The following is a 121,896-nucleotide window of genomic DNA, read 5'->3' on the forward strand; positions in this document are numbered from 1 at the left end:
CTTTTCTCTGTCGAGCACCAGGGTCTTGTAGTGAGATTGAGGATCTGCCTTCAACCTACTGCTGCTGCTCTTAAATAGCAGTCAGAGCAGGAGCAGACCCAGAGGAGCAATTATCTTCTTCAAAGAAGTCTATTGATCCCTAGATAACAGCCAATCAAAGCAAACCACATTTAAAAGGTTATTCATTAGTTTAATTAAAGATGTTTGCTGCCATTACAAAGAAATGTGGATAACTTTTTCTTATTTTTTATTTTGCCTTCATTCCATCAGGATTGTCCGGTTCAGATTAAAGATCTCTTTGACAAGGGAGACCTGACCAGGAATAGCAGCAACCCGTTGGTTTTATTTGAGTATCATAAAAAATGTTTGCACTCCCATAAATTTGGGGGAACTCACAAGAGACAGATTAAAACAAGAATGAAGCTGCAGAGATCTCATGACTTGAACCCCAAAAGTGTCTCCTGTCTATGAGAAGATTACTCTACTTCTGACTTGATTTATTACCTCAGTAAACATTGTAATTAGGAGTTTATGGTCTCCATCTCTAGTTTAAAGTCTTCTTCAATACAGTATAATGTTCATTTAGTAAATTGTGGTTCATTTAAAGTAAAATAGACCATAAAGCAGAGTATGCTTTGGGGCGGTGCTGCTTTGAGATCGATGCGTTGCGACCACGGTGTTGGGAGTTGTCCGTGTTTTCAAAACCGTAATCCACAAGCCGTCACATAGACTAAGACCACCTCTTATATACATCCTATGGTAGAGCCTTGAAGCTCAGTAGAGGCCCACATTTTAAACTCCAAGCCACCATATTGTAACGGTTAAACATTTGAAGTCTGCCAGCTTCAGCCCAGATAACGCCGATGACATCATCTGTGTTTTGTTTTATTTGTCAGACTCTGTCAGAGCAATAGAAGCTGTTATACAACTGTTTGTTCGGGCTGAGTATTACTCAGCGTGTTGAGTAAACTGAGTGACCCTTTTAAAAATAAAGCAATTTAATTGGGAAGCCATTTTTTTGCAGAGAGAAAAGTAGAACCACTGTGATTTTGGAAGCCGTGCCTGAGGAAAGTCAAAACCAAATTCAGTTTTCGTTGTAATTACGATAATTACATGTGGAATTGCCGCAAAGGTTTCCATGTCTGTCTGGTCTTATCTCAGTGTTCCCCTTTTGAAATACACGGTTAGTTAGTGCTCCTACAAACCAGACCCTCCCGATCCAGATAATAAGGAGCGCCTGCAGACATCTGTGCCAGCGTCATAAATAACTCACTCCCGTTCTTCACTGACTTCAAGTTAAAAGAAAGCAATCAAGTAAATAACCTCAAAACGTTACAACAGAAAGTTTATGAAATTACTTAAAGATATAACCTCAGCCACAAGTGACAGATAATTCAATCTAATTAAATAATTATAATGGCACTACTTACCGTTATCGTAATTTTATTAGATTAGATGATCTGTTTTAAAATGGTGATATGCTGGCTGTGCGGTCATCATCTCATTAGTCTAAAAAAGGGCGGGAAAGGTCTTTAGGAATTTATTCCAATTGGGCAAGTTGTATTTGTCCTTTCATGCCAGCTCCTATCGGCCGTGTCTCATGCTGTCCTGGGACGTGGTCGATGTTAATAAATGGCCATTTCTTTTCTATCTCGAGAGTCTACCGCTCAACACTCTCTTTAGCAGGTTGAGGCCGTATAGTGCAGCGGTTGTGTGACTACAGTCTGCACTGTATAACTCTGGATTACAGCTGCATTCATTATTTTCAGTGTGATGCCAAGTTTGATCAGTGGAAGTTAAGACTGACCCCATGAAAAAAAATAAAAAAATGTAAAGGCAAGTCAGCATGCAGCCAAAAGCAGCTTCTGTTTGCTCTCGGGGAATGATGGTATCGACACACCGCTGACATCCTAGTACCAACACTAAATCTGCCACCTACTCTTCATGTACACCACCTTCAGGAAGTATGCAGCGCTCGTGGCTTGTTCGGCACTTTGCAACCTGAAGTCATGCAAGACGTTGACGTCCGGAAAGCGCCTCTCGAACACAGAAAAAAATAAATAAATACAGGCAGCGGGCCGGGCCTCTGCAGATACGGACCCCGTCATACACTTCTAGTCGGTCACAGGTAGTGATAAAGAAGTTATTCCAGGTTTTACCATTTTTCAGCAGACATTATTAGCCACAGTGGTGGCAGCTCCACTGCTTTGATCCAGACAGACTTGATTGGGTTATATTTGAGAAATTGGGACCACACACACGCCCATCATAGGTATGGGGGTCAATTTCCTCAGCGCTTAGTATATTATTACATGTAAAAACGCTCATTGTGGAATGTTCTCATAAGACCAGCTGTGGGGTCCGTGGATCGAAGGCTCCCATCCGTGTTGGACGGCCGCCTCTAGCGTTTTTCCCCGTGGAAAGGATTGTAGCCACAGCTTATGTTTGACAGCTACACATTGATTGATTGGCACACGTGCAGATAAAATCAGTGTTGAATTCAGGGGAGTGGTGCGTTTATGTTTTCATATTGGGTCAGGTAACGGGTAAGAAAATAGAAAATAGCAATAATATTATTATTACGTATGCATTGAAAGATGGTTTACATCGCCGTTTACGTTTTCACAGTAAGCACATCTGCATGCTGATATTCACATGTAGCACAAAACGCTGCTGTACCTTAACACGGCCTCACAGATCCGCCAGCATGCCTGTGGCCTCTTTTCATTCCAGTATTCAACTTCAGTGAGTTTGGAAACAAGCTGAAACATGATAAAACACGAGTTGTATTATACTCTATCACTGTCGCGTAGTGATACAGTAACAATGCAGTAATTTAAATGCACAACAGTAACACGAGAAGGAACGGCGCTTGTATTCTCAGTTGGACCTTTCAGGACTTTTTTCTCCGGAGCAAGCATAAAACTTGTGGCCATCAAGTGGAAAATCCTCAGTCACTATTCATGAGCTGCGTGAGCTCAGAAGGACATTTTCACAGGGTAATTGTGAGGTTTTGGAAGTGTTCCCGTCTGACACGCCGTGTAGAGCGGGGGTTGGACTGAAGCGGACCCGTCTCGGCTGTTCTGCCGAGTTGCGGTGATGGCTGCTGGAGTACAGCTCGGATATCTTTTGTATGTGACTTCTCAAAATTAAGCAAATACTCAAAATGCTCAAAAAGTCACTTCAATTACGCCTCGCGTGTTTTTCGGATTCATTAGGATGATGATTTGTCATTATTTATTTGAACTTCGCTTCATTTAGCTAGTGCCCTGGCTAAGTGAAATGATGGTTTCAGAGTTTGTGCAGCTCTTTCTTTTGTCAATGGAATTTTAGATTAAAACCGTATCAATCATCAAACCTTCAATCTGTTGCTTTTTCTTCCGTTTCCTACAACGTTAGCTAATATCTCTGGCAGAGATATAGCGTTACTGAAATGCAAGATGCTGCTTATTAGTGAAAGTCATGCACCCCTGCCTTGTTAATCATCACAACCCCTGAAATGTACCTTGTGGAGACCAGACCGAACAGCACAGTTCACTCGCTGCCTCTGCTACTCTGTCTCCTCGTGGGCTGCTGCTGGTGAGTGCGGCGAGGTCGAGCCGTGGAGGTCTGGTGCCGGCGGCCGCGAGGCCGAGCGGTCACGCGGCTGCCGGCGGTTTGTGGTGTCTGACTCCCTGTCCTCTCTCCGCAGTGAACGACGTGGAGGAGAGCGAGGGGATGCCGTCGCTGGACAAACCCGGCTGGTACTCCCAGGGCAACTGGCCGCACCTCCACGAGCTGGTCAAGACCATGACGGGCAAGCCGGAGCCCAAGGTAGGCCCGCCACCCTGTCCTGCACATAAACAAGAGCGAGCCGTCTGACTTTTTTTGGCTGAGTAAACATCTCCGACTCGCTTTGAGGTTGACTCCAACTTGGTTTTTTTTTTTGGCAGAGGTTGAATAAGATGAGGGCCTTGCGATAAATCAGCTCAGGGAGATTCACACTAGTGTGATGGAGAGGAGGAACGTGGCCCTTGGCACAGCTGTCGACGGGGCTGCGGTGTGCCAGCACGCTGAGAGCCCACTGATGAAACGTCCACACAGTGCAGCCAAGTCCCCTCATGCCTCTCAGACACAATGCAGTCCATTCTGCTTAGGGACGGTTTCCACATAGATCAAAGAGCACTTTTTCCTTTACCTCTCAGGTAAGGTAGAGAACTCGGCTTGATAAAAGCTAAATTACTTTTTAGAGTCATTATGTTGACATAACGCGAGGTAAGCATTATTCTTCTCATCATTCCTATCAGTTGTGACTGATCTGGGGACCTGGCGGCTTCACAATGAGGTGCAATAGGGAGAAAATATTGAGTACAATGATGTGTATTTTTTCTAAATAGTTTACACACAAAGATCCGTAGACGCCATGCTGTTGGATGTTACAGGGACTGTGTTTTTTTAACACAGATTTTAAGCATTATTGTGTGTTCTATGTACGACACCAAAATCCTAAAATTGGATTTGTAAATATCGCAATACATCGCCTCCCTTGCAGTATATCATATTATATCGCGAAAAATTTTGAATCGTAATCCTGTTTGATGATATGTGTGGCGTCACCAGATCCTTGACCCTAGAGGCAACACAGGTTTTACACAAATTTAGAGGTTCATGAAATTCCCCAAAAGTGGGTGCCAATTTACGCTGGGATGGCAGAGGGACGGGCCAAGGGCGCGTCCAGATTTGTTCAGCTCTACGTTCTGGCTCTGTTCACATGTAATAAAAAGCAATACACATTTTTATTTCACGTTTTCGAGGCGGGCCAAAACAGAAGGTCAAAGAAACACACCCATCAAAACTGTTCAAAATTAAAAACACTCACTTAAAATGGGCCACAGCAGCTTTTGTGAGATAATAGTTTCCATGTGCTTGTTGGGTTAGTAATGCGGCATATGTGTTCAGGCAAACCAGTGTCAGGAAAAGCAAGGGAGGAACAAATAACCTGATGAATCCCACAGCAATGTCACTTTGTCATGCTCATGGACACATTCAATAACCTAATCAGGCGAAGACAGGGTACGACGCCAGAGAGCACAAATACAAGCACAAATAATGTTGTAGTGATCACACACACACACACACACACACAGAAAAAAAAGCTGAATCATCTGTGCCCCTCGGCGGTCTGAATTTGAGCCAGCCACAAAAGCTCGCGTTAGACAGTGTAGTGAAAGCTACTTGGCTGGTGGCTTCATGCGGGGAGGGGAAGCTGGCTGTCCCACACTGGAATGCCTCGTCCGCCGGGATAATCTTTCAAATGGTGCAGTGGTCGGTCTGGAGGGAGCTGAAGAGGTTGTACTGTACCAAGTGCTTTTATGCGTGTAGAAGAAAACATAAATCCACTATGAAGTGGTGTCACAGTTTCCAAAAGTGAAACGATCTAAGCTACTGACTTTGAATTGAAACCGAACAATGAAACCGAACAAGCACGTCTGCAAAGACGACACGCACAATAATAATTACTCCCGTCTGACAGCCCAAGGAAGAAAAACGAAAAAAACAGAAAAGTGACATATGGTAAACGCTAACTATCCAGAAGAAGGTTTAGTGCAAACTATGTACTTTTGCATTATGCGACTTTATGTTGGTAAACTGAAACATAATTATAATTTTTTTTATATCTATTCGCGCCATTAATGTGATCACAAGCATGTCGTCCTTTTGGCTCATTGCAGTGGTGTCAGCAATAGTGTGGCTGTCCATGTCATGGGAGAATGCATTGTGCGCATGGAGGGCTGTCATTTTTTGATACAGGCAGATGATGTGTGCATGTGATGGATGAGTGCAGTGCACGGCCATTAAAAGGTATGATTTTTAGATTGAAGTTCATCATCATACTTGAGAGATGCTCAGTTTCTTTATTTGTTTCTTCCCGATAGGACTTCAAGTATTTAGTCTGGTTTGAAATGTATTGAATTTGCTGAGGGGCGAGTGGAAGTAGTCAATTTATCTTTTTTTGTCTTGAGGTCTGCCACTTCTTTTGCAGGGAATAGAGGACTTTGAAATGCCGTTGCTGAAGTATTTTCACTTTGTCTCGGCACTGACCTGCTGTATATTTATCTGAAGGACTTTATTTTTTTGAAGCACATTGTGTATGTTCCATACATCCCAGATGTCAAGCAAACGTTGGCTCATTGCGGTAGTCCAAGTCGGTCCTCTCTCACTCACGTCAACGTGCGGTTTACCTGTTCCCATCTCAACGGACTCTGTTCTCACTGCAGTTGACCCGGACTCTGGCTCGCTTGGAAGTGCAAGCGGTTGTGGGGCCGCTCCTTTTGTTCTGCAGCATGGTGCGATTACACTTTAAGTAAAACAAACCAAATGTTGGCTTGTGGAAGCGCCCTACGTCTGGATTACATTGCTAAGACGGGTGTGCGTTTCTCCACAGTCCCACCCAGATTTAGTAGTTTCTGAATATTTCATTTTCTGATGAAATAAGGCATGAGAGATACCTTCATCCATTTCCAACCGTCTGAATGCACATTTGCATCCATGCCAGGGGGTTTGCCGCAGGTAACATTTCTGGTGACGGTGACGTTTGAAAACAGTATAAAGCTTGTGGTCGTATCCCGCCGGACGAAATAATAAAGGCGGAGCTGCTTCTGCCCGAGCCGAAGTTCAGCCAGCAGTGCTCGTCATCGTCCACGTCCCTGGCTGCTCTCCCCCTCCTCCCGGCCCTCTGCTCAATGCCCCCTCTGTTCCCCAGCCACGTGGAGAAAGCGCCTGTGGAATTCAGTGTCAACCTGCACTTATAGCTGCTTTAAACACTCCTCTGGGGTGACCTGAGGCGCTCTGTGTTTTCAGTTGGCTCCACTTTCACCTGACAGGACTTCATGCAGGTGGGCTGAAAAGAGCCATTCAATCCTCTCTCGGCACGGTGCTCAAAAACTGATGGGGGTCACGGTGGAAGCTGACGGAGATGCGGACCCGATACGCGGAGCTGTTATCGTTCTGAGGTGTCTCTGCTTTTTTTTCAGTGGGGACAGAGGAGTTTGGATTCAGGGCTATCGCACTTGAACGTGAAATTCCTTTAGCATGCCAATGAAAAAGGGGTTGATGTTTTGTTTAACGGGTTGAAGATTTTTTTTTTTTATAGTTAAGTGCAAGATACTGCACTCTCCCAGTGAGTTATATCTGTGTACATTTGGACAGAGATTGACAGTTAAGATAAATGAGTTATCCTCTTCGTGGCACTGGATCTGTCTAGCCAAGAAAACGCCTCATCTCATTTGTGATGGCTCTGCTAGACCAAGTCAAAGGATCTTAAAGTTAGGACGAAATGCTAATTTTCTTAAAACGTAGTAGGTAGAGAGCCATTATTCTGTCTGATCTGCATTGAACACATGTATCTGTTGGCAGAATCTTTCACAACTTAAGAAGAATACAACCTTTCGGGCCTCAAAATGAGGCTAAATGACCCCCCCCGCTCCTCTCCTTGTACCTCCAGGCCCCATACAGTGTGCAGCACAATGGGCTCATTAAGGCCTCTCTGCATGCCTGCAGCTCTGTGTACCTGGGCCCGGCTCTGGCTTTAACTGCTACTCTGAGTGATGAGCTGATAAGGGAAGGCCCGCACTGCACATCAACTTAAAGCTGCAGTAGGTCGTTTCTGAAAGCAAGAGCCCTGATGAGCTATACCGCCACCACTGAGACGTCCTGCAGAGTCCTTATCTTTGACCCGTTTCCAGTGTGATAAACCAGATGTTGGTCCATCTTCACCAGACGCTCGTTTACATCGGCTCTCCCTGATCATCATCTCGTTGGCGTTCAGACCGACATCAGCGCGGAGCGACAAAATGCAAGCCCATCCTTTAATCCACAAGACTGGTCCACAATGTGATGTCATCTCGTGAAGCACTGAGTCGGCAAAGCAAATATGTGAAAGCGAATATTTCTGGTCGATTAGTGTGTAACGCCATATTACTGCTGTTTACTCTGTGATTGTGATGGGATTTTTATCTTACACCCGGCGCAAAGCTAGTTTCAAACCCCAGTTTTCATTTTTACAGCCCAGTGCCCAAGTTGCTCATATGTAGCCTAATGGAGTTGTGACGGGACAGGGGTCCACCGGCCAAGGACCACATATCTGCCCCTTTCCTCCCGTCACAATATGCCATAGCAACATTAATTCAGCACCCCAGTCACTGGACAGCGACAACTCGTAAACGCCCTCCAATTCATTGGCGGTGGTGGTAGTATCGGTACGTGGCGGCCGCGGGAGGAGCGACTTGCCCTTTAGTCACAAGGTTAGGTTCAAACCCCAGCTCCTATTGTGTGTAAGTGTCTTTGAGCAAGAAGCTTAGAGGCACTTTACAGCAGCCCACTGCATCCAAATGCTTAAGATGGGTCAAATACGGAGGTCAAATTCCATGTGTGTGTGTGTGTGTGTGTGTATTTGTGTGTGTATTGTATATGTGTGTGTGTGTACTGTGTATGAGTGTGTGTGTACTGTGTATGTGTGTGTGAGGGTGTGTGTGTATATATATATAAATATATATAAATCCCGATTAACATAATATAGTTCCATAACTTGGCCTGCTTCAAATAAAAGCTTGTTATCTTCTGCAGGTAAATAAAGTCCACGTTGTTTATTTCAGGAAAAACATTGGAGTTGATTTGAATCCATTCAGTAATTGTCAACGCCTCACGAGCACGGGACTGTGTGGCTGCTCATGGAAGTTTCTTACCGACGACACTAAGGCCGTATTGTTCATTGCCAATGCAACCTTTGTCACCCAATCACGGCAGGACGCATTACCTGTCAAGTCTGTGAGCTCCATGATCAGAGCCGGCTCGCATTGGGATAATGCCAGATCACAAGCCGAAGGGGCCTGGCTCACGATGTGTTCGGATGTCTGTGAGGTATGGACATCATCACTCCATTACCCCCTCCGCCTACGGGAGTTCCTCTCCCAAGGAGAGAAAAAGCTAATAGAGGAAGAAAACCGGGGCTGGAGCCCAGCTGGGACCCGTTGTCTGAGTCCTGTTGAGTTACTGATGATGAAAACCCAACAATTCCAGATTTTAATGCTTAAAATATGAGAAATTAAAATGAAGAAGGACTTTCATTTTGAAGACTGTACAGAAAAAAAATAGTTGGCCACAGACTTAGAGGAGCTAAAATAACTTTTAGTGTGGAGAATTTCTAGGAAATTAGAAGCCGCTTTGCAGCCGCTCCACAAAATACATCCACTGTCGGATCAGCCAGGTTACACACATTACACAAGTGTAATACACACACACATACACACACCTGGCGCATCCCGAAACAAAAGTTGCATCGAAAAGACAGGTGTAACCACGGCTGCATTGTGGCATAGCAAGTCATGCTCGGGGTTAGGGATTGAAGGCAGCAGCCAAAACAACCAGCGAACGGTGTCGTATTGTGCAGAAGTGTTTGGAGGAGAAGCGTCTGCCCGTCCTGCAGTCTGATTCCCTTCATGGCGCATTTCCCTCACGCCGAGCGCCGTGTGGTTCAGTCTAATGTTACTGTACCCATACACAATGAGCCTCTTCTGTAACATGTTGCCTCCACGCTGGAATCCTTGGCCCCTGTAAATATTTATCAAAGCGAACCCATGACTCTGGCGGCAGCACTGCTGAGCAACGAGAAGTGCAGGGACCTTTTTTTTTTTTGTGGGATTGGGGGGTTACGAAGGCCAGCTGTGGGTCGTTCTGGGAAAGTCTGGTGGAAACGTGATTCCTGCGACCCCCTCCTGAAATGTACTCCCGAGACGGACCCGATTAGCCCGTCTGTTTGTTTACATGGGGAAGGGCCGGCCTCAGACGCAGGGCAGCTCCGCGAGGGGGAGGGACGGGACGGGACGCAGCTACTGGAATGCCTCATGTGCATCCTCTTGATGGCCGTCTGACTCCTGCAGAGAGGTTTGATTGTGATGGCTGCAAAAGGGTTTGCAGGGTGCCGCTTGTGGAAGACTTTGAGTTCTTCCGTATTATCACGTTCCTCAAAGAGGTTTCAGGTGGTGGTGAGGAACCTTATTTTTGTTTGAATGTAATCCCACACTGCTAGTTTTTGCGCACATTAGTGAGCCTAAATGCGAGGTTCAGGCCTTCAGATTTCATTACATGGGATATTGGTTGGGGGAGATGGAAATATTACAACTTTTAGACTCGAGCTACAACTAGAATATGAAACCAGAATATTACCAGAATCCAGGCATGAAGGCCTCATTTTAAAATGAGTTTTTCTTTCTAATATGCAATATTTGATGTATTTGAACTAAAATAATATATATATATATATATATATATATATATATATATATATATATATATATATATATATATATATATATATATATATGTGTGTGTGTGTGTGTATATGTGTGTATATATGTGTGTGTGTGTGTATATATATATATATATATATATATATATATATATATATATATATATATATATATCACTATGGTTGCATCACTATGAGCAACAACTCTCAGGTTACACGTTTGATCCATTGTTAATACAAATATATTGATTTGTGCTCAGAATGATCCTTTAATAGAACTGCAGGTAAAGTACTTAATTAATTTTGAAGCATTCTCTATTGACTAAATTCTAAACTGCGTCCTAATTGTTCAGTATTCCTGCTGGTCTTTCACTTACTATAATGCCCTTTCATCCTGTGTTCAGAACGTCAGCAGACTTCTGTCTTGTTATTTCAGTGTCCTTGACTCCTCATTCCATTTTCCAAAAAAAAAGGGAATAGGAACAAATGGTTGTTGAAATGGGATTTAAAGCTTTGAGCGGTGTATGCGTTCCTGCTCTTTATGTCTTAGAAAAGCCTGCCGTAGCTTGCTTTTATTTCCAGACGCGCAAGACAAAAGGGGATGTGATGGTCAAAGAGGTTGTGATGAGTTTTGCAGACTCATCGTGTCTGGTCTAGTTCACTCTGGGGGGCGTGGGGGACATAAGACATATGCCAGCTTGACTTTGACTGCTGCTCAGATAAGACTTCTTCACCACCGCACTTAAAGCTGTGTAGAATAAACAAGCTGTCCTCTCTTCTCCACCCCCCCTCTCTATCTCGCCCCTCACCTTGCAGGTGGCGTATTTTGGAGATAGCATGAGGTCGGACATGTTCCCAGCTAGCAGCTTTGGGAAGTGGGAGACGGTGATGATCGTGGAGGAAATGGAGGGGGAGGGCGTCCCGAAGAGTGACGCGGCGATGTCCAACGAGGCCCAAGTGGAGCCGCTGGAAAAAAAGGGCAAGTTTGAGGTAAGTTCACTGAAGCAGCTGTTTCCGTTCAGCGGTGAGGCCTCTGCGGCTCGCTCCTCGTCTCTGCTGGAGGCTCCAGGCTACTCCAGCAACCAACGTGGCCCGATAAACGGTGAACTGTCCCCACTCGAAATGATAAAAAATGTTGTTGTTGTAGTGAGTGCAATGCAAAATAGGTGGAGCTCTGTCACTGAATGAAGACGTAAGAGCCGCCAGCGCTGCCCTCTGTCTCACAGAGCAGATGCAGACTTTAACCAGGTGTTGTGACCGTGTCGGTCAAGCAGTGAAGAGAGGCGGCACATCCTCAGGAGCACACACTCTTCTTTCTCTGCTAAAATACAGAAAGCTGTCCAAAGAAGAGCAAAAACCGGATCACCCTGGATTGTAGTCAACTGCTCGCACACACCCACAATGTCAGTACCAACTGGATGTTCTAAGGAGTCAACATTATTATTACAACAGATGGTGATGAGCTCGATGAAACGTCTTTCCTCGTCCTGTAGTCGCCTTTTTCATTCGTCAGCATGAGCTCTGATGGTGAGCGGCCATAGCGCCGTTTGCTGCGATTCCTGTTATTCATTGCATACTCTGCACTTTGGAGTGGGCGGCGCAGCCGCATGAAGCGGTGCATTTTGTGACAACTTTGATCCCTCTCATCTGGGTCGGATTACATGTAGGTCAGGAGGTTTCTGCCTCAGCATGCTAAAAGAAATTCCCCCATCCTCAGAAATATCTCAACCCCCGACTTTGTTCAGTTTTCTGTGCCTTTCCTCAAACATCCCGTTCAGAAACGTATTCGTTACGAACATCCCTGACAACGTGATGCGTAATCTTTCGTGTGTTTCTAATGAACGATGAATAATCCTCTAAAATATGATGCAACGGTTCCTGTTGACACTCGTTAATATTGTGCAAAGCAGGGATGTGTCGGTGTGGTTTGTGAGGTTTGTGTCTCGTCACATCCTTCTTTAAACACCACATCCTGTTGCAATGACAGTCGCCGCTCATCAACTCTTTTTCTGTGTGTTAAACAGATTCATGTTGGATTAGGGACTGCAAGTGACTCGATTTCTCATCAAATCATAATGATGATGCATGCAGTAGCCAGAGTAACCCTTGAAGCTGCTTGGGTTAAAACTTTGAAGTCTCTTCGTATCCCCCCGAGCTCAGACGGGGCTGAATTCTCACCTCCTTTTTTCATGTCTCCACATGTCTGCAAATGTATCGCAGCACAGTTACATAGTTGAGTCTGTGCGTGGACTGTCTCAACAGGAGCAGGGCATGAAGTCGCCCTCCGATGCGTCCAAGCAGTGGGGCTCCTACTTTGTCGACGTGCACAGTAGCGGAGGAGGGGACGAGGAGAGCCAGAAACTGACCTGGTGCTGCCACAGCATCCACAAATACAGCACCATGGCCATCCCCAGCGTCGAGCACATAGCAGGTATGTGGCAGCGGAAATTACAGAGAGTGTTGCAGATCTGAAGTGGTTTGATGGAGAGAATAAACACATTGTACAAATAATAATAACAGTCATAAGCACTTAACTCTACACATGATACAAAGAGAAATAAAACATTTAAAATAAATGATCAAATAGGAAATAGTAGAACGTCAAGTATCTAATGTGGACAGTGACTTCGCTCAGTATATCTTCTCAGATAGATTCTTCCTGAGTTTTAGTGCCCTGAGAGAAAAAGGTTTCGGCCTCCTGGTCCCTAGCTTGACTTCCTGGGTGGCCAAGGGGCCACTGCTGTAGGCTCTCCATCGCGTGAAGGCTCAGGTGGAGGTAACAGTTCAGCGGTGGAGCCGCGTCTGCTCATGAAATGCCTCGAAAGTGAAGAAAAGTTTCACTTCAATGTTTTAATGTTGCAAAATAAACATTCTGGTCAGATACATGCTCAGGGTCAATAATATCATTGTCTGTATTGTCTGAGTTTAAAATGAAGAAAATAATTTGCCATGGCATCAACCGGCCCCTTATTGTTATAAAACCTTGAAAATCAGCAAAGCCTGTGGTCTTCCATGCGGTGCAGCGAGTAAAGGAGGATTTACTGTACACTGATGCTCCTCTAAACATTGGGACACAAATCCAAACTCATGTTTGATTTCCTTTACCCAAGCAATGTGAATGTATTCGTCAGTGTGTTCCTGTAAACGGACCCATATGCTGCACAGAAACATGACTAAGAATAAAACTCGTGGTGTAAAACGGGAGAAAAAAAAATCCAAACAATCCACTGTTAGACTTTCTGCAGTTAAATATCTCTGTTCCCACTTCAAACGTTCTCCCCATCATTTCAACGCAGACACATTCACCATTATCGAAACGGGCACTTAACAGACGCAGATGTGGAGCCAAAATTAGAATTAACCACCTCATCTGCAGAGCAGTTCTGGGAAAATGGTACCAGTCTCCCATATAACGGTGACCTTTGGGGCAGTTTTTCACACTAGACTTAGACTTATTTGTGTGACTCTGAACATGGAAAGTGAAAACAAACTTAACCCTGTTTTTCTGCTCCAGTTCACCTTTGTGTGCTGTTGTTGCAATCGGTTGGCAGAGTTTCGGTGTGTACAGCGGTCGGCAGCTTGCCGCTGTTTCTTTGCGATGGGACACAAACAGCTGCATTCGATGCACTTCGAAGCACTTGCACCTCTTATTCAAAATGCATGCATCGGTATGTTGTTGGTGTTCGTGTGTGAAAACCACACGGCAACTCATTTGTCACTTAACCCCCATGCTTAATGACACTTCTGTAGTGATTTTAACCCAGACCACAATCTTTAAAAAAACAAAAAAAAACAGCGTAAGATGTGATGCACCCGTGGTACGAGGATATGTTGACTCGTTTCGACATTTCAAAAAAAAAAAAAAGTGAAAGAAGTAGATGTGTAGATAAAAATAAGAGGTTTTCTAAAGAGAATCTGGTGCTCTGAAACAGGGACTGCCAAAGTCAACACTCAATGAACATTCGTTGTAATAACTTATATATAAGTTATATAACATATCCTGACCAGAATGCTTTATTTACATGTTAAAATGTGAAATATGAATATAATTAATATCAGGGGTTCTGTTTTTACCATGACTTTATCATCTCTCTCTCTCTGGTTCGCAGGCCTGTTATTTATGATTGTTTTATGCCAGAGTTGTCTCTTCGGAGACCAAAAGATCAAACACGAATGAGTCCAACATTCTCTGGCCTGAGTGATTACTACCTTCTGTCTAGAACAAAGTGTGCCTTTCCACTGAACCATTATTCTTGAGCATTTGCTTTTGCTTTGTCAGCAGCAGTGGTGCATTAAAAGTTCAGGCGGGCTGCAGTTGACGTTCCATATTTGACTTTGCTCTTTGTAGATCTCCCTCTGGATTACAAGTTCCCCAGATTTTCTCCCGACAAGCCCTGCACCACCGGCTACTACCCCAGGCCCCCGGATTCTTTGCTGAAGAGGTGTGAGAGTCTGTCGTAAAAAAAAAAAGAAAGAAGAAAAAAAAAAGAAAGAAGAAAAAAAAAAGGAAAAGTTAAAAAAGAAAAAAAAAAAAAAGAAGAAAGTCCTCCCTTGCCCCTCTGCCTCAGGAGAGGAATGTGCCTCCATTTTTTTTGCCTGTAGTTTCCCACCTGACCCCGCCGCCATCTGTGGAGCACAGGATGCATACGCTCCTCACCCATTCAGAGAAACCATGTGAATGTAAGCCACAGTATCTCTGTAATAACGCCTACATTTGAACGTTGTTTCGTGGTTTCGTGTACCGTACACGTGGAAATATGACAAAAATAATGGTGTATGTGCGTGTGTGTGGTGCTGCATAACTTAACAACAGGAGATGTAGTGTTTTTATCGTTTCATGTGTGAGGCCCTTATTCTTTTCTATGGTAGATTGTTTAAAAAATAATCTGATTCCTTCGAACTTTTCCAAAATAAAATGAACATTTTACTGTCTCTTTATCCCTGAAGTGATTACCTCAAGAGAGTTCTCTACTGTAAGCAGTACCCAGATGGTCACAGTGTGTTTGTCCCCCAAAAATCCTGTTGGAGTCATTGTGTCAGTATTTCTGTGTATCACAGTTATTGTGAGGTCCTCTTTTTTTAAAATATGGTTTTACTGTATGCATTTGAGTAACCTTAACTTTAGGTCTGAGGTGTACTGTTTCCCCTGTGTCAGTTTCGTGGAAGGTGTTAATCTTAATCAGGTCATTGTTGCCAAAGAACTGGCACAGTGCTGTCCTTTTGTGTTGGCTGTCTCAAAAAAAAACACAACTTTGGGAAACAATTAATAATAATAACAATAATAGTGGATGATGAAGACTATGCTAGATGTTCTCTGTATTATTTTGTTTTTGGTGCAACGGTGACATGTGCTCTTTGAGTGATTGTGTAAACACGTGGACTACTTGTGCTTCATTCATATGCAGTACCAGATTGAGATATGCTTTGCTGACCTCTGAATGGATATTTTGTCGGTTTGCATAGACAAGTTGTGCCATACTATTTAGGAAACACTCTATGGATGTTTGCTTGTTTCTCTTCTGTCACCCAAGATTGATTTCATACTCATCTCCTCACACCCGGGAAGTGTTTAGCCTAGCTTAGCATTAAGACCAGACCACTTTTAGATTCTGGGAAAAGTTCAATGTACAACAACTTCAAAACTTGTTGTTGCATCATTGGCTCTATTCTGATCAAGTCTGAATGTACGTCTCTTATTGTGAAAGCAAATTCATACAAATCAAGTTTGGATAGGTTTTCCATATCGGGCCCAAAATATCCATTACAATTTTGGTTTGAGCCTGGCGAAAGAGGACATTCCAGGTGCTACATGTTGGCGCTGTAACGTTTTCTGACCAACAAGTCGTTATTTTTGAATAATCTACAACAAAGTTGTCAAACTACTTTAACTTTGTCCGTGAATTCCTCCATGTTGCATCTCGTACGTTCTGGTTTCAAACAAATGCATTTCAGTTACCTGCTTTTGTTCCTTTGTCTGAACTGTGTATTTAATATTGACTAAAAAGCCTCAGGCCTTCTTCCTACAAACACTGTACCTAGCTGCTGCTGGTCTCATATGAGGTCATTTTGAATTCATTCAAGTATTTTCTCTTCTTTTTTCTTTTTCTTTTTACATTGTTTTAACAGCCTGGTCTCACTCCCAGGGCGTCAATTACCGACACTAGAACAGCGATCCGAGGCGTCTTAATAGCGTCTTGAACAAAGCGCCCTTTAGAGTCTGCATTATACTCTGTAGGCTTTGAACTAACAAAATACAAACTCATTCAGATCAGCTGACATAGTATTGAGGTGGGATGGGTAAAAATAAACATGCTGAATTCTTACTCAGGGGGCTGGCATTTGTAAAAACATAAGATGTGTTATTTTTCAGACATTGCCGCTAAGCCACTGAGTCACGTCACACCTGCAGCCTAAGTTACGTAACAAGCAAAGTTATTTTAAGCCGAACCATGAGTTGTTTTTTCCGAACCTTCACCAAGTAGTTTTGGAGCGTAAACAACTAAATGCCACCGCGTCACAATGTCAACCGCATGCTAACCCCCTGCTTCAAGATAATACGCAAAAGGCCTGGCCAAGTGGCAAAACATGACGAGCAAAGACGCGATCAAGTTGCAGGAACAAGATACAAAATGTATCCATGTAACCAGTTGAGTGTTTCTTAGAAGTACTTTTCATGGAGTCTGGGTAGCATCTTGCTAACTGCTAGCTAGTGTCCTTTGTGCTAAGCTGGGCTGAACATCCCGGACCAATCTCAATGGTAACCACATGGAGACGAAACTGTTTTCCATCTTCTCATCTGATCAAACAAAAGCATTTAAAAAAAACATCCATTTTAGATGACCGTCATCTCTCAGGGGAGGAGAGAATATTTTGACAATAAGCAGCATAGAGCTGTCAAGTATGTGAGAGATTGGTCATCTAAAGGGAATTTTTACTTTTGCCGTCTGTGCAGGTTGTTTTATGGATACACCTGTGGTGATTGTACTCTTCTTTTCTCATCTGACTTGGAAAATTTGACATGCACATTTGCCTTATGTTGAATTCATTTGTGGTCTTAAGTTTTCGAAAAAAACAGGGAAAGTTCAATTCTATGTTGAAGTGTATTGTCGATGAAATAAAATGTTCTACAATTTTCTTACACAGAGGTTTTTTCTCTTTTCGCTCTGCACATGCATAGAAATGTTTAAATGGGAACAAATCACATGTAGCCGAGTTTGAGTTAACTCTCATTTAGGACAATGACAAATTTGTTTAAATGGGAAGCAAAATATCAATGTTTTCTACATATTTTAAATTTCAAGCCACTCAGCAACATTGAACTCCTTTGCACTACTTCTTCCATTAAAAGCAAAAACCTGCAGAGTCAAAGCCCTGTTGCCCTTCTTCACCTACCAGCAGTCGGTTCAGCTGTAGTTACCAGCTATTGTGAAAACATGGCAACACATATTCACCCTCTGAATATGAATATGCATGCGTGTTTTCCCATTGACATTTCTCACCTGTCAGACAACATTAGTAACTTTTTGTTGTTTGATGTAATTTGCTGAAAGGAAAACAGCAAAACAAACCACTGATTTTCCCCGAGGATGTCTGACTGAAACATCAGTGCATTATTTAATCATAACATTGGATTGAAGTTCCATTTACGAGATTTGTATGCTACAAAGTGGAGTACATCCCATCTTTATTTCATTAGCTACACCCAGCTCAAATAATGCAGCCTAATACAAACCACGGAATGGCAATGAAGTTGAATCAACACAAGTCTGAAACAAACACAATATTCATGAATGGAGGATTTACTGCAAGACTGTTGTATAAGACTGTGTTGACTTTAGCGAGGTGTACCTAATAAACTGGCAGCGGACATCATATCCAACGTGACCCTGAACAGAATGAGGGGTTAGTAAGCATCTCATTTTGTATTCATGTTGCATTTGTTTGTTTTGTTTTTTGGTATAAGATGTGCATGAACATGTTTTAGTTTGAGAAAGTGTCATTTCTATTTATTTATTTTTGGAATACTAGTTGCTAAATATTTTAAATACTTATTGTAAGTCGCTTTGGATGAAAGCGTCAGCTAAATAAAAGTAATATAATGCAAATATGAAATATAATGAAATGCAAAGATTTGATAGTCATGCTACCTGTACATAGCTAAATCTATAATATAGTAATGCAGGGAGCGGGGACTTAAAGGCTATCCAACTTAAGTCAGGGGTCATGTAACAACCAGCACTTTTTAAACTAATTTAGTTTTAAAACTCCAATATCACTGTATGCCTGGTCAACGATAGATAGATAGATAGGTAGGTAGGTAGGTAGGTAGGTAGGTAGGTAGATAGATAGATAGATAGATAGGTAGGTAGGTAGGTAGATAGATAGATAGGTAGGTAGGTAGGTAGATAGATAGATAGATAGATAGATAGATAGATAGATAGATAGATAGATAGATAGATAGATAGATAGATAGACTTTATTGATCTCCAGGGGGAAATTTGTTTGTAGCAGCATCAAGCTAGCTACACGGTAAATGTAAAAAGTATGAACATACTCAATATATACAATACAACAAAAGAGCAGAGCAGAACATATTCAATTTAAGAAAATTAAATAATGAAAAAAATGCAAAAGGCAGTATTCCCTCCCTGTTAACCCAGTTAAGTGGGAGGAAGGCAGCGGCCACTTATTTCATTAGGTCCCCTTTAAGTCTCTCTCTCCCCGGCCGCCCCTCCTCACTCACTCGCTCGCTCGCATGACGCTCCCTCGCACACTCGTTCCCTCTCCTCCTCCCCTCTCTCGTCCCCTCCCTCCTCCCCTCTCCAAGTCTTTCTCGTCCCTGAAGCAAACTTTTTAACCGTATCGATAATCTCTCCCGAACCACCGCTGTGACGAGAAGAAATGCCCGTCGTGACGAGGCGGAGACGGATTAGCGAGCACCGCTTCTGACAGGTAACGTCCAAGGTTTTCTTTCTTTTCTTTTCTTTTTTTATACTTCACTGCTACCAAGTCTGTTCGTGGTCGAGGCGAACAAGGCTACCTTTGTGCGTGAATTTAGGATTATCGATACCATCGATAACTGATATTGGGCTACTGTAGACTATTCACGTCACGGTTTGGTAGAGGAGCTTTTTTTTTAAAAAAAAGAAGTGAAGTACTGACCAACATCACCCGCAGCTACATGATAGACTTTTTTAATAAAACGGAAAGACTTAATAAAGGAAAAGTTCGCGTAAACTTAATGCGAGGTCTGCAAAGGGAGGAATGATTTTTATGAGTGCAGCCTATGACCGACTCGTTCTGGTTGACAATGAGACTCCTGCTGCTTCTTCTTCTTTGTTTTTTATTACCTTACAACTGTGGAACAATGGGCAACAGATATTAATGAGTCATAACTATTTCCTACGTTTGAACAGCACTTAATTGTTTGAAGTCCGAGGGAGCCTCAAGTACTCTGGAGGCCTGAGGCGCGGTGCTAATCTAGATTTAAATTTGCATTGTTTTGGCCTATTCATTTTACAGTGACACAACACAATTTTAATGTCTTTTTAGCTGTTGTCTAATACTCCCCTCGTTGATTAAAGGATGATGTACTATAAGCTTATCACAGCAACAGTATAACTCAGTGTCAGTGCTGCCATTCATGAAATGACTCGCAATGAGATGAGTAATGACCTTGAGGTAATTGTACTGTGTGGTGGTTTTCTAGGTATTGAGAGGTTTTTTTTTGTTTTTACAATTAAAACGTACATGTCATGCATTTTGCTGACTGGTTCTGGTTAGGTAAGATGTTTTTGATATACTTCTAATTTGATTATGTTCAGGCAAAGAAGGAATAGATTAATCATGAACTAAGGGATGGGTATTAATGTCCGTCTTCATCCTCTGCTTTGATGCTTTTACACGTTTCGATACTCTGCTGCAGACACATGGCAGTCGGTGCTGAGAAAGTACAGAGGTTTGGTACTCAGCCCTCATTAAGGCCTTACTGTACTTCCCCATTACAGTTTTATTCCTGGCATTGTGCAGGCGGCTTTGAAACAACACTTTCACCTACATTTTGACACAAACAGTTTTTTTTTTAATTGTAGCGCTGCAATAATAAAAAAAATTTCACTATCCACTTATTGAAAAATATGAAGGAAAAAAACAAACACAAGAACCATTCTCAGAGTTTGTCTTTAAATGTCTCTTTTTGATGGATTCAAAACAGTTTGAAACCCAAATATATAACAATTTACAGTGATAGGAAACAGGGTAAAAGGCAGCAAATGTTGACTTGAGAAGCTGGATCGTGCATATAAATGTTTTTTTGTTAAGGCATTGTATAAATTACGGAAATTATAATTAAGAGTGTTGGCGAATGAGTGAAATATGAAAATAAGGGTCTCAGTGTAAAGACCTACGAATGATAAACTAGTTTTGAATAGCACTTATCTTAACCACGTATCTACCACAAATGTATCCTTTGAGTTTAGTAAAGTAGCCCAAAGCAAGTAAGTCTGACATCAGTCTAATTCAGTCCTCAGTAAAAATAGATCCTTGGCTGACACAGTTGCAGCTCCAGTGTGATGAATTAGTCCGGACTTGTCTTCATAGCTCTGTTTCAGCTGCAGGTCCACCATCCTCGTTGTTCACCACAGAGGAATGTGAAATGTGTCAGATGTCAAAAAATGAACTTTAGGAGGGGCAGCTTTTTCATATATGTATGAACATTGAGCTTTCCTTGATTAACAAAAGGCAACATAAAACACATGAACACCCCGGACGTCTCGCTGCATTCGAATGGACACCAGTCTAGACGTTGTTGAAATCACTACCAAAGGGTTTTCCAGCCGGCCTTTGCCAAGAGCTCCACTAAGGTCATGGAATTTACTCTCATGTTCAGAGCAGAGATGACGGGCCAACTCTTGTCTTTCTGAAGAGCACAGCGGTTCAGTTAAGGGGTTGTAGAGTAATGTTACTGCGGTAATGGGCCATTTATGACCTTCAGGCCTGCTCGTCTCGCCATCTGGGTGTGCATGGCTAGACTTGTCTGACCAGCTCAGAAATCAATCCCGGCAAGTGAATTTGAGTTAACACAGCGAGCAGAGGTGTCATACGATATCCGGGTTTGCCTGTTAAGTAGAGGAGAAGATTTTATGGCAGAAGGTTACCATTTTTATTTTTCGGAACTATAGAGAATAAAGAATATGAAAACTGTTGGTCTAAATTTTAACGGCAACCCTACGTCATCGGACAGTAGTGTTTTGAATTCTAGTCTCCATTACTATGGAAAGCCTACATCATCAGGAATACAGCTGTATCTAATTATTCAAGGAATGCAGAGCTTTTGTAAGAAAAGACCGTGCAGAATATGGGCTGGCTTTCTCTAATCCTTCTCTTCCCCCCACTGTTCCCTCTCAGCTGAGCTCCTTCGGCGATGCCACAGTCCCCTGTCTGATGAGACGATGAGAACCCACACCCGCGGGGCCCCCACAGTCTTCTTTCTAAGTCTGCTGTGGCCCCTGCTCGCCCCGGTGGCGGCGGCGGCAGCGGAAGCAGCAACGGAAGTGGACCCCGGCGTAGGAATCCCCTTCATGGGGGGGAACTACAATGGTCACCCCATGCTGTACTTCAACCGGGGGGATGTGGAGGAGCTGCAGTACGCAGCGACAGGGACTCATCGGGACATGGCGAGGAGGATCCGCGAGGCCGGGGAAACCATGCTGGAGCATCCGGAGATGTACCTGCCCCCCTGGAGCCCCGCGGAGTTCAGCGCCCGCTGGAACGAGGTGTACGGAAACAACCTGGGTGTGCTGTCCATGTTCTGCGTGCTGTACCCACACAGGGCGGGGGCCCTCGACCTGGCCAAGGACTACATGGAGAGGATGGCGGCTCAGCCTAGTTGGTAGATTTTCTGTCTTTTAATTATTTTATTTCCTGTCGTCACGAGAGCCTGTTAATTGTTGAGTAATGCGCATGACAAATGTGAGCCGACTTTGGCTTTTTACAGAGACAAATAGATGTCTGTTGAGAGCTTACAGATGGTACCTGATATCTGTTTCCACCCCTATGTGTGTATCAACCGGGTATTAATGCTGAGTCCTCCCGCTCAGAGGATTTCTGGACGGCTCAGGAGTGTTCTCCTTTTCCTCTAAGGGCAGAGCTCTGGTGAAGATAAGTTTGTGCTCCGGGAAATATGTTGAGCAGCTGTTTGTCGAACATGAAAGGAAGTTAACTGTTCAGATGTGAACTGAATAGCCCACTGCAGGGACCTGGGCTGAGATTGAAGCTCGGGCTCCAGGTGACCGGACAAGAGTTGACACTGCTCACATTGTTAAAGTTACGTAAACCCTGCGTTCAAACGGATACATAAAAAAATGTCCAAAAATATTGATATTTAGCTCAGTCGTCATGAAAAAAAGTTGGTATTTCTACAAACGAAGGATATGTTGATGTTTTTGCATTTGGTAAGAGCAATAAATGTAGTGTATATAGAGACCGTTACGGAAAGCTGACCAAGAGCAGGTGGGTGGTGTGGATGGGTGGAAACAAACACAATGCGAACACAAGACTTTCACCCAGGAGACCACTGCTGAGTGACACCAAAAGGAAACATTAACTTCACACTTTCATACACAACATTGTATCAAGCGTAAACATTGTGACAAGCGTTACGATTGCTGAGTGCGATCATGACCATAAATTACAATTGTAACGTGACAACCTTAAATTACGCACTTAGTTTATGCTGAGTGCGTAATTTATGGTTGTCATGTTACGTTTTTACGCTGTAACATTGTTACCTTTATTCTTTTAACACAAACCATCATGGTTTTTCTTCCTGATCATTTTTGTTTGAAAGCATCAGCATTCAACGTGTCCTGTGTGGTTTGCAAAAACGTACAATACCCCAAAAAAAATTCTGGCTACTGCGTTGTTGGATTTCTTGGAAGGGAGCATCTGCCATGCTGGGATCAAATGCCCTGAAATCACTCGGTGATATCACTTTTTCTTTTTTTTTTAAAGAAGCAAATTGTAGAGCAAAGAAATGAGCAACTTTGAGTGTTGAACAATCAATTTGAGGTAATCATTAAACCAGTGTTGACAATTTCACCATGAACCAATTGCCACACATAAACTCTGAGCTTTAACTCATGCAAATAAAACCTGCACACCGTGAGAAGCACAACCAACAAGTCAGCTGAATCCATCCATTCAGCCAAATTTGAACAATCCTCAGGCTTTTCAGAGTCAGCCGTCGACGGTGCTTCCTCATTTCCCTAACAATCTGATTAAGTTCAATGACCATTAGTTCTGCCTTCAAGTGCAAAGTGGCCCGAGAAGTGGATTACACCCATTCACTGCTCTCCAGCTCTCCACGGCTTTTATTTCAAAGACTATAGGAATGAAGGTCTCAGAAAAGGTTGCATCCAGTGTTGGGGTCCATGGTAACCGTCTACTGTTCATTCACATAAGCTCACATAATTAGTGCTAACCAGCTAGCGACGAGGATTTCTTAACATAAACCATGTCTTCAAACTTCAGTTTGATTTTGTGTACTAAGTTACAAATATGTGCAAAAGTCATGTGTAGTTGTCCACAAATTTCTCTCCCTGAGATGAACGTTGACTCGTCAATTGTCTCAGGAGTCCTCACATCGCTGGGCAAATCTTTAAAACTGGAATTATATGAGTGACTCGACGACATCTTCAACGTTATTTCCTTCATTTAGTGACCCAATACCAGTGGTTGGAGAAGAAATTATACTGTAATTGTTTTAGTAACAGTGACAATCTGAGTCTTCATAGGTCAATATACCTGTAGTAACAGATGTTAGACGTGTCGTACTACATTTCGGGTTAAATACAGGTATTTACTGTCATGTCATGCATCGTTTGTAGTGTGATTACTCTATTCCAACAGTTCGTCTGCCTCAAGGCAAACATTGTTACCCTCCTAAATCCTGATTGCAATGGTTTTTTGTTTGTAATTAAAGTTTCTATAGGCTGAGGGGTATTTGCTCCGTGGCTCATTTCTAAGAGGGGGTGTTAGGTGGTGTGGTGTTATTGTAATTTGCAGGACATTTTTGACAATATTAGTTTGTGTGCAGCAGTGCAGAAAGGAGAAGCCACTGAGCATGTGTTTTCACAACTTCAGAACACACTGTGAGTTTTCTCCTTGGCCGCACTTTCAGAATGGTCAGTGAACCTCTGAAGGCTCGCGCAGAGCGACTCCAGGAATCAGTCAGCTGTGGTATTCATGACCTTCAATTATGTCTCCGAACGACTCCATGAACCATGTTGGGCTGGGGATATTCTACTTTGTGGTATACTGATGTGTCTGCTTCCTCTTTTCTTTTTTTTTTATACACAGTCTGTGCAAACATACAGAAGTGTGATTCTGTGTGCTTTGGCGTGATTCAATATACAGTCCACCTGCGACTTGGCATTCATTTTTATTATCACATTCCTTCTTGCTATAATGGCAAATTGCAGCGTAAAGAAGCAACCCATTTGGGGTTAATTTGCATGAGCAGACAGGAAGTGGTTTTCAAATAAACCTAGTGGCACTTAACATGTGGAAGCAATGTATTACCAACGTCAAGTTGATGATCCTGTTTATAATTTAGTTGCCAATTTATGCTTTAAACCTTTGGGGTTTTAAAACTTCAACAACAACTGAAAAGAGTGAATCTAAAGTTATAATTCATGCATCCCAATTATTAACTTGTGCTCTTGAAGTAAAGGAACATGACATTAAAGGGGCTTAACGTTTTGACACGTGTAGGTTTAAGTTTTATAGATTTTCTGAGGTCTGACGAGTGTCACTGTTTATTTTACACTGCGTTAGTGTTAACAAGTAGGAAAGAACGGGTTAACAGCTGTGATTTAGTATTGAGATGCCAGCCAGAACCCATGTGAATGTGGTCAGAGCGAGCAGATCTTAATGTGTTCACAGCTGTACTTATATGTGTCCATATGTATTCATAAGCTGTACTTATATGTGATCGGATCACCCGGGCCACATGTCAGCACCACTTCTGAACACAACCTTAGATTTGATTCACTGAGTCCACTCGTGGCCGTTTTAAAAATACAGCGCCAGGTTTCATGCCCACATCTGAGGATCCTTTCTTTTGAACTAAAGTGTGCAGACTGATTACACAACACCTTTCACTCTTTTACAACACCAACACTTAAAACCCACAGGAGTCAGCATTCTCAGATTCCAGCGCCCCGTTAACCAGGAGAGAATTTGCGCACACTACACTTTTAATGTCTTTTTATTGGTGAGCAATGGTGCAGCACTTGTGGTGCACGCTGCTACTTAGCATCTTTATTTTTGCTTTCAAAGGGAATAGATGTTTTACGGCTGTGGTAAAGATAATTAAAAAGGATTTGCAAAGAAAAAGGCCTTCTTGTTCATGACGAACATTTTCCAGGACTTAACTTTTAAAGAGTGAAAATTTGACACCTGATTACAGTTGAATGTTTATTTTCCATGTGCTCCACATATGTTTAAGGCCCTGCCTTGAGCCTTACGTTGGGTGTTTGTGTTGCAGGTTGGTCAAAGACGCCCCCTGGGATGAAGTTCCTTTGGCGCACTCTTTGGTCGGGTTCGCCACCGCTTACGACTTCCTGTACGAGTACTTGAACAAGGGCCAACAGGAGCGGTTCCTCCAGGTGATCGGCAACGCGTCACGTCTGATGTACGAGAAGTCGTACGTCCGAGGCTGGGGGTTCCAGTACCTGCACAACCACCAGCCCACCAACTGTGTGGCGCTGCTCACAGGAAGCCTAGTTTACATGACCCAAGGTTAGTGTATATTATCATTATTATTCATGACTTTGAAGTTTGATTGTATAGAGGTCTATTAGAAAATGACTCTACTTCTCAATTGATTTATTACCTTAAACGTTGTAAACATAAGTTTATGGTCTCAATCTCTAGTTTCAAGTCTTTTTCGATACAGCATCATATATTATGATTCCATTGAGAGTAAATTAGATGATAAAGCAGGGTATGATTTAGGGCCGGGCTACCTTATGATTGACAGTTGTCGGGTGTTTTTGTCTTCTGTGTGTTTTTAAGCTTACGAAAGTCAAATGTAACTTTTTTTGTTTGCCTTAAAATTAGTTTATTCAGCATTAGGTTGTATTTAGCACCCTGGTTCCAAGTGTTGTGTGTAAAGAGCAAGAAACCTTTACAACTAGTGGTTAAGATTGTCATGAATTCAATAGAGATGTTCATATTCCCTTTAGGAAGATTCATAGCTGTTTACGAATGTTTTCGTTCCCTTTATATATTTGATCAATTAATGAATGAGCTCCCTTGCTGCTTCACTCAGCAAGGGAGCTCGTTGCAGCTCTGTGTGGGAGCTGTACGCATTAGAAACCTGCCTTTCTCAGCATTAAGAAGCTTCAGCTCAACTAAAGGAATTCCATGAGTTTTTTACTGTGGAGGTTTAGTCTCAAGGTCTTAAGGCTGATTCAGAGGATTTTGACCCAACTCAGGATGCAGTCGTGGTCTCAGCGACGGCCATAGCCGGGAGCATTGTGTTTCTTTAGTTGTTCTGTCGAACAGACCGACCGACGTACGGACGTCTCAGAAGCACCTGGTGGGAATCCCTTCATCTAAGTTCCTGTGACCTCACGAAACACTTTTGACAGATCTTAAGAATTCATAAGGCAGTTATAATAATTTAATTGACATTAAAGTGAATACATCAAAAAATGCAACTTGACTGGTTGGCGCAGGCATACAGCTAAATATTGGTTTAGAATATTAGCTCACGAAGGGTAAATATTTTGTATAGTTTATTCACATCTGCTGTACCTTCAACATGGTTTCTCTGCCAATACTTCTTAGTAAAAGTGCAGTCATATTTGCTCACTGTGGCTTGTTTATAGAGTCAGTTAAGGTTGATAGGGCTGTAACTGATATTTATTTTCATCATTGACTAACGCGCCCAAATGTTGTTTGAGAAGCTGGAACTATATATATATATATACACACACTGTACATGTGTACACATGTAATTGTATGCCAAGAAAGGTTTTATTAAATTAGTCCAAAGGCGTTTCAGAGGTAAATTTTGTTTGATGGATTATTCCTTTGTTTTCTGTCGGCAATTAAAGCAATGATGGTAACGACTGATTCAGAAGCAATGCACAGGCAGTTTCATGATATCCTCGCAGTGATGGTCTTGGCCGGTCTCGAATTGAATCCAGAGTCCTCTTTGTCTGAGACGGAGACAAGAACGAGTACTGCAACACTGCGTGTAGCCGACATGTAGAGCGTGACTGTTGGTCTTTGTGATATTCATCCCGCCCCGCTCTCATACTCAGTGACAGCCAATCACCTGGTCTTCAGACTGCATATACATATATATGCTACAAGCCATATCTTGTAATTTTCATGGGGAGACTTTCTGTTCGCTTGTGAGAGAAACTTTGACTGGAATTTCAGTGTTGTCAGCCTGAGGTCAGCTGTCATAGCTGCACTTAATCCTTTTGTAATTGTTCTCCAGATGAGGTTCTCCACATGACTCTGCAGCGCTCCCTTTGTGAGACCTGACACAATTATTCAGCGCTGAACTTGTCTCTTCGCCACAATATCCTGCACTAAATATTTTGAGTAGCAGACGGCAGAGAAAGGCCATCAGGAGGTGAAACGCCTGCAGTGCTTTGCCCCCGGGGATTATGATTCCTGGCACAAAAGATCCCAGTCCTGACGTGAACTAAATGGCAGCTGGTTTACAGTGAACCGCTGAGGTCACAGTGGTTTTATTTGAGACTTTTCTTTTTTGTCGAGGGCAACAACAGGCGCAAACCTCAGTGAACACGGACCTCTACTCGCTTCATTTACGTTTTGTGTCGAGCCGAGGAAAAAGTGAGTTTGCTTGCCCGTCTTTTTTACTCAAGGGAAGGGCTTGTGCTCAGCCACTGCTCAGTTTATGACTTTTTTTTATTTTGCTTGAAGTGGGGCTTTACAGCAGACCTCATGTAGAGATGATGATATTGTCATACCGAGCAAGGGTGAGAAAATTGCTTCTTAAAAGTTTGCTGGCACATGCTGCACTTGCCACAAATTCTCTTTTTAGCCGCTTCATACGACACAGTCTCACTCAAGTGTCTCGCCGGACACTGTGCAGAGGCCCGACGGCGTTCCATTAGCGTATATGTATCATTAATTTCCTGTGCAAAGGGATGACATTACGTCCAAATATTATTGTGCTAAAATTCCTGAGAATAAATGGAAAGTTTCCAATACGCACTACCAGGAGAGAAGAACAAATTCTTCATTGGTTATCTGACACAATCTTTCAGCCAATTGTTGACTTTTTAGAATGTTTTCTTTACTAACTATCTCTTCCTGTGAAGAGCCACTCACTGACATTATAAATATGCATTCATGTGTTTGGCTCTTGGGCAATGCGAACCGACTTGGATAAACACAGAAGACACAGATGCAGATCATTGTCTGTTGCTGCCACCTTGAAGCTGATCTGTGCTCGGTGCAGGCACAGTTCACCTGTGACGACCCAAAACTCCCTCCCTGTCACCCAGCCTCCCCTCTGGCGGTCCACGCAGATGTCTGCCAGAGTGATATTCACTGGAGCTGCCGTGAGCTTCGGAGCTTATCACGAAACCGCCTGGCATCCTGTTAAGACTTTTGCAAAGTCGGGTAAATACACTGTAATATCAAGCCCGCTTGTTCCACATCCTGATTAAATTGTTACCCAAACTACCCTTTTTTCTATCTGCATCCAATGGGGAGCAACATTTTGCTTCAATAGCAGCACTTTCATCTGCTGCTTCCCCCCCCCCCCCCCCCCCCCCCAAAAAACTCCTTTTTCTCTCCTTTTCCTCTGTTACTGCTTTTAATAGAACGCAAGACTACGCGCCTATACACCACATGAATGCACCTCCCCCGCAATTGAGCCATCAGTTCTCTGGAAAACATTGTCCTTCATTACTGACTGTCCCGCCCCTAATGTGAAATGGATAGGAAAACAAAAATAACACACTCCCCGGTCGGTGGGAATACAAGATCCTTGCAATTGCACACCAACCCTCGTGTGACAAGGAGCAGAGGGCAATGTCCAAGTGCGTTGTTGGAAAATAACAAATCCCTTGACCTTTCACATTCCCCTGGACATAATGTGTACTAATGTGTTTCCCCTTTTAATGTGGTTGAGCTTAATGACCCTCTTTTTTGTTTTTGTTTCTCCTTTTTGTTGACGTCCAGTGTTGTAATTGTTTGTTCAACATTGTGTCCTCGTTAGGATTTTCTTCTCGATGACATTGGAGTTTCCGGACACTTTTTTCGGTCTTGTTTTTTACTGACATGCTGCTCATGCAACAGCTGGAAATCTAAAATGCGGAACTGTCTGTGTGGCAGACGGTTTTAATCTCAGGAAATGTCTACTTTACTTGCAGGTTTTGTAGTTCCCGTCCGCTCTTTGTGGCTTTTTAGCCTCTTCGGTGGAAGTAAAGGGCTAATTCTAAGGAAAGGAAAACAGTGATTCTAACGACACAGTTTCAAAGAAGTTAAAAAAAAACTGAAACCGTCTGACAAACATCTCATATTTTCAAATTGTTCCTGTGCCTTCAAGAGGCCACGGGGGGGGGAAAAAATGATGATTTAGTTTTTTTGATCCAGATTGTTTCGCAGACACCGACAAATTGTGTTCACTACTCCTTTTAAGTCATAAGGATTTCATTTAAAATCATGTTTTTGCTTTTGAGGAAAGTACTGAAGGGTCTCAAGCTGCTGAGCTGCTTATGGAGGGTGGAACTGGACTGTGTGAGCGCTGGTGACGCTCTGTTTGTGTCAATATGTTATTTGAGTTCCTGTTTGATGGTAAATACCTGCTCTGTGTAGACCGGCCGTCCCCAAACCAAACAACCGTTAGGGACGGCTCCAGTGGGCGGACTCTGCCCGCTGGGTGGGTGCTGGCCAGTTACCGCCGATGGCCCCGGGATTCCTCCATGAACTGAGGCCGGAGTGTTCATGTGGTCGCCTGTTCTCATAGTAAAGTCTATGTGTGTGATCCAGCGGTGTGCGAGAGAGTATACATGGTGTAGTGTGCCATGGTGGTGTCATGCTTTCCATAGCCACAGGTAAATGTTGTGTGTGGGAGGTTTCTTTAGGTAACAGACTTAAGAAACTGTTTTTGAATTCATTCCATCAGTGACATAACACACACACACACACACACACACACACACACACACACACACACACACACACACACAATGCAGGTTCTCTCATTTTGAGTTCTGGCGTGGATCTGTTCTCAAAGCACTTTCATGGCCCCTTCTTGCAAAGAGGATTACTGCGCTCCCATTTTGGAGAAAACCGTGAAAATCTATGATTATGTATGTTGTATAATACTTGTCTGCCGCTTGTCTGATTGTAGGCCAGGGCGAGTCTGGTTAGGTTTTTCGATGTGGAAATATTTACGATGTAAAAACTGCTTTCTCTATCAGCTTCAATAAATCTATGTAGAGACAATGTTGTCCCCCTTTGTGTCAAAGGGACATTTTTTTCTGCCTTGAACAGAGAAGCGATAAACAGAAACAACAAATGAGAGAGGCTTCTGTCTAAAGCTGCACTTAAAATGTGCAGAGTGTAATTGCACATACTTCAAATAAGTATGGATGTGGATCTTTACGTCGCTGCCATCAGAGGACGCTGAAAATGTCAAGCATTTTCCTTTTGAACCCAATAGCATGTCAAGAAGATAGGACATTCATGCGGTTAGTTCACTGACGTAATGATATGAATCCATTGACTAAAGACTACCAGAAAGGTGGGAAAAACACATCACACAGCCAACACACTATGCCGGGTTTTCGGGAAAATGTTTGTCAGCCGTACGATGCATTTACTCTGACAGTAGATGGGCAGAAACGGACCAAAAGCATAATCCAGGGCGTTCTGTATTTAACCCGTGGAACCATCTCAACTTCCTGTGTTCCAGGTTACCTGCAGGAGGCCTACCTGTGGACCAAGCAGGCCCTGTCCATCATGGAGAAGTCCATGGTCCTTCTACAGGATGTGACTGATGGCTCCCTGTATGAAGGAGTGGCCTATGGGACTTACACCACCCGCTCTCTGTTCCAGTACATGTTCCTGGTGCAGCGCCACTTCGCCATCAGCCACTTCGACCACCCCTGGCTCCTCAAACACTTCGCCTTCCTGTACAGGACTATACTGCCGGGTAACTGTCACTTCGCCTGCTGTGGCCAGCACAGTTGTTTTTGCAAATTAGATGCAGAAGAATGCTCTATCCCAGAAGTTTGATATATTGAGTTTGACGTAAAGGAATCACCATAGGCCGGCTGCCACTTGGAGAGTAGCTCCTCTGAACCGATATGGGGGTATGCATGCGTGTAGTTATTAACTTCCTGGATGCATTTGCGAAGCTGAGCCGAGACCTGCAGGGATTACACAGTGTCTTGGGAGTTTTGTCTGTCTGAAGGTCAGGCGGAGGGCAGCAATGGGGGAGTGGCCCCCTAGATCAGGCTCAGACATTTGGCAGCCCCCTGCCAACTGTTTCTGTATTGTGTCCGAGGAGCACCGCTGCACCTCTAATTACATCAGCCAGGAGGGCCTTGGATCCGGAGCCACAATAGCAGCAGGAATGTGCTGAGAGAGGCTTAAGACTCAAGTCCAAGCTTCACTGAAAGGGGTTAAAATATCAGTCCGAGGGAGAGCCTCGGTGGCTAAATGCTTCGAGCCGATGCCCTCTCTCCTACCGTCTCTTACCTGCCTCTACACTATCAGCTGTCCAATATTAAAAAGCCCCAAAAATAGATCAGTGTCAGTTGAAGTGTCAGCTGCTTACAGTTCTGAAGTGAACAAACGAGTCAGATTAAAGTTTAAGCACTGAATAACAACCGTTGACAGCAGTTGTAAGAGTTAAAGAAGAGATAAGTGGAAGTGCAGAAGTACAACGCTGTCGGGTCAAGTGTCAGTGGAAGTGGAGTGCAATGTCTCTTTAGCTTTTAAGCACCAACAGGAGCTGAAGTGTCAGTTTAAGTCTCAGCACTGAACGGATCTGAGGAGTTACTTAATACTTTGATCATGATTTCTGGAAAGAGACACTGCTGTTGAGTTTGGCGCTTTTGGGCACCACAAGCAGAGGACCATGTAGTTCTGCTGGAGAGGCCGATGTCTCCAACACTCGGAAACTCAATCTAGACTGAGAAAAGAAAAAAGATGTTTTTGTTTTATAGGGGAAAAAGTCCCTGTTTGAATCTGTTTAAATGTACTGTTGATGTGTGCGCTAAAACTATGAATTCAGTAGCGTTACCTCAGTTCCTGTCATAAATATCTGAGAGAATGTCCTCTTTGTTCAGCTACGCTCACAGAGATAGCACAAAGAGAATTTACTTTCTGTTGTGATCTTTGTTCTTGATTGTTTCTGGTTGATAAATGATCGGCTGTAATTACAAGCTGTAGTTACTGTAGCTGGTTTTGTAAGAGCCCCCTCACTGCTGGAGAGTAAGGTCTTCTCTGGGTAATTACAGACAACAAAACCGTGTGAACAATTATGGCTTGTTTGGGACTAAGCTGGGTCACATCAAGGTTCATGTGGTGTGTGTGTGTCTGTGTGGGAGTGGGGGGGCACCTTTGTTACATATCCGTGACCCCAGGCCAACCATTTTCCACTGAGCTCTGTCTGACAATATGAATCTGCATATTGTTTGGAAGGGATATTTTCATACACTGCAAACTTCAACAACATGTGTCAGAACATCCGCATTTTATTGTCACCGTTACGATGTTGAATATTTCTGTGTGACACTTCTGGGAAAGGCCGCCTCTGACGCTGCGTCCCTGTGTTTTCACGGCCTCCGCAGGATTTCAGAGGACCGTGGCCATCGCAGACTCCAACTACAACTGGTTCTACGGACCGGAGAGCCAGCTGGTCTTCTTGGATCGCTACGTGTTGCGCAACGGCAGTGGAAACTGGCTGGCAGATCTGATTCATCAAAACAGGGTGACGGAGGGGCCAGGGCAGGCTGGGAAGGGCCAGCGATGGTGTACTCTTCACACAGAGTTCATCTGGTGAGCTGCTGAATTTGGTTTCATAATAGGAAACGTGACCAGAGTTTTCTTTTTTTTTTGTTGCTGTTTAGAGCTTTTATTAAACTACTCTTTTTGAAAAGTGCCTCGCATTTCGGCCTTCATTTCTTATATCTGCTGAATGGCCATGCTTGAGATATTTAAATCTAGGGCTGCACCTGATGATTCATTTATGATTCATTAATTGAATGATGCGTTATTTTTTTTTTACGATTAGTTATTTAATCCATAAAATAATGACAAATACAGAGCATAAAAAGGGGATATCTTGTATTTTCATCTGTTCAACTGTCCATATGGTGTTCAATTTACATTTTAAAATGGAGAAAATGCAGCAAATCCCCCCGGGACAGCCATTGCTTAGCTTTTTTTGTTGAAATGGCATCATCGATTCTCTACAAATTGATTACTTGACTGATTCTTTCAGTTGTATTTCAATCCCAGCTTGATCCTCTGAAGAATGGAAGCAAAAGGAGGCAGCCAAAGCTCACTAATTAACACATTATATCTTATTTGTTTACGCCGTACAAAAAAAAGGTTGATAATTGCATAATGTCATCTTAAAGTCACTGCTAAAAAAAATCTTTAAACTGATGAGACTTTCCATCAGTGGTTGCTTTCGATCGATGTCCGTTGTGGTAATGTCTCCACCTGATATCCGTCCTCTCTTGGTGTCCCACAGGTATGACCCTGGACTGATTGCCAAGCCTCCGTCAGACTTTGGAACATCCCAGCTCCACTACTTTGAGGACTGGGGCGTGGTGACGTACGGCAGTGCCCTACCTGTAGACACCAACCGCACCTTTCTCTCCTTCAAGTCTGGGAAGCTGGGGGGACGCGCCATCTTCGACATCGTCCACAGGAACAAGTACAAAGAGTGGATCAAAGGGTGGAGGAACTTCAACGCCGGCCACGAGCACCCCGACCAGAACACTTTTACCTTTGCGCCCAACGGTGTCCCATTCATCACCGAGGCGCTGTACGGACCCAAGTACACTTTGTTGAACAACGCCGTGTTGTTCAGCTCTGCGGTCTCAGGGAGCTGCTTTAAGCCGTGGGCCGGACAGGTCACGGAAGCCTGCGATTCCAAGTGGTTGAAGTACAAGGTGGGGCTGGCGGCCGACGCCCAGGGCAAAGTCGAAGCCGCGATGGAGAGACAGGGAATGGTCTTCATCCGGGGCGAGGGGCATTCCGCTTATAACCCGGAGCTGAAGATCCGGAGCTTCCAGAGGAACGTCCTCCTTCTTCACCCACAGCTCCTGCTCCTCGTGGACCACATCCACCTGCATCCAGACAGCCCCACCCTTGCCACCAGTGCCTTCTTCCACAACATGGAACTCCCGTTCCAGAGCACAAAGGTAGATGGTGTCCACGGAGCGTTTGTATCACACGGGGAGGATAGGTATAAGATGTTTTGGATGGATGACACAGGCTACAGTAGCAAAGGAGTGGTAGGTTATTGGAATTACCCTCGAGGGTACCCGTACAATGGCTCCAACTATGTGAACGTCACAATGCCATTGAGGTACCCGCACACCAGGGTGGCCTACATTTTCTTCGGACCAGGCGTGGACGTACAGAGCTTCAGCCTGCGTGGCGACGACCAGAGAGTGGATATTTACCTGGCCACCAAGGATCACACGTACACCATCTACCTGCTGACCGGCGAGCTCACCACCAAGCCTCTGTTCGCCATGGTGCTGGTGGACCACAAGAAGATTGTGTTCGAGAAGGCGGCGACCGTGGAGGACGGCACTCCAGAGGAGGTGGAGGAGTACGTCAACGTGATGGAGGACAACCTGCAGCACGTCAAGCCCGTCTTCCAGCAGATGGAGAGGCACATCCTTGGACGGGTTCTCAACACCGCCAGCTTCCGAAAGACCGCAGAGCGTCTCCTCCAGTTCTCCGACAAGAAGAAGACGGAGGAGGTGATCGAGAAGATGTTCGCCATGTCGAAGAAGCAGGGCAAGGGCAAAGGGGGGAAGAAGGTGAACCTCGGGGAGAAGCTTTCTGAGAGTCTGCCGGACATTTTTGCGCAGATTGAGGTGAACGAGAAAAAGGTGCGGCAAAGGACTTCAAAGCGTACGTACGAGGACAGTCCGGAAGAGGGGGAGGGGGCCTTTATGGATTATGCGGACGGCCGCAAAAACAGAAAGGGGGCCTTCGTCAAGGGCCGTAAATACAAGGAGGTTCACATGGTGGCCACGGCCGGGAGCGAGGGTCTCTCCAACACCGCCTCCTACATAAGACTGTTTCTCCTCCTGAACACCGCCACCTTCTTTCTGCTGCTGGCTGTGTTACTGACTCGCTTCCAGAGAGGGCGGAGTTTGCACACGCAGAGATGCTTCTACACCATCCTTCTGATCGACTGCTTCATCTTACTGTACCTCTACTCCTCCTGCTCTCACAAGCAGTGTTAACGTCACGAGCGCCCTAAAGAGGGCGTAGGTTCGTCCAACCGGAGATGGAATGGCGCGTTGCTCGCGGTGAAGTAAATGCTGCACCCCACACCTCAGTCTGAGCCGGATCTTATGACACAATATTAAAGGGGACAGTTTCAGAGACTACAAAAGAAAAGAAAATCTGAGATTTCAAGAATAAATGTTTAAATATTTTGAGAATAAAAGCTAATGTTGTGAGAATAAAGAAAAGAAAAGAGAGAAAAAAGTCACAAAGATCCATCAATATAGCCTTTCATGTGATGAGATTCTCATTTGCTCTCTTATCTCAGTGATACGGAGGCCGCCAGCTTTAACTGGTCAAGTTAGTGGTGCGACTGGGCTGAAAATCTAGGTTTCATCTATTGATAGGTTTAGACCTCAGGACGTTTTATTGTAAATTGACAATCATATTTGACCTTTTCTAGAAATTACAACACAATTCATATAATACTATGCATTTATTCTCATAATAGTATGACAAATATGACTTTGTACTATTGCAATTTTTATCTTCTTAATATTTTTTTGTAGTGACTTTCTGAAAGTTTCTTTTTGCTCTTATAATATTTTTTCTAGAAATCATTTCTCATTATATTACATATTTTATTTTATTTATATAACCTTAAATTACAAATTTGCCTTAAAGGCCTTAAGGATAGTAATATATACATTACAACCTCTTTCTCTTAATATTGTGACTTTTTCTAGAAATGGCAACTGTATTCTCATAACATTCTGACTTTTCCCCCCAGAATATTGTAAGTGAATTCTTGAAATCTCTACTTTTTTTTTTTTTTTTACTGCAGCCCAAATACTCGTACAGTCTACCTGATGGGTAACAGGGAAAACAACTGATTCCAAATAGGAATTGATGAATAGCCGAGATGAAACCAGACCACCTCTGGTGTAATAAGCTTCTGTGGAGCTTTAGAACCGAGTCTGTGTGAAGTTTGTCCTTTGTTGCGTTCAGAGGTCCTGCCTTGTGTCAAAGATCTCAAGGTTAGCCACTATGATGCAGTCGCCACATCTGTGCTGGAGATTTGTCCTGTCTACATGGAAATACATTTAAATGTATATATGTGAAAGCGAGATATATTTTTATGGTTGTTTTATGGTTGTTTTTTACCATTTGTAAATAAAATTACCACATGCAAAGATATGCATTCCTTGTGTGTTGTTCATGCTGGCTCTCACATACACAGACACATGACATGACATGACATGACATGACATGCAGACGGAGACTCTGATATGACTCATTCATTGTTACCGAAAATGCATGTCTTTAATCTTAAGTGTTTTTATTGTCGTGATGACCGAAGCCGACTTATAACACTGGCTCCAATATGAAAGGATGTTTGTTTTGGTGATGAGAGGAAATGGAAATAAGGAGTCCGTCTGGTAACCTTAAGGCATTTATTTGGTCTCACTCGTAAAAGAGTTAACAACGCATGCATACAACATTGTTGTGTATCTTTTCAAAATGGCTGGTGTACCTCCTTCAAGAGGTCAATGTGGATATGGCAGTGAAGATATTCAGGAATGTTCATTAATTTTAATTCAATAAAGTAATTCCGCTATAAGGTTGACACACAGAAAATACGTAGTAGAGTTAGTAGATGCATTTGTTGTTGGTTTGGGTCTGAACTTGGGAAAATGTATACTATAAGATCGTGTCGTGGTCATTCAATAGCTGAGGTAAGAATGTACACAACCTGTTGTCAGACAAACACGAATTCACTGAGTCTGTCTGAGCAGCGATGGAGTTCTGAACAGTGGAAGGCTTTCATTTATTTAATGTGGATGCTGACACACATCTGTTTTAACTCAAGTCAACAGTCTAGACACTCGACTCCTCCTCGACCCTCAGGCCTCACATGCGACGATGTGCCTCGGAGACATCTTTTTTTTTTTAAGTGTTGCCAAATCCACTGTAATTAAAAACGTGCAAACCACCACACAAACATCAGGGTTCAGTATCTTATGTCTGTGTACCTCTGATTTTGTCTTATTGGTCTGTTTCTTTTGTCTTTTTTGGTGAGTTGTGTGTGCACAGCTCTGGTGTCACCGAAAAGCCTCATTGGCTGAGAAACTCTGGCCTTTTGGTGACTTTTATCAGCTCCTAACTGAGGAGTCGTACACCAGTTGGTGAGTGAGTGAAATGAAAAGAATTCCTTTCCATTCCTCTTCTTACGGGAAAAAAAATGCAGTGAGTTGTTTTGTTATGATTGAGCAGATAACCACTTCCAGATGTGCTCCATATGGCCCTCCCTTATATAAAAGTGACCTGTGCTGTCTGGCCTGGTCGGAGCACCTGGGGGATGGAAGTACTAACGGATTTATTCACTTTTTCTCTCTAACAAATAAATCCTTGTCGTGTCAAAAGTACAGCGCTTCGGCTTGTATTTCAAATCGGCACTGATAAATAAACCGTGGACCTCGGAACAAAGACAACCTTTTTTTTTTTTAACGAGGGTAATTTTGAACGTGTTGCAATATCAAATTCTGCCATCTGCTGGTCGTGTAACTGTTCATTTTGTTTTAAAGAGTGGACTGAAGGAATGTGTAATGAAGGATCATAGTATTACATAGATCAAGGACTTTTATTTGTATTTCCAATAATCATGAGGTTTATACTTACAACATTATAAAAGCTGAGCTTTCCTCTTGCTATTTCTTCATTTTAATTTGATAAATGAGGTTAAGTGTTGACTAAGGCCTATACTTTCTCAGAACACTGTCTTTTCATGTTCATGTAACATAATTATATTTCAGGAGTATCTTATTGGCTGATTTTATCATCATTCTTAACATTTACTCAGTTTTTTTCTTTTTCCCTTTTTTAAAATGTTTCCACATTAGATTAAAAAAGAAAGAAATGTCAATAAAGCCAATTGTTTGAATAATATAAGGAATTCTAAAATAATGCACGCTTCCCAGCAATAGGCGTCGCTGCCTGTTTCTGCGTTCGCCTTTCCACCGCGAGCTGAACCTTCTCGCTCACCGTCGACAGTTTGACTAAACTTTATTGACATCGGCGAACTTTGATAACATGTCAAGCATGGGGGCACGGGTCGTACGTATGTTCCGAAATTTCAACCTGGAGAACCGCGTTCACCGGGAAATCTCCAAGGAGAAGCCGCGAGCGGCCCCTCGACACGAGACCAACCGCCCGCCGTCGGCTGAGCGCTCTGAAGGTGAGCGTCGGAAACTTCCGCTAACTTGTGCAGCTTAACCGTCTCCTCCGGGTACACACCGGGTTGATAATGAACAATTAGGCTTTAGGAATGAAGGCTCGGGAGAAGCCCTCTCGTTGACGATGCCGTGCCGTTTGTTTCAGCTTTGGAGACGGCAATCAAGCAGAAGAACGACCCTCTGCTGTCCCTCCTGAAGTCCGTGTATGTGGAGTCGAAGGATCCGACAGCGGCAGAGGTCAGACCGAGACTCCGACTGTGTCTCGTGTGTAAATGGCTCTGATGATGGAGGCTGCGTTAGATAATTGACTTGATTCATTCGAGGCTCATATTATTAGCCTATGGACCATTTCACAATATCCCCTGTTACAGTGTACGTGAATGACATTTGCGGTTAGGAAGTAAACACGAACCTCAGCTTTTGCCTGGAAATGCAGTTCCTTTTTAAATTTCTATGGTGGCCCGTAAGGAACATTGTTGTTGGCCCCCCTCCGCTCACCACACAGAGGATGTTTGAAGTCACTGCTGCTACTCTGCATATAGCCGGCTACTTCAAGTGAAGTACAAAAGACACCCGTGTCCCCTTATCCTTAAAAACGTAGTGTCTTTGTGTAGCCCAGGTACTAAGTTTGATAGAGTATGAAGTGTGGTTTGTGATGAGGGATGTAGTTAAGAAGCATAAGGGAACCCATTTTTGGCAATAAGTAACTTAATATAAATTTGGCAGCCGCTCTAACAGCTTTGGCCACCTGAGGGCAGTGCTGCGCAACAAGTTTGACATCGCATTATCTCGACATATTATGGTCATCATAAAGTGGACTTCGCTAGCCTAGCGCAGGCCTAATGCTGCGTTCACACCAAACGCAATGCACATTTCATTGTATTCATAGATTACATACAAAGTCCATGCATCAACCCAAGCAACGCAAATTTGTGCTGGGCGACATGAAAGATTTGCCTCATTCGACTTGTGGCAAATATTTGCGTGCCGTGTCTGAAAGCCTCCGCTTGTCATCACTGATGTGCTCAGCTGATAGTCGCTGTTTGTGAGCACCCCAAGCTCTACAATATGCCGTCCTGTGAATATAGAAATGGGCTCAAGAAGAGGCAAGAGGAAGCACAATTCAACTAAACTGCTGAAACTCTGAGAGAAGGTCACATTTGTAACATGGCTATCATGATCTTAACTCAGTAGCGTTTTGCACTTCAGTTGGCGGCTGCGGCAGCTCTAATACATCTCATGTTCAGCCGAGGGGCGGACTAGCTTCAGTGACTTGCCGTTGCCTCTAGAAGTTGCTCGTAGTATTACAAGATAGAACAGGCAGGGGCTAGCTGGTTAGCATGCTCATCTGAGTAGATAACCTTCAGTACCTCTTCTCATGCAGTTCATGATGTTGGTTCTTTTTTTAGGATGAAATACATAGCACATAATGAAAGATGTTTTTCTCAAAGCTTGGCACACATTATTTAAACTTTGCCTTATAGTGTTGGTAGACAAAGAACACATGCCACTAAGGATTATAACCAAAGCCAATTTTATCAATTTCCAGCCATTCTTTTTTGGGATAACTTTGGCACAAAACAAGGTGTCGGTCACAGGGAAACCTGTTTTACGGTTTCCAAAGAAAAGGTATGGGGTTTTGAGTCCTTTAGACTTCTTTCCTTCTGCTCACAGGACTCAAAGGACGTGGCAGCAGATGAGGAGGCGGAGCGGCGGCCACTGAAGTTCAGTTTACCGGGAGTAACTTACAGCCAAGTGGAGCTCACAGATGTCCCGAAAGGCAAGCTGACAATCACAGAGGCCCTAAAGGCCCTGGGCAGCCACCAGCGTGAGCCTCAGACTTGGACGCCGGGAAAGATCGCTCAGGAATATACCCTGGACTTGAACGACACAAAAGCTCTTCTGAAGTTCTTCATCCCCTTCCAGGTTCACATCATACCGCCCAAGACTCCAAAAGCCAAGCAGATAAAAGATTCGTAGGACTGGATAGTAGGTGAACGGTGGACACTAGACAAAATATATGCCGACTTATTTATGTGCATCAATGCACTGCGTTGTGAGAGCGACCTGACTGTAACTGATTGAGTTTCTCAAGCCTCAAGTTTGTACCCAATGAGTTACCTGATATGTATGTGGGATCACGGAATACTGTACGTCAAGCAAAGAAAAATAAAATCAATAAATATGTACCAGTATTTTATTTAAAACTTGCTGTCTTTATAGTCCCTTTGATGATTCATCTATGTTAAAATACAATAGTATTCCTACTCAAGTTCCCACATTTTGAAAGAGCTGGATAGTCCATATTATATAGCCATTCATTTTAAGATAAGTGAAAGATTATTTGAAGCGGTTAGCATCAGCATACATGTTATCAGTTATTTACTTAACTGAGCAGTCTTTTGTTTGTCTAATTTCTGATTCAGCCCATTTTAAGGTGTAACTAAACCCCTGGGTTTTTGGCTGCAGTGGCCTCTATTGTGAAGTACAAACACCTGACCCTAAAGTCTCTTGTAGGCTAACAGACGTTATTGTTCCTCTACTGTGGGTTCCAGTGACAGTTTCCTAATTGATGTCCCCCAGACGGGGTTTACTGGAATAAAGAAAATAATGTTGGTACCTCACAAAGTCTAATTACTTTTCTATTGTGGATTCAATTCAGAGGTAGGCAAACAGTGGCCTATGGGCCAAATCCGTCCTGTCAGCAAACATACTGGCCCCTTCAATAAAAGATCACATTTAGAGAGTTGGTAGCTTTTTGCTGTACATACACACTTTTTACTGATTTTTTTTTGTTAAAGATTATTTTGTTATTTGTGGTATTGCACTTTAAAATAAGTCCTTATATAAACTGGTTGCCATGGGTTCTGTGAATCAGCGTTATGTTTCCCCTACAGCTCATTGGAGTCAACCAAGTCCTTCTGCTGCACTGTAACCAGAAACCACCAATGTTGTGCTTTGATCATATTAATATGATGTTCATAGACGGACAGTAATTGACATTCTTTTAACGCTGAGCTCACTTTTGTCATAACAGGCTCCATTTGTCATCTTTGCCACCCACCACGCACGTGCCCAAAAGAAAGCGCTTCCTCCAGCCGGGGCCACGCCCGTTTGGATACTTTTGACGTTTCTATTGGACGACGCTCAAAACGGGGCGTGTGCCACAAAAAGTCCTTTTCTGCCCATGCGACTGGGTCCTGTGGGTGTCAATTATCGCTGCATACAGAGCTGCGTCAAGCTAACTACAGAGAGCACGAATACTGCACAACGCGCCGGTATGTCCCTTCAAAATAAGAGCAGGTAACTACATATCAATGCGCTAAGTGGAATCATAGCAGTGAATGCAAAAATTAAACGGCAGCTATGCTATATATATATATTGAATAAAAGATGGTGGTGTGTGTCTCCAGAACAATGTTTGAAGATAACCTTATAACTGTTATAAAATGATTGTATTATATTATTAAATACAATACATTCTTTCTACACTAACCCTTTCATGCTCACTATATGCAACTGTTACTCAGAGGAGGTATTTGTGTGCTTTTACTTAAGTAGCCTACTTTAGCTGCCTAGTGATGTGCAGCCATATTTTTTTTGGTTGATGTCCACTAAATACATTTTCAACTAGCCACTAACCAATCTCTGTAGATTTTAGATATAATTTCACAGCTGTATTGCATTTTCTACAGCTAAGAAATATGTCCCGACATCCCATTGTTTAAAGTGTTCTCAAGACTGTCTGGCATTTAGTCTTGTGGAGAATATTACACGTTAAATTCAATACAATTGTTTTATTTATTTTTTGAGGGGGGTGGTTGTTTCCCTCAAAACAGTATTTGTAAAGCAAGGTATCTATCATCTGGCAAAAGTCCATATACTGTATGTGCACAACTGTGAAATGTGTAGCTGCGTCATTAAAAACTCAAATAAAAAGTAAAGATCTTCATTATTATTTTTATTTTTTTTACAAGAAATGTCCCCTTAATCCGAAGCAGTGGCAGGCATTGCCGTTTCCGAAACAGCGTTGCTGTTCTTTGGATTTGAGGAGCCTTATTTTGAAAAGTCCAGACCAGAAGTTGCGTTTGTGTACGCTCGTGCGCCTTGCCGCGTATCGAGCCAGCCGAAAGTGAGCGTAGTTTATAACAGTGTGGCGACCGTTTGGACTGCATATACATACAGTAGATAAAGCCCCGGTACGCGGTGCTGGAGGAGCGGCCGCTCACATCTGTATGAAGGGAATTGTTACCCACTCCGGAACTAAACAAAAACCCGGCTCATGGTCTCTCGCGCCGGACACAAAGCGAGACGAATGCGGATTCTACTTTCTCTACGACTCCAGTTGTGAACGCAGCGGCACCGCCGGAGGTCTCGCTGGTGATCAAAAATCACACAGCAACAGGGCCTAACGTTGCATATTTCTTTTTTTGGGGGGGTGGGGGGGTGGGTGGGAAAGGCATCACCGGCCTTATTGTTTGGTAGAAGAACTGCTCTCTGGGTCTCGACCGCAACAGGAGGAGAACACAAACACCTTCTGGGCGGCGAGATGCACCATTTGGTGGACTGAGCCGGAGCCTGCGAGCCGCTCCTGAGCTTCAACATGGGGCAATGAAGCAGGTAATATGGGGATGGAGGGGTCAGCAGCACACGCTATGATGTATTATTATTGAAACGAAGATCATCCTCTCCGTGTCGTTTATAGATATTTGTCGCGGACTCTCCGTGAATCGATGTTTTTTTTCTTTTTTTTTTCTCTCGTCTCGACCATTTTGAAGCGGTTCGAATCCCGGAACGAACCGGTAACACCGTCAAAACAAACACACAGAGAGAGAGAGAGAGAGAGAGAGAGAGAGAGAGAGAGAGAGAGAGAGAGAGAGACTCCAACATTCATGTTCATGTTGCTGATGTCTTCACCCATCAGGTGTTGCGGTCCTCGGATGGGATTTGTTTGGGTTCAGTCTGAATCTCTCCCCCAGGCACAGCTCACTCATGTGTCTCCCAGATGGCCCACTTGCTGTTAGAATATCGGATATCCCAATACAGCCCTGGGTTTATATGTGCTGTTATATTCAATAACAACACTTGCCAAACTTCACGTCAAAAAAAGTGAACAAAAGCTGTGCTTGAGGCCAACACAAATGAAAACACAACATGGAGAATGGAATCACTGTCATGCAACCCCTTGAACCCTTGAGAGTCTAGACGACTGCATACCGAATTGTGTGGTTTGATCACGTGCTAAATACTAAATGATGAAGTTATCTTTAATGTAATGGAAAGGTTTATGCTTAGAAAAACGAATGTTTGAATGATTCCACCTGTTGCAGAGTTTTGTCCTGAAGGCACGTTGTTGCTGATTCTAAAAGAAGATTTTCAAGTATTTTTGAAGGGACGCTAACGTGTATTCAGTGATTTCTGAATCTCAAAAGTTCCATTAAGTAAATACATCGAGTGGTGCTTCTTCTTTTTTAAACGTTGACGGCAAAGTTGAAGATCAACAATTTAAATATTTCAGCGCTTTAAATTTGCTCGTTGATAAACTCGACAAACACAATGTCATTAACATTATTATTAGAATATTGTTATTTTTTTCCACTTTTCGAGCATTACTTCGAATTGTGAGTAAAATAAGGGGGCATTCCTACGTCCACATAAGGTATTTGGTTGTTTTGAAAATAATCTTTACTGTGTTGTTTCTTTGCTTGTAAACGTGTAATGACAGATTTAATCTTCAGTGTATTCAGTTTGACCGATGCATTCCCTCCTCAGACCCCCTTACAATACAATCTGCTGTCACAGAGCCGCTCCATTCACTCTTAGATTGGTAAATATGCAGAAACTGTTCGCCAGGCAGCCTCACAGAATGCTACCTGGAATAAACCAGGAATAAACCAGGAATAAACCAGGAATAAACCAGGAATAAACCAGGTCGCTGTCTGATGGGTTGTTATTGTCATAAACGAATAAATCTAACATGCAGGTTTTCCAGCACACAGTTTGTCTCCTCATTAAACCTCCTAGCGATTAAAGGTGACAAGACGTGGCTGAGCAGCTCTCTGCATCATCCTCCCTGCGACACCTCCGTTGCATAATTGCGTTACCACGTTCAGTATTTGAACAATTCCCTGTGTGTTTTGAACGCCAAGTACCGGAACATCCTTTTTTTTCTTTTTTTTTTTTTGCTACTGCGCAATAACCTGATTGCTTGAGGGATGAATGGCTATTTTAACATTTGAGGGTCAGCCTCCCCCCCCAGCCCCCACCCGCAGAGGTAGACTGCGGCACAGTAGTCCAGTCTCCTGACCCGCGAGGCCCGTGTCCTTTAGAAAAAGAGATGCCGTGTGTGTCGACGCGAGGTGAATGGAGCAGGAAGGAGGCCGAGGATAAACCGGTTGCCCTCATTCAGCGGGTCTTCATTGTAACGCGCTTGTCGTCATCATGTGATGTGAATGAAGCGAAGTCTCGCAGCGCCGCTGCTGCCCGCCTGCTTATCTCCTCGCTCCGGCCTTTTGCCTCCCGACTGTCGTGGTGACGAGGAGATAACACTATTTGTGGAATGACATATCCAGGTACCAGCCGGTGTTCCGACACGGCTACCGGTAAAGACACGAGAGGCACTGTTCTCATAATAATTGGCTATAATTGCAGTTGCTTGTTTTTTTTACACCCACACAGATTCATCAAATCCAAAACAAAAAAGTAATTTATGTGCAAATAAATCATTTAGTACTTACAAATGAACTCTTATTCTACACAGCACATTTATGATTTGGCCTTTGCTGCTCATTGTAAACGATGCCAGGCGGTCTGGAATAACAGAGTCCACTGTTTATACAAGGATAAGGGCTTTTATTGCAGTAATTGACTCGTCCCCAGTGCAACATTGGCTGTTGGTTACTGGTCGCAGTTAAGAAAAGCACTTAAAGAAGGTTTATCACCACATGTCAGGCAAACAAAAGCATTAGAGTGTGTTTTATAAAAAAAAAAGGCTCAAAGATTTAGGTTAATATTACAAAATAAAAGCACATTGCGTTTGGCAGGATTCTGAGATTTTGTGGTTCTTACCCTTTATTGTTGCATATTAAACAAACGACCTTGAAAGCTCTGCTTAATGCACTGACATACGATTTGATATTGTTTTTTTTTATCTCTCTCACTCACTTTCAGAGTGAATACATGTTTTCCCCAAAATGTTGAACTATTTTTGTATTTACTGTGTAACAATACAATGTCAAATTGTGTATGAACGTGTTTGAAAAGGGATTCTTCATCTCCAAAGTGACCGTTAGTAAGTTTACATGCAACTTTGAATCCTTGTAGAAGACTTTCTCTCGCCTCCACAGTGAACGGGGAATCTCAAAAAGATGAGAAAAGTCCTGAAGAACTAAATGCAAAGGAGGGGGGTGTCTGCGTTTAACAACAGTAAAATTAGACCAAAACATCCGGTCACACACTCTCACACAACTCTTGCAGTATAACCCAAGTCTCGGTCATCCTGTTTGTTTAAATGCGGCTGGGTTTTGTAATCGTCCATTCATGTGGAAGCACCCGAGAAAAAAACAACGAGGTTTTCCTTGAGACTTTCAGGTAACATGGGGGTTGAGTGATTGAAATACAAACAGTCATTTCAGGCCAGAGTATTCGTCCTCCACACATGTTCTGATGTGCTTTCGATGTAGAGAAGTCTCTGAAGACAAATTGAAGCCTTAAGTGTGCGAGTCACACGGTTCATTTCATCTTTAATCATGACGTTGTAATTGAATCCCTCATGCTTTGATACCTACCACATTGGAAGCTGTGGAAAGGAAGGGAAATAGTTTGCATGTAAAAAAAAAAAAAAAATCAATTAGAAATGGCTGCAAAGCCAATTCAAGCACTTTGAGGTCTATGTTTAGCATCTGAACTCTGCCTTTAAGTGCTGCATGGATCACAGGCTCACTGTCATTACAACTTTAACGACTGTTTTTGATTGAAACAATGCTGCTGAGATTTCTTTCTTCAGTTTACTTGGCACTCACGACATTCTTGTGCACGTCTCAGGGTCTCGCAGCCATGAAGACGGCGCCCTGTCGCGCGAGGCCGGGAACATCTGCGCCGATGGCGTCGCGTTCGCCGTGAGCTCGCCAGCGACGATGCCCGTTGGCCCTGGGGAAGAATGGTCCACTCCACTACCGTTCCGCTCCCGGAGGCCGGGGACATCAACGCCAGCCTCTGCTGCCTCGTCGCGGGGCTTCTGAACCTCTCCGAGCGGCCGCCGACGGAGAACGTCTCCATGGGCTCCCAGTCGCCCCCGGTCACGCCGACGGCGGAGCCCCCGCCGGCGAGCCCGCCCGGCATGGGCCTGCCGCTGCAGGTCTTCTTCTGCTTCGCCATGGTGGCCATCCTGCTGCTGGCCCTGCTGGGCAACATGGTGGTGTGCTTGATGGTGTACCAGAGGTCCGCCATGCGCTCGGCCATCAACATCCTCTTGGCGAGCCTGGCGTTCGCCGACATGATGCTGGCCATCCTGAACATGCCCTTCGCTCTGGTCACCGTCATGACCACCCAGTGGATTTTCGGGGACGTCTTCTGTCGCGTGTCGGCCATGCTCTTTTGGTTCTTCGTGATGGAGGGCGTGGCCGTACTGCTTATAATAAGCATCGACCGTTTTCTTATTATTGTCCAGAAGCAAGATAAGCTGAGCCCACAGAGAGCCAAAGTGCTCATCGTGGTCACATGGGGACTCTCTTTCATTTTCTCGTTCCCCCTGGCGGTCGGTTCCCCTCCCTTACAGATCCCCCCCAGGGCCCCTCAGTGTGTCTTTGGATACAGCGTGGAGCCTGGTTACCACACCTACGTGCTGGTGATAATGCTCGCCTTCTTTTTCCTGCCTTTCATGGTCATGCTGTACACGTTCATGGGGATCCTGAACACCATCCGCCACAACGCCATCCGCATCCACAGCCACCCGGACAGCATCTGTCTGAGCCAGGCCAGCAAACTGGGCCTGCTGAGCCTCCAGAGGCCCTTCCAAATGAACATCGACATGAGCTTTAAGACCCGTGCCTTCACCACCATCCTCGTCCTCTTCTCCGTGTTTACAGTGTGCTGGGCGCCCTTCACCGCCTACAGTTTGGTAGCGACCTTCAGCGACGGCTTCTACCACAAAGACAGCTTTTTTCAAATCAGCACGTGGGTCCTGTGGCTGTGCTACCTCAAGTCGGCCCTCAACCCTCTCATCTACTACTGGCGGATCAAGAAGTTCCGCGACGCCTGCCTCGACCTGATGCCCAAGTACTTCAAGTTTCTTCCTCAGCTGCCGGGCAACACCAAGAGGCGCATCCAGCCGAGCGCGGTGTACGTGTGCGGGGAGCATCGCTCGGTGGTGTAAAGGAAACGTCCGCCCCTCAAGCACTGTCGAAGACACGTTTTACATCCTGTACCTTGCAGTTCTGGACCCGTTTTGATGTTTGGTGGTATACTTCTGTTGGTTATGTGTTCAGAGCGAAATCAGCACTGCATTGGAAAAAAAATAATCATTCGAAAGGGGCTGAGTTGGTGGGGGCCCTGTTGCTGCGGGGACCAGTGAGGAAATGAACTACAATCCGGGAGGTTTGACTTCAAACATCGGGGGGGGTACCGAAAGATTTGTTCACCGTGGTTTTTATGATATTATTGGATTAAAAAAAAAAAAAACTGTACATACTTGAAACCTTACTTGAAGACTATTAACATGATTTTTGACTAAAAAAAGCCAAACGTGTTAAATGTTGAACACAGACAGCCAAACAAGCACTTTGATTCAATAACATACAGCATCTAATTGATAAAAATATGAATGTAAAAAAACCAAACACACAATATAGCCATTGAGCTCAACACCCAGCTCTACCTGAACGTGTCTTGACGACTGCGAGGTAACTGGTAGAGTTGCTGGTAGAGCCAGATGACATTGCAAGAGTTGAGTCAGGGTCAACTTTATTTTTGCATTTCCTTGCTCCATTCCTGTGCATTGAACCCCCTGCAGCGGTGTGACGCAGTGCTAATGTCGGTCTGACTTCCTGTTGTCATCCTGGGTTCATCAACAACCCGTGTGTGTGTGTGTGTGTGTGTATAAAGATTCTCAGTAGGTCGTCAGTTCGGTCAAAGGCAGCTGGACTTAACGTGTGGAAGGATTTCTTTTTGTGCATCCAATCAAAGAGGCTTCATCACTGGTGGAACCTTTAATATTCATACCCGTCATCGTGGTCAGGTTGCATTAGCGTTTTGCTTGAAAATTGTAGTGGCCGCTGGTGCAGATGCAGTACCATGCTGGATTTTTCAAAATAATATTCAGGACTTACAGTTTCCAGCAGGTCATTTCCAATTGACGTTGATTTTTCTGTTGAATCCTGACTCTCTCTGGCCTCGTACCTCTGGAAGTCCAGTTGCCTTTTGAGTGCTCGTGGAGACCTTTTCATTCATTTCATTGTATATCAAGAAGTACCGGCTGAAGAGCAGCTGCGCCGGCTGTTTGATCTCAAAAGGCGGACCAAGCAACCGGTACGTTTGCCTTCGATTGAGTAATTGTAGATACGACCATATATCTCTTTTATACAAGTGGCAGAGACGCGTATCTCCACCGGTAGTGGAGATATATTCAGTAGTAGGAAGTGATACCAGAAGTTAGTTTTTTTTCCCCAATACCAACATTCTCTTCTTATTTATTGTGGAAACACAAGCAAACGTGCGAGATCTTTGCCCAAAGTCAAAGGTTTGGGTAAAGAAATCGGCGACTATCTAATCAAGATTGCAAAATTGTCCAAATATTTGATGCCAGATTGTCAGTTTTTATTTCTCGGCTCGACCGACACATTGCCCTCGGAACAAAAAGGTATTGAAATTGGAGCCGGCTCTTTATCCGGGAGACCAAAAGGCCGAGGCGAGACGTTTTCCGGCCGAGGAATACTACCGGGGGTGAACTTGCTGCGTTGCTCTTCTCGTGCTACACAACACAAAGTACAAACGTCTTCTCCGAGGAGGGTGGGATGTCATTCTGGGTCGTAAAAAAAAAAAAAAAAAAAGGAAACGTTTTTAAGTGAAGTAGTCTTCTGGAGGAAACTAAAAGGAAAGGAAAACTCTTTTATAACTCCTGGAATGCACTGAATGGCACATATTGTGTGAGAGTATGAAAACGGGTGAATTTCATTTTTTTTTTGATGTCGTACTAAGAAGACAGACAGGCGCTGCTGGGCTTGACTTGTCTTTTCTCGCCACTGGAATCATGAGTCTTGGGAGGGTGTGTGTGGGGGACGAGGGGGGGGGGGGGCTGTGTGTTTTAGCTGCGTAGAACTTGTTTTATGAGGCATGTAAATTAATAGCTTAAATGGAATTTGAATATGGTCAGAAAGTGGCCCCGACACGTTTGGACGTGTGTATTTCTATTTAAATGTTTTGGATGTGCCTATTACTTAGTCCATTTGCCAGTCAGAATGCTGCTATATCTGGTGAACATGTGCAATTTTAGTGTACTGTACTGTTGAATGTAATAAAGGAATAGAGATTTCTTACCTTGGTAAACTGTCTGACGTGGGGTTTTTTACTTGTGTATCTGTTGTGCGTCAGCGGGTCGTTGGCAGGGTTGTGTGTACACTCGGGGACGATGTGAGTCCTCACGGGCGAGCTGCTGTTCCCCCAGCTTTTCTCTCATTGTTTATTTCTTTGACACGTCTCCTTTGTTTTACTCTTTAGATTCTCAGATAAATGAATATATACAACGGCACAGAATTTCAAAATGTAATTTCAACAAAAACAAACTACTAATAATTCATAAGCATACAGATATCCAAAGCCCCCGTAGTTGTTTGACATAATACGTTATGGTCATTTTTTGTTTTTTCCCTTTCGTACATGATATCCACTCTCTGCTGTATGAAACAAACTGTTCATATGAAAGGTTTATGGGAAATGGTGTTCTTTTAGGGACAGTGTTCTTTAAAGGGACAGTGTTCTTTTAAAAGGACAGTGTTCTTTTAAAGGGACAGTGTTTTTTGAAAAGGACAGTGTTCTTTTAAAGAGACAGTGTTCATTTAAATGGACAGTGTTCTTTTAAAGAGACAGTGTTCATTTAAATGGACAGTGTTCTTTTAAAGAGACTGTGTTCTTTTAAAGGGACTGTGTTCTTTTGAAGAGACAGTGTTCTTTTAAAGAGACAGTGTTCTTTTAAAGGGACAGTGTTCTTTTAAAGGGACTGTGTTCTTTAAAGGGACAGTGTTCTTTTAAAGGGACAGTGTTCTTTTAAAGGGACAGTGTTCTTTTAAAGGGACAGTGTTCTTTTAAAGAGACAGTGTTCTTTTAAAGGGACAGTGTTCTTTTAAAGGGACAGTGTTCTTTAAAGGGACAGTATTCTTTAAAGGGACAGTGTGTAGGATGTAGTGACTCCTGGTGGTGCGGTTGCAGATTGCAACCAAAGAATGTCTACTTGCCACTAGTGTGAACCCTGTAGGCCCATGTTATAGGCAAATGTTATTATCTTGCATAAATGTGTATCTTCCATACAACGCTGGATGTGTTTACTGTTCACATCACATTCTGGAAATGTAGATATCTGGGTAAAATCATGCATCTCCTGTGAAGTAACTTCTATCCATCCTAATATGATTCATACTCGTATGATTCATACTCAAGCTTCAACTTTGACCTGAGGGTCACATGTGTGACGACTGTTGGATCCACGCACCCTTTAAATCTCTACTTCTAATCAGTTCCCAGAGTAATCTTTCCAAATTTCACGCAAACGTATCCATCCATATCAAACGTGTAAATACATCATTTGACATGTGAGGGAGCCCAGTGTGCCGAGTGTGTTTATGCGACGCCTCCGTGCTAATTATCTTCCTTCCAGCGCGTCACCTGGGTCTGTTGTTTCCACTCAGGGACACAACTTCCTGTCATAGTCTCAGCTGAGTGCGCTCGCGAGGGCCACGTCGGGTGGAGGTGTGTGTGTGTGTGTGTGTGGGGAGGGAGGAGGAGGGGGGGTGGGGGGGGTGTACTAGGTGCCCGACACCCCCCCACCCCCCACCCGAGTCTGTTTGTAGTGTCACAGGTCTGTTTGTTGTAGAAGAAAGCGTTCGCTCGGCTTTCTGTTTGCAGTCTCGCGCCGCAGAGTTCGAACGGAATCAAAGGGATCGTGTGTTTCCGCCCCAAAGTTCACACTGTGTGACAATTAGTGTGCGGCTGTTGGGCCGGCATGGTGCATATTAATGCAATATTAACGCTAATTTGTGTTCAATCAGAGTACTCGGCCGACAAACCTGCAGTCATGTAACGTAAGAATAATCATAAGTAAATAATGGTAAACAATCACATTTCAAAGACGGGCGGTCATTGCGTGTATTCACTATTTCTCAATAAAAAGCATGATCTGAGTAAAGTAATGTGTATTTAATCATTATAAAGTAAGGCACTCAATGTAATGACGACTAGATGCATATGTACATGTCCCGCTGGCACAACTACCGGCCCGTGTTACGCTGCTTGTGTGCCGAATATGATTGTAAGTTAACATTTAATGTGAAAGAGAATTCCTTTTAAATAAAAGCGGACACCCTTTCCGTGTCAGCCCGAGAAGACACATCAAAGAGAAGCTAATCTGTGCGGACTGTGAGACATGAAAGCGGAGGAAATGAGGCCGCCGGGCTCGTGGAATCGTGTAGAAAAACACCCCCCCCCCCCCTGGTCCAGGGAAGGTCAAGGTCAGCAGGTTGTTTTTTCTAAAGCGGATGTGACCTTTAAGTGACCTCCGTGGCCGTGGGGTTCTCGGCGCTGAGGCCTCCGACGAGCACGGAGACGAGTTGAGTTCGATTTGCTCCAGACGTGCGATTTCTAAAAGGACGCCGGGCTTAATCAGCTTCCTCCGCGGGATTCATTATGCAGCCGGCAGCGAGTGATGAGTGTGCCCAGAGCTTTGAAGCTCACTTTAATCACGGCACTGAAGACTATTACTAAGCAACAGGAACTTGCGGATGTCTCAATAGGATGCGTGGCGACGGCAGACCGGGTGATGTTCACCTAAGGAGATGAGATGGAGTGAAAAGAGCCACTTGTGCTCGTCCAACTGTGGGCACCACTCGGGCATCGCTTCTCATTTGGGTTCCTCTTCAGGAGCTCATATTACATTGCTGTTGTGTGTTAGATGATTGCAAGCCTTTTTCTTGTTATTATTATCTTGGTTGTTAGATGGAGTCATACCCGTGTGTGTGTGTGTGTGTGTGTGTGTGTGTGTGTGTGTGTGGGTGTGTAGAACTGAACAAGGCAGTGTTTTTTCATTTTTATTTAATCCAACTTTGCTTTGAAGTTCCAGGCTAAAAAAAGAAAGAGCATAAATGATTTGCATAATTCTGCTTCTGCCATCGTTCACATTTACATTTTGGAGCGTTTCCTCAAACATGAGCGCTTTAAGAACAGGATATGATGCTGCCAATAGTGTTTGCGTTATGCAATTCTATTTTAACTACACTTATGCATGTATTTTTTTGCTTTATTTTTCTTGCAAAAGTGACAGCGAGGCATTCAAAGTGACTCTGCGACGCCGACATTAGCGGCGCTGTGATGAGCCGCCATGTTTCATCATTTATCCACTTCAACGTGAGGGATGACTGCAGTCTGAGGTTGTTTCCTAAAGAGCAGCTGATCGCTGCGTTCACACCTGATGTGTTGTGAAGCTGCAGTTCTATGAATCCTAACGGGAACAACAAGCACCGGGGAGTGTCAGTTACCTTGACTTCATCTTATGGGAATCCTCTTCTTGTCACGAAACGTAGATTCCTTGGAATATATATTTTCAGTTTGGAGTTTCCGACAGTCACGCAAAAACACTCAAATGATCCTGTGAGGGCGGAGCTGGAAAGGTCTGGAAAATGTAAAATGGCACCGATTTAACAATCGGTTCATGAGCTCCTGAATCAATATCAGGACTGTGTTCACTCAGGCAGACAGAAATGCGTGTATACATAATGTTGTTGTTGCTATGTAGTGCCAATGGAGCCAGTGTCTCTGTAATTATAAGTACATGGTGCACAGAGGTGAATTTAGAAGGGGCTTTTATGGATAAACATTCATTATTTTCACTGGATAAACCTGGATTATATTTAATGGATGAGCCACTTACACGGTCCTGTAATATTAAATAGACACTTTTATTGTTAATGGCTGATTCCTAGCGGTTCTCTAACCACTTTCACTAAAACATCCACTTTACAAGCTAATGAATAACTTAATATGTATTTCCATTCCGGGTGACAATGTTGCTTTTGTTGTTTCATATTTTTTCCATGTTGTCTTCACATCTTATGAGAGAATCTTAAAAACAACAATGTGTTATTCTCTCAATACTTTCTGACTGACATTCAGTGAAGTGATTGCATGATGATCAGTGGAATGATAAGACGATATTTTTGGGTCAAAAAAAAAAAGAAAGGAGGAAGAGACTCACAACAGTTCATCAAAATACCGCCGTGGCAGATTGATTTTCTGTTGTTGGACCAATGGATTCGTGATCGTTGAAGGTCAAGAAGTCTACGTGCTGCGCATGAATATTTGACAAGTAATTGAACAATATGTTCGATAAGCTGCCTGATGAATTGGACCAGACAACTGAAATAAGCACATATTGGCAGAAGCATTGATGCAAACTAGTTCATGGCTGTAGCATCACCGGGCTTATACAACACAAGCAATCAGCTGGTAATTACGAGCTGCCGGATCATCACACACAGCAGAGTTGGTCCTCTCGAGTGTTCACTTAACCGGTAATGGAGCGCTGTTCCATTTCACCCATTTAATCAGCGCCACAGCCTGGACATGTGAAGTCCTCTTCACCGGATCCCAAAGATTACAGAAAAGAGCGCGATATGTTCATCCCACCTCCACCCTGATTGCCTTCGATTTTTTATGCCATTAGGATTTCTGAAACCTCATAATATAGTATGTCATTATAATGTCATGAAGTAATTAGTTACCATGTCAAAGTCTAAATGTCATTGGAAGGTCAAAAAGAGTTAATCAATAAAATGTCAAAAGGTCAATACAATCTTTGAAATAATGGTATAGTATGTCAGACAAATTTCATAAAAAGTACTTTCAGAAAACATCTTGATCCTTATAAAATCCTGTTCTCATGAGAAACCTCAGTCATAAAAGTACTACAAATGTAATCCTAAATGAAATTATTTGTATAGTGTAATATGGCAATATAGGATGGATGATGGACACGTTTGACTATGCTGTATAATGTAATTATTGGAGTCAGATCTTCTGGAGTCTAAAGGGATCAGTGTGGTTTAACTTTCAAATCAATGTTTTTTATTTATTATTGGTATGAATCACGCCGAGTGTAGGTGGCTCTGTTTTTGAATATCTCATTTTAGAAAGAAATTCCTCAGTTGACACTTTCTCACTTGCCAAACCCGGAGGCCTCGGTGGAAAACAGAGCGCAAGAAAAGAAAGGAAACCGATCCGGACTGTGAGGAGATGCTTGTTTCCATGGCGACGGGGCGCATGTGCTCGTGTGTTTGATGACCTCACATAGTCTTCCCAGGACGCCGCAGTCACATGCACGGCCGTTCATCCATGGGGTCACAGGGGACATTTTGTATTGTCGATATACTCTACTACGATTTAACTCTTTTTTTTCACCACACTATACTACGACATTTTAAACATTTGTTCTACTTTTCTTTTTTTTAAGATTTATTTCCGTCATGACTTTTTCCAACATAATATATACATTCTATCCTAGAATATTTTACTTTTTTCCTACACACATGAGCTTTTTTTAAAAGACTACAATGACCTTTTCCCCTTTCATCAGTTTCTATTCTCGCTCCGGTATAAAGCGTCAGCACAAAGGGGTTCGCCATGAAAAGCCTTGTAAACCGTTTATTGTCGGGATCCTTCATGTCGTGGTGAAACGGATGGACGCAGGATGAAGACGCAGCCTCTTAAATATGACCAACATGTCGAGGTCCACGCTACAAAACACAGAGATGATAATAAAACATTTCGATGTCATCGCCACCTAACCCCTCCCCCTCCACCCCAACCCCGCCCCCCTCGTGTCCCTCAGGAGCCGAACGGTACGGATGGAAGACCAGCAGACGTGCGTCTCTGTTCAACGGAACGGCGCTGGGACCGCACCTCGGCTCCATCGCCGCCGCCGCCGCCCCCTCAAACCCCCCCCGACAGCTGGTTCAGGGTGTGAGACGCCAGCGACACCGTCCTCCTCTCCCAAGGCACATTTTTGAGTTCCTTTCGAATGTCAGTCCATGAGCACGGCGACACGCTGCCGCTCGGTCACGCCGCTCTCCCCCGTCAGCGCTGCACACCTGCGCTCGGATTGAAGATGAATGAGTTTTTTTTTTTTTTTTAAAACACCTACTACAACATCCACACAAACATGATTTCAGGTCTATAAACGAGAGGGGGAGGCGGGGCAGAGGTATTTTCTGACTTCACCGAGGCGTTTCACACGAAAGGGAATCACATTTTTGTTTATCATTTCATGTCAGACGTGCAAGTTAAAGCAATCCTCAATACATTACAAAAGAAAACGGAGGATTCCCTGATAAAGACAAAACGGCAAAGGTTGCTATCAAACTCTCCTAAATTCTACAGTAAAAATAAGAAAATAAAGGCACATGTACAGCGGCAAATCCGTCTTTTTTTCTTTCGAGTCCTTTTTTTTCTCTTTTGTTGTTGTTGTTGTTGTTGTTGTTGTCGTCGTTGTGGCTGAGCGGCTGGCAGCAGCGTGGCATTGTGCAGTTGGTTCGCCGGCCACTTGTCCCTCCTCCTGTGAAAGATGGCTCCTCCATTGGTCTCACTGGTCGGCTGCGGTGACCAGTTCAAACCACTGTCTGAGGGCGTCGCTCAGCGTCTCCGGCAGCGCGTTGACGTCGCGCAGGATGACGTAGAAGGGGAAGGGAAACTCCTCCATGTAGGAGCGGATCTCCGGCAGCTCTCCCGGCCCTTTGAATATGGGCACCTTGATGTCCAGGATGGAGTCCTGCAGCACAGCGCCACGCTCGAGTTACACTCTGTGTCTGGACATTAAACACAACAATAACATTTAAAAAAAAAAAAAGGTCAAATTCTTCTTCACTTACCCGAGAGTTGGGGTTGTCGAGCACCACGAAGATGATGAAGACATTTGCGCTGCGCGCGGCCCGCACGGCCGCCGTCACCCGCTCCTTCCCTTCCAGGAACAAGCCCCTGCCGTCGGACACGATGACCAGCAGCTGGGCCGTGTCTGTGGAGCGAGGCCAGAGGGGAACAGAGGAATGTGACAGGATGCAGCTGGTCGGGCGGTTACAGCACAACACTTTCACTTTACTGAGTCGCAGTCCAAGAAGTCGGGCTGGTGTTGCTCATCTGCCTTCAACTGCTAAATGTTCCACCTTCTGCTCCGGCTGGTTGCTACCGTCGCTGGCTGTACAGTGCCGGACAGGTAGCACAGTTTAGTGGTTATTTATGTATCTTTTGTTTGTTAGTTACTGGCGAGAAGGTTGCAGAGAGATGAACTTGCGGGCATGAAAACCAAAACAATCCGCTTTAAAAAGGAGGCTTTAAAAAAGGCAGACAAGATCTGGACGATCGGCCTATACTTCTCCGTTGCTTACTCACCATATGCAACACCTCTCGCATTAAACATCACCAGCAACTTTAAAGCTGAACAACATAGATCTCCTCTCTCCAGCTCCACTACGAGTACGAAAACCTTTAACAGTCCATCAGATATTTGAAGCAGATCTTTTTTTCTCCTGATGAAGAGGCTTATTGATCATACCGGTGAATACTTGTCTCAATGCTTTGGTGTTTGAACTAAACCAACAATATGACACCTGACGCGTGTCTGCTGATGCTTTTAAAGTCCTTTGGTTGCAGTTGCAGAAAACTGTGAGCAAGATTTGAGATGCTGCTAAAACTTCTCTATTGCATTTGTGCACACAAATGTATGTAACTGTCCATGATGGTTCCTATATAAGCTGAACAGCTCAGGTCCAAACAATCAGCAGAGTGAGAGGCAACAAATTGGTCTTGGATTACTCAGAAATTCACGGGCAACAGCAGACTGATTATTGAGCCGGCAGTTACATATTCGTTAAATATTTAAACATGCAGCTCGAGTCCTCACCGGAGTTCAGCGATCCGGGAATCTGCTGTCGGGCCGCGAGAAACATGTTGGTCGAGGTGTCCAAAAACTACAGAGGAGATGAGCAGAGGAGGTGTTCAGTGACAAGCCACGTGGGAAATAAGAGCATCAGAGCATCCGATCCAAGAGGAAGAAATAACTGTTTGGATGAGCACATTCAAGAGACACACTTCACGCTGCATGCAGAACCGTGGTTGACGTCGTGGATCGCCTTCCAGTCACTTTCATCTCGACTGTGTAGGATTCATTGTATTCATGTGATCTGTTTGTATCCGTCTCAGGTTAAAGCACGTTGCACTGTTGCATTTATAAATAAACTGCAGTGGTACTGACAGACAGAAACAGTGCCAATACAGTATGCCAGCTCAAGGTTGTGTTCCTTAGTACAGACATATCTAAATAGCTTGTATCGACGTATTCTGACTAAGAAGCCCGAAGAGGCAAGTGAGCAAAACAAATATCGGATGATTCAGTTTCTGAGTGCACCACCATCCCGTGTTCATACAGTAGAATAATAAGACTAAAAGCATTTCATGTTTCCTTGCAGGCGAGTCTGTGTCGTAGCAAGTTTAAGGCATTACTGTCGTGTCTTTCTTTCGGATAGAATGGTATTCAAATTAGCACTAATCCACCTTCAGGGAAGACCTGAAGGCTTTTAGTCCCATTTAGACCCCAGCTAGTGGAGCACTTCACCCTCTCGTGGAAGCAAACCTAGTGATCTGGAAAAAAACTTTTTTATCATTACCACAGGAGGGGAAACAATCCAGATCAGAATAAGAATGTATTTGTCTCACTTGCCTCGCGGTTCTTCCTCACCGTTTTATTTCAAACATTATATTTAATACTTCCCGCGTAGCGGTAACAGTGAAGCAGCAGCAGTACAAAAGAGGAACCCCCACCTGTGCTATTCGAGTCTTCTTCTGCTGGAACTGACAGAGCCGGAGAATCCGAGCCCCCGATTCGTCGTTGAACTGCTGCTGGAAGGGGTGGAGCAGCTGCACCTGCTCGCCGAAACTGAACGCACGAGCAGGCGTCACAGGTTAGCTTCACGTTAAACACACACACACACACACACACACGCATCGACGGAGTGATGTTGGTCACCTGGCTCCATAGTTTCATCTGCATAATATATGTCTTTTTTTTTTAATCTATGAATGCAAAAGCTCACCTGCACACAGACACCTGTCCCACCTCCAGCAGAGTGAGGGCGTTGACGATCACTGAGAGGGATTCAAACGCCAGCTGCAACACACACACACACACACACACACATAGTTTATTTGTTCACATCATTGAACTCCACCTTCTACCTCATGCAATCCCGGCAAAGCGATCACCACTCAGACGAGTGCCAGCAGGGCTCCCTCACCTGTTTGGAGTGGTTGTCCACCATGCTGGACGAGTCGTCCACGGCCAGACAGATCTGGTACTCTCTCTTGCTGGGCTTGGTCCTCCTCAGCCAGATCTTGTCCTTGCGGAACTGGCTGGCGATGTAAGGGATGACCTTCCTCATGTTCAGACGCTTCCCCGTGCGGTAATCACCTCTGTGAGTGGGAGACATGCCGTTATAATGTGTCTCTTGTCCACGCGGCATCGGGGCTGGGTCAACAATGAGCCTCGACGCGTGATCGTTGAAGACGACAGAATGAAGAGATTTATTTCAAAAGGCAGAGAGAGCGCTGCTCCTCACTTGAGCTTGGCGGCCTGCGTGGGCTCCAGGATGAGGCGGAGCTGCTCACACAGCTGCTGGGACAGAGCGGAGGTCAAGGTCTGGTACCGGTGCCACATGGACGATGCTGCACTCTCCTGGGAACACAGGCAGAGGAACACGTTACAACCTGGGCCTCAAACACTCCCAATGACATTATAGTTCATGGATATGGCTCATGATGGTGTCGTTTATTTGACATATCATATGTAGACCGTGCATTTCATTCTATGTGGACTTGAAGGTAAAGGAAAGATAACTGCCAGCTGGGTGGAGTTTGTTGTGTTAGAGCCATAGACTGTATGAAATATGGACGCGGAGGAGGAGGAGATTTCCTCGGTTTAAATTGTTCTTTCCTGTTGGCTTATGCTGGTTTCATGTATTCATACGTTAAGAGACTAGCCGAGAAGACGCCGACAGCGTGAACAGCTGATCGATCATGTGATTTCAATATTCGCCAAATCAGGATTCATTCGGCGACGGCGGTTCCAGAAACCACATGAAGCCAGTACGATCATTTTTCACAATTAAAAGAAGTTTCATCAACAGTTTCCCCACCAGTCTTTTCCAATGGTATTCTTCAAAGTGTGCAAAAATACATGTGAATGTAAGACGCCCCTTGATCAATGTTTGATATGTATAATGTATGATGTAATGCTAAACGTTCATTTGGAACAAAAGTCCTGGGTCGGCCTCACCTCCTCCTGAGTTCCTGGAGCCAGTTTGTGCCAGGCCTCCAGCTGCAGCTCCATCTGCCTCCTGATCTCCTCTGGGTCGCTCTCTACTTTCTGCAAACACACACACACAGACAGACGCACACAACTCAATGCTTTGTCAGCAGTATTTTATGTGAACTCAGGCCAAATGTGGCTCTTCCTTCTTTTATTTGTACTGTTCTGCTTCACACAGAGTACTTCTCTACCTGCATGGTGTCCATCAGCAGATCAGGAACTGTGTGAATTGTGGATTCATTCCATCTGGCCGCTCGCTCTTCTTCTCTGGGATTCTGTCGGTCCTTCCACCTCTCCTCTTCCTCTTCCTCGCCCTGCCTTTGCACCTCCATCTCCCCACTGTCTATACCTGCACGAGAAGGGGGGGGAGGAAAGGGGTGAAGTCAGTGGATGTGCACGTTTCACAAGTCTATGAGGGTTGCTGTTGCCTTTGATTAAACATGTTTTTGCTTTTTGACATTTTCTTTGTGTTTTAATGAAAGTTCTTAATTGTTTTTTAAATCTTGTTTTCTTCTGCATTATGTTTTGATGCTTTCAATGGTTTTATACAAAGCACTTTGAATCTCCTTGCTATATAAATAAACTTGCCTTGCCTAAGTGTAATAAATGTCTTTTTTTAAAGTTTCTAAAATTCAAAGTGAAGAAAGCTGTCACCCTTCTGGGAGGCTTTGGTAGAGTCCAGCTGCTCAGGCTTCAGCTCCTGGACCTCGGCAGCCTGGAGCTCCTCTTCCTGCTTATCTGTTTCCATGGCTACATCCTCATCGTTCTGATCGTCCTGGTCCTGGTGAGGTCCGGCTGCTTTCTGCTGGTCTGCGCTGGCAACATCTGGAAACGGCGAGACGGTCAAAGGGCAGCTAAACGTGTCATCCAATGGGTCCAGCTAAAAACTTGATCTGACGGCTAATAAAGTCGGAAATGTCCACTGACCATATGTCTGAGCGTCGTAGGCCGCCTCTCCCTGCTTGATGTGTTCGTACAGGTCCGACTCCTGCTGGGCGTCGCTCTGCCGGTTGTCCTCGGAGCGATCCGTGCTTCTCTCCACGGTACGCAGGCGCTTGTTGACGCGTTCATTGTAGTCGCCCGTCGACCGCTCGTTGTCTGCTTGGCCGGGTTTTCTCTTGAAGCTCTGGAACGGCACAGTCCATTTAGAAACACTACGATGAGATGGATTTAAAAAAAACAACGGGATAAAGAAGTGGAGATTCCTCTCCAGCCGTACCTGAGTCTTGCTCTGCGTCTGGGTTTGGGAAGACATCCGAGCCGTCAGCTTTGACTGGTGGCCCTCCGATTGGCTGGCGTCCGCGGCCCCGGTCCCGTGCTCCTGAGGAACCAGAAAAATGGAAATGCTTGATGACCTTCGCAGTGAGCGTTTGGATTTTAGAATATATTTTACAATAATAAAATTCGTTGGTTCGTTGGCCGCAGCTCAAAAATATTTGAAAGATAAATTTATCCACAGCCATAAAATTATATTTTAAATTTTCTGCTCCAAATACTTATATCTAGATAGACGCAGTATATCTCTATAATATGTTATTTCTTTAGTCATCTCTAGCAGATCAAATGAAAGTCAATTCTTTTACTCTTTTTTATTTTTACACACCTTCAGTATTGGCGCTGTCACCAAGACAGAATATATATTCATTTTAATTTAAGAGTCACAAATTGTCAGAATATTTTCTTCCAGAACTACTGCCAGGAACTTGAAATAGCAACTTTACCCTTTTGCAACTCCGTCGCTACATAACTGCAATATTAGATGTTTGTATCTTTGAAGATGTTGGTAAATGATCTGTCCTCCTTGTTTAATGTGCTTCACTACAGTAGTCTGTATTCTATATATTCACAAGATTATATGAATTTGTGAAGTTGTAGTGGAGGAGGCTTTCACACAAACCCACGCGTCAGACCCGAGGGCTCAGACCTGCCGCCCATGTGGACTCGTCTGAGCAGATTCTCAAGGTGAAACCTCCGTGGGTCTGAATCCATGTCCCATTACATTACATTACATTCAGCTGACGCTTTTATCCAAAGCGACTTACAATAAGTGCATTCACCCGTGAGTACGAACTCAGAACAACAAGAATCAAGAGAGTACAATTTCTTCAATAAGGTCAAACTACAAAGTGCTGTCAGTAAGAGCTATCTAAGTGCTGCTAAAATGCTGCTACTGCTGTCTTCATTCAAGGTGTAGTCGAAAGAGATGAGTTTTCAGTTTGAGGCGGGAGATGTCGTCCCGAGGTGAAGCGTACCTCTTTCGCTTGGTCTCTCTCCGATGCCTCTCCCGCCAGCTCCACAGCCGTGTCGCTCTGGACGTTCTGCTCTCCGGTCTGACCGTCCGTGTTGTGCTCTTTCCTCTCAGCTGACTCGGGCTGCTCCTCATCCTCGCCTGCACCTTCCTCCTCCTCCTCCTCCTCCTCCTCCTGTAAGCATTAGAAGTCCCAACAGTGACACACACACTTAGAACAAAACAATGTGTGTGAACAGCTTCTGTGCTCATCACAAAGGGTGAGCCGGTTCTTTGACGTACACACCTTTGGTTTGGGTCCTTTGTCATTTGGAATAGTCAGCTCTTTGTCTTTTCCTGCCTCCTGTCCTCTCTCCTCCTCCTCCTTTTCTTCGTCTTTGTCAGGACACTCCTCGTCTCCCTCTGCTTTCTCTCCCCCTCCCTCCTCCTCGTCCTTCTCTCCTTCAGTCTTGGGCTCCTGGTCGTTCTCCTCTCCTGGCTGGTCCGGCTGCTCCTCGTCCATCTTCTCGCCTCCTTCCTCCACCTCGTCGTCTCCATCTTTCTGCCCGTCCTCCTTCTCCTCTTGGCCCATGGCTTTCTCATCAATGTCGAATGGGTTTTCTTCTGAAGAGAGGGAAAAAGCCGGTGTAGAAAACTTAATGAAACGATCCATTTAGCAGTTATTGTGTTTCAAGACTAAGGCACTCTATAGCTGTGTATTTCAAAAAGGCAAAATAAGGCAGAAGAGGAAGTGGCTGGTGGGGAGGGAGACGTGACAAGAGGTTCGGACTCACCAGCACTCATTGATTTACATCGGCGGTGAAAGAAGTTTAAAAACACTCTGTTACAATTAAACGTCTTGCATTCAAAATCTTACTTCAGTAAAAGTATGTTCAGTCAGTATAGAATCAAGAAAATGGATGTGAAGGCCGGCTCAGAATGAACTTTCCCTCATGTTCAAATACAAATGCTCATTTGACCGTCCACTTCATTCCCTTTAAATTTAAATTCTTTGTAGTCCCAGATCAATCACATACTTCCACAAGCACTTTACGCATTGCTTTGCATGCGGGCCTCACCTTCACCCTCGCCCTCTCCATCGTCTCCAGCCTCCTCCTCCTCCTGGTCCAGGTTGAGATCTTCGGGCAGATCCATGGCGTCGGGCTCCGGCCTCTTGTCCTGCTGCCCGTGGTAGGGGTCCACTTCATTCTCGTCAAACTCCCGCTGGGAAACAGCAACAGCACGGATCAGAAAACAGCAAAGCCACGAAGTAAGAGATGTGCGTCGTGATGGAAATATCGGTTACTAATTCTGGATTCAGGGGGGAGGGCGCCTCTGTGAATTTCTTCACTTCTTAATAAAACCATTACCTCATCGCCTTGTTCATTGATTTTCTCTTTCTCCTCCATATCCATCTGTTCATCTTTGTCCTGGTTTTTCTTGTCTTTGTTGGGGTCTGCAGCATCCAAGTTGTCGTCTTTAGCAACCATCTCCGATTCACCCTAAGAATACCGCGTTGACATGAAGTTAGGGTACGTTGACAAACAAAAAAAGAAAAGACATTTGGTTTTAATACAGATTTAATTGAAAAGAAATATTTGCAAATATCACGCTGCTCTATAAAGTAAAATGATTCCTTCTTAAGCCTTGTGGGAACTCTGCTCTATACCTCATCCATGCCCTGGCCGGACTCTTCCTCCTTGTCGCTTCCTTCCTGCTCCTCGTCATCCTCGTCATCCCCCCACATTCTCTCATCCAGAGTTTCCGTCTGTCCTTCACCCAAGTCACCCATCTTTTTATCCAGCTCCTCCTCCTCCTCCTCTTTATCTGAATCATCATCTTCACCTGCACACGAGACAAAGAAGAAAAAAACACTCGGCAAGGATCCTGGGAGACGTTTCTATGTTCATTTATATATTATTTTAAGTTTTCACTGTCTTAACCACAGCCAGCAGTAGCAACCGGCAGTCAAGAGACAAAACTGGAAGTGGATCAAACCCCAAAAGGCTCCAATAAGGTCAGTGGGCTACAGACAGTTCCAAGTTACCTGCTTCATTCTCATCCCCATCATGCATTTTGCCATCAAAGTCGTCCGACATCTCGATAGCGTTGTCCTCCGCCTCGATTTTCCCTTTATCCTGCTCTTCCTCCTTTTCCTGGCCCTCCTGGAAAGTGTCCTCCACCTGGAAGAAGAAGAAGACGAAGAAGAAGAGTGCGTGGGTTGCTTCAGGAGAAATGTGTTGATCCACATCAGACATTTGATAGGCTTCTCGTACTTTCGGCACTGTCAGATAAAGTTCTCAATAATAACTTTATTTCTTTTGGCGTAGTCTCTACGCGTCTTAGCTAGACATGCCATATATATGTCGAGTTATTTTAAAATAGCAATGGCACGTCAGTTAAACTATTATTGTGACGGTTTGTATGCAGCTGATGGAGCTCGCTCTTTGTTCATTACAAACTCAGCTCATGCAGTTGAAAGATTACCAAAAAAAGTGAAGATTATCAGCTTTGTAAAGTAAAATTACCTGATCTTCATTCTCAATCTTGTCACTGACGTCTTTGTTGCCCTCGCCCTCTCCTATGCCTCCGCCTTCATAGTCGTGGAACTCGGTGGCACCTTCTCCGTCTCCTCCGGGCAGCAGGTCCTGAGGCAGGCAGAAGCCCTGGGGAGGAGGCCACAACAAATCACTACAACTCCATAACCTTCATATAACGATGTCCGTACGACGGCCTGAGAGGCAATTGCGGGGGAAAAGGGATGGAGATGCATTTTGTCAGATTTTAGTAGCTTTTGAATTGAATTTGTGAATTGTGAACTAAGACAAGGTGAAGAAAAAAAGGTTTTGGAAGGATAATCTTTCAAAGTTTCTTGAAAATAGAAAGAAAAGTATTTTATTTTTCACAACAACGTGACACAAGAAATATACGGTAATGAGCCGATAATCTAAAACTCCTTAAAAAGTTTGATTTCGGGTGATATAGCCACTAAAACCTCCACAATATATCGAGACACCTCTAAGCTAAGACTGAGGTCTGGAGGCCCCGGCATCATCTTTTTGGAGATTTCTACATTTAATAGACATTTCAGCTTCTAAGTTAAATATGTAAATTACATTTTCTACAATTCATGTAGAAAAGGCCAGTGTGACAGTAAACCACAGACTCAAGGTGCTGCAGTATTCACTGAAGGAAATATTCACTGCGGTTCATATATTGCACTTCTCTCCCGCTGGATTACATCACTTCTGTGTGAAATGTTCAAAAGGAACCCCGTCTTGCCGCTTGACAGATTGCAGACTTCTTGGGGTAATTTGTTGGACTTCCTTGCCAAGTCTTCGAATAAGAAGTTTCCTTCCAGGAAGTTACTTCCTGTGCATTTGTCATTTGTGTGTTTGTTTGGCTGTATTTCAACACCGCTTCTCAAAAAAAATCACGTAAAATGAAGTAACACAAATTTTATGCCGGCAAAACCTTTTTCCAGCCGTTCCACATGAGATCTCACTTGCCCCTCAAGGTATATACCTATTTATATACCTGCAATACTTTTTTTTTCTTTTTGTCCAGATGAGAATGAATAACATTTGTGGTGTCCGTACCTTCTGGGCGAGCTCAGTGAAGATGCTGGCCAGCACAGACAGCAGTTTGCCGGTGCTCCGGTGTGCTGCCAGTGACGCGGCCATGTAGTAACGCACCGTGTCGGTGTAAATCCCCAACATAGGCTCCAGATGCACCAGCATCTTGCACGCTCTGTCCACCTCCTGAACACACACACACACACACACACACACACACACACACACACACACACACACACACACACACACACACACACACCATGTACAGACGTTAATGGCACTGTATGATGGTGCAATGCAACTCAGGTAGGATGCCCCGTTCTGAATAAAAAAATATCTAAATGAGTTTAATGCCTACGCATGATTAAAATCATTTGGCTGTTATCAATGGGACAACTGGTCAGTTAATATTTTGATGTCAAATGTAAAAAAAACAACACTTTTATTCAAGATGTTCTTAAGGAAATAAATTCAGTTGGTGTGTTTGGAGAAGCAACTTAGAATTAACTGGATCTCTTTACCTGGCTAACATCATGTGAATATTAGTGTGTATTAGTTAGGATAAGAATGAACATAAAGAATGGGCTCACTGAATCAAGCCACAGTCAATGCAGCTGGACGGTAAAGCAGTCTAAAGGTCAGGTGAGCAGCTGTTCTTGGTACCTGGAGCTGTTGTGGCTGACAGGAGTCTCGGTGTGTCCTCAGGCGGCTCAGCAGCCTTTCCAGCCCGCCGCTAACATCTCCCACACACAGAGCCTCCACCTCAGCTGCCAGCCCCTCCTCCAGGAGCCGAGTCAGGTGGCCGGGCTTCAGCACGTCCTCCACGGGCTCCTCCTCCGCCTCCTCCGCCTCCTCAGCACCCTCAGCACCTTCTGAAACATCACATGACATCAAAAACATGATGTTGTAATGCATCGGCTTTTGAGGACATTTTAAGAACACTTTGTCATTCATGAGTTGGCAACAACATTGGGGAAGCTACCAGTTACGAGACATTAAATGAAGCTTTACATCGAAACAACTTCATTCCAAGTCAGCGCTTTTAAAATAAAATGGGGGAACGTGACTTGTTTGGATCCCACCTCACTACTTGAACAATGAGAGCTCAGCTACTGAAAAGCCATTTGAATCAGCAAACGACATCACCACCACCATGTCAACGAGAAATGCTGCAACGCCACTACTTGCTGCGTCGCCACTGGCCAACTGTCCACTGTATCACCAATTTTAACGTTTCAGAGCTCCAGTAGTGCGATTGAGATGTTTTTACATTACTGGGTCTTCTTTGTCTCCTTTAAAAGTAATCACAGTGACTTTGGAAGATGCTAATAGCAGCACATGGAGTGCCAATTGTCAAGCCATGTTCACACGGCCTTAGTCTTACATTGAAGCATTTATCGGCACTTTATGCTATTTACGTTCCAGATACAGATGTGAAGCCTCAGAATTTCCTGCTAGAAAAGTTCATGTCACTGTCCTGTTTGGCGACAGGTCAAAGCTGGCAGTGAGACTACGCAGGGAACGTTTGGGTTGGCAGATGAACGTCTGCACAGCTTGTGAAAACTGTTGCTCCACGACCGCATCACTCACCTCTCTCTCCACGCTGCTGCTCCTTTTGCCTCTGTTGCTCCGTCTCCCTCCTCTTCACGAGCGTCTGGACCGCACACAGCACCGTGTTGATGCTCGTCTCCAGCTCAGCGGAGAACTCGGCACAGAAGGCAGGCTGCTGATCTGTGAGGAGGGGGAGATGAGCAGGGGAACTGTGAACTCGTGGTACTAAAAATGGTATTTATTCTCACTGCACAGTCCAGTTTGTCCCGTCTGTGAGCAAGATGTTGGTTATTAATACTTGAAAGGAACTGTATCTATCGGCTCGTGGCATTCACCTGAGTGCTGGTGTCCGAGGGAGAGCAGCTGGGTCTTCCAGGTGGTGAACTCGGTGATGCTAGCCTCCACCTGTCCTCTGACATACTGCAGGCTCCGGGTGATGGCCGGCTGGCTGTCCGCGCCGCCGATGCACACGTCCGGGGTGAAGAGCTGCTCCATGCTGGGCATCTGAGCCGCGACAGCTCCCAGCTGGTCGAAGGCCGAGCAGCACGTGACAAAATGGTTCCTGTGGAAAATATAAGTGTTGCTTTGGGCCGCTTTTGTCACTGCTACGCCAGACTTCAGATAAAACCTTTTCAGGTGTTTATGTTTTACCAAGTGTGGAGCGTCCTCTCGGAGTTCTGCTGCACCACATTATCCAGCTCCGCCTTCAGGCTCCGGGTCTGGTTCAACAGTGTGTTCATGCTCTGGTTGAGCTGACACCAGGCGGCGTCTCCCCTCCGGATCAGGCAGCCGGGGGGTTGGCGCTGCGCTGCCAGCGGGGACGGACACCTCAAGGTGTGCTGCCTGCAGCTGCTGGTCTCCTGCTTCTGCTGGGGGTCCTCCGGGCAGCACTGCAGCAGCCAGGCCAGCTGCTGCAGGAGGGTGGTGCACTGGGCAGCCAGCGCCTGGCCCTTGCTGACCCAATCCTGGAGTGAGGCCTGGGGCGGGAGGGCGCAGCCTGCATCCTCACTGTGGCTCTGGAGGTGGGCCTTGATGGCCTGGACGCTGTCGGTTAGCCACCTGAGTGTGGTGAGACAATAGGTCAGGCGACAGTATTTAACAGCACAGCAACACATTGCAGATCGTCTAAACATTGTGGATCGTCTAAACCTATCTATCTATCTATCTATCTATCTATCTATATATAAATATATATATTATTATTATTGTCCATCAATGGCGAGAACAATTTAATAATACCACAGACCTGTATACCAATGTTTAACAGCCACGCCCAAGCACTAAACTCGCAGGTAGAAAGTCCACAGCCCGCCACTGTGTTCCATAACGGGTGTAATTTCCTCCAGGGTATAATATGTACGTGTGTATTATTATAATATATATATATGTCAGTTTATTATCCAGGGCAAGACCGTAAAGGAAACTCCTTGTTGCAAAAATAGAAACACAATCACACAACCACTTCTGAAGTCAAACCCTCGCTCCACACGGCGTCTCGTAAACATAGTCGTTTGGCGGCCGACTGACCTGAGATGGACCCACTGCTCCGTGAGCTTGGCCAGTCGTTGCCGCTGTTTGAGGAGCAGCTTGAAGAGGTGAGATGAGAAACCTCGACAGCGGTCTATGTTGCCCACACCGAGCTCCTACAACCAAACACACACACACACATGCGCCTATGCGTCAAACCAAAGAGCCAACTTTCAGACAAGAGAAGTAAATGCAACAAGTTGTTATGTTCAGTAAGTTGCTATCAGTGTCCGACCTTTGCAGCTTGCTGAAGAGCAGTCAGCAGGGTTGTTCTCCTGGCCCATGAACGGTAGAAGTACTTCTGACATCCATCCCATGCGGTCAGCAACTCGGTAAACAACCTGCAACACCGAGAACACAGAGGAAGTGTCTTTCAGAGAGCACAGCATACACAATCTAGAGTTGACCTGGCAGTAGTTAACCAAAGTAATACAACGTCACTCAGCTGTTGGTGCATCTATGAACAACTTGTATTTACATGGTCTCGGCCGGCTCCTGGTTCCTGACCGCAGAGAGAGCGGTGATCATCTCCAGCGGCTGCATACAGAGCGTTTGCTCCGGATCAACGGTTCTGTTCCAGTTCAGGCCTTTACGGTACGACAGACCTAAATGGGAGAGAGATACATAGAGAGGTTTAAAGACAGTTTCTCCTCTTCCCCCATTCAGAGTCTTAATTTACTAGCGACGCCTTTAGATTGGAGGAGAAAACACACCTATTTCTGTGAGCATCTTGAACAGATCTGACAGAGCTCTTTGCTTCTGCTGCAGGATGTGCTTGACCTCAGATTTCTGCTTATCTTTCTCTGCTGACGTGTCAATGGTGAGGTTCTGCAGGTCCCGCAGGTTGCTGATGACCTCGCCTGAAAAGAAGAGGGGTGGGGGGTGAGACCACTGCATTTACACTGAGGGCATTGCAGCAACGCAATAATAGAATAAAGCAAATTGTGGTGTAATGAAAAACAGCTAATGTGCTTGGCGAGGTATAATTGCCTCCTCTGGTTGCAGAAAGAAGTCCGACTGTATAGAAGTCGAAGAGAAAATGACTCTACCTCTCACTTGATTTATTATCCAAGTAAACATTGTGAACATGAGATTATGGACTCAAATCATTAGTTTCCAATCTTCTTGATTAAAGCTTGATTTTCTACTTGAAGCAACCAGAAACATTCATGGTAAAAGAAAGGTACGTTTTAGTGCGGGGCTACGCTGTGATTAAAAGATTGCTACCAGAGCTACTGCCACAACGTCATTCCTCCGTAGTATAAGTACAAATATAGTCACTTCTTTTGACTGGTTGCAAAAAAATAACCAAGATGACAACAGCCAAAATGACAAAACTAGAAACTTCAAAAACGCAGTCAACAAACCAATGGGTGGCATCACAAAGTCTATGTCCACTTCTTAGAGAGAGGAGCAGAAGGTATCTAAAGCTGTGGCATCTCCAGAGACCTTCTGCTCCTCTCTCTGTCTCCTTCAAGCTCAGGTTTCTTGTTTACAAATGGAGATCTTACCAGTGAAGTAGTCCAGGTCTTCAGCCAGCTCAGGCACTGGGTGTTTCTTCAACAGCTGGACGCACAGTTTCTTCATCTTCCTGGACAGAACAGGCAGACGTCCCTGTAGCGATGACGCATCAACTGCTTCTTCTGGGCCCTCCTGCTGTAATGCCAAGTTCAGTCTCGGTCATTTACTCATTATTCACTCACCACAAACAATAGTTTGATTAAAGGAAAAGCTATTCCACAATAATGGATAACAATGAAAACACTTGTACCTGCAGATCTCTGCCCTTCCCAGGCAGGCTGCTCTTCAGTGCCCTGTGAACCCGATGGATGGGCGTTTCCTCCGGGTTGGAGTCCACGACGTCCAAGCCGGCGCTGCTTCCCTGCTCCACCAGAGAGGGAACACTCGAAGCATTCAGAGCCTCCTGGAACTTCTTGACAAACTTGAAGAGAGTCCTGAGGGAAAAGAATACAAGCAGAGCAATGTTGACGGTAGGGCGGCCATCTGTCCTGCCGAAGCAAGTCCTAAAGAAACAATAATGAATAGGCGACATGGCACAATGCATTCACAGTGTGAATTTACCGATGTGTCTTCTCCACCGACTGTTTAATGGACCAGAAGCTGACATCGTTCCACTTGGAGATCTTGACAAAGTCCTGGGGACAGAAAATGTGCACGTACTGTGTTACTCTGACAAATGTGGACGAGGTTTCAGTGTATTGGTACGCGACGGAGGAAGGACGCCGATATATACCTTGAGCTCCTTCTCAATGGGCTGTCTGAGCTGCCCGATCCTGGTCTGGACGGCGTCAGAGAACTGACTGTAGTATCTGTGCAGGTTCCACAACAGGCTGGACAATGAGTCTGTATAACAAGAGAAGAGTTAACCCTTTAGGCACCGAGCCATCGGTGCCGACAGAAAGTAACACGGAAACTGGAAGCAAAACTAATTTTACCGTAACTCCACGAATATTTGCTCAATCAACGTAATTCCAACGGATTCTGAAAGGTAAGAAGCGTAGCTTTCCAATGCCGTGCGACTAATGGACCACTTCGCGGTCCATTACGGTAAAGGTAAAAAAAACGGCTCTGAGTTTGTCTGTCGGGGAGGGGTGGAAGAGAGGAGAGCAGAGAGCAGCTGCAGCAGTCAGGGGAGAGACTTCACTGGCTCTGCACTGCCTTTCAGTGGCGTTTAGAGCAGTGTTTTCTTTGAAAATAATGTGTTGGGGTTGTAAATAATAGTAATAGTATAGTTTCTGAGAGTGCAGGTGCTAGCCCACCTAAACCCCCCACTAAGGGCCACTTTCCTGTCCCCACAAACACAAAGAAGGACAGTGGGAAAAGAACAGACGGGAGGCCATTCTGAGGAGGAAACAGTGCAGTAGCTTCATGTAAAAAGCTTTTCTGCAAGTCTGAGTACTGTGTAATAATGTGTTCTGCCTTCAGCTGGACAGTAACTGGTTCAGAGAGATGAACAAATCTCTAAAACGCCTGAACATGGACACATATAAAAGCCTATAATATGGACACTGAATGCTTTAGGCAAACAAAACAGAGAGGATGCAAAACAGTTTAAATTTCATTTCTGTGATCTCAAAAGCTTTGCTCAGGTTCATTTTCGATTGTTTAGAAGATAAATATGATGAAAATTCAAATATGTTTCTTGACTTTTTAGTTTTTACACACTGTTTTAAGCCTTTATAACATAATAATGACAAAGACTTTGAATTTGTCCTGAAAAAAAGAGCAAAATAATTTTATTTTATTATTTTATTTTTTTATTTATTGATAAATAAGATAAAAAGTACCAGGAGGGCTGTTACTATTACAGTACTAAAAGGGTTAAGAGGTCATGCACTCGACTAGAGTGCAGCCTCTCTCACAGGCAAACAAAAAAAAACTGTATTGAGCTGTAATTATAGGATACGTTTGGCTATGCAGAGGTCAAACGTATTTTTTTAAATGACTGAAGTGATGAGATGGTATTTTCAATCACACTGTTGACTTTAGATGAACTCTAAATCAGTGATGTCTGGTTCACTCTGTCGGGTCAACGGATCGATAAAATTGTCAATATCCACGCCACCAATCAGGATTTGAATTGTTGACAAATGCTGTTCTTGTATAGGAACACATGTCTGACACCGTGGAGGACTGATGGCATAAGATGCTTCTATTATGAGGCGCTTGATTGACTAGAATAGCTTGGGGATGGCTGACCTTGTCCCGGCTGGTGGGGGATCAGCAGGAGGTGGCAGTGGAAGGTCAGCAGCATGCCGAGGCGGGTGTGGTACTCTCCCAGGTTGGAGCCCTCCATGAAGGCCTGGAGGGTGGAGGACACTGAGGACAGGGAGAGGCGCTCCACCTCCTCGCCTGGAGAGGGCGGCAATGGCGAGACAACAGAGAGTCTTAGCGGTCACCGCATTTCAATGGTGTAATCTGTTGTTTTGCTCTAGAATTAGCTGATTGATGAATTGTCAGAAACAACTGTCATCTAAAACGATTGTATCATCAGTCGGTCATTGAAGTGAAAACATCGTTGTACATGTACGTACCAATGTTAGCATCCGTCCTAAGTTCCTCCAGATATCTCTCTACCAGCTGGTAGATAGAGAACCAGTGTTTGGTTGATTTCTCAGTGTGCCTCTTCACCGCGTTGTCCAGACTGCTCGACCAGCAACTAGCACACGAGAGAAGACAGAGAGAGGACACACTCACACACATGTAATGGCCTTGAATCGCAGCTGAGAGCAACACAGGACCAGCTGAGGACTTTCATCTGGTGACTAAAAGCATCAAAACACAACAGAATACGCTGGCTGGATTTAAGCCCCCTTTGTGTCTTACTTGAGCTCCAGTTTGCGCCACTGGATAATTTGCTGGGTGACCGGTTCCAGTTCCTTCCGCAAAGAGACTGACCGGCTGGCGTTATTCTCCCATTCCTGATATGAACGGCAGAGAACAGACGGGCAAAAAATAGTCACCGATATATTTACGTTAATTAAATGGGTCAACACTAGGGGACGCTCACTCATGCGATCACGCGTGCCACACAAGGTATCTTCGAACAAAGCTCACCTGTGCTTTAGTGAGCAGGATCTCCAGCCCATTGAGGAACTTGGCCAGTGGACTGGCCAGACTGAAAGCCATGATCCTTTCCACGACCACAGTCAGCTGAAAAACAACACACAGAGACAGAATACACATTATAACAGATAGTCTCACAAGAGTCGCCTTACACAGCAGGAGATTACCTACGCTGTCGACAGGCCACAGGACCAGACCGGACACATGCAATGTTATGCGCTGATTTTTCTAATCCGTGCAGAGATCCTGTAGTTTTGCACTTCTAGATGGACATCGTGGATTGTGGTTAGTCATTTGAGCTCGTCATCCATACTTTCTAACACAACAGATGTTGCACGATGCAAGATTTGGTTTTAATCAACTTCATGTGGCTCAGCTAAAATGTCCTGTCCTGTTCAAATAAAGTAAACTTGCTCAATCACTTCTACAGCCGAACATCCTTTATGTTTTTGTTTTGTCTTTTAGTGATGAACCCAAATATAATCTTATTATTCCTGCAGCAGCAGGAGACCGTTTCCAGTGATAAGCTCTGAACACTACCAGACAGCAAACAGCTGATTAGCCTGTGAACACAAGGGAAGTTAAAGAGGCAAAAGAGCCAGATATCTCCCAGAGGAGTGGGTGGAAAACAAATCAAAGCTAGGAGATTAATAATGGACATGCATTCAATGTAATTGTGCTTCATGTCTGCTCAATGTTTAGTTAGACAATTTTAGAACACTTTTGCCATTTCAACTTCATCACCTTACTCAGTCAAAATTGGAGAGGATGTCAAATTAAACAAATAGCTTGTTGAAAATCTTGTTGTGTTTGATTCTGCCTTTCAGTTTGACAGAAGAAAAATGTCATAGGTTTGATCCTAAGAATAACCGAAACATGTCTATCAAGACACTTTGCATCCTGTAACATTTATTGCATTAAGACACTCAATTTGTGTGTGTGTCAACCAACTATCTGCAAGTCATTGATGTACAATAAAACTAAATAGGTAACTGACCTGTATGAGCGCTGGGTGCTCTGGCCATTCCACCAGTCTCTGCTTCGCTGCCACATTCAGCTGCTCCAGGACAGGAAGACAGAGGCGGGCCTCGCTCATGTTGGGCTGCTGGTAGAAGTCATAAGGTCCTTCTGGGGCGACAGACAGACCATCAGGGCCCCCAGAGGCCTGCACTGTGTTCTGGAGGAGGGCGGAGAGCAGCAGTTCACTGCCCGTGAGCTGCTGATCCAGTTCAGCGTCTGAAGTGCAAACACAGGGGTCATAATCCAGATTTAGTCCATTTACAATAACTTATTTCTGCTTTGCAGCCGGAAAATGATGAAAAAATGCGTCCCTGACCGCAAACACTAACCGATGAGATGATAGAAGCGTGACATCACGGGGGAAGCAATCTGATACGAGGAGACCAGGGCTTTGACGTGTTCTCTGCTGTGATCGGCTGGTGTCGTGCTCTGGTACCACAGCGATTGGGCGTATCCCAGACAGAGGCGCTGATGAACCTGGACCACTGTGTTCATGACAGCCGGAGACAGGAAGCTGCTCTCGCTGGACTCCTCCTGGAGGTTCTCTTCCTCCTCCTTCTGTCCTGAGTCTGCTGGGCCCTCTAGACTTGGCTGGGTCATGATGTCTGCAAAGTCCTAAAGAAGAATGAACGGTGACCCTTCAATGTCCATGGAACACACACTATATTACACCACACACAAACACACACACTTCTGGCTTTGTGCCAGTCTTATGAAATTTGTTTTGGATGTGAATGCTAATTAGTGGGTGAATCTTAAATGGTAGTGATGACCTTTGACCACAATTGATATAATAGCAGCGTTTTCACAGGCAAAGTTAATATCAGCCTATTCATACAACTGCTAACAAAACAGCACGGCGTGAATTGCTACATTTTGGGAAGTAGAGTTAGCATTGATAGCTCCATCTGTCCATCGATCTCAAACTCTCTATTTCAGTCCCACGGACAGAGCCGCACCTACTTTACCCTTTTAAAATGGAGTTTACTATGTTTTTTTTAATAGGTGGTGTGGTGGCTAGCACTGTTCCCTGTGGGTTCTCCAGCTTCCTCCCACAACTTAGGGTTAATTGGGGACTCAAAATTGCCCGTAGGTGTGAATCTAAGCGTGAATGGTTGTCCGACTCTATATGTGCGATAAACCGGTGAGCTGAACAGGATAAGCAGTTCAGATAATGGAACGGTTCATGGCTTTTGAATACAACTCTGTTCACCCTTCATTCACCATCAGAATCAAAACAGGTTGGTTCTGAGATAAAGCATTTCAGAGAAATGCTGCGGTTGATTTAGGCACAGCAACTAGGCCAGTCTGTTGAAGCTTCACCAGGATCTGACAACAGTCTCTGTAAATACCTTGCTAAACTGGGGGAACTGGCGTCTGAAGTCCCTCTCCTCCTGCTCGTCCTCAGTCAGTCCTGAGCCGTGCAGTCGGCTGCGATTGCGATACAAGCTAGCCTCTGTCTGCTCTTGCTCTCTCTTTTGTCTTTCCTGGTCGTCCCACTCGTTCACCAGGGCCTGAGGAGTCAGCAACAACACAAATAAAACTTTGGAAAGTTGGACAAAAATTGGAATTCTTCAAACGTTAACTCAGAAATTCAATCTATCTTTGTGTGAACAGGAAGCGCTGACCTGACAGATGTGTCGGAAGAGGCTGCGTGACTCAGGGCTGAACTCTCCTGTGGACAGGGTGTGACACTGCACATACAGCAGGGAGTTCAGGAGCAGCGTGGAGGACCGGGGGATGACGTGCTCGGGGTCCTGCTGCTGGGGCAGGAGCTTCGCCAGGCAGCGTAGGCTGTCCGTGCAAGCCCTGGAGCAGAGGAAGTCCGCTCGGGCCAGGTAGGATGGCAAGCTGGGGGACAGGGAGGGGAAGGCCAGCAGGCAGGACACCAACTTGGGCAGACCGGGCACAGGCGTGAGCGAGGCGGCCACCTGGGAGGCCACCAGCCGCATCCCGTGCCGGAGCTGGAGGATGCCGGTCCGCACGGGCCCAACCATGTCGGGGTACAGGGGGTAATCCTCCAGCAGCCTCTGGCAAAAGCGTTGCTGGGAGTTCTGCCACACGGCTTCCTCCTTTAGCAGGACCTGGATGGCAGACCTGGACTTGGAGGAGGAGGAGCCGCCCTGCAGGGCCTTGAGCAGGTGGGACAACAGGGTTTCCACAGCCAACGCCTGGCCGATGCTGCACAGGTAGTGCTGCAGGTCCTGGAAGAGGCGACCGTACTGCGGTTCATGGGGGCGACATGCCTGCTTCCTGGAGAGCTCAGCTATCTGATCCTTCACCTGCTGCATACGGATCCACAGGTACCTGCGACAACAAGTCAGACACACAAGGTTAAAGGATATTTCAGTCTGTCTTCATACATTACTCCCATGACAAATGTACAGTAAAAGGAGCATGGTTCACTGTAGTTGTATAATTTGGAATCGATTGTTAATTTCCAATCACCAGACGTGAATGTGCATGAGCAAATCTGACTCTTCCCCGATGCCATTGAGACTTGGATTGAGCTCATTTTTCATTCATTCACGTGTTGAGAACCTGTTGCTGGTTCTAACCTGATTCGAGGATGCTGGAAGCCATCCGTGGTGCTGCTCTCTTCCAGCTCTGCCCCGGTCACTAGCTGAGACGACAGGCTGCGTGCTCGCCACTCCTCCTGCAGCAGAGCCAGCTGAAACAGACACAGAAGGACACATGCCCACCCCATCATCAGGCCAAAGTACTTTCTGGGCTTTAACTACCATCTAGCGACCACCGTCCCAAAGAAGTATTTAACTAAAAAGTTGTGCAAAATATATGCCTTGGATTAAATAATAGCGGTGGGTTGAAGATGATTACATTGAATACATACATTTTTATGTGACAAAATAAAAAAGTAAAATAAACAGTAGCCGACCTCCTGCTGTAAGTAGTTGAGTTTGTAGGCTCTCTTCACAGCTGGATCAAAGATAGTCTGTGGTGTCCACACTTTGATCTGCAGCAGGCCCATGTTGACCCAGAACACTCCAGATCGGGCCAGTGGGTTGGAGCCTTGGACCTTGCTTTGGACGTACTGCTGCAGGCAGGTGATGCAGGCCTCAACAAGGCCGTTAGGGAGCAGATTGGGTGGCATGAAGTCTCTGAAGACGGTCTGGATCTCCTGGGCAGCTATCAGAGGGTCGGGGTCCTCCACCAGGCTCTCGCAGCTCTCCATGTAGCCCTCCTGCAGACTGGGCGGCAGGAGGTCAGCCATGCTCTGAAGCTGGCGACGCAGGACCGCGCCCTGGAGCCTAAAGTCTGTGCCCCTGAAAAGTAATCGAAGTGATTACTAAACCGCAAAAGAATTATAAATGGTTGTAAAGACAATTATTTTTTTAAATGTTTTAATTTACTTGAACTCTGCCAGTGCAGGTAGGGCCATATTATCCCACAACACAGCAGACACGTCCTGCAGCTGCTGGATCCTCTCCTTCCACTCCCCCAGGGTGACATGGGAGAGGGTGAGGAGGGCTTCCCCTGATGGCTCCCACCGACCTCCGGTCTCACTGCTGCAGAGCACTCCCAGCATGCAACTTGACCACACTGCTTTACTCAGCAAGGCTGGACCCTAAAGACAACACGGACCAGTATTAAACCAGTTGGAGATCCCAGAGATAAATACAGTGACATCTACAAGAGATGTTTAAGATGAGTACCACGTTGTCTGCTCCGTGGTGCGGCTTTATAGATGGCTTGGTCTTGGGACTCAGTGGGTCCCATTTAAGCCAGAGGTTTGGGTCTGAGGTCACACTGCTGGTCCACAGGGCTCCCAGAGCCTCTGATAGCAGCTCACACCACACAAACTGCAGCTCCTCAGCCGGCTAAAAAAAGACAAAAAGAATCATGAGCAACATTCTTCATGTTTAAAGTATTTTATCTGACAGTAAACGGTGGAGAGCTGAAAGAAAACAAAGACGATTACATGATTGGGTCCACCTGGTTCTGATGCATACTTTAGTTTGGATCACATATTTTCTAGAGTGACAAATAGGGCTGTACCCAAATCTGACTTTCTTAATTAAAGTGGCAATTTTGGGCTGATAAATATACATCTATAGGTTAAACTCAACTGCAAAACTGCGTCTTTTTTTTCTTTTTTCTTGCGGTGTAAATTTTGGTTTCTGTTTCGTATTCCTTGGTCTACTGACCCTGTCACTGCTGAGCAGGAACCACAGCGGTTGGAGCTGACTGACGTTCATCGGTGTGGACTGCAGGCAGTAGCGCAGGTGTCTGGAGAGTTCTCGGCGTAAGCTGTCCTCTGCCTCCTGGTCGCTGCAAATCAACGGGGAAGAATGTTTTCAACATCAGTCCGCATTATCTTTTGTGCTTTCTTGAGAAAGAAGTGTTTTTACCCAGGGGAGAGAGCCAGGTGCAGCAGGTCAGTGCTGAGTCGCAGCTGGTTGAGTACAGCCAGTTCCTCCATGAGGGGCCAGAGCTGAGCCCTGCGGCTGAGCTGCTGCAGCTCCTCTCTGGCCAGCTGTACTCCTTCTCCAGGCTCCTCGCCCTCGGGCATTGAGCACATCTCCAGCAGCCCTCTGGAGGTCATCTGACGCTGCTGCTGCTCCACGCTCGACACCAACCTCTCCAACACCCCTGGTGGTATAGCATTCACACGGAGACCCTTTAATAATCACACTGGCGTTTTCTATTTAGAGGTGACAAAACGTTTAACGACGCATGAACATGTCCCGTGCACGCTGCAATGTTTATGACAGCCCACATAATAAACGTGCTGGACAGGGACAAACAATATTGTGATGTTTTGGTGTTCTCCGATCCAGAACAGCATTGGGGCTAAAGATGTAAAGATATGTAACGTGGGGTTATCCTGATGGAAGCATGAAATGCAAATTAGGTGCTAATTAAATGACAGCATCTCCAAAAATGCAGTGGGCCTCATTCAGGAGCCACTTGTGAAAACAAATTTTCTTTAAAAAAGGGCCAGTGTACAGGATCTGGTGGCTTCTTCACCTACTCCTCCCTTTCCAACCATCTCATGTGGAACCAGAAAATCTGAATAGTTGTGTAGCGCAACAGTGTGCGGCAAAATCCCACCAACTATTGAGATATCTTGAGTTGGATTCGAGAATGAGACGGAGCTGCCAACCAACCCACTGACCAACGTCGCCATTCTCAGGCCCTTAAGCCACCACAGCGATGTGAGAACGCCTCACCAGACTTCTGTGGATCCAGCTGGTTGTTTGCCAGCAGAACGAGGCCCCAAGCCTCAAGGAGACTCTCTTTGATGTCGAGCCCGAGCCCGGCGCCCTGCAGTCGCACCAGCTCCTGCCTCCATGGACCCGTGGTGCCGTCTAGCCTGAGATCGCTGACATCCAGGGCTTTACTCAGGAGCCGGAGCCGAGACGCACACTCAGCCACTGACTGCAACTGGAGGAGAAAGCACATGTGGTTTAGTTTGTGAAGTAATTCAGATGCAGAGATTACTGGATGACCATATTACACGAGGCAGAAGGACCATAGGAAAGGTGTAAAAACAACTACTGATGATGAGTAAATATCTGCAAGTGATCTGACAGTAAAGCAGAGCTGATGAAGGATCTCCAGACCTTGAATGGCAGAGGTTTCCCGAGGGTTTTCTGGATGCCCTTCAGTGCTGAGGCCACAGACACCGGGGTGGACAGAACAGTCTGGATGGCTGCTGAGACCGCCTGCAGCTCCTGGTGACCTCTGGAGCACAGCACAGTCACAGGTGTTAGTCAAATATATTAACTGTAACTGTAGACATTGAATAAATAGCATATAATAGCATAATATCAAATACAAATCTGCAACGCAAGAAAGTCTTATTGCAATCTTAACCTCATACCATCTCCGAAATGTGAACGCGCATGTAACTAAACAAAGCAAGTAAAAAGTGCTTACTCAAATGCGCCGTAGGTGTCTCCCAGCAGCAGCTGGGGCAGTCGCAGGATGAGGTGTTTCTGCACCCACTGCCAGTGCAGCGACAGCACGGCGATGCCCTGCGAGTCAGCCGACAGGGTGCTGCACATGTCCCAGAAACGATCGAGCCACTGCAGCAGCTGCAGGATCTAAACACAGGCGACAGGTCGAGTGTCACGAGCGAAGGTCGACCGAGGGCATTTCAATTTTGGGAGGATTGTGATGTATTTTATGTTTTAAAAAATAGAAAAGGTCTGCGTGTAATGTATGTAAAGTCACACGGTAATACAGCTCGCAAGTTCTAACCTCAAACATGATGTGATCTGAGATGTAGGGCTGCCCGCTCTGCACCGCCTGCAGGGTGAACAAGTCCCACAGGTCAAAGAAGGTCCGCAGGTGCATCAGCACTGGGTGGGGAAGGTGGCCAATGTCCACAGACCCTGTGTGGGGAGAAAAACCGATGTTGCACAAAACTGAGTTGCATACTACGCCGCATGCGGTGTTCCTTAGGAGTTAAGACATTTTGAAACTTTTCTTTGTTTTTTACAGGCGGGTGTTGAAGCCCGTACCTTTGCTGAAGGCCGTGGCTATTCTCAGGGCGCAGTTCTGAGCCGACAGGTTGATAGCACAGGTGCAGATGACAGATCTCTCCTCCCTGTCCATCATCAGAACGATCCTAACGAAACACACAAACAAAAATCAAGATAAAAAAAATTCTGCATCACGCTTTAAATTATTAGCACCGTTTGGAGTTGTGTTTCCTTCCACTTGCAAATGTATATTTGCTGACTTTTCTACTGGAGCAATCTTTTAAAGACTTGACGGGCAACCTCCCGGCGTACCTGTTTGCAACGGCGTTCAGGGCCTCCAGAAACTCCATGTATCTTTCCTCGTCCTCAAAGTTGCACTTATTAGCCAAAATATCCAGGTACTGCTTGTTCCATCGCATGTCCACCAGAATCCTGTATTCATCTGGCAAAGTGACAGAGAGAGTGGTTAATACTCTGTGAAGATTGGCGGCAGTATGTGGAGTCACACATTTACCAAGAAGAGACTCAACATAACTACAACGAAACACAGTGACTACAAAGAGACACAGAGGGCGTACAAAAGGGACCAAAACACTAAAAAAAGAGATGCAAAACAGCAGCAAAGACACTAAATATAGACCAAAAAGACAACCACTGAGGGAAAAACAACCACTGAGACAACAATTAGACACAAAGCAACACAACAAGAACACTCAGAAGGACCACAAGAAGACACAAAATAACTACAAAGAGACACAAAAAGAATGACAAAAAGAGACGTAGCAGCTATAAAGCCTTAGAAACACTTATGTAAGTGAGGCCTTTGCGATGCCTGTGCCCAGAAACCCATAAGTTCTCATGGCCTGACTATGAGACTAAGTCAAATGCCTGAAGAAAGGCTTATCATGTACAGCAGTGAACTCAAAAATAATTCTGGACAGAAAATACAGGGTATTCTCAACTATTTTGCAATGGCCTAAATTGCATGTGATATATGTTTCTTCTATTACGACTAAGCCATTAACGCAACAGCCACAATGTATTCAAGAGTTTACCTGTGCTGTGAGGCTGGAGCAGCTCTGCTAGTGACTTGCCCTTGGCAGCCAGTTTGCTACCAAACACAGCCTTCAGAGCCCGGTTTCCCGCCTCCACCTGGACCAGAGCCGGATCTGGAAGAGTCAAGATGCACATTGTTTCAGAATCCAAGGTACTGGATCGTTTTGGACAATTGCGAATAAATAAAACTATTTTAATTTCGGCACGTTGGTGCAATTCACACTCTTTGCCCTCCAGGAAGAACTCTTATTTCTGAGGTTCTCACCCGGAGCAATTTGCTTTTGAAGAAATTTAAAAAAAGTTATTTTATGTTCATAAACTACTGCTACTACTAGTAGTTTAAAAACTTTTACATTGCACCAGAAATTGCATGCAATCTCAGTAATCTGATTTTTCAAGGATTCTTTGTATGAAAAGGGTTCCATTTACAACCCTTTTCATACAAGGAACTCTTTTTGGGGGAAAAAAGTTTGAGGATTGTTGACAGCATAGGTGTGAAGAGATCCTCCCAGCCCACAGGTACATCCCCAGAATCTGAGACTGCGTGCCATGACTGTGGGTTGCATTGCGCTACATCTTCACCATAAAAGGGGTTCTTGGTAGAACCTTCTGGGTGGGTTCTTGTTAGCGGCAGAATCCTATTAAAAAGGTTCCACTAAGAGCCCAAAAAGGTTCTCCTATAGGGGCAACCTAAAGAAACCTTTATGGTTCTAGTTAGCACCTATATTTCTAAGAGTGTAGAGCACATGGACAGATAACTTGTGGATGGAGGAATTACTGGTCAGGGATGTCAATGTCTCCTATAGTTATAGTTTGACAAAATCCCGTACTTTGAAATCTATGGTCGCACATGAAAAGCTTGTTTTTAGAGAATGAAACTGCTGCACTTCTGAATCTAAAATCTTGGAGAAGCTGGTCGTGTGTGAGTGTGCAGGGTTACGAACCGGGGGCATATTTGTAGCTCTTCCCGAGGTGTGAGAGCCAGCTGCTGCGGAGGATCCAGTCTCCATGAGAGGATCTCTCTGTGAGCAGTCGGACTGCTGTGGGGATCAGCTTCAGAGTGTCTCCGTCTGCCAGATCCACCACTCCTCCAGAGAACATCAGGCCTTCGTGGACGCCACTGCTCTGCAACGCCCTCTGCAGGTCACTCAGACTCAGTGGACGGTTCCTGCGGACGACACAATTTTGAGTATTTGACTTCACAACTGGCATACACGGACGCCAAAAACTACTACTTCACGCTAACATTAACACATCAACTCATTTGAATGTTCAGTTACACTTCAGCGTTCACGTTCAAGTAAAGTTATCCCCCGCACTTCAACTTATTTCAGTGTCTGCATTTCAACTCATTTTAGTGCTTGGACTGAACAATGAAAATTTCCCTGAGAATTTTTATTTTGACAGATTTCAACGGCCACTTCAGGCGCTTTCAGTATCGGTAGCTTTGTGTAGCATTTCTCTGTTGCAGACTCGCGTGATTGTGTCATCGCTATTCTTACCGTTTGCCCTGCATGCTGAGGGTGTTCAAGCAGAATGAGAGGACCTGTCCGTCTCGGAGGACAGCGGAGAAGCAGGAATCCTCCGTGGAGAGGAGGGCGGACGGGAAGCCGTCAGGCCAAACTCCAGCACACAGCAGCCCGCTGCCCCAGTCCTCCGTGTCCAGGATGGCCAAGTGCTGCTCGATCACCTGTTGGGTCAGCTGGAAGAGGATAACAGGACACTAATGTTTATTCATCTCCTGGAGAGCATGATTGTACTCACTTGATGTCTTAAAGCAGGAGGAACCATAAAAAGCATTTGGATTTAGGACAGGATGTGAGCTATAGATCCAGGATTTATAAGCAGTGTACCCTTCAGAGTGCTTGTATAACGCAGTGAGATAAAAGAGGAACATTCTGAATTTCTACAGTGAATAAAACTGCAATTTTACGTAATTATCGACCACTATTTTACTGTAGAAAACTCAAAGACAAAACTTGCTTTCGACATTTTTCTGGAAAGGTTTTCCCTGTAAATTCATATTCAATGGAAACGTTACAGTTGGGGGAAGCATTGCTGAGGGGGTGTTGATACCTTTTGGCTGGCGGCGGTGCGTTGGCAGAGCGAGTAGGCCTCCCCACAGGCATGCTGCAGGGCGCTGGGCAAATCGACACCTCGCTGCAGCTGGCAGGACAGCAGGGTCGCGGCATGGAGCAGAGAGGCCACCGACGAGGCCGGGGAATCTAAAAAAGGTAGAGGCCAGTTGTTGAGATATTCTGTAGCTTTTCTGGTAGCACAGGTATTTGCGGTCACGCTTGAGCGCTTACCCCAAATGGCAGATTTGATGCTTTTATGTATTTCAATCAGCAGATCACACACGCAGTCCCCGGTCACCCCGGCGGTGTGAAGCAGGGTCTTCAGATCCAGCGTGTCCCAGCAGGACCCCTCGTGCTCTCCCGGGATGTACACCTCCACCCCTCTGTTCCTCATGGCTCTGGAGAGCTCCCCATGCGCCGGGTCCATGGTCATAAACAACCTGCAACAGCCCCCACGTGCGCACACAACCACAGCTGAGCACACACGTATTTCTAAAGGCTTTTAAAAAGAAGTGAGCAGGCTCTGATATCGCATACTACCTGAAGTTGGGATGCGGCGTGATTTTGGGGGTCTTCCCGTCTATGACGCCACGTTCGTTGATGGTGAGTGATCCGCCGGGCTCCAGCAGAGCATTGAGGCGATCCAGCACGGAGGCACTAAGCAAATAATACTTGATCAGTGGAATTTCTTGAAATATTTTGACCTCCAAAAGTTTATTAGTTGCAGATTTTAAGATTTCTCTTAATCTACAGCCCTTGTCAGAGTTTGGGGATCCATTTTTTCTTCTTCAAACACTTCAATAGCTCACCTGCAGAAGTTGACATTGTCCATGAGCAGCCAGTCCCCAGCCTGCAGGGCCTGGACCAGCATGCCATCCAGCCACTCGAAGCCTCCGTTTGTCCAGCCGTCCTCCAGCTGAGCCAGACGCTCCTTCAGCAGCGTGAAGTCCATCTGCAGTTTGGACATGTCTAGAGGACGAACACAAGAGAGTTACAGCCCGTTCTTATACTTGCGAGACAACTGAACCACTTTTCAGACTCTCCTCGGCCTCTTACCAGTGAACACTTTGAGTTTGGTGTTGAGCTTCTGCAGGAGGAGGATGATGACCTCCAGCTTGTTCAGGGCCTCTGAGTTGATGGTGCCGCCGGTTCTTTGCAGCCCTTCATCCTTCAGCCAGTGGCAGAACAGACCCCACGTCTGCAGCAGGAACTCCGTGTCCTGGATGCCGACATCCAGCGACATCAGGCCACGCCTTATTACCATGGAGACTATGTAGTCCACGCTCTCCAGCACTAGTTGCCACGGCCGCATGATATCAACCTGGATTGAGTAAAAAGAGTGCAGAGTGACGCGGTCGGATGCTTCAGGACAATGAAAGCGGCAGTGCGAGCCAGACACACGGGCGTTCCCGGTTACCTGTTCGAAGCCTCCCAGCAGCTCTGTGGTGTCCATGGCGCTGTTCATGGCCATGACCCTGAGGCGGTGTCCGGTCAGCAGAGCCAGCAGTCTCGCCAGGCTGGTCTTCCCGCTGGCCGTGGGGCCGACCAGTATGGTCATCCAGCCCATCTCCACACACTTCATCAGGGACTCCATGGGCCGCAGCGCCTGGTGTGTGATGGACAGCGGGGGGTCCAAAGTCACAGGAGCTCCTCCGCTGCGCTGCAGGACGGAGAACCCCACCTACAGGGGCGACCAACGGGAGAAAAAAAATACATCATTGTCTGTACAATTTTAAAACCTTCGCTTCTGGTATAATGAATATAAGAGGGGGACTAAGGTTTGTAGTTTTGACGAACCTGCAGGTTGAGTGGAGTGATGTGGAACTGTCTTGAGCCGCTGTAAGGCTCAAAGTCCTCGCCGAACACCTTCCTGAACACGGACAGAACCTGTGTGGGAGAGGAAGGGCTTTATAGACTGAACAGTGGAAAAATACTTTGATACGGGTCGTACCTTAGGGTGGTCACTGAATGCAGAGTACTGAGGGGAATATAATATGCTTAAACTCAGGCCTGAACGGACCACAAAAAAGCTGTTTGACACAATGTGCTTTTTGTGTGAATCCACTTATGACAGCTTGCATAAAAAAGCAATTACATAATATTAAACTGTATTTATTTATTATTTTATAAATGTACAGCGAGCTATTACTACCATGGTGGCCACGCCTTAAAGCATACTCTGCTTTATTGGCTATTTTACTCTGAATGAGACCCCGATTTGCTTATCAATGTGGACACTATTGATTGAGACCATAAACTCTTGTTCTCACTTACCTCAGTGAAGTACAGTCATTTTCTCTTAGACTTCTATACAATCAGACTTATTTTTGCGCCCCTGCTGACCATTAGAAATAATGCAAGCTTAAGACACTTCTGCATTGGCCTACAGTCATAGAATTTGCTTCTCCAACCGAAAACCTATCTATCAAAAACCTATTGATCCCTTTCCCAAGAGTTTTACATGTCATGCTCTCCCTACACAGACAACTCTTTAGTATGTTCTGAATCTTAAGCAAAGCCAAAATGCCTTCATCATGAGCACATAAAATGTGTTTTCGGTAAGATAAATAAAACAATTAAAAACGGAAACATGAGACTGAACTTAAGGAAACATAATCGGTTAAGAACAATAGCTTCCAATACTTCAGGATTTCTTGAAAACCCACTTGTACTTCAACCCAGAGATATACTGATAAAGTTTCTAGCAGACTCTTGTACCTGAGCCTTGTCAGTCTCCGCTCTCATCCTGTCGGCATACACCAAGGCTACATGCTGGCCTGGGTTGAAAAACCCTGGGGACTGGTCGGCCTGCATCAGCTGACACCAGCGGAACATGTCTCGCAGGTTGAACTCCCAGGGGCTTCCTTTCTGACCCCACTGCCGCTCCACACCCACCTCCTGGACAAGCTGTCGGAGGAAGAACAAAAAGGGTCTCGTGTCCAGACTCGCAGGTTGTATCTTGTATCTCAGTTGGCTCAGCAGAGGCGGTCTCTCAAATCAGCCGCTGTGCAAGAGACGCTTACCTTGTTACTGAACTCCACCATTTTAGCAATGATTTCCTTCTCGATGCTGGTGAAAATAGCGTCTCCTATGAACTCCATGTCTTTACTCGAGAGTTGGTCCACAAACACCTGAGGACACAGGGGAAGTCAGATTTCCAGAAAGCGATTGCTTTACTCAGTGATAAGATTCTAGCTTTTATGCTTTCCTTTCAAGGAGTCTGGGAGAGCGAAACCAGTGCATTGCAACACAATTGTATGGGCTCTATTAAGTTTTACGTGTATAAGAAGTTTGCACAATGCTCTCAACCGGTCCTCACCTGAGTGAATCTGTTGAGGAAGGATTTGGGCAGTCCTTTACGACCGCCGCCTTGAGTGAAGGGGTTCTGGCAGCCAAAGATCTTGGTCTTCTCCTGCTGAACCTGGAAGCTCATCCCCAGTTCAGGGATGTAGATCTCTGCTCGATGATCAAAGCAGGCGTTCAGACCCTCCAACACCGACTGAGAGGCCAGGTTCAGCTGTCAGCGGGAGAAACAAGCCAGTTTAATATTATATCAACTTCATCTGATTACAAAATTTGTCTTCTCCAAGTGCCAAGCTGTATAAGAAACAGTGTGAAAAACTGTAAATAAAATGCCTGAACAGTTTTCCTCACCTCGTCCAGGACAACCCAATGGCCAGCCTTCAAAGCTGCCAAAAGGGGGCCGTCGCGCCACGCAAACTCTCCTCCCTTTCCCCCCTCCACAGGGAGATCAGTTCCAAACAAATCAGTCACATCCTGCCAGAGAGCAAACGTCATCAGCATCAGTTCATTCCCGAGCACAATTGAGGAAACTTTGAGCATCATTTTTTTTTTTTTACCGTTTGCTCTGACAGGTTGATTCTGACCAGTTGGTTGCCAGAAGCTTTTGCCAGCGCTGTCACCAGACTGGTTTTTCCCACGCCAGGTGAGCCCTCCAGCAGCACGGGCCTCTGCAGCTTCAGCGCCCGCAGGAGCCTCTGGGCATTCACGGCGGTCGTGCCCGCTCCGATGGCGTAGTCCGACAGGTCGCGGCTCTCAGTCTGAGGCCCTGGGCGGACATTCAAGATCGGGAAACACAACATTAGTATGCAATAACTATGATTTCACCCCAATCAGGTCCCAAAGAATGATTTGACAACAATCAAGTCTCATAAGAGACATTTTCTAGACGTTTGGAGGCGGGACATACGCCAGTAGATGTCGTCGCATGTACGTGGACTTTGTACCTAAAGCAATGTAGAAGGGGTCAATGCCGAAAAAGTCGTCGCCCCACTGAGGTTCCCGCGACAGGCTGCTGTCATAGACTCTCAGGGCGTCCAGCATCTCCTCATCCAGCTTAGTGATCTTGCCCAGCCGCTGCCGCAGGTAGTCCAGGCACAGCCGGCGCGCCAGGAGGGCGGTGTCCGCACAGGACGCGGTGGTCCCTGCAAGAAAATGGGAGTCTCAGACCACATTTCTTCAAAACAGTCTAGGTGGAACTAAACGAAAACGTGCCGTCAGCTCACCGGCGCCAATGCCGTCGACGTAGACCAGGCACGCGGCGTGAATGAAGGCGGTGACGGTGTCCAGTCGGAGGTTCCACTCGGCTTCCTCGTCGTCCTCCAGGGCTCCCATGGTCATGAAGCCGTCCTCGTCCCGTTCGCACACAGTGTTGAGGAAGTAGACCCAGGACAGGATGTCTCTGACGCTCAGGATGCAGCGGCGGCCGAAGTCCTGCTGGGTCAGCCAATCGATGAAGTCCAGCATCAGCTCTGCGATGTCGCCGCCTGCGTTTGAGACCAAACGGAATCGCATGAGTCACACTTTCGTTCATTTGGGTAATTGTTCTGTATGTTTTGCTTCATGGCAACAACCCTGAGGTCTGAGATGAAGGTAAGACTGAGGCCTCTGGTCTAAACCCTCCATTATGATTCATGAATAAAGGAGGATGGCAATGACTTTGAACTTTATGGCAGTGCTGCCTTGCTTACTGCTCATTGCTCTGATATTATTCCTTACTTGAAATTCAATCAATATCAACGTTGACCTTGTTTGGTTGTTTCATGTGAAATCAATGAGCTGACCACTGTCAGCAATGTGACTTAAAAGTGGTAGTGTACTACAAAAGCAAGACTACGTCTGCCTGCATTAGTAACTAGCAGATATTTTCAACTGCCAACGAGTTTTGTATTCCATAACCAAAAACATTCAATTCTATTGGTTACCAGCCATTACTTTTGCAATATCTATAATTATCATGGAATGATTATGTAATAATGTTATTTTCGAGTTTACAGGCAATTTTGGTTGTAATCGGGATCTGCAAAAGAAAAAAAGAAAAAAAGTAAACTTTCTCCGAGCTTGTTTACCATCGAGTGAGAGGCCTGCGCGCAGGTTGTGTTGAATGATCTGAACCAGGTCACTGCGGCTGTTGCTCTGCGGACACCAGATCTCTGTGAACCGGTTCCTGAGGGCAGGTGAGAGCTGGTGGAAAACACACAAGCAAAAAGAAAAAAGGTCAGACTTGGTACAGTTCTGGTTGGTTACTCTAAACACGCACATTTAAAAAAGCATGTTAAACCCCAAAGACAAACGTTCTACTGTGAGCAGTTCTGCTGCTACTATTTTTATTTTTTAAACCTACCTCTTTCTTGCCAAAGTCTCCTCCGGGATTCATGGTGGCAACTAGACGGAAACCTGTGGCCGCTCCGATCAGCTCCACGTCGTCGTTGTCTCCGCTGCCCTTCTCTGCCAGCACGAGGGACTTCTCCGTCTCTAGAACGCTGACGGGAAAACACAACACACGGTCACGTGACCCACCTGTATGCGGCCGTGTCGTGGTGATGTTGGCTTTTGTGGCTCAAAAAGAAATGATGGTTCTTTTATGAGATTTAAGCAGGTTTCTCTCATGAGGACGGATCCACTATCACGTGTGAACTGGATGCCTGAGATATGTCATTCAACAAGAGCTATACACTATAATCCAGTTTCCCTACTAAAGCTACCGTCGTACAGCATATTTCTTATCTTATGAATTATTTTAAAACTTGAAAGTCTCATCCTGGATGAATGTCAAGCTCTTTAGAGATGCGTGTGGCGGTTACTAGTGTTGTTTGTTGCTTGTGAGTGACATGCTGTGCGTGTGTCTACCTGTTGAGTCTCTCAAGCACCGAGTCGTCTGCCAGGGAGATCTCATCCAATAGAAACACTCCTCCCTCCTTCATGGCCCGCACCAAGGGGCCGTCATGCCACTGGAACAGCCTGCAGTCCTCACCATCCGTCTGCGCACAAGTACATTTTAGCGATTTGCTTTTAATGGCGCTATTCAACTTCAGGTTAAGACATAAATGCAATATGGAATGAAAATGGAATGTAAATTGGATATATTCTTGCTAGAGTCCATATGATTTTGATGATATTATGTCTCTACACAAGGAAACAAGTTCCAGGAATGTCAGCTATAGATTCCCCCTCCGCCCCCGACTCGTCAGTACCTGATGCGTGTGCCTGACGGGTCGCAGTCCTCCCAGGAAGTCAGACGTCTCCATGTGTAAGTGACAGTTGACTGCGAAAAATTTCTGTCCAGCTAAGGCAGCAAACAGCTGGCAGATTGTAGTCTTTCCACATCTGGCGAAGGAACGACGTGAGCATGATTAAAATAGTTAAGGCAATAGGGGGCGCTAGAGGAAAGGTTAGTAGATGACTAGAGTTCTAAGGACTCATAGTTTTCGATCCACAAATGAATAAATGGGCAAAATTTGATCTTGATCCGTCCAGTTGAGATCTTTTTAGTTTTCCACCCAGTCTGAACCAACAACTTACCCAGTGTCTCCTACAAGCAGGACAGACTCGCCGAATCGAAGCGCCCGTCCTACCAGCACAGCCAGCCTTCTCATGCCGTACGTCCACACCACATGCCGAAACTCCTCCGGGACTCCGGCGATGCTGTCGATGAAGGGGCCTGCCAATCAGAGCGAAGAGCCATCATGAGACGAGCTAGATGGCGTCATTCTTTCATCTGAATGTTCAATTAAATGGTTTACTGCTACTAAAGGGTTTATTGTTTAATACAGCGTCCACTTTCTCTTTACCCTTTAAATGGACATTTGAAAGACTTTAAAAGCAACCTAAAGCAATATGGAGTTTGACAGACCACCTGCAACAGCAGGAGGAAGAGTAGAGAAGAGTCATACAATCAGTGAACTGACTCAGTTATGTCAGCTACACAGGAAAATCAAACAAAAGTCATAAGCAAACGTAAACTACAAGTCGTACCAGATTATGAAGGTCTGCAGCAGCAAAATCCCAAACATGCATTGCACTGAAGGGCGCTTTTTTTCTCTTATGAGTTTAACTTTCATATGTTACATGGTCTCACATTGATTTCCCACCCTGATGAATTACTCAGCAGAGACACTTTGAATGCAAAAACATCCTGCATTAAACCAAACAAGTCAAGCCTGGTGTTGATTTACACGAAAGATAATCCCGTTCACTTCCCCACAGCATATCAATTAAAGACTTGGATTGGACCAGCACTCTGTGGAAGCCGATACCCAAAGCCAAAGTGTCTTGATGTTGCACTTACTGAACTGGCTGGTGACCTGGTTCTGGGAGAACAGGTTTTCAGGGTTCACCGTCCTCTTGAAGTGCTTCTCCAGGATGGACAGGATGGTTGCCTCTTCCTCCGGCTTCCTCACGCGTCCTGCCAGCAGCATGTACCCTGATGAAGACGACGAAAACAACATTATCGAAGGTTTCTGATGGAACGCTGGCGTCGTTTAGCGACTTCACAGACACGCCTGTCAAAGCCTCACCGTCATCAGCCAAATGCTGCAGCCAGTCCTGAGTGGCGTCCGTCTGCTCCTCGAGCCTGTAGCGGTCTGCCCAACGGAACAGATCTCTGAGGGTGATGAAGCCATGTTTCCCAGCAAACACAGAAGATCCCCTGCGTAGGGACTGATAGGGGGAGGGGAGTTAGGATCACCCAAAACAGGTACATAATACAGAGAGATACGCAGGGGACACAGTCCATTCTACAACAACATATAAAAGTCTGTATAAAAGTCACCTGGAGGTCTTGCATGACCTTGACCATCTTGACGCAGTAGGATGGAGGCAGACTGCACCTCTGGTGGAGGATGGTCTCCAGCTCTTCACTGGGCAGCTCATCGAAGTGCAGCTCCACGAAGCGGTTCCTGAAAGCCCTGGAGAGCACCTGGAGATCAGACGGTGAAAAGATTACTCAACAGGAGTGGATGGAGTTGTATTAGATGCAATGCAATCCCAGACAACACTACCATTTTGTAGTCTCCCAAGTCTTTGTGCGAGAGACATTTTTGTTTCGTGAACTTTTTTCTCTGCAAACCAATGATTTGTAAATATACTACTCAATACTACAGGATGATGGCTCAACACAGCTCATAGTCATAATAGTCTGTGTTGCTCATGCTCCAGTTTTCTTTTGGTACACGACACATGTTAGCGAGTCACATGACATCAAAAGACAGATTTTTCTTCAACATATTTACATTTTAAATGTTAATGTGACCGAGATGAAGAAGCCTGACCAACAGTGTATATTAAAATGTTGTCCGTCCATTGGGCGGTGTGCACATTTCTTTAGAGTTTAACTGCTCTGCAAATTTCATGGAAATCTTGCCAACTCGTTATCGAGCTCATCAATCATGCCACCGGACAAATCCCTCTCGGACTGATCGAATGGGGATACCTTTCTACCGCCGTAGAGACCAGGGGGATTCTGGGTGGCAAACAGCAGGAATCTGGGGTGGGCCTTGATGACTTCCTGTGTCTCGGCCACAAAGAGCTCCCGGTTGTCGTCGAGCAGCCTGTTGAGAGCCTCCAGGACATCGGTGGGGGCGAGATTCAGCTCATCTAGGATGATCCAGTAGCCTTTCCTCATGGCGTCTATCAGAACACCTGCGGCAGATCGACAAGCAATTGATGAAAGTCTGTGTGGAACGCCATGGGACAACAATGGTCGACAGATTCTCTGTTATGGTCAGAGACTTTTCTCCCCACGTACCCTCTTTGAACACCAGCTTGCCCTTGTCGTCTGACGAGTAGCAGCCGATGTACTCCTGGATGTCGGTGTGCTCGTGGTTGTTGATTCTCACGCACTGGTTCCCCGTAGATGCAGCCAGCCAGCGGATCAGGCTGGTCTTCCCCACTGACGTCTCTCCCTGGATCAGCACGGGGTGAGTCCTGTGAGGCCCAACCAAGAAAGAAAGAAAGAAAGAAAAAGAGAGAGATAAAGAGTGAGAAACACATGTACTCCATGTAATCTAAAATCTCTACACTTTCCTCAAATTAAATGTACTTATTTTGTTTGACACAATGTTAATTTAATTGCACTTTAAGGCAAAAAGTACATTGTATATCAACATATTGAGTACATTTGGTCTCAGAGTGTTTTGCATAATTTGGGCCCATCACATCCATTAAAGGCAAAGCCTAATGCTGCACCATGGAATGATATTTTGCACAAAGCCAGCTGCATTAAAATAATCATTCTCACAGTTGGCCCTGGCCTCAAACCTCCCTCCACACCTCTGGGAGGAACTGGATCCCTGACTGTGAGCCCAACATCAATGTTGAATCTTGCTAATGCTTTATCTAAAACCTCTATACCTATATTTAGTTCAGGTGATTGGCAGTCCTTAACACAAGCCATACATAAGGCACAAAAGCAAACCGCATCCTTGGGGGGAGAATTCAGTACGACCACATTTTTGTCCCGTAGCATCCTTTCCCAGGAGCCAGAATTAGCTCCAACAAAATAAAAGGCAGGATATTTATAGATGAAAATGATTTGGGGGAAGTCATGGGCACAGGGTTCAAGCAGGGTTTTCCTACCCTGCATACACGACTCTGGCGAGGTCGCGGAGGTTGAGTTTGACTGAGGCGGTGAGGATGTAACTGGGGTCCGTGGCCGGCTCCATCTCCCCTTGAGACACCCAGTAGCCCTCCACCTCCACGCAGGGCCGGCCTGAGGGCGCCGGGATGGGCTGCAGCAAATAAAGCAACATAAGTTTTTCAGCCGCTCACAAATATCCTGGTGGGACTCAAACGATGCTGCTCAACCCCGTCGGAGGCAAACCCGAAAAACTAACATGTTTTGTCCTAAACCCTTTGGGTTCATTAATTAGTTACTCATCATACAGCATAGTAAAAGAAACATTGAAGCAGAAGCTTCTGATCATTTATTTTGATATTTTACATATTCCTGTTGTAGGCTCGGCTTATATGTATTTATTTGTTCTCTATATTTCAAACTCTATTAAAGTTATTAATCAAAAAGATTTGTCAAAGTATATAAAAATAAACATAACAATGTGGTCACTTTGTATAACCATATGTATTGAATTACCAGAAAATATGCTACATATATCATTATCAAGATATGAAATGAACAAGATGTCGAGATACAACATTTTAGCCACCCTCCAAAAATGTCCATCCATTAATTTCTATTTTATTAAAGACCGATAGTGGATTTTTTTCAAAGCTCAAATTGCACAAGATTTACCAAAAATAAAAATAATAATAATAATAATGTATCTCTTAGAACTCCTTACATGTTTTAGACACTTGGTTTTCCCCGTCAGGATGTGCTGACACACCAGCCTCTGGACCACTGGGTGGGAACTTCTGTCCAGCTGAGTCAGGAAGCTCAGGCAGAAACCCTGTAAACATGAAACAGGGAGACCGTTAACTCTGAACACAAACAAGTGATAGGGACAGGAATAACTCGCTCCGAAACACTGAAATGATCTCAACTTCCTTTAACACCCACATTTACCAAACCTGAAGCAAAACTACAGGATAGATAGATAGATAGATAGATAGATAGATAGATAGATAGATAGATAGATTTCATCACTCAGTGAAAAGGTTTTCCTCTCCTCCTACCTCGTAGAGCGAGCGCTGCACACTGTTGCAGGGGTTTATTGCCACAAACTTCAGTGCCCTGCAGAGAGTCCGCAAGCTGTAGTGGGGTCTGTGGCCCGTCCCGTCCACCAGATGAGAGTTAGCCTCCTTTCGTACCGACAGGTAAAAGCTGCACACAAAACACAAATCGAGGAGTGAATCAGCTTGAGCCGACAGTGAGATTTTGAAGAAGAAAAAAAAAAAACACAACGTAGTAGGCATGACGAATAAGGGAGCCTGTTAATATGAGGACTGGCTTGTGCTGATTTTTAAAAGAGTGTCCCCAAAACCCTGCACCCTTGGCCCTGGAGTTACTTTAAAAAGAAGCCGGATGACAGATAAAGTATTCCCATCTTTATTACAAAGAGCCTTGTGTTTTACTTCTTTGGATTGATTTTTGATTTAACTCAAAAATCCCTACAGCCCAAAAATGCTGTACAAAAACTGAGTTTTTTTTAGAATATCTGTCTGCTAAAAAAAAAAGTTCTCCTTCAGCAGGGTCTCAAACAGCGGTTACTTTGACTTGACCTGCGGTGACATGACGTAAAGGCCAACCTTATAATGCCACTGATGACACTCCTGTGTGGATTCAAGCACTTGAGGTAGTCCGAAACCAGAATCCGCAGGTCTCCCTCGTCCTCCAGCTCCTCCACATACAGCTCAGTAAACCTGGGACACACACACACACACACACACACACACACACAAACACACACACACACACACACACACACACACACACACACACACACACACACACACACACACACACACGTTAGGGGGGGCTGGTAATAGGGTAAGGACCTCAGGGAGCTCGAAGAAGAGACACTGGTCTCCTTCGTGTAACGGGGTCAGTTTCATGATAGTTTTCGCTCTCCCTCCGCAGTAAAGATAAGGAATGGAATTGTTGATATGTTTGTCATTTCCACAAACTAAAATGAATAATCTCGCAGGCATCTAATGAGACGTTCCCTTTGCCTTCACCTTTGCACACTCTCACCTGTTCCTGAGGCCCAGAGGCAGGTTCCTCTTCCCCACATCAGTAGCTGGGTTCATGCAGGCAAAGAGCCGGAAGTCTGGGTGGCGGACCAGGGGCTCTGTGATTAAAAAAAACATTATGATATGAGCAACTATCCCAGAAATACGAGAATAATTCATTGCAGAAAAATCTGGGCTCATCAGTGGGATCTTTTGAGTGTCCCGTGTGGGAATGTCACATCCAGCGTCAAGCCAAAAAAAAGTTACTAAAGTGAGATTTTCAGCCAATGGAGTTGATGATTAAGTTAATAATATATTGCTTTGGTGCTGGTAGAATTGCTGCGTAGCCCTAAAAGGCTGCATTTTGCTTCTAAACATTTGTTCTTGTCTGGATTCAGACATGACAGCAGTCCTCACCAGTGTCCCCACGGTCCAGCAGCACCAGAGACCCGGCCGTGCCCTCCAGCAGTCCACTCAAACACTCCAGGGTCTCAGCTGCTGCCAGGTTGATCTCGTCCAGCAGGATCCAGTTGCCCTTCTTTACCGCCAGAGCTAACGTTCCCTACAGAGGAAGACAAAGGGGTCAGAGCTGCTCTGCCAAGGCTCTACATCCCTGTACACTCACTGTTTTTGGGGATTTCTGCATTTATTTGACAGTTGATAGTACAGAGAGAGGGGTATGGTCATATGGCTCCTTTATCATTATGACAAGCGCGCGGGTAAAGCTATTTTGGTCTGTTGGAGTGTACCCTATATTTAGAGTATTTTTGCCGATTTACCTTATGTGTCAGACCGTAATCGATGCTATTGCCAAAGCCACCATTGAAGAAAAAGCTGTAATTTCACATCGCAGAACCACATGAGTTTCTGAACTATCACCAACTTGCTAGTGAGTTTTTTCTTCTGTTCCTGTGGGACTTTGGTGTGTTTAAAAGCGTGGGTGGAGTTTCACCACAGTCACGGAGTAACACGAACAAGCCAACCCCTGTTCATTTCCCTGTCGGACGGTAAGATAAAGCCGAGAAAATATAGTGTAAACTTAAACTGATACGTCATTGTTTTAGGTGTCTAGAATAGGCTTCGCAGCTGATCTCCGTCCTCTCGTCCGTTTCTCCGAACTGGGGGCGTGTCGACCATCTACTGGAGCTAATACGCCGACAATGCATAAGTACCTCATACGAACCCCCTTAAAGAGATACAAACTATAACTTAAACAAACCTTATGTAACCCCCGACATACTACCACTTTTAGTTCTTTACCTCGACAAAAGCGAAGACCATGGCGGCCTCACAGGCTCGTATCTGCTGCTGGGTCTGGTTCAGCTTGGCGGCCAATGCCTCCCAGTTCTCCTGCAGCAAGGCAGCTGCACAAACGCACACAGGGAACATTAGCCTCTTATTGCGCAACAGAAGCCAATATACACTCCACTTTAATCTTTCCACTACACTACCATTTGATTTCTCTTGCAGCTCTTCGGCGAGCGCCGACTTGCAGACGTGGTCCATGAGTTTGAGCAGGTCCTGCCAGCGCTTGCCCCTGAAGCAGGTCTGCACGTGACCCAGGAAGGTCAGGTTCTGCTTCCTCGAGTATGTCTGGGAGAACAGGTCCTCGAAGGCCTCCCGCAGAGGGAGCAAAATCTGCTTGTGGTCTACTGGCTTGTAGCTGCATCGGACAGAAGAAATAACATAAGGATGCGACCTCTGAGGGAGTTTGTTTGGAGACGCATTTATTCATACATCGTCGAGGAACAGTGCACATTTTCCACTTTCATAGAAATGTGTAATGATGTTTCATTCATCTGTAGTATCTGAGCAAAACATTTAGGAGGTATTTCATCACGACATGAAATCTCCATGTGATGGAAAAAGACGACGTTAGTGATATTAAGGTCAAACGTGTGAGCCACTCACCCTCCGAGCAGGTCGGCAGTGTCGCTCTGCTGGTTCATGTTCACAACCCTCAACCTGTGTCCTGCATTGGAGAACACAATGGATATTTGAGTCAGGGATGGTGTTGAAACCACGTCAAGGTATTTATGGGCTGCTGCTTTGATCAAAAGCTCTTATTTAACACAGAGGACATCGAGACCTGTGACTCTGGCCAGGTGTTGGACGGTTGAAGTCTTGCCGGTTCCCGTCTCTCCCACCAGGAGGACAGGCTCCCCTTTGCCGACACACACGGCCAGCTGTTCCAGCAGCACGGCAGAGGGACGCGTGGCAGCAAATGTCTGGTTGTCCCTGTTCGTAGCAATGAAGAACACATTTAATGATTACACATTCAGTGGCATGCTTTGTAAATAGATGCTGGTGTCACAGTCCGGTCACCCCTCCCATAAAATGCAGACTACCAGAACAGGCTTGAAGGTTAAAATGCCTTTTTAAAACCTGAAAAAGTTACATCTTCAGTGTCAAACATTCATCAGAGAGGCAACTAAGACTCCAAAGTTAACCCTGAGGGATCTCTAAAGCTCCACAGCGGAGCTTAAGTCACACGCGAGGTTTGTTTTCTGTTCGAGCCAATTCATATTGACTTTCGGGAATAATCAATGCGAATATTTGGCACGTCCTGATGACCGAGCCATTAGATGGATGAGTTTATCACAATCGATTCAATGTTTATTCAATTTGCCAGCAGGTCTGCTTGGTTTCATCAGTAGATGAAGGCAGTGATAATCCGATGCGCTGTAAACCAGGGGTCAAAGGGGGCGGTGGGCGGGATGTTCCACTTACACACTCAACTGCACCGCTTCGGTCTGCTTTCGACAAAGCGTCACTCGGCCCACCGAGGCCTCCAGCTCGGTCACAGAGATGCCAGGCTGATACATCTGGCAGAAGTGCTGGGCCTGGAAATACAACGTAGATTGTAGAAGCCAATCGGAAGTAACAAGGTGCTGGATTTGTTTATTTATTTTCCCCGGGTATGGGAAATGTCTCTCCTCCAAAAATACTTTTTGCCCACCGCTCACCTTCTCTTTGGAGATGTTGAGCTTGCTTCCGATGATCTCGGCCATTCGCAGTCGACTTTCAGGACGAGACAGCATGGCTGTGAAGCAGTCGAGAGCCTGGCAAAGAGAGGCACCCACCAAAAAAGCATCCATCAGTAAAGACAAAACATCCCTAAAAGCACGAGCACTTGTGGGAACAAGCTAAATGCAGCGAAAAAATGTTTTCTGGCAGCTGTGTGATAGAAATAGTTTGTCCTCTCTTGTATGTGCTTTGTCAAGAGGTCACTCACCTCTTGGAAGACATGTTGTGCCGTGACGGATGAGGCGCCGTCAAAGTTAACGCTGATCCGCTCGCACCATTTCAGTAGGTCCCTATCGGATCACGGAAAAGACACATCAAGAAAAGGGGGACCATATTTCAACATTCACGCGGTGAAAAAAAACCAGACCCTGTAGCGGCCGGCGACCGTAGGCTTTCTTCAATAACATAGACCCCGACGAGCAATACATCCGAGCACCGCGGGCCGGAGCTATGCAGTTAATTACATTGATCTGTGAAAAGCATACATGTGCTATTGAAGTGCAGGGCATGGAAAACAGAGACACATTGATTTCGAGGATGAATCTTCGCTCGCATTGTCATTAAAAAAAATGTAATAAATAAATAAATCGAGCCGAAGTGAATAAAAGATTCTTCTGTCGTTATCGACGGCAGCTTGGCTACTTAAAAAGGGGCAGGGTTTGTGGAGGATGTCCGGTTACCTCAACGAGAAGACCTCGGTGTGACCTGGAGAATGAGGGATTCCGGCCCACTCCTATAGAGGGCAGTCCAATCAATAATCCAAACAAGCAAGCAGCAGCCAGTGGAAAGCTAATTAAAGACTGCCGCTGCAGACCGGCTGGTAGTTTTGATGATGTAAGGCCTTTAGAGTGGTTGTCTGGATGGAAGGACTGGCACAGAGAGGCCAGACACTGTGTAACATGGGGCTGTGGACGACACGTGGCTCGACGTGACCTGTGCATCCGTCTGTGTGAGCAACTCAAGTGAGACGATGATGTAATTATCAGGGGTTATTGTTCTTGGGTTGGGCTCAAGACTATAGGAAGGCACGGACGAAAAAAGAGAACGTGAGATGAGCTGCATCATGGGAAACGAAGGACCCGGTTGTACTAAGGACTTAAAATCTGGATCTCTTTTCTTTCCATCTCTGCCGCACATTTATTTGACAAGACCTCCAGCCTTATGACGCTAAATGGCTGCAGTACATTTGTAAAAAGGTCCAAACTAGCTAACTCGCGAGCTTGATTCATTAAAAAAACAAAACAGACAGACGGTTTGCCACAAAAATGGCGATAAATGTGGCAGCTGCACGGGTCGTTGTGAGGAGCTTTACAGAAATACCAAGTATGCATATTTCTTCCGTCTGTTGAGGAAAACCATATAAGTGAACGGCCCTGATTGGACCCTCGAAAACGACGGCAGGATGGTGTTGATCGGTTAGTGCGTAATAACAATAATGATGAATAAAGACAAGTGAATTGTCCGATAATTAAGTTTGTCTATCATTACACAGATGTTTGGATAGGAGGCTCAGAATAATGATGTTTAAGATTTCATTTCACCGTCTGCACCATTGGCCACGAAGGCAACCCGACTGCATTTAATTTTTAAAATATGCAGCATTTTGTCAGCCGAAATCACTATTTTGTCAAAACCAGTGACAAAGAAAAGCAAAAGAGTGAGCAGGGGGAGGGGTGAGCTGGGCCTCACCTCAGCGAGAGGGCTCTCCCCTCCAGCGGTGTGCTCCTGTCCTCACACTTGAGCTGCTGGCTGGTGTCATTGGTCTGGAGGCTGCTCGTGTCTGCGTCAGAGTGTCTCTCCCCGGTCAGCTGGCAGTAGATATCCAGGAGGCGGTCCGACACCACCGTCAGCCTCGGATACCGGCTGATGAGCACCTACACGCAATCAAACGTAATCAAAACTTAGATGATAAAAGACGGGTATCAATTCATTTAATTGTTATTCATTATTAAAAACAACAAATCGGACACCAGCAACTACTTTTCGGAAGTTGCGGTCATTACGGACGATTATTCCGTTTGTGGTTGTCCCGGTAGGACAAATCTCTCCTCAGGGTCGATACAGTTCATCTATCCAACACTCACCTTCTTCAGCTCTTCCCGCGTCATGTTGCCCATTTGCAGCTTGGTCCAGTACTTATCCAGCAGCGCTGCATGGGAGTTCTGCGGTTTGTGCCAACTGCCGGCAGTGAGGTACATCCTGCAAACGCACAAGCACAACCATGTCATCTCATGACATGCCGTTTCTAGGACACGGCTCACACAAATCATTTTCATACTCTCATTCTTAACAGTACGAGAGTCGCAAGTTGGATTCAACGAAACGTTTTTAACTGGAGAATATAGGTGTAACTTGTTTGCTTCAGATTGGCGATTGCCAACGAAAAGTGATTTTAGACAACCTTCATTGTTTGAAGTTTATTGAGGCCGTAACAATGCAAAAAGATCAGAGATGCCGACAGCAGGATACCTTTGAGGAGGATTTGGTTTTCACAGGAATATGACACGTTCAGACAGTGAGAAGAATTCAGTTTAAAGAGAATCAGGCTAGCGCCAAAGATCATATCACAACGAGCTGCTGTTCCACAAGTATGTTTGAAATGTAATGACACTCTTACCTTCTTGTTGCAAAGAACTGAAATCCAGGAGCAACATCGATGCAATCCTCCCGTCCTGGAATCATCAGCTTTTTATTCTCCATCAAAGGCAGGAGCACCGATATCTTTAAAAAAAAGGAAAAGCAGAAAAAAAAGACTTGGGTCCAGTTGGAGGATTCATACATCCACAACAAAAGGGGTCCAACATTGAGCTGCTATATTTACAATCGACTTGGAGGATGCATTGGTGCGAACGCATTGTCAAGTGAGAACTCACCACGTCCAGAGGTGCGTGGTCGATGTCTTCCAAGAGGATCCACTGGCCTTTGGACACGGCCTGCGTCAGCGTTCCTGGCTGCCACACAAACTTCCCTGGTATGTCAGTACAACGGTACATCCCGAGCAGCATCTGTGAACCAAACGAAACACATTCACACCAAAGTTCAGCCCGCCATCGAACGTTAAAGGGGCACTCTGGTGATTTGGTTTTAGAATATCCATAAAGTAGAAAGACAGATATGGGAAATTGTTTATTTAAGAATAGAAAAAAAAGAAGAATGTAGACGACGAGTATGGGCCAAGCTTTTAAAAACACTGGATCCTACAATCCCCATAATGCAACTCCCTACTGCTTAAAACATTTCCAGGTTGTATTGCGGACTTCCGTTTACAACTGGTCAGCCTCAGTAAACTGAATTATATGTGGAAACTTGGTGGAGTGCTCCTTTGGGTTCATGCTGATTCCATTCAGTCTCACCTTGCTGTCAGTTTGATCTCCAAGCTGGACCTTCAGGATCTCCGTAGCTTTCGTGTGTCCGGTGACAGCAGCCATAAACTCAACCAGGGCAGTTTTGCCACATCCAATAGGACCCTCGAGCAGCACGGGCTTCTGGGAAGCCACGGCCAAGGCCAGTCTTCTCAGATTACGGCACGTGGAGTCCACAAGAACCAGATCGTTTGGGTTCCTCTGCAAAACAAAACCAACATGAGGACCAAAACGGATCAACAGCGGACTATTTTATGCGACAGATCAGGGTACACACCTGTTCAGTATGTCTAGGAACTATCCGGGGTAGCACAACACCACAGACTGCCACAACGTTCTGGGAGAGGTCCTCTGATACCACCTGGCCCCTCGTGTACTTATTAGCCTTCTCCTGGCGCCACATCACAGAGCCCTGATTGGATAACACCAGGGCTTTTTCTACCTCCAGCTGCTGCGTTTCTTCCAAAGCTCTAATGAAAGATACATTAAAAAAAGAAAAGTTATGATACTAACATGATACTTCTGTTCAGCCCTTGTAGTTGAGTATTTTTCATTATTATTCACACTTTTACTCAAGTACAGAATCAGATACCTTCTTCCACAGCAGATTGGAACTAAAAATGTCCCAAAACACTCTGCCCTACATATGACAAGAGATTTAAAAACAAGGAAAAACAAAAAAGGCACATACTTAATTTTCATATGAAGGATCTCATCGCTCGACAGCACCTTTCTCAGAAAGATGGTTTTCTGATTATCAGTCATGTGGGAGACCATCGCTAAACAATGAGCAGTATACCTGTTTGAGAGAAAGAGAAAATACTGTATGTTTAATTTGTTGGGCAAAACAAGTCGTTATACTTGCATTCTTTCAAAAAGCCATCAGGGGGCGACTTCTCTGCTTGCTAAAAGAAGTCTGACTGTACAGAAGTTTAAATTACTCTACTCCTCACTTGAGTTAATTCCTCAGAAACATTGTGAACATGAGTTTATCATTTCAATTTCTAGTTTCAAGTATTTTTCGATACAGCATGGTGTTCATTTAGTAAATTACGGGTCATTTAAAGTTAAATAGACATTAGAGCAGACCATATTTGACAGGTCACTTCCCTGGCGTTGCCTGGTCTGTGTTGCTCAAGTGTTTTTTCCTCTTACAACTTCTTCTACCCAGTATATTTTCAGTACAATGGTCCCTTCCCATGCTCAATCCTGTATGTTGCCGCAATTTTTTAGATTGATACACTTTGTTACACAGATCTGGTGCAACGTTTTAAAATGTTCTATGACCCAAAAATGCATTTTTTAAATGTTTTCCATTGCCATTGTATTGATGTATTGAACCAGTCGGGGGTGATTTGTTAAACAGCACACACAGCCAATGAAACATCAATGGGTGTAAAGAGGAAACAAGAACATACCCTCGAACCATGACATCGCTGGTGAGCAGCTGGGATACGCAGGGACTCCAGTCCCAGAGCATTCGAAACTTGGCACAGTCACTCTGGAGGAAACGCAGGGTGGCACCCATGAGGTCACGCAGCTTCATCCTCCTGGGGCCGTACTGGACGGCCGATGACTCTTCGCTGGTGAAGAAGAGCCGCTGGAAGACTGGCGGGGCATTGTTGAAGTACCTCGCAGCAAACCTGATGGAGAGGTGGGAGAATTGGTCAGAGGAGTGACAGGACGACAGGACGATCAGTCGGATGTCTGAGAGCCAGAGGGTCTGATTGCCAGAGGGTCCGGCTTCCACTCACGCCTGCGCATCAGGACTAACGCCGAGGAGCTTGCTGAGGGCCACACACAGGCGCTCGTGGAGGTCATGGTTGATCCTGGCTCCGGCTTTGACCCTCTCTGCGTTGCGCTCCAGCAGGTCCAGAACCAGCGGGCGCAGGTGCCGAGCTATCAGCAGCGTGTAATCCTTCTCCAACAGCAGTTGGGCCACACACTCCAGAATACACTGCCTGTCCTGCTGGCTCCATATCTGAGGAGAGATTGTGCGGGATGGGGTCCCAATTGACATATTGATGGGCTGACATCAAAATTACACACATAAATCATTATTCCTTTCAATATATTGACATCTGGGGGATTAACAAGGCAGCTAAATAGTTTAATGACTCAAACACACTCAAAGTGAGTCCTTTGTGGGGTGCATAGAGACGTGTGATTTGGAAGGTGACAGCACGCTGCTCGCAGGACACGTTTCGAGTCCGCGTGAAAAGAAAACACTCTATACATTATTTTTTTGATATCCGTACCACCCGAAGTGAAAATGTCTTACCTGCTTGGACAGATATTGGCTCAGTTCGTTGTGACTTTTGGCAACATGTCTGGATATGGTGCCCAGTGATGACAGGCTCAATTCTAAATTCTCCATCGTATCATTTGTCGCCTTCTGGCGGCGCGGTCTTCAGCGTAAAAACGAGCTCGCGCGTTTTACGGACAGCGGCTGATATTAAACCAAACTAAGAGCTACATCACGCGCTTGTCTGCCTGGAGTTGTGTCACAACACGCATGCATGTTCCCGTGTCTGGCGTTAAATTCCTGTCCACATGTGAGTGAAGCGAAAGTCCTTCCGGGTCGGGTCGGGTCGGGGTTGAATTCCCCCCTCCCTCCCCGCTGGCTGGGTCGCGCTGTGATCGTGTCGTGCGTGACGCGGCCGAACAGCGACGCGCGAGCGCAGCGCAAACCCCGCGGGTGGAACGACTTTCGCGCGAGCAAGCTGCCTCCACATCGGCGATTTGTTTTTTAATGCTTTCGCTTGTGTCAGTTGGCTGTGGGGGGATGTGAACCCTCGCTGAAGACCACGAGACGACTTACAACGGGGCTCCCTTTTCGTGTTTCAACCCTGTTTTGAGGAATATTTTCTAAAAAAAAAACAGAGGAGCCGCGAGAACACACCCACAGCTGTGACAGACCACGGCGGGAAATGTCGTTACTTCCGGTGCAACGAAGTCTTGGCGCGACATTACAGTTGTAAACAACGGGAGGACACTTAACGGCACACAAACAAGTAAGTCAACCGACATGTGTTTAGCTAACTGCGTGTTGTTAGTGTCTGTCCGGTACGGGGCTCACATCCGTATCCCGAAATTATCCGCGGAGCACTTTTTCTGGTAGTACCGTCAGTTCCTAACCCCCTTATGGCAGCACAGGAATTGAATACAGCAAACAGTGGTCACACTGACCGAACGCCTGTTTATCATTAATAATAAGTAATCAGTAATGTTTGTTCATTTCAGGAGAACTCAAAGTCGAGTGTGGTTTCAGAGTTCAGGACGGGACAATAGTTAGGTTAGAGTTAGGTTAGCTGGCTATGTGACGTCAACGTTAGCTTCGAGTCTGAGCTCAGTGTCAAGTTTCAGCTTAAGGCCGGGGGGTGCAGAAAGTGACAAAAGTGAAGCGATATTCCCACACGAGATGAAAACTCAGCAGTGGGCATCCTCTTGTTTCCTTTTTGCCTGGCCCTGCTGTTAAAAAAATGCATTGTCCTGTGCTGTCGTCTTTGTTAGGTTGGAAGTGGACAAAAGAGGTCCAGAGTTAGCTAACGACACAGTGTTCGGCCTTTGTTAGCCCACCACAGAGATGAGTGTGTTGACCTCATCGTGCGTTTTTGTGGGTGAACCGATTAGGAAATTGCTCAGTTGCAGAACAGCCAAACTGACACTTAGATTTTTTTGACAAATCAAATACAAAATCATGGGACTGGTTGATGTGGAAGCCAAATAAAAATGTCCTAAAGTAGTTCTGCTCATTGTTTTTGTTTATAACCTGGCAGAGATGACTACCAGGGTATAAACAATATGGAACATTGACAACTTTATATCCTCATTTAGTATATCTTGTCATATTGCCCAGCCCTAATTATCTGTAACCACTGTATGGTGATTTCGTATTGCACGTTCATTGAGTTAAGTGACACGAGAGACATCAAAAGCGGTTCAAATAAAAGTTCTATCCTCACATTATACCGTCTATTTTTTATCCTGCCTGCAGACATCTTTTAAACTCCATAACTGTGATTTGCAGCCCAACGCCTTGTGTTGGAAATGTATTGTAGCAAAGCAAAATATGAGGTTATACAGCTGATATCATCTGGGTCGAGCTTCTCCAGAGCCACTGAAGAAATTACAAGAGTTGATCAGCTGATACACTGACATGTATGTGTAGAATTGGTGGTGGAGTGCCACTTTATGATTGGTATGTTTACATTAAAATAAGTTGTGTATTAATTACATTTTTTGTTTGCTTGTGGTCTCTGCTCTCTATTCTATGCTTTGCTTGTAAACTGGTAATAACTATTGATTCTCCTTTGGCTTTGCTATAAGGAACTCCTTAAGGAACTGAGCCACAGCCACAACATGGACACTGACGACACCTCTGGTCGTAAGTAAAAAAAAACCTTACATTTGTCTTTATTTAGTGGAATTTGTGTATTATAAGAAATGTTGGTTTGTAATATGTAAGTATGCACCTTATTGTTTTGTTTTTTTTCACTCAAGTGTTTTTGTGTTTTAGTTTTATTTGGATAATGAATGCTCTATATGGTGCCTTTTTATAACATGAGAATGAACCATGTAGCATTGGGAAAAATGTTGGCGTGATTCTGGTTAGTTAAGTCTTATATAGGGGAAAGGGTGATTCTAGCTCCACATAATTGACAACATGCTTTAATAATACATGTACATTACATTCCACAGTCTTTGTACCGGATGACAATGAGGATTCTGTGGACATCTACGATGGCTTGGATATCACTTTTAGCAGCAGTGCAGGTAAAAATCCTTTTTCTGAAAGTTTCACTTTACTCCACTGTGGCACAATGTTATTGCTATAAATAATATTCCAATGCTGGGCAGATAGTTCGGCAGATTCCTGTGTCAATTATTAAGGCCTTATAATTGCGGTTTATCATATTTGTTCTTTTTTGATGTATCACAGATGATTCGTTCCCGAAGGCGTCCGCTAAGGCAACCCCGAAGGTGTCTGAGCTGAAAGAATCAATGGATCTTTATGAAGAACTTGTCACAGAGGAACAGCAGAGCAGAGAGACGTCGCACTCTGAGGTGATTTGCCGTGTGCGCCATACACAGCAAAAGTCTGTAAAGGAGTATAACAACGCTCTGATGCGGGCTTCGCAGAGATCGCCACACTTGGAGATGCAGAAGGCTGCTGTCATGGGGCCAACTATCTCACAGTACTTTTCCTTTTTGTCTGTTTGCAGTTGAAGACCAGATTCCAAGCGGCTCAAAACCAAATTAATGAGTTGCGCAGGAGAGTGGAGCAGATGCAGATGCTGGTTTGTGTTATTTCCTTATCCTTCAGTTGTGCATTCCATTTGTGATTCCGTTTCACACAAAAGTCTGAACAATTTAACCAATGAGAGCTCACTGATCTCTTTGTCTCCCCGGTTCACTGCCATTCCTGTAGGTTTGCTGCCTGGAGGGCAACGCTCATATTTTGAAGCAATCATGAAAGCATCATCAATTATAGTGTTCAGTTGTAATCTTCTAAAATGGGTTTGGTTTTTTTGGCCAAGAAACTTGAATGACCACAGTTATTTAAATATGTTTTCATCGGAATATAAATAGATATTGGAGATGGAGTTATGACCTGTTGAACTTTCTTGGTTTTTAACATAATGGCATCGGATCAGTACTCTGTATCGGCCAATACCCATTCAGCCCCGGTATTGTAACATCTCTACTTTTGTGTTCATGGAAACCCAAAACTGAAAGAGAAAGTTTTGTACAAATATATGTTTGCAGCCCCTTCTTAAAGTGATCCGGGAATAAGCTGATGAGGGAACCCCACAACACTAACATGTTTGGTTGTTTCTGTCTTTTGAAACAGAATACAGGGTTGAACACTGAGAACTGCCGTCTCAAAAGGAACATCTCTGCACTTTTACAAACCGCAAGACAGGAGGTGACACGAAAAGATGCTGAGATTCAGAGGTTGAACCAACAGTAAGTTTTAGCAACAGCTTTTCATTTATAAATCCCCAGACGATCGGCAGGCGGGGATCTCTGTTTAGGACTGTAGGTTAATTTGATATAGAATATTATGTCAGCTGGTAAACACTACAAGTAACTTGTAATTTCTTTTGATCTCTCTCTACTGATTGTATTTATGTGATGTGATTAATGCATTTAAAAACTTTGTTTTCCTCAGATCGGTCAAACGTCACCATCATCACCAACCTTACGTTAGTAATCTGCGGGAACAAAAATCTTCCAGTCAGCACTCCATGAGTAGGCCGCCTCCACCACCCTCCTCATGTCCTCCAACGCCCTCCTCATGTCCTCCACCGCCACCCTCCTGTCCTCCACCGCCCTCTTTCTGTCCTCTACCGCCATCCTCTCGTCCTCTACCGCCATCCTCTCGTCCTCTACCGCCATCCTCTCGTCCTCCACCGCCATCCTCCCGTCCTCCACCTCCCTCCTGTCCACCGTCTCCCTTCTGTCCACTACCACCCTCCTGTCCACCGCCACCTCCTGCTCCATCCTGTCTTCTTCCGCCTCTACCGGCTTCACCTCCCAGGAAGGATCATCCTCCAAGTGATTTTCCTCAACCCCTCAAGAAAGAAAGCAATCCGCACGGCGAATCAAGCAGGAGGTCCAGTAGCAGTTCGTCATCCCGGCACAGTGACTCTGACAAGCACAAGTCCAAGCACAGAGAGGAAAAATGTAAAAAACTACCTGAACCAACTGATAAAAGACATAGAAGTGGTTTAGACCCCAACAAGGACAGTTCTGCCCCCGACAAAAACAGGTCTCACAAAGACACGGAACGAAGATATGACTCCAGATCATGTAAAAGCAAGCACAGATCAGATCGGTCTAAAAGCCCTCCCCCAGAGAGTGCTGTTCCCTCTGATGATAAGAAAAGGAGCAGAAGTCATGAACGTAGGCGAGATGCAGTCAAAATGTCCACATCAGACTCTGAACATAGTGCCGGTCACAGCTCTAAAGAGGGCCACAGCCGGGATCATAGAAAAGTCAAGATGAGTGACGGACATTTCCGACGTTCGGGCTCAAAGGACCGGAAAAGGTCCTCTTCAAGTCAACGTGCTGAGCGTGGCGGGGAGTTCTCAAAAGAGCGGGGAGAGGACAGGCCACCAAAGGATTATGAACGGAAAGAGGACAGACGACATGAAGATAAAGTCAGCAGAAAACACAAGAGGAGCACAAGCAGGGAACGCGAGAAAGCAAGATCAAAAGAATCCGACCGGTGTAAAGTGGGCGTTGGCGGTAAAGAAAGACGAGAGAAGGCACAGAAGGCCATACCTGGGTCATCTGAAGAACCAAATAGCCTCGGGAAAAGCTCTGTAGAGGAAAATAGTCCAAACAGGAAGCTGTGTTTCATGGAGACGTTGAACTTGACCCTTTCGCCAATTAAGAAGCCAGGGTTGCCCTTTGACGCCAGCCAGGCTGACCTCACACCAGCGGGCACGGTAGTAGGAGACGAGCCAGAAGATGAGAGCTCGCAGCCCAACATTGAGGACATGTGTGTGATCGATGAAGTGAACAGCAGTGAATTAGAAGCAGGATTGGGGGATTTGGCAGAAGAATCCACGCTCAGTCCAAAAAGTTCTGAAAGGGCACGCGAGAGATGTAAGGACGTGAAAGCAGTGCAGGGAAAGGACGGAAACAAGAGTGACGCTCTTGCTGCTGACAAGCAACTTGAAGAAAATTCAACTACCTCAGCCCGTAGCCAACGCCCAGACGCTGCGGTGAATCGTGTGCCTCTCACGCCAACCTTACTGCCGATCACCTCTCTGAAAGCCACAGGTATCTCAAGAATTCATAAGAGCAAGCTGGCCTTAGACAGCCAGGTAGATGATTGTGGTCCCCTGGAGGCTGCAGATGGTGACACTGCCACGTCCGGAAGTGTTTATGAATGTCACACAGGCAATTCTTCACAAAAAGTAAGTCCTGGACATAATAAAGGTCAATCTGTTGCTGTTAAAGACCCCGTTGTGCCTGATCCAAGTGTGGAGCTACAGTGTAGTACTCCGAAAGCCACAGGACAGAAAAGCCTCCCTGTGGATTCAGTCGGAGAAGAGTCACCTTTAAGGGAAACTCCTGCTGCTGGAGACGTCAACCGCGGAAGTAAGCGAATTCCTCCTACTATTCTACCTCAGGACTGCCGGCGAGGACCATGTCCTCCAGCGTTTGTTTCCAGTCGCAAGAAAGATGCCGGCCGCGTGCAAGGCGGTCCTAAAGACACAGAGGCTGTATCCAGTACAATAAGCCTTGACTCCCTTCCACAGGAAGGGCTAAGTCTGCCCGAGGCCATTTACGTCTTGACACGGGCAAACGAAGACAGCAACGACAGCAGTAGCATCGCAGCGGAGGCAAGTTCTTCTTCTGGCTGCATCGGCATCCCCAAAGTCAGCAGCACGACGGGGGAGCTGGCACCGCTAGAGAAGTACGCCGGCCTCGCCTTCACGCCAAAAAAGAGCTTCAGTCCCCGAAAGAGTCGCGAGAACAACGTTGAGCCGTCCAGCTCTATGCCGCTGCTTCACGATGAGGACTCCATGATGAGAACGCTGAGCAATCTGAAGAGAATCCCCGATGCCATTAGCCCTCTGAGGAGCCCCATACGGATAACCAAGAGAAATCATCTCCATCTTCATGGCAAGCCAAGTCATGTCAAGAGCCTTCAAAAAGGTAATGGTGCCAATATATTCATGGTGGGAATCAGCACAAAGGTCCAGGAAAAAAAGAGTGACTTGCTGGATGAATTGAGGGATCTGTGACGGACATGTAAGCTGTGTACAGCTTAAAAACATTTAGTTTGGTTACTGTTAAGAAGCTTTTATTATTAAGCTGGCGTATAACTGCATGGTATTGTAATTACTCAAAATATAAGGTGATCATATGTTCAGTTTTAGAAACTTCTCAGGCCAACAATGTGTAGTTTTTTTGTGATGCTTCTATCCATGTTTAAGAAAGTATTTGATGGTTGAATTCAATCATTATCTTGATCGATCCAACCTCAGAACCAGATGTACAACTTATGTACTCAAGATTTCAAATCTGGAGGGGGAACTCCACTGATTTTATGCACCAGAAGTACTATAAAGCCTTTTGTGGTGTCACATGAGTCAGCATCAGTTTGGTCTGAAGTTTAAAAAGTAAAAAAAAGGTGGAGTTAAAAAGACGTGGGCTAACCGGACCTTTGTTGTCCACCACTCATCTCTGCATCGTGAGTAATGTCAGATTTTGACAAAAAAGAAAGATGTAAGGAATATAAAAATGTCTGCCGGTTTTGCTTTATTCTCTTAAATTCTTGCCAACCTGGTGAAACTTGGATAATAGACGAGGAAGAACCGAAAATTGTTCTTCCAAGATAATGACACATTTTAAGTTATGATCACATAACATCACAAGTTTTAACCTGATAACTACACAATCTTTATGTGTTTGTTTTAGGATGGTCATTTTAAAAGCACTTTAAGAGACAAATTGCTTAATAAAAAATTTGATTTAATCCATAATCCATTCTCTAATGGCAGTAATCCTGTACTGCATCATATAAATACATGATACAGATCTTTTACAAGAAACCTCATAATGAGATATTCTGATTCTAATCATGAGATGTAAAACTTCTCTTGCTTTCTCTCTCCTGGGCAGATTTCTCCAGTGGTCCTGTTGATGCCAACTCAAAGAAGTTGGATGTAAACAAAGAAAACAAGTATCCGGGTTCTCCTGCAAACCATGACACCCAAAACCTGGTGGACAAGGAGTCCGACCCGTCTTCAAGCCTCTCCGAGACCGATCTGGAAGACGGGGAAATCTTGAGCGAAAGTGATGAGGTGGCCGGAAGTTCTCCTGCTCCTGCGTCCAAGAAGGTGAAGTTAGCGCAACCAGTCGGAAACAAACCGAGTCCTAAGACTTTGTTGAAGAGGAAGTCTGAAGCAAAGTGTGTCGTCGTAAAAGAAACGGCCGGCGTGTCAACGCGAAGCCCAAAGAGTCGCTTTAAAACGGTTTGTCCCGCGGCAAGCAAAGCCTCTTTTTCCACCACAGAGGAAGTAATGGGGACATTTAAGGCTGTTCGTGCTCAAATCCGAAAAAAGTACATGAAGCTCCACAAGACCTTCCCCAAGAAGAGCTTCTACGGTGTGATGGAGAATTTCCAGGAGTCTTTTTTAGAGTTTGTCGATGGCGCTCACTTTGGTCAAATATGCGGTCAGGCAGAGGAACTGAAGTCCAAGCTGAAGAAACTGATCTCATCCGTGTTCGGCAACGTGTCAAACAACGGCATCGTGAAACGCATCTTTGAACAGCAAGCGGTCGACCTGAAGCAAAAGCTGTGGGACTTTGTAGATGTCCAAGTTGACTACTTGTTTAAGCACATTCACATGACCCTGAAGAGCCTTTGCAAACCAGCAAGAGCTCAATCTAAGGACGACGGGACCGGTGGAAACGAAAAAGTGTCCAGACAGCATTCCGCAAAGAGGCCGTCTCAACAGACGGAGACAAAATTGTCTCCGACCAGCGTGAATCGTGCTGTCGCGCCCTACAAAACCGGCCTCGGAAGCCGAGGAAAAGACATCCGAATCACACGCGCGGAAAGAGACAGAAGGGTTGACCCACGTCCTACAAGTAAGCCAAATACAAAAACTGTGGCCGTCTTCCTTCCATCGAAAAACATCCCTTCAACTCCAGAGAAAAAGAGCAACGTGCCGTCGTTGGTCGCCTCCCAGAATGGCTCTTTGCTCGACAAAACCGACTTTGAGCTTCTCACCGAGCAGCAGGCCTCCAGTTTAACGTTCAACCTGGTGAGGGACACTCAAATGGGAGAAATCTTCAAGTGTCTGCTGCAAGGGTCCGACCTGCTTGAAACCGCTGGAGACGGCACGGCCTGGACCCTCGGTACGCCGAGGAAGGACAGTGAGAGGCTCATCAGCATCACAACGCCAAGTAAGTTTGACTCTCCTTCCAAACTGCTGTCCCCGATGAAATTCGACACGCCCTCAAAGCTTATCGCGACGTGGTCCAGCATCTCCCCCCGCAGGCTGGTGTCCCCGCGATCCAGAGGCCAGATCCAGCTGAATCCGGCTTTATTTGACGAAAGCTGCATGTTGGAAGTGCCGTCGGAGAGCCGGACGTCGCTGCAGTCCGCTTCGGCCTCGCAGATGACGTACTCCTTCCTCGCCGAAGACCTGGCCGTCTCCCTCACCATTCCGTCGCCGCTCAAGTCCGACAGCCACCTCAGCTTCCTGCAGCCGTCGAGCATGCACCTCATGTCCACCCCGGACAGCGTCATCAGCGCTCACATCAGCGAGGACGCTCTGCTGGACGGGGAGGACGCGTCGGAGCAGGACATTCACCTGGCCCTCGACACCGACAACTCCAGCTGCTGCTCCAGCAGAAGAAGCAGCAGGAGCAGCAGCAGCGAGGTGCTCGCCACACCCTTCGTGTTCAAGCCCGACCTGCCCATGCAGGCGCTGGTGATGGAGAAGTCCAACGATCACTTCATCGTGAAGATTCGCAAGGCGACCGGCGGCGCAGACACCACGCTCAGCGCAGACGACAGCTTAAATCAAACATTAACGGAAGAAGGCCACAGAGAAGACGACGCAGGAGCCAAAGACGGTCGGACGAGTGAGACGCCATTGGAGAACGGTCTGTCTGGGGGCCATGAGGCTGCTCCAGACGCCGACGTTACACTAACTGAAGAGTCGCTCCCCGAAAAAGATTCATCAACTCAACAACATACCTCAGAGGATTCACAGAAACAGAAAGATCCGCCCAAAGCCCCTTCAGGCAACCGGTTACACAACAGTGTTCAAAGCCCCGATCATGTCTTCGGACGGATCAGCCAGGCAGCCGGCAAAGAAGAGATCACAGTCACTGCCGGCGAAAAGGCGAGTCACAGAGAAAAACCGAGGACTCGAGGGGGTTCGTCAAAAAAAAAATCGCCAAAAGGTCGGAAAAGGATCCATAGCTCCGAAAGCGTGTTGGATAACAGTCCGCGTCGACCAGACGGAGGCTTGGAAACCAATCAGGGGAGCCAAGTGTTGCCGTCACACGCCTCAAGCTCTGAGAGAGATGAAGCGCCAGTGTCGGAAAGAGGCGTTGCCGCCGCACAGGACAGCAGGGATTGTGACAAAAGTAGAAAACGGAGACAGGGCCAAGAGAACTCAAGATCAAAGCGGTTCAGGAAGGAGGAGGAGAAGAAGACGGAGGAGAAGAAGGAGGAGGAGGAAGAGGAAGAGAAGAAGGAGGAGGAGGAAGAGAAGAAGGGGGAGGAGGAGGAGGAGCTCCTGTCCGACTGCAAGAGAGATGACCGTGAGTTTAAGTCCTCCCCGGCATCTCTATCCCCCAACAGTCTCTCTGCCAAGAACGTTGTCAGGAAGAAGGGCGAGGTGGTGGTGGCGTGGACCAGGTCAGTGGTGTATTCGTTTGTTCCCCTTCCTCAGGAATTTGTGAATGACCCATTCAGTAAGCATTTAACAGACACACTATTTGCAATGGCTTTCCATTTTGACCAATCCTCGAAATAGTTCAGACAAGAAAGTCAAATTTGTGTTTGGAAATGTTATGTGACATTTTGCAAGTCCATTTACTTTCAATCCTTCTGAAGTGCATTTTGCTAATAGTACTTTTGTATTTTTACTTCTCAACGTATCCTTTGCGTTTCCGTTGGAGGCAAAGACATGTTTGTGCTTCTGCGTAGACTCGTTGACGGTGGAAGAAAACTCTAAATCTGAGAACGTCGTTGAATCCTCGGTCACTCCATTAAGAACGGAGCTGTTCGTGTGAGCGGTTCTTTCCTGAGGCCTGATGTGCCTGAAAATAATGAATACTCATCACCATTATTGTGCCCCCCCCCCCTCCCCAGAGATGAAGATCGTGCCATCCTCATCGACTTGAAGATAAAAGGTGCTTCACGTGAGACTTTCTCTGGTTTGGCAGAGAAACTCAATAAGCCATCGGAGCAGGTAAGTTCCTCTCTTTCTCTCTGTGGTTCGGCGAAGCATATGACTGTAATGAAGAAGCAATAACAGTTTGTTTTTCCTCTTTCACTAGATCGCTCACAGATTTAACCAGCTCATGAAGCTTTTTAAGAAGAAGGAGAAGATGGACCCTTGAATCGGTTGACTGCGTTATCGCAGCAGTCTTCCTATTGCAGCGTTGCCAAGCACTCACCACGGCACCAACACAGGCATGTTGGCTGCTGTTCATGGGCCGTAGTGCTGGAAGACGTGAACGCAGCGCGGGGGCGGGTGGGTCACAGGATCGATTCCCTCGTAGGCCACTCTGCCGGTCAAGATCCCTAGATCCCTGCATCGTCCCACCTATACAAACACGAGCAGCTGTTTTAGCCTTGCGTTGTCTTTCAACCAAAAGCCGTGAACCTGTCCGTAAAAGTATTTTGTTCTGGATAGTGACCTGGACCTGATGGAAACGATCTGAAGATAGAAATATATATGAGAAATAAATAACTAAAAAGGTTTCTACAATAAGCAGTATGAGCAGTCATCAGTATTACTGTTTCTGAGGCACTTTAGGGTTTTTAGGGATCTACACTGTCACTACAAAAGTGTCCGGTCTTTGTCCTCACTCACTGCAGCATCTTAAGCCGCCTCCCTTCTTCTCTGACTGCAGATAGGATTGATGCATTGCAACAATGGTCTCAACAAGTCCTAAACATTTGTTGTTCTCAATACAGTTGTGAGGGGCAAAAAAACTGCCTTTGGACTATGATACTTCCAGGTTCAAGTGTACTCAAATGTTCTTATTATCAAGTGACATTTCTAGGGGGTTCCTAAAAGTAGTGGACGCTCACTGGAAACCACTGGAAGTAGAGTAGAAAGAGTAGAGTTTGAGCTATGGGACTGATAGAAGGATTGACACAGTTCTGGTATGGATTTTATTTTACTGGATGTTTTTGTATATTTGGGAAGGGGAGGGCGTTTGGAGTGCTTGAAATATATAAAGGTTGTTAAAATGTCTTGTTTGTGTACGGGACAGTACATTCATCTGTTGATACAAATGAAATGTTTTATCTGTGGGCCTGAATGGCTTTTTCTTTCATTCAACCGATTGCTTGTGAACAGAATGGAATGCAATATTGTGAATATTGTGTATTGTTCTTTACTGAAAATAAAGTTTTATTTATTTATGTCTTGCTGTTAATTCTATTTCTTGGATTAATTCATTTCATTGGATTAAAGCAGTGGCACTATGATGTTCATAGTCCAACAAAATTTTATCAAAATAGTCCATGCTGATTTTTATTAAAATAACGTTGTGCCTTACCCATCTGCGCTTTTTCAAATAATAGATTAAAGAAAAAGGCAATCACTTTTAAGTAAACCAGATTGCTCCATGAGACCAAAACAAATAAAATGTGCAATCAATGTTAGAACAATGCAAATAAAGTTTTGTAAAATAAAAAAATAGCTTACTTTTTAGCACTGAATATCTCTTAGGATAATATTGTGCAACAAAGTGAGTACTTCTTAAATATGTTTAATAGGATTGGTAAAAATTCAGGCAGTAATTTCCCCACTGGGATTAATAAAGGATTATAAAAAATAAATATAGCCACCTGTAGTACCTCCGTGCTCCTTTAGAGGGCCGCGCCCCACAGTTTAAGAACCAGTGGATTAACGACACTTGATGGAATAAAATATCTCCACCTGTTAGTCCCAGAAGAAACAATCAGCATACTGTATATACTGTATCGCCATGACACAAACATACATTAAGTGGGCCATAAAGTGTGGAAAATCGAGGCCAGCACCTCGGGGGTTATATTACTGGCAGACCGGCCAGTAACATGAATATGAGGACGTTACCGAACCGAGATGGGTGCTAGAATTCTTGCGCCAGATTTCGACCTAATGTTTCCTGTTTCACTTCCACCCTGAATATGCTCTCTGAAACTCAGTCACGCAAAGCTGTCGGTGTTATTGATCAGATAAATAAAATCCAAGCCAATATAAAGACAAATTTGGGGTAAAAAGAAGTTCTTCCATAACCAACTGAAGAAAACATTTCTTTAAGGAACTATTTTGTGCATGTGGACAACAGGGACAAAACCTGTTGACAGGGTGATGGGGAGGGTGAGGGGGGGGAGGGAGGGTCAAAAGCCCATCGTTGTGCCTCATAAGCATGATCCTAGAACACATTGCACATGGATGTGTATTGATGTCTCGGTTGGTGCTATTTTCAGTGTACTGTCCTGGTAAAAGGGTCAGGGTGAACCTAACCTCAGGGCACTAACGGGGACATGTGCTGGATCAATCGGTCCAAACTGGAGTCCTAGTTCACAACGGGATTGAAATAGTGTCGGCTACATGCACAGCGGGGTCTCTCGCAGTGAGCCGGCGGTGTCTTCACAGATGAGTCCGCGGCTCCACGCTGAAGCACCTGAGACGAGGAACCTAGAAAATGTGGAAGTAGTAGAGTCCTGTCTTTCCATTTGATGAAAGAAACCCTCCAACCTGCTTTTTCTACGACTATCCACTGACAGATGATGAGAATAAGGATGTGACAGAAGATGGGGGATTGGAACTTATTAGGGAGCATTTTAGAAGAGGTCCACATTCACTCCACCATCGTGGGAAAGATCTGGCTTACCATCCTCTTCATTTTCCGCATGCTCGTGCTCGGCGTGGCCGCCGAGGACGTGTGGGACGACGAGCAGACCGAGTTCGTCTGCAACACGGAGCAGCCCGGCTGCAAGAACGTCTGCTACGATCAGGCGTTCCCCATCTCCCTCATCCGCTACTGGGTGCTGCAGGTCATCTTCGTGTCCTCCCCGTCCCTGGTCTACATGGGCCATGCGTTGTACCGCCTGAGGACCCTCGAGAAGGAGCGGCACAGGAAGAAAGCCTCGCTGAAAGCCGAGCTGGAGGGCACAAACCCCGTCCAGGAGGACCACAAGAGGATCGAGCGGGAGCTCAGGAAGCTGGACGAGCAGAAGAAAGTGAGGAAGGCGCCCCTGAGAGGCTCGTTGCTACGCACGTACGTTTTCCATATCTTAACCAGGTCTGTGGTGGAGGTGGGTTTCATCATCGGCCAGTGCGCTCTGTACGGCATTGGACTGGCTCCTCTGTACAAATGTAAGAGGTTGCCTTGCCCCAACAGTGTGGATTGTTTTGTGTCGCGTCCCACCGAGAAGAACATCTTCATGGTGTTCATGCTGGTCATTGCCGGAGTCTCTTTGTTCCTCAACCTCCTGGAGATCTTCCACCTGGGGGTGAAGGAGATCAAGCAGAGCTTGTACGGATACAAATACGGGGACGACGACAGCGTGTACAGGTCGAAGAAGAACTCCATGGTGCAGCAGGTCTGCATGCTTGGCAACTCCTCGCCGCAGAGGTTGATGCAGCTCACGCAGATGACCTGCCCCGCCGCGTTGGACGCTCACAGGCAGCCTTTGGATCTGGGCCCGGGCAGCTGCTGCCAGCAGCCCGCGCAAACGTACCCGCCGGGCCAAGGAGACGCCCGAGGTCGGCCGGACAACCGCAAGCCCTCGTGCAGCAGCGACGAGTCGAACGGACCTCACGCCGCGGGCCGGCCGCAGTACGTGGGGCCTCGGCCCACGCTGATGGGCGGCCACATGGAGATCCCGGCCGCCCTGCGGAAGCAGAGCAAGGTGAGCGTTTGCAAGGAGCTCAGCGACATGAGCGATTCGCCGGAGAGCGACTACCACCCCACGGCCAGGAAGTGCAGCTTCATGTCACGGGAGCTGTCGGAGCAGACCAGTCCGTCCGACAGCAGCAACTCCCAGAGCGGACTGGACGTCGAGGCCCAGCACTTCAACCAGGGGGAGAGTCCGGCGTTGACCCCGCCGCCTCCAGCGGGCGGGAGGAGGATGTCCATGGTGAGAGCAAAAGAAAAATGATCATCCGGTCATGTTTTGTCGGGTTCCCCCTAATTGCAGGGAGACTCAACTTGCTTCGCGAGCAGGGACATTTGCTAAATGATGGTAGGTCAGGGGCCAGTTAATAAAAAATTGTATAAATAATAAAGGGCCCATAACTCATCTTTCTATGAAGTTCTGACCCTGCCCTGGCACTTTTTCCCCTGAAACTTTTATTAACAAGTCTATTTTGATGCTTCTTTTGAATGGACTCTGGTACCTGAAGGTACTCAGGTCATAACATAGTTTTATATGCACTGATATATTTTGAGATTTTTTACCTATTTTGAATTATTCTTCCAGTATGCGTTTACAGAAAAAAGAAAACATACAATACCGTTTACTGCCCTAGAGAAACAACTGTGTAACACTATAGTACACTGATGGTAATGAAGTAGTACAGTTGCTCGTAAAGTGTAACTTTATGAAAGATTAAAAAATGATTGGGCGTCTCCTTGTCAAAGCTAACGCCATAGCTTTGCATGTCTTTGGCTTCCTCTGCTGGACGCCACTGAATAGTGACTTCATCTAGACATGAAAACTGCATTTAGTTAATAAATTTAAATGTTTTTCCATTAAATTATAACATAGTAAAGTCATACATGAAAAGAAAACACACTTTATTGTATTTTGTTTTGATTTATCTTTATTTAGACGTATTAAAAACGTCCGTATTAATTTGGCCTCTCATTGAAAGACTTTTCTCTGTGTGAATGGTCAGAAGGGTGCTCTCTTGCACCTGTAGCCACACCCACCGGTGATGTCACAGTGTAATGACACACCTTGTCGTGGAACCCCGCTTAATTGTTAAATGAAGTGACCTTAGACAAAGCAAAAAAACCCTCAAATGTACTGCGTGTAATCTGCAAAACTGATTTACTTTTGAGTACATGTAGAACCCCAAAATCAAATGTGATGTTGTTTTTATTTTTACCTGCCTTTTCTATCTTGTTTAAATGTTTTGCATCCCCTCCGATGGATCTCCTAACCCTTATTAACTTGAACATTCGTAAGGAATATGGGAGATATCTTACATGTCATGTGAAGGTCACACATGTAGCACACAACAGCAGGCCGTGTCAGACCCAGCGGCTGGACTGACGGGCACCTGGATAAAAAACACTGAGGTAATTTGGTTATTAACAACCGCGTCTCTTTCTTGAATTCGTCCAACAAATTTGTCAGCCCTTGTCGACAGAAGTCCTTAAATATTTACGTTGGTTTGATTGGTATTACGTTTGTAAATTTGCGTTGCTTCTTCGGTGGTACCGAACATACCAAACTAGTGACAACCCGTTGCACCTGTAAAACGACACCCCACAGTGATGTCACAAGGTCCTGACACGCCCACGCACAGGAGTACAGGTCTACATCTCTGAGAAAAAACAAGATCTTCAACTGCTGCAGGAGAAATGCGCTTGTGTCTACAATGTGAATGCTAACCGTACTGTCTCCACACATCTTTCTTTCTTTCTTTCTTTCTTTCTTTCAGAGCATGATTCTGGAGCTGTCCTCTATCATGAAGAAATAAATTGAAAGTGACCGAGTTTTGGGACCGAGCGAGAGGAGAACGGGAGCTCAAAAGGGACCGACGGATCATGATCGCAGAGGGAGTCTCGTCCCGTCTCTCAACTGTAACTTTGTGTAGCACAGTTGGGATGAGAGCGTGTTGGTGTGCACAGTTTATATGTATTGGGCCTGAACAAGAGCTTAAGCTCAAACATGTTGACTTGGGCATTACGCAGAGGAGGAAAATGAGAAAATGTGCTAATACGAATGATATCTCCAGGGCCTGATTACTTTTGTTTTGATAGTTTGCAAGCCACTTGCTGAATGAAATATGAATCAAGATTATTATTATTGGCTCAAAGCATATGTGATCGCTCATATAATGAGACCGAAAACCTGTAGCAAAGATATTTGACATGAAGATTGTAATTAAAGATTGTGGAATTGGCAACCACAAAAAAAAAAAAGAAAAAGATGAGGGAACTCC

The 121,896-nt window shown here is 45.3% G+C and overlaps 7 protein-coding genes across 12 annotated transcripts in view; 6 read left to right on the forward strand and 1 right to left on the reverse strand.

The window, feature by feature from the left end:
• Window positions 1-15,217, forward strand: part of nt5dc1 (5'-nucleotidase domain containing 1) — a 47,845-nt gene extending 32,628 nt beyond the window's left edge. The window contains exons 9-12 of one of the 2 annotated variants that reach the window (XM_068576650.1): window positions 3,692-3,813; window positions 11,102-11,275; window positions 12,548-12,716; window positions 14,634-15,217. In XM_068576650.1, the coding sequence (XP_068432751.1) occupies window positions 3,692-3,813; window positions 11,102-11,275; window positions 12,548-12,716; window positions 14,634-14,746 (578 nt within the window). In that variant the 3' untranslated portion in view covers window positions 14,747-15,217. Of the gene's footprint in view, window positions 1-3,691; window positions 3,814-11,101; window positions 11,276-12,547; window positions 12,717-12,955; window positions 13,170-14,633 lie in introns of those variants that run through there. The other variant, XM_068576652.1, reaches the window with a different exon arrangement.
• A 3,906-nt stretch (window positions 15,218-19,123) lies between these two features.
• On the forward strand, window positions 19,124-36,313 carry dse (dermatan sulfate epimerase). 2 transcript variants are annotated; one of them, XM_068576647.1, is made up of 6 exons: window positions 19,124-19,237; window positions 21,692-22,175; window positions 25,833-26,086; window positions 31,260-31,499; window positions 33,145-33,352; window positions 34,053-36,313. In XM_068576647.1, the coding sequence occupies exons 2-6, from the start codon at window positions 21,736-21,738 to the stop codon at window positions 35,788-35,790; spliced, it is 2,880 nt and encodes a 959-aa protein (XP_068432748.1). In that variant the 5' UTR covers window positions 19,124-19,237; window positions 21,692-21,735; the 3' UTR covers window positions 35,791-36,313. The 2 variants fall into 2 exon arrangements, with proteins under 2 accessions (XP_068432748.1, XP_068432749.1); XM_068576648.1 differs by lacking the exon at window positions 19,124-19,237 and having other exon boundaries at window positions 22,092-22,171.
• A 2,546-nt stretch (window positions 36,314-38,859) lies between these two features.
• On the forward strand, window positions 38,860-41,580 carry ndufaf4 (NADH:ubiquinone oxidoreductase complex assembly factor 4). Its single transcript, XM_068577296.1, has 3 exons — window positions 38,860-39,008; window positions 39,152-39,243; window positions 40,681-41,580. Exons 1-3 carry the CDS (start codon window positions 38,864-38,866, stop codon window positions 40,984-40,986), a joined length of 543 nt encoding a protein of 180 aa, XP_068433397.1. The 5' UTR covers window positions 38,860-38,863; the 3' UTR covers window positions 40,987-41,580.
• A 1,892-nt stretch (window positions 41,581-43,472) lies between these two features.
• gpr63 (G protein-coupled receptor 63) lies at window positions 43,473-50,258 on the forward strand. The gene is made up of 2 exons (XM_068576511.1): window positions 43,473-43,626; window positions 47,050-50,258. The coding sequence occupies exon 2, from the start codon at window positions 47,165-47,167 to the stop codon at window positions 48,377-48,379; it is 1,215 nt and encodes a 404-aa protein (XP_068432612.1). The 5' UTR covers window positions 43,473-43,626; window positions 47,050-47,164; the 3' UTR covers window positions 48,380-50,258.
• Window positions 50,259-56,721: 6,463 nt separating this feature from the next.
• Window positions 56,722-105,541, reverse strand: mdn1 (midasin AAA ATPase 1). Of its 3 annotated transcripts, none has more exons than XM_068576561.1 (102): window positions 105,288-105,541; window positions 104,761-104,987; window positions 104,425-104,649; window positions 103,698-103,805; window positions 103,284-103,476; window positions 102,998-103,207; window positions 102,518-102,649; window positions 102,262-102,365; window positions 101,729-101,843; window positions 101,334-101,518; window positions 99,853-99,934; window positions 99,584-99,679; window positions 99,348-99,460; window positions 98,707-98,855; window positions 98,529-98,589; window positions 98,069-98,280; window positions 97,878-97,981; window positions 97,035-97,179; window positions 96,640-96,736; window positions 96,195-96,308; window positions 95,622-95,769; window positions 95,288-95,395; window positions 94,566-94,717; window positions 93,736-93,914; window positions 93,421-93,629; window positions 92,761-92,907; window positions 92,507-92,648; window positions 92,278-92,412; window positions 91,512-91,650; window positions 91,184-91,316; window positions 90,840-90,970; window positions 90,334-90,472; window positions 90,059-90,173; window positions 89,216-89,476; window positions 88,937-89,134; window positions 88,550-88,758; window positions 88,344-88,466; window positions 88,009-88,206; window positions 87,713-87,820; window positions 87,408-87,596; window positions 86,487-86,576; window positions 86,107-86,370; window positions 85,746-86,010; window positions 85,499-85,658; window positions 85,230-85,346; window positions 84,921-85,129; window positions 84,688-84,836; window positions 84,114-84,313; window positions 83,556-83,779; window positions 82,611-82,724; window positions 81,868-81,997; window positions 81,595-81,701; window positions 81,332-81,465; window positions 81,008-81,174; window positions 80,692-80,812; window positions 80,299-80,512; window positions 79,477-79,717; window positions 79,273-79,396; window positions 78,781-78,945; window positions 78,478-78,692; window positions 78,003-78,390; window positions 77,665-77,777; window positions 76,735-77,413; window positions 76,459-76,620; window positions 75,436-75,721; window positions 75,084-75,322; window positions 74,078-74,173; window positions 73,847-73,941; window positions 73,555-73,679; window positions 73,220-73,372; window positions 71,754-71,863; window positions 71,582-71,655; window positions 71,271-71,454; window positions 71,011-71,155; window positions 70,213-70,359; window positions 69,978-70,104; window positions 69,735-69,840; window positions 69,500-69,615; window positions 68,624-69,031; window positions 68,308-68,534; window positions 68,012-68,152; window positions 67,085-67,293; window positions 66,443-66,604; window positions 65,372-65,509; window positions 64,891-65,026; window positions 64,513-64,688; window positions 64,214-64,345; window positions 63,923-64,067; window positions 63,151-63,467; window positions 62,869-63,036; window positions 61,836-61,937; window positions 61,544-61,742; window positions 61,271-61,441; window positions 60,808-60,965; window positions 60,584-60,673; window positions 59,868-59,983; window positions 59,547-59,721; window positions 59,346-59,419; window positions 59,074-59,188; window positions 58,157-58,223; window positions 57,129-57,271; window positions 56,722-57,028 (listed from the first exon to the last, which is right to left on the reverse strand). In XM_068576561.1, the coding sequence occupies exons 1-102, from the start codon at window positions 105,381-105,383 to the stop codon at window positions 56,843-56,845; spliced, it is 16,641 nt and encodes a 5,546-aa protein (XP_068432662.1). In that variant the 5' UTR covers window positions 105,384-105,541; the 3' UTR covers window positions 56,722-56,842. The 3 variants fall into 3 exon arrangements, with proteins under 3 accessions (XP_068432662.1, XP_068432661.1, XP_068432663.1); XM_068576560.1 differs by having other exon boundaries at window positions 62,869-63,039; XM_068576562.1 differs by lacking the exons at window positions 56,722-57,028; window positions 57,129-57,271; window positions 58,157-58,223 and having other exon boundaries at window positions 59,098-59,218; window positions 62,869-63,039.
• A 164-nt stretch (window positions 105,542-105,705) lies between these two features.
• On the forward strand, window positions 105,706-117,149 carry casp8ap2 (caspase 8 associated protein 2). Its single transcript, XM_068577057.1, has 10 exons — window positions 105,706-106,020; window positions 107,336-107,393; window positions 107,708-107,782; window positions 107,949-108,073; window positions 108,232-108,306; window positions 108,861-108,976; window positions 109,182-111,682; window positions 112,652-115,409; window positions 115,866-115,965; window positions 116,054-117,149. Exons 2-10 carry the CDS (start codon window positions 107,369-107,371, stop codon window positions 116,114-116,116), a joined length of 5,838 nt encoding a protein of 1,945 aa, XP_068433158.1. The 5' UTR covers window positions 105,706-106,020; window positions 107,336-107,368; the 3' UTR covers window positions 116,117-117,149.
• A 1,383-nt stretch (window positions 117,150-118,532) lies between these two features.
• On the forward strand, window positions 118,533-121,431 carry gja10b (gap junction protein alpha 10 b). 2 transcript variants are annotated; one of them, XM_068576806.1, is made up of 3 exons: window positions 118,533-119,424; window positions 119,479-119,861; window positions 121,393-121,431. In XM_068576806.1, exons 1-3 carry the CDS (start codon window positions 118,533-118,535, stop codon window positions 121,429-121,431), a joined length of 1,314 nt encoding a protein of 437 aa, XP_068432907.1. The 2 variants fall into 2 exon arrangements, with proteins under 2 accessions (XP_068432907.1, XP_068432906.1); XM_068576805.1 differs by having other exon boundaries at window positions 118,533-119,861.
• The last annotated feature ends 465 nt before the right edge of the window (window positions 121,432-121,896 follow it).

This window comes from Clinocottus analis, unplaced genomic scaffold, assembly GCF_023055335.1.
Source record: "Clinocottus analis isolate CAN_PGR_092001 unplaced genomic scaffold, fCliAna1.0.p SCAF_15, whole genome shotgun sequence".
Classification (NCBI taxonomy): Eukaryota; Metazoa; Chordata; class Actinopteri; order Perciformes; family Cottidae; genus Clinocottus; species Clinocottus analis.

Excerpts from the sequence above, each read along its gene's own strand:
- dse (XM_068576647.1), top strand. The coding sequence starts at position 21,736 with ATGAGAACCCACACCCGCGGGGCCCCCACAGTCTTCTTTCTAAGTCTG. Across the intron at positions 31,500-33,144 it reads GTACAGGACTATACTGCCGG|GATTTCAGAGGACCGTGGCC; the intron begins GTAACTGTCACT and ends CGGCCTCCGCAG. Across the intron at positions 33,353-34,052 it reads CTTCACACAGAGTTCATCTG|GTATGACCCTGGACTGATTG; the intron begins GTGAGCTGCTGA and ends GGTGTCCCACAG.
- ndufaf4 (XM_068577296.1), top strand. The coding sequence starts at position 38,864 with ATGTCAAGCATGGGGGCACGGGTCGTACGTATGTTCCGAAATTTCAAC. Across the intron at positions 39,009-39,151 it reads GTCGGCTGAGCGCTCTGAAG|CTTTGGAGACGGCAATCAAG; the intron begins GTGAGCGTCGGA and ends CGTTTGTTTCAG. Across the intron at positions 39,244-40,680 it reads AGGATCCGACAGCGGCAGAG|GACTCAAAGGACGTGGCAGC; the intron begins GTCAGACCGAGA and ends TTCTGCTCACAG.
- gpr63 (XM_068576511.1), top strand. The coding sequence starts at position 47,165 with ATGGTCCACTCCACTACCGTTCCGCTCCCGGAGGCCGGGGACATCAAC.
- mdn1 (XM_068576560.1), bottom strand. The coding sequence starts at position 105,383 with ATGGAGAATTTAGAATTGAGCCTGTCATCACTGGGCACCATATCCAGA. Across the intron at positions 102,366-102,517 it reads ACCACGCACCTCTGGACGTG|ATATCGGTGCTCCTGCCTTT; the intron begins GTGAGTTCTCAC and ends TTTTTTTTAAAG. Across the intron at positions 88,467-88,549 it reads TCAACCTGTCAGAGCAAACG|GATGTGACTGATTTGTTTGG; the intron begins GTAAAAAAAAAA and ends GCTCTCTGGCAG.
- casp8ap2 (XM_068577057.1), top strand. The coding sequence starts at position 107,369 with ATGGACACTGACGACACCTCTGGTC. Across the intron at positions 107,394-107,707 it reads CACTGACGACACCTCTGGTC|TCTTTGTACCGGATGACAAT; the intron begins GTAAGTAAAAAA and ends TACATTCCACAG. Across the intron at positions 115,966-116,053 it reads TCAATAAGCCATCGGAGCAG|ATCGCTCACAGATTTAACCA; the intron begins GTAAGTTCCTCT and ends CTCTTTCACTAG.
- gja10b (XM_068576805.1), top strand. The coding sequence starts at position 118,533 with ATGGGGGATTGGAACTTATTAGGGAGCATTTTAGAAGAGGTCCACATT. Across the intron at positions 119,862-121,392 it reads GCGGGAGGAGGATGTCCATG|AGCATGATTCTGGAGCTGTC; the intron begins GTGAGAGCAAAA and ends TCTTTCTTTCAG.